The 102168-nt window shown below is 48.1% G+C and overlaps 2 protein-coding genes, 1 non-coding gene and 1 pseudogene across 3 annotated transcripts; 1 reads left to right on the top strand and 3 right to left on the bottom strand.

Moving 5' to 3' along the window:
* Positions 1-7802: 7802 nt before the first annotated feature.
* Positions 7803-47490, bottom strand: PSD4 (pleckstrin and Sec7 domain containing 4). Its single transcript, XM_056124259.1, has 16 exons — positions 47177-47490; positions 28851-29802; positions 27624-27705; positions 26576-26936; positions 16941-17117; positions 16489-16569; positions 16223-16335; positions 15063-15121; positions 14792-14881; positions 13655-13698; positions 13171-13331; positions 12331-12401; positions 12061-12224; positions 11506-11650; positions 11074-11217; positions 7803-8400 (listed from the first exon to the last, which is right to left on the bottom strand). Exons 2-16 carry the CDS (start codon positions 29679-29681, stop codon positions 8143-8145), a joined length of 2781 nt encoding a protein of 926 aa, XP_055980234.1. The 5' UTR covers positions 29682-29802; positions 47177-47490; the 3' UTR covers positions 7803-8142.
* Positions 47491-51241: 3751 nt separating this feature from the next.
* Positions 51242-51710, top strand: LOC130036793 (60S ribosomal protein L23a-like; annotated as a pseudogene).
* A 16065-nt stretch (positions 51711-67775) lies between these two features.
* Positions 67776-73856, bottom strand: IL1RN (interleukin 1 receptor antagonist). Its single transcript, XM_056127119.1, has 4 exons — positions 73712-73856; positions 71956-72044; positions 70550-70662; positions 67776-69393 (listed from the first exon to the last, which is right to left on the bottom strand). The coding sequence occupies exons 1-4, from the start codon at positions 73819-73821 to the stop codon at positions 69181-69183; spliced, it is 525 nt and encodes a 174-aa protein (XP_055983094.1). The 5' UTR covers positions 73822-73856; the 3' UTR covers positions 67776-69180.
* Positions 73857-94674: 20818 nt separating this feature from the next.
* On the bottom strand, positions 94675-94778 carry LOC130038150 (U6 spliceosomal RNA). The gene has a single exon (XR_008794604.1). It is a non-coding gene; the product is annotated as a U6 spliceosomal RNA (small nuclear RNA).
* Between the last annotated feature and the right edge of the window lie 7390 nt (positions 94779-102168).

The following is a 102168-nucleotide window of genomic DNA, read 5'->3' as shown; positions in this document are numbered from 1 at the left end:
AGTGACCTTAAAGATGCCCCCAGAGCTAAGAAATGAGATTGTTCTGGTATTCATTGTAAGGCAATGAGCAGGAGCAAAAGCTTGGCAGGGGTAAGAGGGTGGGTGTGGGTGCTCACACGCGCGCACACACACAACACACACACACAACACACACACACACACACACACACACACACAAAACACAGTCTAAAGTACTAGCAATCCCCAGCATCTTACCAAGCTCCTGTTGCTCCCCTCAGCCCTGCCTTGGGACCCACTGCCCTGCTCTCTTCCTGTGTCTCTCTGTTCTGGGGGGGAGGGTGATGAGGAGGCTAAATTGTCAGCACCCCTTTCCCGGGACCCCCACCCCCAAGGAGTATCACAGGGGAGAGGAAGGTGCTTGCCTTGTCTGCAACCCTTAGGGGTTGGATCCCCAGCACCACGTAGGATCTCTCGAGTCCCTGGCAGGAGTGATCCCTGTGAAATCAAAAGTAAGCCCTGAACACTGCTGGGTGTGACCCCCCCCAAAATGAAAACAAAAACAAAATCAGAAAAATAAACAAGAGAGAACCACCTCACCCCACCCCCTCCCACCCTCAGTGTCCACCTTCCAAACCAACCCACCGAAGCCCAACAGGGCCAGGGGGATGAGGGTCTCTCTGTAACCTGTTTCTTTGTTCCCACCAAGGGTGGGGGAGAGAAGGGGAGATTCGGTTCCTAGATAAAACCCACAGGCTTACCTCACCCCCTACTTCCTCCCTCCGCACCCCTCCTACGTCAGGCTAGGGGCCTGGTCCACCACTCCAAAGGCCTAGAGGGAGAACATGTCCAGAGCAGAAAGGAGGCTCGGGAAAGCAAGTGGAGGTGGAGGTGATGATGTTGGGGTTCTACTTCCCTGTCCGCTCTGGCTCAGAGCTCAGTGCGGGCCTTGGGAACAGGCACTGCGAGTCTCCAGTTCCCCATGGAGGGTGGGGGAGGGGTGGGGCTGCAACACAATGATGGGGAAAGGGAGGCAGTCAGCAGAGGGGGAGCAGGTGCTGGCTCCCACCGCCCCCCACCCCTCCCCAGCTCCAGTGGGGTGGGCCAGGCCCAGGCCAAGGCTTGGGGCCCATCGAGCATGTCGCCTGCTAAGGAGGAGCGGAGGCGGGGGAGGGGAGGGCGGGGAGGTGAATAAATAATAGGAAATAAAACTTCATGAAGCAGAAAATAAAAGGCAGATTATACAGATGTGGCAATTTGAAGGATCATTGCCTCTGTCCTCTTTTTAACTGCTGCATCTGGAGTTTGGAAGTGGCTTATCCTCTCCCTCCCCCTGCCACCAGGTCCCCGCCTGGCTGGAGGCCCCTGCTGGGCCAAGGCACACACAGGGCCACAGGCTGGCACCTCAGTGGCTTACCGTTGGCATTTCCAAGCACCAAGCGTGCAGCTGCCCTGCCTGGGAGGAACCCAAGGTTTGGCCGAGAAAAGGGGGCGAGAGGGTGGGCTGAGGACTTCGGGGTGTGGGGGGAGGCAGCCCCAAGTGAGAGGTGGGGAAGGCTCTTTGGGTGAAGAAGGAGAGTTCTGGCCAGTGAGAGAAGAGCTGGAGAGGCTGATGATGACTGGGAGGGTCCCCAAGAGTTGGGGAGGCAAGCCCTGTGGGGCAGGGGTGTCGTCTCGGGGCAGCTGGAAGACGGTGAGGGCTAAATCTCAGTATCTTCATGCAAGCAGCTTCCTTCTCCCTCTTCATCAAAATTCATTTGTTAAGCCTCAATTTGACACTGTGCCAGGTGCTATATAAACAGACATGGTCCTTTGCCCTTAAGGAATTTCCACCCTAAGACACACTCTGACATTTTTGTTTATCTTATTTTAAATATTAATGTATTCCCCACCTTATTCCAGAGAGGATTTGAGACAGCTCATAGGAAATGCATGCAATAAATTAGCAAAACACAAATAAGAAAGCAAGCATCGGGGCCATGGAAAACACCAGCTAGGAAGGTAGAGCAGCTCCTAAGCCAAAACTTGGCCTGGAGAATGCTGGTGGTGGCATGGAAGGGCCATGGCAGCCACTGACCAGGTCGCAGTTCCCAGGTGGCGATGCTCTGGGTCTCAGGAGCAGCAGGACCTCCCTCTCCCTGCTTCTCAGCTCGGAAGGACATCAGTCACCTGGACCCTGGGCCCTGAGTCCGGGATCAAGAGGCATTCAGTTCTGGGAGTGTTCAGTGCAGGAGCACAGCAGGAGAGCATCCTCATGGGGAATGTCTTGGGTGGGGATTGCTGAGCAGGTGGTTGGCATGCGGGGGGCCCAAGGTTGATCTCCAAGCACAGAGACAAGAGTAGCTCCTGTGCACTATCACCTGTGTAACGCCCCCACATGCAGAATACCTTGACCCAAGAAGGCCTCGGTCTCCCTCAGCCTCTCTTTTGTGCTAGGGCTGTCAGGACTGCCACGGAGGAGCACGTGACCTTGTCTGCAATGTCAGAGGCAACACCGGCAGCTAGAGTCAGGCTTCCTGAGCTCCAAGCCAGGGTTAGGACTCAGGAGACTCTGGAGTCCTAGGCAGGGACATAGGAGACAGGGTCATAAAGAAGGTGTTAATCACTTATGGAGAATCTAGTCCTATTGGTAGAACTCCATCTGGAATTCAGAGCTGAGATCTGGCAGAGATGGAGTTCAGCAAAGATTCCCAGGGGCCAGCCCCAAAGCTGAAGTCAGCTGGGCCACCTTGCCAGGCCTACACCTTTGTGGGAAGGCAGAGCTGAATGACAGGAAAGGCAGGCAGAGGAAAGACAGATGGATCATAGAGGAAGCTGAAGAGCTGGGAGAAGAGGACAAATGTCCAGGGAAGATAGTTTTTTTTTTTCTTTGCTTTTTGGGTCACACTTGACAATGCACAGGTGTTACTCCGGATTCTGCACTCAGGAATTTCTCCTGGCGGTGCTCGAGGGACCATATGGGATGCTGGGAATTGAACCTGGGTCAGCCTCATGCAAGGCAAATGCTGTGCTATCGCTCCAGCCCCAAGGGAAGATAGTTTTGAGATTTGAGGTTTTTGTATTTCATCCCTAGGTTTTGGGATTTTGACTAGGGCCTGCCATGAAATGGAAACTAACTGCCACTAGCATTTTCCCCACCTTTGAGAAACTTAAGGCCTAAGCTTTCCTCACTCACTGCCGTGTTTTGTCCCCAACCCTCCAGCTTCAGGACATCCCACTTGCTGTCTTCCCCAGACTCAGAGCCCACAAAGGACCCAGCCTCTGGGTCTTTTGTTTTTCCCTGGCATCAGGCCATAGAGGACAGTCACAGCAGATGAGATGCTGTGGAATCAGCAGAGACAGTAAAAAGAGAGAGAAAGAGAGAGGAGAAAGGAGAGAGAGAGGGGAAGAGGGAGAGGGAGAGATGGAGAGAGAAAGAGGAGAGAGGAGAGGGAGAGGAAGAGGGAGAGGGAGAGGGAGAAGGGAGGTAAGAGGAGAGGGGAGGGGAGGAGAGGAGAAGAAAGACTCCAACATCCCTACTCCTGACCTTGGTGACTGGCTCCGAGATGGGTTTCATGGACCAAGTTGAGTTGTTCAGAGATTATTTCCCTGGACTTAAACGTGACACTCTAAAGAAAGAGATCTGTTGGACACTAGATGTGTGTCTGGGAAACGGAGTGTTGGAAGGTTCTAGGGCCATCTAGGTGTCTAGCAGGAGCGGTAATCCTGCTCCTAGGCCCAAGAGATCAGGCCTGGAAGAGCAAGAGACACCTGGGGTGGCAGTGTGGCTCAGTGGTGGAGTCCTGGATTGAGTCAGTGGTATAAGTGGCTCAGTGTGGAATCTCACCTGATTGGGACAGATCATCCAGTTATTGGAGACAACCAGTGTCTTTTTCTGCTGAAGTCCTTTAGAGCTTAGTTACTGTAGTTCCCAATCGGCGTACACCCAAAAGGCAGAGGCCCAGTCTCAAAGTAGTACTTACACCTAGCCCAGCAGTGTGTGTGTGTGTGTGTGTGTGTGTGTGTGTGTGTGTGTGTTGGTAGTGGTGTTTGCATGAGGTAAGGCCAGAAGGGTCGGATCATAATAACTAACCTGCCAGGGTTTCCTCTGTGCCGAGCATTGTTCTGGGATATTTACTTGCATAATTTTTCTTAATCCTCACGAAACTCCTATGAGGTAAAATGCATTATTATCCCATTTATAGAGAAGGAACCAAGTAGACCGTGGCCAGGCAGCTGGGTGGGTACCATGGAGCTCAGGCCCTGAGTCTGGCTACTGGAGCTGATGGTTCTGAGCTGCTGCAGGTTTGGGGTCATGTGATCATTGAAGACTCCAGCATAAAGCCTGGGTTTAGCTCACCCTGAGGGGTGGAAGGTGTGGATAGGAACAGAGGGAAAAGTTAGACAGCTGCAAAAGTCCACCATGCCAGCACTCTTGGCTGGGGAAGTGGAGAAAAGGGAGGAAAGGCTGGATTTCCCCCTGGTTTTTGCTTCTGACACTGATGACTTGAAGTTGTTTGCAAGGTAAGATTATGAAGGGAGGAGAGGGGAGAAGGCTCAAAGATGGGGTTCCTGAGGGAGAGGAAAGGTCTCTGGGGGGGATAAAGGGGGTGTGCCAGCTGGGGGGGGGCAGCTCCAAAAGGAGCACAGGATGGGCCGGAGCAATAGTACAGTGGGGAGGGCGTTCACCTTGCACACAGCCGACCAGAGTTCAATTCCCCAACATCCCATATGGTCCCCAAGCACCGCCAGGAGTAATTCCTGAGTGCAGAGCCAGGAGTAACTCCTGTGCATCGCTGGGTGTGAGCCAAAAGGCAAAAAATGAATAAATAAATAAAAATAAAAATAAAAGCACAGGAGCCCCTTGGCCTGCTCTCCAGACAAGGGAAGAAGGTAGTTGGGTGGAAAGCATTTGGCTGGTGAGTGGGGACACCACCCAGCAAAGCAGGAGGCAAAGGTGTCGGCAGAGGCGTTCAGGAATGCAATCTTCAGTAAATCCCAAAGATGAGCATCCCGGAGGGTGGGGGGTAGCAGGAGGAAGGAGTAGGTAAGGAACCCCAGGACTATCTGAAGGTTCTGGAACAGTGTCTATTTGCTTACTGCTGGAGCCAGCAAAGGTGAAGCAACAGTTCAGAGTATCTCCATACTCGGATCCCAGCAGCGGGCCTTAAGTCATTCCACTTCCCTCTCTTGAGATTTCCAGGCAGTCTCCCAAGGGTGGGCTTGGAAACCACAATCCACACCACACGGGGTGCAGCCTTGGCCCTCCCTTCCTGCCGTGTCTTGCCCCCAACCCTCCAGTCCCCAGCGCATCCCACTTGCTGCCTCCCCCAGACTCAGAGCCCACAAAGGACCCAGCCTGTGTGATCTTTTGTGTTTCCTTGGCACCGGGCCATAGACAACAGTCACAGCAGAGGAGATGCTATGCAATCAGCCTGCTGTGCATGGAGGCCCGAAGGCCGACTCCCCTCCATGCCCTAGGAAGAAACTCCCTGGCTCTGACCCCACGCTGAGGAGGAGCTCAGGGTGGAGGCAAGGTCAGAAGCAGGCTCGTGGAGTTTCATCTAGCCCATCATCAGCTCTGGGCTTGGAGGGAGCGGGTCGTAGGGGTCAGTTTTCACTTCTCATTGAAGCTTTCTGTGTGCCGATATAATTCTGTACAAGCCCCACTGTAGGCTGACCCCACACTCCACCTGCAGGATGATGTCAAAGTCTTACCACTTGCCTGGTAGAAACGTTTCCAGCTAGCAGGAGGTCTGGTCTGGGCCACCGTGGGTTCAGGAGTGTGCAAGGCTCAGGTTCTGGCTGCCTGGCACCAATGCTAATAACCCTTACCAGGTTGGTGAAAGTCAGCAAGATGCAAGTCCGCCCCCTAGTGGCCATATGCCCCAGCGGCAGTTCCGCAACTGCAGATGCAAGCCCAAATCAGTCAGCCCTTAAGGTCTCAGGTGAGCCCTTATGGGGCAGCCATGCAGACACACCTCTACCTTAATTCTGGTTTCTGAAATAAGGAGCCAGGGTCGGTGATGTCAAAGGATGCACTCATGGGCCCTCCATGTAGACACCTCAGTTCCAGAGCGCCTGATACTAGAGACAGGTGGACGTTGCTATGGCCATGCACACTAGTAACGAAAGGAGCATCCTGCATCTGCTCCTGGTCTGGTGCGGCTGAGTCAGATCCTGGGCTCAAGGGGAGCTCAAGTCTTCTGCTGATTCTCCACAAGATGCAGCAGCCTCTGCACTCATGGCTGGGGAGCGCGGGGCCTGGCATCACCTCCTGATGCTCAAAGGGCTGTTTTTTTTTTTTCTTTTTGGGTTACTACTGGTTCTGCACTCAGGAATGACTCCTGGCGGTGCTCAGGGGACCTTGTGAGATGCTGGGAATTGGGGAACCTTATGAGATGTTGGGAATTGAACCCCGGTCAGCCGCATGCAAGGAAAATGTTCTACCCGCTGTGCTATCGCTCCAGCCCCAGGGGCTGGTTTCATTTATGACCGAGTTCCCAAACCCTGCCCCACGCAAAGTGGACCTCATCTGGGGCATGAACCAGTGGACATGAACCAGCAGGAGCCTAGCTTTCACAGATCTTGCACGTGGGGCAGTCGTGAAGAGTGTCCCACGATATGCAGACATGGACAGGCATATTCATCTGCACGCACAAACACCCGTGGACACCCATGATGCGTACAAAGGCTTGCACATGCATGCACACACTGACACGTGCACACATGCATACACATTCGCAGATGCATGCATGCAGATGCATGCACACACACACGCACCAGAGCGACTCAGGGGACAAGGGGACAGCCTGCAGTCACAAAAGGCCCCGCTCCTCAGGCCCACCTGCCACCCGCCCCACACACCTGAGCGGCCTCCTGGTTCTCAGCCCATCTTTATTGTGCATGGCCCAGCCCTGACCCTCCTCCGGGCTCCCTTCCAGAGCCAGCACCACCTGGTGGCGTGCCAGGCCCCGGGGCTGCTCATGGGCCCGGCAGGGAGGAGGCAGCCCAGCAGGAAGGCCACAGAGGCCATCCGTCAGCCAGCGGGTAGCAGGCAGCGGGCAGCGAGAGGCCCCTCTTGGCGGGCCGCCTGCTCGCACACTTGGCTGAACAGAGACAATGGTGGCTGCTTCTCCAGCCCAGCCTTTTTCCCACAGGGAGGGCTTTGGGTCCTGGAGGCTCCGGAACACCCCCGGCCCCACCACAGAGCAGGGCCAGCTGAGAGGCAGCCAAAGGGCAGCCCATAGGACTGGCCAGGGTCCCGTGAGCTGGCCGCTGGGGAGGAAGGAGAGGCTGGGTACTGGTGCTCCTCAGAACCGGGGCTCAGAGATGGGGCAGGCTGAGAGCCCGTGCGGACCCTCTGACACTCAACACCCAGGGCCTGAGCCAACCGCTCCCATCTTCAGACTGAACCTCATGCTCTGTGCCCTGCCAGGGGCCACAGAGGCCCTTGTTCTGTCCCTTCCAGCCTTCTCACCCATGCCTCACCCTGAGTGGGGGAGGCTGGAGCTATCTATCCCTCCCCGCCTGCCTCAGGGAAAGGCCCAGGAGGGCGAAAGGCTCAGTGAGGCCTGGGGGTGAGACAGGAATCCTGACTAGATGCAGGAGCAGAGACCTTTGTCCTATGTCCGTGCCAGAGGCCGATGGGGGGCTTTCTCAAAGTGTCTTGCAGGGGGTCTCCTGATTACAGAGCAAATGCCACCCTCCTGATTACAGAGCTGCAGCTCCACCTCCCCCATTCTCCAGCTCTCCCCTGTCTACTTCTGTCCCCCCAGTTGTTCCCCAGCTCCCCTGTCTCCCCTCTCCGGTCTCTGTCTTGCCCCATCTGTCTCCTCCTATTCCCTATCTCCCCAACTTCTCCCTCCCCACCCCCCACTGTCCCACACAGAGGCCTCCACTGCTGGGTGCTGGGTGTCCGAGGCCCGGCCCGGCCCACTGAACTGACTCACAGACCTGCACACAGCAGCTGGCACAGGCTCCGAGGCCCACCAGGCTCTGGAGAAGCTGACAGGCTACACGCAGTCTGGGAGAGAGTGTCCTCACGTCCCGTCTGGCTCACACAGGTCAGGGCCGGGTGGGCAGGGCAGCTGTGGGTGCACAGCAATGGAGACCCACCCAGCAGTGCGAAGTGTCCTATGGAGAAGGGCCCCTAGGGGACTCGGCCCTCGGGCCAGCCCGGCCAGACTGGGGCTCAGCCCCGCTTCACAGCTGGTTGCGGTTCCGCTTGGGGATGATCTTGCGGTAGGTCCTGCGCTCCGAAATGTTGCGCTTCACCTTGGCCGTGGTGGGGGCCTCGTCCTGGTGCAGGGATGGGCTGGAGTGAGACTTCTTCAGGCTGGACTTGGGCTCCCGGGGGCCGCAAGCTTCCTGGGCCAGCTGCTCCTCCCACAGGTCCAGGTCATCGTCTGGGCAGCGCAGACGGCTCAGCAGCACCTGCACGTAGGTCTCGTAGCGGCTTTTCTGCAACACACCCGCCCCCATCGCCTTAGCCATACACAGGGGCTTCCGGGCCCAGGTCCCCACAGGCGCCAGAGGCGGCGGCTTTGGTGGGCACTGTGGCACACGGAAGAAGCCAGATCTTGCAGAATGTATGGGGCCCCGTGAGGACCCACCACGGTGATGGACATGCTAAGGCCACATCCCGGGAAGCCCTCCCATCCGAGCCCTCCCCCTCTGCCTGAGATCCGGGCTGCCACCCCCTGCCCCCTTCCCCGATACATACACACACAGTGTGCACATCTGCACTCAGCCCTAATTGGCTCTGAATCGCATTTTAACAATTGACATCTGGAGAAGCTGCCGCCAACTAGCCTCATCTGTCTGCTCCCGAGGCTGATAACCACCTCGGAGTTTCCCCCACGCCTGTTCCCTCACTCCCACCTCCTGTGCCCTGGGTCCTGTCCCTGGGGGGCTGAGCAGCAACCGTTACCCCTGCTTTACAGAGAGGGGCATGAGGGCCTGGAGAGTCCAGGCTTTGGTTGTTGGCACCTACAGGTGCAGCCCTGGAGGCCCCCAACCACCTCAGGGAGGTCCCGAGGATGCTCAGAACTGTGGGACCCTAAGCAGCACCATCTCCTCCAGTCCTGGTGCTGAATCCATGGCCTGGTGGGTTCACCTGGAGCACCTCGGAGGCCCAAAACTGAAAGGAAAAAATTCAAAAGAAGGAAAACACAGGAGGGCCAGGCACTTGCTAAAGATTCTAGCTGGTCAGTGAGGAGAGGCTGGGTTTCTGCAGGCTGAGCTGAGGTCCTTGGCAGACCCCCATAGCTAGAAAGGGGTGAGCTCAGCCAGACAAGCCACCAACAGGCCAGATGGATGGGTGGGCGGGCAGGAGGGCACAGTAGGACGCACTGCTGACCCTGAGCTTCCTTCTCTGCTTGTTGCCTCTGAATGGCTGCTGATCTCACTCCTAAGACAACCTTCACAGGCCCCTCTTACTTAGGGCCCTAGAGTGTGAAGGGACATGAGATGGTAGGTGGCAGTGAAGCCTTTTGGACTTCGTCATTGAGCTAAGGAAGGTCATTCCAGAGTCACGACCCCCCAGGAGTCCTGTTCGGGATTGGAAGGGCACATGCTCTCATCTGCTATGGAATCTCTCCATCTTTCAGTCCCCAGCTTGGAGCTGGGAACAAGGATCCTGAAGGCAGAGTTATCAGCAAACTACATGAATAATCCACACAATCAATACCAGCTCCCCAAATATTACCTGTTGTTACTAGGGAGATATCAGGGGGACACTAACTCAGCTAAATATCTTTTTTTATTTATTTATTTTTTGCATTTTGGGTCACACTCGACGATGCACAGGGGTTACTGGCTCATGCACTCAGGGGTTACTCCTAGCTCATGCACTCAGGAATTACTCCTGGCGGTGCTGGGGAGAACCATATGGGATGCTGGGAATCGAACCTAGGTTGGCCGCGTGCCCTGTCGTCCTACCCGCTGTGCTATCGCCCCAGTCCCTCAGCTAAACTTCTAACTTAAGGAAAATTAAATTCAAGTTGCCTCCTAAATAAGGCAGAGGTGAGGTGTGCCAATTTCCTGTAACCTAAAACACATCAGGTGTCATCCCTCAAGCAGCTCCTGCATATACACAGATCCTGCATCTCTGGATTCCAGCTGGCTGAATCTGAAAATGAAGAACCCGCAGACGAAAAACTATCTGCTCATAAGTGGACCTGCCCAATCCATATCCTGGTTATTCAAGGGCTGTCCACTCTTAAAAGCATTTCATAAACACATGTATGAACTATGTACATATATATGTATGTGTGTGTGTGTGTGTGTGTGTGTGTGTGGCTGGAGCGAGAGCACAGCGGGTAGGGCATTTGCCTAGCAAGTGGCCAACATTGCCGATCCGGGTTCGATTCCTCTGCCCCTCTCCGAGAGCCTGGCAAGCTACCAAGAGTATCTCGCCCGCACGGCAAAGCCTGGCAAGCTACCCGTCATGTATTCGATATGTCAAACACAGTAACAATTGTCACAATGGAGACATTACTGGGCCCGCTCGAGCAAACTGATGAACAACGGGAGGACAGTGACAGTGATATATATGTATGTGTGTGTATATATATATATGTATGTATGTATGTATGTATGTAGTGAGTAGTTTGCCTTGCATGCGGCCGACTCAGGTCTGATTCCTCCGTTCCTCTCCGAGAGCTCGGCAAGCTACCGAGAGTATCCCGCCCATATGGCAGAGGTTGGTAAGCTCCCGGTGGCGTATTCAATATGCCAAAAACAGTAACAACAAGTCTCACAATGGAGACATTACTGGTGTCCACTCGAGCAAATGGATGAACAACGAGAGGACAGTGATTTTACACACACACACACACACACACACACACACACACACACATATCTATGTAGCCCCCCACTAAGAGTATCTCCAGACACGCCTGCTCTGCACTCCCAGGACAAGCACAAGACGTGAGGGTCTGTGGCACAGAAACACACACTCCCCCCAGCCTGGCCTGTGTGCCTCGCAAGTTCTGCTCGACTTCTCAGGGCCCTGGGGCCCGGTCAGCAGCCACACGATTCCCAGAGCTCCAAGGCAGGACACGGCCACACGGGGGCGGCAGAGGTGCAGCCGTGGAGCCCTTCGAGGCCAGCCATGGACTGGGGCATCACCTCATACTCCAGGTACTCCTTCCGCAAGCGGTACTCCTCCACATCGCGACTGCGGCCCCGGCGCTCTGGCAGCTTCCTCTGCAGGTCCAGCAGGTCGTCGGCGGCAGCATCTAGGCAGTTCTCATGGGCCCGATGCTGCTCCTCCTGGGGACAGAGTGACCTGGAAAAGCTGACCTGAGTGCCCCACCTGGGCAGCTGGGAAGCGCTTTGCACGTGGCCCACCTGAGTTGGACCCCCGGTACCCCATTATGGTCTCCCAAGAACCACAGGAGCGAGCCCGGAGCATGGCCAGGCATTCCCCAACCCCCACCATAAAACAACCCTCCTGCCTGTGGTGCAGGTGCAGAACCTGGGGTGCCAGGTCCCCACATCCCAGTGTGCACTCCCCCAACCCACTTTCCCAGACCCCTTAGTGGAAGGCGGGAGGAGTACCAGGGAGCTCTGGGCCGGCCCCATGGGCAGAATTGGCCGGACAAATCTCCGCTGGGAGCCCACTGCAGCCGGGAAGGGTGGTGCCGAGTGCGTGGCCGAGGCCAGGTTGATGCGGGCGATCCAGGAGCCCATCTCCTTGGCGGTGCTGTGGGCAGAACAGGCTGTGGGGCCCCAACTGTTCCCACTCCACCCTGAGAGCCCCCCACTTCCAGGCTTTGTAAGCAGGGAAGCTTGGAGCCAGCTCGCCTCAGCCATTTGTCTGTCGCTTGCGGGAGTTTTCTCTGGGAGGCCATTGATTTTTTTTTTTTATATCAAGTGCCAAGCCATGATCAATTGTTAGTGACTTCCTAGAATCCGCTGGGCAGCGGAGCCTGCTTGCAGAAGGAAGAGGCTGAGGAAGCACATGGCAGCAGGAAGCTCCCCATTGCCAGGTGCGGCTGAAGTCCCCAAGCAGTAGAGTGAGGTGCTCTGCATACCCCAGCCCAGCCGGCCAGCAGCAGAGGTCAGGGGAGCACAGCGGGGAGCTGGCAGCCACTGCTTGCCCACCCAACTCACGGTGCCTGGAAGAGGTAGAGGCGCCAGTCGGCCGTTCGCAGCTGGAAGACATGCGCCTTCTTGGTGTAATGGGTGGCCGGGGAGGCCAAGGAGTGGTGCACCCCCACGGGCTCATCCACCATCTGCCTGATCAAACTCTCCCCCTCAGGGTTGCAGTCCTCTCCCTGCCACACAGCACGAAAGGGCACTGTCACAGCTGCCCACCCTTCCCGGGCTGGCCCCCCACACTCCTCACAGCCCCGAAGAGACAAAGAAAGCTGCCTTCTGTACCTTCAGGAAGTAGAGGACCATCCCGCGGAGCAGAGTGTGGAACATCTTCCAGCCACGCTTGCCCCAAGGCGCTGCGGAGAACAAAGTGGGTGGTGAGAGCGGTCCGGGCATGGTCAGGGGCCCTCCTGGACACTCACAATCTCCCCTGGGAGCCCACAAAGACCCAGCAGCCAAGGGCAGGCAGGCATACACCTCCAGGCTGACATGCTTGCTAACTTCCACGGATGGGGACATTTTCATAGACACGCACATGTCCCCTTACACACACACACACACACACACACACAGCCCAGCCACAGCTGAACTCAGCTGCTCCCTGGGCCCTTCTAGGGATGCCCAGGGTCTGGGTACTCCTCGGGCAGGACAAGGCCAGCCTCCTTCTGGCATCTCTGGCTTTACCTGTGGCCAAACTCCAGTTCCCTGACTGGCTACCATGCTCCACGACCCACGGCTTCCCTTCTGCTCTGGCCTGGCTGCCGCCCACTCTGAAACTTCCTGCCATGGAGGAAGGAGGTCCCAGACACAGCAATCTGTGCTCAGAGCAGAGCACACCTGCTTTATCCTTCCTCAGAGGGGGGGATCCGTTTTCCCAACTCCAAATAACCATGATTTCTTGGGAGCCTTTACTTCACTGCTCTCTACCTCCCAAACCCCATTTGCAAAGTGGAGCTCAGCCTTTTTGCCTCCATGTGGCCCTGGGGTATGAACTACCTAGCCCAGTTTGGTCTGGCAGCCTGAGGAGCTTACACAGCAGCCCAGGCCGCAGGTGAGCCAGGAGGGTACTGCCCTGGACCCTGGCCACGGGACCTTGAGGCCCCAAGCAGAGCCGCAGATACTCACTCTTCTTGCCGTCAGCGTCATGGTGCATCTTGCGTGCCAGAATGCCCTTCTTGTAGGTGGGTGCCGTGGGTTCCTGTGCCAGCTGCAGGAGGGGACTGCACAGCTTGCCAGCCAGGGACGGTGTCTGGGCCTTCTCAGGTCTGGCTGCATCTTCCTCATCCCTGGACACCAAAGAATCCAGCTGAGACTGGCCATGACCTCCTGGGGTACAATCCCTGAGGCCTTCCCGATAAAGAATTCCTCTGAGGGACTCAACCAGTCTGCTAATTCATCAATGGCTACAATCACGGGAGCCTGCAGTTCTTCCACATTCTCCCTGGCTATCCACCCCTGCACATTCTGCACCCCAAAGCCATGCTTTGGGCTCCACCCTGGCAGAGGATGCCCCCTGTTCAGGATCCCAAGCTTCTCAAATGTTCCGGAGGACAAGTGCTTGGAGGAAAGGCCCTGAGGTGGAAGGGAGAGGGTAGGGGGTCACACTTACACGGCCCACTCGAGCTTCTCACTCCGGATAGACCAGTAGAGGGCCTGCAATAGGAGCACAGAAGTGGCAGGGCTGAGTGGGGAGGGGCATGCGGCCTGCTTCTCCCCCCTTCACTGTTGCCCTGCAGTGTCTGTGTCTGATCAAGGAGGGACTGAGGGTCAAATAGGTGGATGAACAAACAAGAGTCTCTGCCACATGCCGGGCCCAGACTGAGTGTTAGAGACAATGGCAGAACAAAAAGCAAGTCTCATTCTTCATTCTCTTCACCTGGAAATGACTCACCTCCAGGCCATCTCACCTGGAGGTCTCCCAGAGATAGAAGAGCCCATAGCAACCCCATGGGGGGTGGGCAATGAGGGAGTGAACAAATGAATGAATGAATGAATGAATGAACTAAGGAAGGAAGAGGACTTGTGAGACACATTGTGTTGGCCATGGCCCTGGCAGTGCCAGGTAGCATGCTTGGCACTTTCTAGCGTTGGAGGAAGGTTCTCCAATGAGACGCAAGCACAGGAGCTGTGACCGCTGAGAACAGGCAGGCTCTATGCTGGGCATCAGGTGAGAACAACGTGGCCAGATGGTGAACATCCCCAGGGAGGCTGCGGTCAGCGAGGGAGGGGTGGCCTGAGACTAGAAATCAAACCAGATACAAAACCCAAACCCTAGTCTGGTTTTCTGTTTTGTTTTGGAGCATCTCCAGCAGTGCTCAGGGCTTATTCCTGGCTCAGCACTCAGGGATCACTCCAGAGGGGTTAAGGAGACCATATGGGGTGCTGGAGATAGAACCCAAGTTGGTTGTGTGCAAGGTAAGCGCCCTACCCGTGGTACAATTGCTCCAGCCCCTGAAGCCTTTTCATGTGTCCACAAAGAGACCCGAAAGCGAATGCTTCTCAAACGCCACAGGTTTCCGTGTCATGTGGGGCCTAATTAAGCATTTAGGGGTCTCAGGTGCAGAGATTTGGACTCAGCCAGACTTACAAGTCTGCACTGGCTCAAGGAAGCACACTTGGAGAAGCCTTTCCACCAACAAGCTTGTTCCTGCTTCCAGGGGGTTTATGCAGAGCTAGTCCCAAGCTCGGCACTTCCCTTAGCATGCCAGGGGCATGGGTGGGCACTGAGCACCCCTGAGGAATGTACCTTCAGCAGCTCCTTGGGGAAGTTTCCGCCGTCTTGCAGGCCGTGCAGGTTGGTGATGAATTCCTGGCAGCTCATGCTCTTCCCAATGTTCTGTGGCCACGGGGCGGGGGGGTGGGGGGGAGCAGTTCTCACTCTAGTCCCAACAGAATAAACCCCAACTCCCTGCCCAAACCCACAGGCCAGAGCCCCCCAGCCTCTGGTCTCCACTGCCCTCTTTACAGCACCCACAGCCCTGCCTCGGAGCCCGGGGCTGAACCCACCACACCCTCACCTGTCCGTGCAGATCCGTATTAAGTAGCATGATGGCACAGGTCAAGGTGTGGACGCAATCTGGCCCGGAAAAAGCTTGTTGGAACAGGGATGCTGCCCACACAGATCCCAGATGCTCTGGTTCTCCTCAGTCCCACCTCCACGCCTGCTACACACACACCCACACCCACACACACACACACACACACACAAACCACTCATATATACACACATCCTCATACAATACACAAGATACAATATTGTATACAATACACGATATAGGGCTGGAGCCATAGCACAGAGGGTAGGGCATTTGCCTTGCACAAGGCCGACCCAGGTTCAATTCCTCCGTCCCTCTCGGAGAACGCGGCAAGCTACCAAGAGTATCCCACTTACATGGCAGAGCCTGGCAAGCTTCCTGTGGCATATTCGACATGCCCAAAACAGTAACAACAAATCTCACAATGGAGACGTTACTGGTGCCCACTTGAGCACCTCAATGAACAACGGGAGGACAGTGCTACAGTGCTACACAATAAACAATACACATATTTACACAACACTCACATACTCTTTTATATACACACATTCATACACTCATACACACATATACTCACACTCATATACAATACATATACTCACATATACTCATATACACATACACATACCGAACACTCACACCTCATATATACACACACTCATAAACACATACACTCACACTGATGTACTCACACTCATATATACATTATTCACAGACTCAAAGACACACACACTCACACAATCATGAACACACTCACAGGAACACACACACATTTTCTCTCTCTCACACACACAAAGGCACACACGCACGTATACACGCACACACATACATACACATATAAACATATTCACTCATATATACTCACCCTCATATAATAAACAATACACATACTTATACAAGACTCACATTTATATACACACACTCATACACATATTCACTCATACACACATACACTCACACTCATATACAATACATATACTCACACACTTGTATACACATACACTTTTTCATACACACACACACACACACACACACACACCAGACATTACCCCGTGAATCCCACAGACAGACGACACATCCCAGTCATCTTCCTAGAGGCTCCCTGCCTGTCCTGTGTCCCTTCCAGGCCAGCTGTTACCTACCCACAGAGGAGAAGAGCCCTGGGTTGCAGTAATGGAAGCGTCGGGAGAACTGGTAGAGGACTCGCTCCCGCTCCTGAGTCTCCCCACTGAGCACGAGGGCCTGCAGGAAGTCCCTGGACAGACAGAGTGTCAGCCAGCAGCAAGGCTGGAGCCGGGGCAGGCACAGTCAGCAGGCCCCAGGATATGGAGGATTCCAGCCCGGCCAAGACTCCCTGCTCCAGCCTTCCCTCCTCCCTGGCTGCCCCCCACAGGCCCTGGACGCCTACCGGAGGGCGCGGTCCAGGCTCTGGCCTCCAAACTGGAAGAAAGACAAGTACTCCTCGGCCACGGCCCGGCTGAAGTCATTGCTGCAGGGGAGATGGGATATGACGCCACCCACAGTCCCCACCCAGCTGACCAGTCCAGGCTGACAGGAAAGGCTCCTGCATCGGCCCTAGGCCTCAGCTGCCTGTGTGCGTGACTGTGTGTGTGTGTGTGTATGCTGACAGGGAAAGGCTCCTGCATCGGCCCTAGGCCTCAGCTGCCTATGTGAGTGACTGTGTATGTGTGTGTGTGTGTGTGTGTGTGTGTGTGTGTGTCCCGGGTGGAGTCAGGGTCGAAGGGAGTGGCTGGGTGGAGGGGCTGGGAGCTGCCCCGTAGGGACAGTAGGGATGTGGGCAGGAGAAATAGCCTGAGTGGGAAGGCCCCCACCCCACTCCTCTAGGTTCAAGCCCCTTACTTCTTGCGCAGGTAGGCGGCCACTTCTGACTTGCGGAAACCCTCCAGGTGGAAGAGGCGAGACGCCAGATTCCAGGCCCCCTTGTCAGGTCTCACCCCATTTGCCAGCTTCTCTCCCGTCGGTGGCTCCTGGCCATCTTCCGGGATGCAGACTGGGGGCACAGGGTCTTCAGCAAGCCTGGAAAAGGCCACCCACATCCTCAGACACTCCACATGGGTTGGGGAGGGTGGGGAGGGGACCCTTGAATCACAGCCAGGAATTCTGGGGAGCAGCTGGGGGTGGGAAGGGCAGCGGTCAGGGCCTGACTGGCAGGGAGGGGACTGAGGTGTAGCTTAGCTGCTGTGTGACAACCCAAGGGGGAAGTGGAAGTGTCGCTCATGGCTCAGGAATGAGTACTTCCTCGAGAGAACCCCAGAGAGGTTCAGAGCCTTGGTCACCTAAGGCGGCCCTTTGAAATACTGCTGGAGTCAACCCAAGCAGGGGCTGTCTCTCCACACTCCAGCAGGCCACTGTCCCCCACATTAGGCCTGCCTCCCCCAGGAGGTCTCCTGGCCACCCCCAACACAGGAAGGAAGAGCCCCAGAGGTACAGGGTGTGTCCTGGACACACTGACCAGAGCAAAGGGCATGCAAGGGACTCTCAGGGCCGTGCACAGGTCAGGCAATGGCCATCAGGGGCAGACATACCCCAAACCACAGAGGTGCCCCGAACGTAGCTCAACCTGCCCCCTTTGCTCTCTTGCTGCCACGAGGCACAGGGTATCCTTGTTACCTGCATTGTTGGGAGCCTGGGGAATACAATGAACACTGCAGGCCAGCAGAGCAATCGGGATAGACAATGATGACTGTGAAACTGACCACTTAGAAAACAAGGTCCCAGCAAACAGCCTGCCCCACTCTGCTTGGACACCCAGCTCTGTGCTATCCTGACCCTCCTGCACACCTCACGCAGGGCACCCACAGAGAAACCCACAGGGAGTGAGGTACAATGCAAACTGATGGAAAGCAAACCGAGGGTCTGGGGCACAGAGAGACAGTGAGCGGGAAACCTTGCACATGGCTGACTGGGTGCCATACGGTACCCCGAGCCTTGCCACAGGGGTGAGCACAGAGCCAGGATATGAGCATCACTGAGCATGGCTTAGTATGTATGTATGGCCCTCCCGTTGATCGTCGATTTGCTCGAGCGGGCCCAGTAACGTCTCCATTGGAGACTTTGTTGTTACTGTGTCTGGCATATCGAATACTCTCGGTAGCTTGCCGGGCTCTCCGAGAGGGGCGGAGGAATCGAACTCGGGTCGGCCATGTTGGCCGCTTGTAAGGCGAACGCCCTACCCGCTTTGCTATCGCTCCAGCCCTAGAAACCAAAAAAACAAACAAACAAACAAACAAAAAAACCCCATCAAGTCCAGGGTCCACAGGGGAAGTGTCTGACCAGTGACAAGGTACAGCCTGGTCCCAAGAGTAACACAAGAGGAGAAAACAAAAGTGAGGGTGGCTGTCAGAGAAGGAAGTGGAAGGGTTAGAGAGAAAACCACTCTCTCCACCACAGGTAGAGCACTTGCTCCACATCCCACTGACCCCTGTTTGATCCCCAGGGTCACTTCTGAGCTTGGAGCCAGGTATATTCCCCCAGCACTGCTGGGTATAGCCTGATTCCCCACCCTAGAGAGAAAGACAGACAGACAGACAGACAGACACACACACACACACACACACACACACACACACACAGAGGGAGAGAGAGACAGGGAGACAGAGTGAGAGACAGAGAGAGAGAGGAGAGAGAAAGAGAACGAGAGAGGAAGAGAGAGAGAGGTGGATAAGGCACCAAACACCTACTAAAAATGGCCCACTAGATTGACCTAACAACAACGTGTCTAGATACAAAAGATGCAGAAATGAAAACTAGACCTAAGGTCTATGTTTGACATGGGTATGTATGTAAACAATTATGGGAGGTGAGCTGTAAGGTGTGTGACCTGTTCTCGCAATCAAATAGTTTTAATAAATAGAATAACAACGTTAAATAACAAGTAACCATGGAATAATCAGGGAAATAAACTGCAAGGAAAAGGACCTGTATGATTTCACTGTGAAAATCAGGGCCCCTCCCAGATCCTCCCAGCTCCGCCCTCCCCCCCACGGCCGCCCTAGTGGACTGCACGCTGATCCCCAGCACCGCCACTGTTTTTTGTTCCCCGCCCAAGTTTGTGTGAGCCTTCGCCTTCCCGACCTGCCCTAGCACCCAGTTCCCCAGCTACAGTGCTGCCAGAGGGCGTGGCCTCTGCCACATAGGCGTGGCCTCTGCAGAAGTGGGCGTGGCCTATTTGGGGGCCAGTGCCCGCAGTTATTTTACCCATACCCAGAAATCTGGCGTCACAACTCAGCCTCCATACCACCACCACAACATGAAGAAACAGCGCAAATCCCCACCACCTCGTGAGGAGAGGACGATGTAAAGAATCCAGAAGCCTCAACAGGCATTACTCACAAATGTGAGCTCTCCGATAAAGAATTCAGAGATGAACTACTGAAGATGTTCAATGAACTCAAAGAAACGGTGGGACTATATCCAGTAAATTAAAGGAGGATATGAAAGAAACAATGGATCGGACAATCGAGAAATTACAGGAAGAAATGAGAGAAGAAACTGAAAAGCTACGCAGAGAAGTGTCAGGAATAAAGGATTTGGTAAATGAAATAAAAAAATTCAGTGTGTGCCCTCAATAGTAGAATGGCTACAGCAGATGACAGAATCAGTGAGTTTGAAAATGAGCTGCAGGAAGCCTACAGGTAACAACAAACAATGGGAAGAGACCTCAAAATAACTCTAGGGCAAATCAGAGTCCTAGGGGATGATTTTAAGAGGAACAACATTAGAATCATTGGAGTACCAGAGGTACAGGGAAGAAATCCCAATGAAAAAGCTGCAGTTAAAGAAATCACTGCTGAAAAGTTCCCAGAATTGGAGAATGCAGGCATCCAGATTCAAGGAGCCCGAAGGGTGCCAGCTAAAAGAGACCCTAACAAAAACACTCCAAGACATATCATAGAGTGATGGATGCCACAGATAGAGACACAGTACTGCAAGCAGCAAGGTCAAAAAAGGAAATCACATATAAAGGAGCACCACTTAGATTCACAGCAGACCCATCAGAGGAAATCCTCCAAGCTTGAAGGCAATGGTGGGATACTGTGAAAAAACTCACTGAAATGAACGCTTCATCTGGCTAAACTCTCACTCAAACTCAAAGGAACAGTACACTATTTTCTGGATAAACAGCAGCTCAGGAACTTCATAGACTCAAAACCAAACCTAAAATAAGGGCTAAAGGGGCTACTGTAAGACAAGACAAACGCCTACAAGCACAACAAACCCTTACAGAAAAGATGACACAAAACCCCATGACACTAATCTCTCTCAACGTCAATGGTTTAAATTCACCAATTAAGAGACACAGAGTGGCAAAATGGATTCAGAGACAGAACCCAACCTTCTGCTGTCTACAAAAAAACACACCTGAACAGTCAGAACAAATACAGACTCAAAGTCAAAGGATGGAAAACAATCCTGCAAGCAAACAACCCCCTCAAAAAACCTAGGGTGGCCTTACTAGTATTATACAACATAGATTTCAGGTTGAAAGAGATTAGAAGGGACAGTGAAGGCCATTTTTTATTAATTATGGGATATGTACAGCAGGAAGAAATCACACTCCTAAATGTATACTCGCCCACTGAGGGACCAGCCAAATGCCTACAACTGCTAACAGACCTTAAGAAGTACATTGCAAACAACACAACAGTAGTTGGAGACTTCAACACCACCATATCACCTCTGGATAGATCAAGAAGATTAAAACTCAGCAAGGAAATAATGTCTCTGAAGGAAGAAATAGAAGAGAGAGCGCTAATAGATCTATACAGAACTTTACACCCCCCCTCCCCCCAAAAAATAATACACATTCTTTTCCAGTGCACATGGAACATTTTCCAGAATAGACCATGTGCTGGGCCACAAAGCATACCTCAACAGAATCAGGAAGATAGACATTGTATCAACTATCTTTTAGACCACGATGCACTGAAGATAGAAGTTAATCATGTACAGACGCAGAAAACAAAATCAAACACCTGAAAATTAAACAACTCAATGCTGAACAACGAGTGGCTCAGTAAAGAATCATGGAAGAAACCAAAAGATATCTGGAAACAAATGAGAATGATGACACGAGCAGCCAGAACCTGTGGGACACAAGTAAAGCCGTATTAAGGGAAAATTTTATAGCTCTGCAAGCATTTCTAAGGAAGGAAGAAAGGGCCCACATAAACAACTTGACTTCACAGCTCAAGATCTTAGAAAAGGACCAACAAAAGGAGCTCAAACTAGGCAAAAGAAAAGAGATCATAAAACTTAGAGCAGAAATCAACGACATGGAAACCCAAAAAACAAAGATCAATGAAATGAAGAGTTGGTTCTTCGAGAAAATAAATAAGATTGACAAACCACTAGCAAGACTCACAAAGAAAGAGAACCCTAATCAGAAATGAAAAGGGAGATATCACAACAGAAACCAAAGAAATTCAAAAGAGCATAAGAGACTACTTTGAAAGTCTGTATGCCACGAAACAAGAGAAAGTTGAAGAAATGGATAAATTCCTGGATTCCTATAATCTCACAACTCTGAATCAAGAAGATCTAGAATACTTGAATAGTCCCAATAATATCAAGGAAAACTGAAGCTGTAATAAAAAGTTTTCCCAAAAACAAAAGCCCAGATCCAGGTGGATTCACTAGCAAATTTTTCCAAACATTTAAAGAGGACCTATCGCCAGTTCTTCTCAAGCTTTTCCAGGAAATTGAAGAAACAGAAACTCTCCCAAACAGTTTCTATGAGGCTCAAATCTCCCTAATACCAAAAAGAAACAAAAACACTACAAGAAAAAGAAAACTACAGTCCGATGTCCCTGATGAACATGGATGTGAAGATTCTCAACAAAATACTAGCAAATGAAATTCAACAACTCATCAAAAAGATCATACACCACAACCAAGTGGGATTCATCCCAGGGATGCAAGGATGGTTTAACATTTGGAAATCAATTTACTTAATCCATAATATCAACAAAAGAAAAGATAAAAAACATATGATCATATCAATAGATGCAGAGAAAGCATTTGACAAGATCCAGCACCTGTAAATGATGAAAACCCTCGCCAAAATGGGAATAAAAGGGACTTTCCTCAATATAGTCAAAGCCATCCACCACAAGCCTATGGCAAGTATCATCCTCAATGAGGAAAAATTAAGAGCCTTCCCTCTAAGATCAGGGATGAGACAAGAATGCCCACTCTCTCCACTTCTGTTCAACATAGTACTGGAAGGACTTGCAATAGTGATTAGGCAAGAAAAAGATATTAAGGGCATTCAGATAGGAAAAGAAGAAATCAAGCTCTCACTATTCGCAGATAATACGATACTAAGAGAACTCTACCAAGAAACTCTTAGAAACAGTAGAGTTGTAAAGTTGCAGGCTATAAAATCAATACCCAAAAGTCCATGGCTTTCCTATATGCAAATAATGAGAGAGAAGAAAGTAACATGAAAAAAGCAATCCCTTTCACAATTGTTCCTCAGAAAATCAAGTACCTAAGAATTAGCTCAACTAAGGACATAAAAGACCTGTACAAAGAAAACTACAAAACTCTTACTTCAGGAAATAAAAGAGGACAGGAGTAAATGGAAAGTTATCCCCTGCTCATGGATTGGGAGATTTAACATTGTCAAATTGGCAACACTCCCCAAAGCATTGTATAAACTCAACGCAATTCCTATAAGGACACCCATGACATTCTTCAAAGAAATGGAGCAAACACTCCTGAAATTCATAAGGAACAATAAGCCCCCACGAATAGCTAAAGTCATTCTTGGGAAAAAGAAAATGGGAGGAATCAACCTTCCCAACCTCAAACTCTACTACAAAGCAGTAATAATTAAAACAGCATGATACTGGAACAAAGGCAGAGCTGCAAACCAATGGAACAGGGATGAATATACTGACACTCTCCCACCCCCAAATATATGATCATCTAATCTTTGATAAGGGAGCAAGAAATGTGAAGTAGAGCAAGGAAAGACTCTTTAACAAACTGTGCTGGCAAAACTGGACAGCTACATGGAAAAAAAGGGGCTTAGATCTCTAAACTAACACCATGTACAAAAGTAAGATCAAAATGGATTAAAGACCTCAACATCAGACCAGAATCCATAAGGTACATTGAAGACAATGTTGGAAAAACGCTCCATGACATTGAAGCTAACGGTATCTTCAAAGATGATATGCCACTGGTCAAGCAAGTGAAAATAAAGATAAACAAATGGGAGGGACTATCTTAAACTAAAAAGCTTCTGCATCTCAAAAGAAACAGTGACTAAAATACAAAGACAGTCTACAGCATAAGAAAGGATATTCACCCAATACCCATCCAATAAGGGGTTGGTATCAAGTATATACAAAGCACTGGTTGAACTCCACAAGAAGAAAACAACCAACCCCATCAAAAAATGAGGCGACAAAATGAACAGAAACTTTGTCAAAGAAGAAATACGAATGGCTAAAAGGCACATGAGAAAATGCTCTACATCATTAATCAGGGAGAGGCAGATCAAAACAACAATGAGATATCATTTCACACCACAGAGACTGGCCCACATCCAAAAGAACAAAAGCAGACTGTGTTGGCGCTGGTATAGGGAGAAAGGGACCCTCCTTCACTGCTTGTGGGAATGCCGACTGGTTCAGCCCTTTTGGAAAACAGTATGGACGACTCTCAAAAAATTAGAAATTGGGGCTGGAGTGATTGCACAGCGGGTAGGGCTTTTGCCTTGCATGCAGCCAACCCGGGTTCGATTCCCAGCATCCCATATGGTCCCCTGAGCACCGCCAGGAATAATTCCTGAGTGCAGAGCCAGAAGTAACCCCTGTGCATTGCTGGGTGTGACCCAAAAAGAAAAAAAATAGAAATCGAGCTCCCATTTGACCCTGCAATACCACTCCTGGGAATATAACCTGGAGAGGCAAAAAAGTACAGTCGAAATGACATCTGCACTTGTATGTTCATTGCTGCACTGTTCTCAACAGCCAAAATCTGGAAAAAACCTGAGTGCCCAAGAACAGATGACTGGCTAAAGAAACTTTGGTACATCTACACAATGGAATATTATGCAGCTGTTAAAAAGATGAAGTCATGAAATTTGCATACAAGTGATTCTACATGGAAAGTATCATGCTAAATGAAATGAGTCAGAAAGAGGGACAGACATAGAAAGACTGCACTCATCTGGGGAATATAAAGTAACAGAATGGGAGACAACCAAGAATAGTTTAGATAAGTACCAGGAGGTCTGCTCCATGGCTTGGAAGCCGGCAGTACATGCTGGGGGATAAGACAGCTCAGATAGAAAAGGGAACACCAAGTAAAGGTCGTTTGGAGGATTCGCTCGGGATGCGAGATGTGTGCTGAAAGTAGACTATAGACCGAACATGATGGCCACTCAATACCTCTATTGCAAACCACAACACCCTAAAGGAAAGAGAGAGTAAAAGGGAATCCCTGCCACATAGGTGGGGCGGGATGTGGGGGAGGGGAGGTGGGAGGGCTACTGAGATCATTGGTCGTAGAGAATGGACAGTGGTGGAGGGATGGGTACTCGATCATTGTATAACTGAAACCCAAGCATGAAAGTTTGTAAGTCTACAACTGTACCTCATGTTGTTTCGCTAATTAAAAAAAAAGACAAAAAGAAAAGAAAAGAAAAGAAAATCAGGGCACCTTGCTGGGTCTGGAGCATGAAATTTGGTTCCCCAGTGTGAAAGTAAGACTGAATCAGCCAACTGGTGAAAGAGTGTTATCTACCTGTGGAGGAAAGCCTCCATGGAGGAACCTTTCATCAACGTGTGCCATGAGAGCCCTGCACTCACTCTAACCCAGCATGAACTGACTCTGTGTTCCAGGGGTGAACCCTCTTTCCAGACCCTGGAGATAAACATCTGATGCACAGCTCCTGTGCACGTTTTCCCAGATGCTTCTTTGAATTCTGGCACTGACAGGCTGTCTCCACACAAGATAGCAACAGAATTAACCCCCAGTCACTGAGCAGAAACCAGGGCAGCCATGGTTCTGTGCGAGTGTGCAGTGCATGTGTGTGTGTGTGTGTGTGTGTGTGTGTATGTGTGTGTGTGGGTGTGTGCAGTGACCCCATCCAGCTTCCCACAGAGGGTGGGCAGACATCCAGCTCTCCAGACTCCCTTCTTCATTCCTGGCTGTCATGGGTTGGGGGTAATACTTGTCCTGCAATAGGCCAAAGGATCACTAAAGCCCTGGCCCTCACCCAACTTCTGCTGTTGGTTTGCTACGGCCGTGAGGCAGGCACCAGGCCTGGGCTGCTTCTCCCATGCCAGACTTAGCAGCATGCAGTGCCCTGGTATTCTGGGGCTCACGGTCTGGGGAAGACGCCTTCCCCTCCTCTGCAGATGGCAAGCCTGGCACCCAGCTTGCAGGGTGCTGCTTCTGTACACCTAGAACCTCTCCTCTCGGAGCTCCAGGAGGGAAGCTCAGGCTTGCTAAGCCCGTGTGAGGCTCAGAGCTGGGTTTGTAGCACCGGGCCTACCCGTTGCAACTTCTGAACTGTCAGGTTACACAGACAATCGTGGGATGTGACCCTGGTCTCTGCTTTGCCCCATCGCCATAGCCGGTACATCAACATAAATCACAACCCCAACCCCTGCCCTGTCTGCTCTGTGCTGGGCCTCCTGTGCTTCTCACACTCCACCTGTAACTGGGGTCAGGGGCCTCACGCCGGGCTGACAGGAATCAGCACAGGAAACATTCAGAGGGACGCGAGACACAACCTCACCAGGGCTCCGTCATGAGGCCGAGCCCCTGGTGTCCACACACAGCGACAAGGCCCCATGCTGCTTCCGGCCACACACAGCCAGGTGTGTGTGTGTGTGTGTGTGTGTGTGTGTGTGTGTGTGTGCGTGTGTGTATGTGCGCAGCCCTTCCTGAGCAGAGTCCCTAAGGCCTGCATGGACCAGCACAGCCAGGAAGTGTGGCCAAGTGAGACGCCTAGATGAGCTTCACCATGACCCAAACACACCCCTGCCCTGAGCACACCCACTTGCACAGGTCCTGTGGAGCAGAGATTAGGGGAGGACTGCAGCTGATGGAGAGAGAGACCTGCTGCATGACCTCAGTGATAGCCAAGCTTAAAATTTGCACAGCCAGGGCATCCCCAACACAGGGAGTAAAAAATAATAATAGAATAAAACAAAAATAAAATGGAATCATTTCCCTGTTTTTTTGGGGGGGGCACACCTATCAGTGCTCAGGGATTAATCCTGCTCTGCCCTCAGGGATCACTCCTGCCAAGGCTCTGGAGACCCTCTGGGGTGCCAGGAACCTAACCTGAGTCAGTGGCATTAATGGCCAGTGCCCATCCTGCTGTACTACTGCTCTGGCCCTGAGAATTGTAAAAGAAATAAGCAAAACCCCAATATGCATTCATCAGGAGCTATAAAAGCAGGACAGCATATACATTCTCAGATGCCCACATCTGAGGTGGTACTTACCCCATGGCAGGTGCTGCTGTGCTGGCTGGGTCGGCACTGGTGACCTCGGTGGCTGGGTCTAGAGCCATCTCTGGCTTCTCTGTGTCTGGGGAACTCGGTTCCATCACATCGGTGGTCAAGAGTGCTGGGCATGAAGCATCTAGCATCCTTCTGGGAACATCATGATCCCAGGGCGGGCTCTGGGGCTGCAGGCTGTCTGGCTCGGAAGTCACCAGGCTGGTCCTGGAACCAGCATCTCTGCTCACGGATTCAGGGCTATTTGGCTCCGGCGAAGAAGCTGAGCTCTCCCAGGGGCCAGGGGACAAGGCACAGAAAGCAGACACTTGGGGACACTCGGCATCCTTGTCACCCGATGAAGAGCCTGGAGCGAAGTGGGTGAGGAGGAGAGATGGTGGAGGGCTGAAAGCTGGAGCCGAGCTGGGCAGCCAGCCTGTGCCACCCGCCCCTCCCCAGCGTTGGTAGCGTGTCCTGTCCCTCTGCAGACTGTGACCTCCCACACATGCAAGCCGTGGGCAGAGGCTTCCGTGAGGAGACAACCAGCGATTCAGGATGTGCTAAAACCACCCGTCACGGGAAATGCTGGATCACTGGCACAACTTTTGTTGTGTAGGGTTACACCTGGTGGTCCTCAGGACTTATTCATGGCAGGGAACCATAGGGGACGGTTAACTCCTCAAGGGAACCTTGTGTAGTGCTGGGGTTCAAACCAAGGTTAGCTGCACGCAAATCAAGAGTCCTCCTACCCACTGTACCATCTCTCCGGCCCCTGGCACATTTGTTTCTTTATGAATACTTCTGGGGTAAAGAGAGGTTCCCCAGAGGTCACTGCCCATGACACTTGACTAGCCAGGATGAAGGGTTCAACGCCAGGGCTTCTGGCTGCCACAGCAGGGAGGCCCACCAGGGCTACCCAGGCAGTGCCCAGCTGTACTCTGGGGTCTGTGAGACTCAGATCACAGAGGCATAAAGGATGCCTGACTCTGGAAAGTTCCAGAGCAATCTCTGTCCCTCCTGCCACCCCTTTCCATGGTTTCCTTGCTGGCCTCACCTCTGTCCTCAGAGAGAGGCCGCTCTGGGGGCGGCCAGGAAGGATCCTCTTCTCTCAGGGTGCCTGGGGAGCAGGGGAGGGCCTGAAGGGAGACGAGGAGAGGTGGCCGTGAGCCCAAGGGGTGCGGGTGAGGGAAAGGCGGGCAGGAATGTTCTTCCCTGGGGCCCTCTCCCCACCCACACCCCCAGGGGACTGCTCAGAAGAGGGATCCTGGCTAGGAGAACACCCACATTCTCTAGGTGCTGGTCCCTGGAGCTCATCAGGTTCCCCCTTACAGAGGTGAGGCCCAGAGAGGGCAAGGGACCAGCCCAAATCTGTACAACATGTGGGGCAGGTGGAGCTCAGACGTCCTGTACACCCCCAGCCAGTCTCTGTACGTCCCGGGAGGAAGCCCTGTGACCCGGGGAGGCTCCATAAGGAGAAGGGAGGTGGAGATGAGAAACCAGGGCCGCTGTGGGCCTCCTCCTCACACCCCCATGCCCCCACCCACTGTGTTCCCCTGCCTCCCTCCACAACCCGGAGGGGTTAAGTCCCAGAGAGGACAAGGGGGCATGAGCTAGGCAGGGCCCAAGAGCCGAGGGTCCCCAGGCTTCTCCTTTAGGCCACCCAGGACCCCTGAAGCAAGAAGGTCCAGGGACACTGAGTCCGCTGGTCTGCGGGAGTTGTGGGCCCTGTGGCAGGGCCAGTGTGATTAGAAAGTTACAGGCCGGGCCCTCCTGCTCCCGTTATCTGGGCAGACGCCTCCTGGAGTGGGGGCGGGGAGGAACTGTGTTCCCTACTTATCTCCTTCACATGCATTCCAGCTTCCCACTGACTCAAGGACTCCCTGAGATACAGGCCGGGGCGGGGGGGGGGGGGGGGGGGGGAGGGATGGGAGCCTGTGAACTCAAGAGTCCCAGATGAGAGAGCACTCCCCCTGACCAGCTGACTGAGTCCTGGCCTCTTGTGTAAGGCCCATCCTGCAGAAGGGGGCGTGGAGGGGGAGGTCTGCACAGCTCTCGGAGCTGGGGGCCGCAGGACTGGGGCCTTCACTGCTGCGGTGACATCTGGACTTGCTGCTCGCCTGCCACAGCCCTGCAGTGGCCACCCCCCACTCCCACCCCCGCTCTGTCCCTTCAGCACCTGCATGCAACAGTGCTCAGGCCCCTGGAGATTCTTCTGAGCCCCCCTGCTCAGCCCTGCAAGGGGAGGTGGCATTCCCCTCTCCCCCCACAGGACATAGCTTACCTCCCTCTCCTCCCAATTGGGAGGTGCTGTGGGAGCCCCCTCAGGGGTGTCCAGGGCAGCCCAGGAGGAGTGCAGCTTGTAGGTAGGCACTGGGAACGGTGGCGTGGCCGAGCCCCCAGAGTCAGTCGGGACATCCTCGCCCTCCAGCTCACTTCCAGGCACCCCTGGCTCCCCAGCTCTAGGGACTAGGGTCTCCGGCATCTGGGGGCTCTCCGGCTCTGGCCTTCCTGTCCCAAGGCAGTCCGGGAAGACCCAGGAAAAGCGCGTCCCGGAAGTACTGGCGTCGGAGCAAGGGCTGTCCAGAAAGAGGGGGTTGTCGAAGAACACGCTCTCCTCCTCGGCCCCCCAGGCTGGGGACAAGCCTGCCACATCCTCTTGCTGGCTGCACTCCTCGGGGCCAATGCTGCTTCTCTCTTCTGCACAGGCCTCCTCCCCAGGGAGGCTCAGGTCTGCGGGTGGGACGGGCACGCAGCGTCTCAGCTCGGCCCTGAGCCCGTCTGTCTTCTCCAGCTCCTCCTCCAGGTCCAGCACACACATCTGTGCCTGCAGGATCCCCGCCCAGAACACCACCTGTGTGGAACTGGTAGAGCCGGCTGTCGGGGAGTGAGTGGTCCCTGGGGCCTCGAAGCTGGAGTCCCAGGTTGAAGCATCAGGCCTGGCAGAATCGGGAGGGTCCAAGGCCCAGGTCTGCGCCCCACCAGGTTCAGCAGGGCCACAGGGTGCCCCGGCCAGTGATGCGGGGCATGGCGGCTGGCTGTCTCCCACATAAGCGCTGAGAAGTTCCGTGGGTTCCGTGGGTTCCGTGGTTTCGGGGAACCGGGGATCACCCATGGTCCAGCGTGCGGGGAAGCCTTCCAGCAGCACCTTCACAGTCCCATCGGGCCCATGATGACAAGGACAGCGGCGATGGAGGCAGCCAGGCCCGAAGGGCAGCGGGGCTTTGGCATCAACCCTACAAAAGGCCCCAAGCAGGAGCGTGTTAGCCACAACAAGCAGGAGGGTCTGCACAGGGGGCCCAGCCAAGGGAAGGTGACTCCAACCAAAGTGGCAGGAGGCAGATGGCCAGTGGGGGACCCCTCAGTCTCAAAGACCTGCACCCTTCTCAGAGACACCCAGTGCGGAGGGTCTGGGCTGTTAGCTGTGGCCACCAGCCTCAGGCAGAGACATACAGGAAGAGCAGTGAAGTGGCAGGAAGTCCAAGACCACATGGAAACAGGAGGCAGCTGAGCAGAGGCTCGAGGTGTGAAGAGGGTAGTCAAGTCATAGGGCCCCCCTGCCCCCAAGAGGAGCATGAGGGTACCTGCTGGCCAAAGCTGCCCAGAGGAGACCAGCTTCTTCAGGGAGGGTGGGGATGGGGGTCCAGGTTTGCTGCTGCCTGTACCCCACAGAGCCCTGAGGACTGAGCAGGAGAGAGGGACAGCAGGCCTCTGTGAAGGGGATTGTCCAGTAGCTTCTCTATTCCCTGTGTGTGCACATGGAGCCCATGACACTCAGTCTGGCTCTTCCTCCACAGAAATAACCCCATCATGAGCCCTGGACATGGGACACACAGAACAACATCCCCTGCAGCCCTGGTTCTCAGGCCATCAGGGCCAGCATCAGGCCCGGGGGCCACAGAGAGAGCACAATGGTTAGGGCACTAGCCTTGCGGGGCTCCCACCCCGCCAGAGTCCCTGCCGGAGTAAGTCCTGAGCACCCAGAATAAGCCCTGAGCACCTTGGGGTTCAAAACTCACAAAGACTTCAGCAGAGTCACGGGCTCTGAGGGCGCAGAGCTGCCCCTGTCGGCATCTTGCCTGCTTCCCCTTCTGCCTCCCTTTCTTCACTCAGATTCCCGCCTGAAAGATTGTATGTGTGCCTGTCACAAAGTGGACAAAGGCATACACACTTGCGCCACCTTTGTCTGAGTGTGGCTTTCCACTTCCCTGGGATGGAAGCGCTGTCCCCACCTCCTCCCCGCCACCGCCCAACACCCAGTCCCACCTCCCACACACAAACAATAGACCCTCACAGGGCTGGCTGGGCCCCTGCGGAGCAGACCTGGCAGTGAGGAGTCACGGTCACTCGGTCACTCGGTCACTCGGTCACTCGGTGGTGCCTGGCAGGGCCTGGTGGGGATTGTGAAAGAGCACATGGAGCACACTCTGACCCAGGCCTGCTCCGAAGGCCCCCAACACAGAGGTGAGCTGAGGCTCTCAGAGGGGGTCCCCCCCAGGGAGCCCCTCTCAACCACCCAAACACTCAGGCTGAGGCCGGGTAGGGCTGCAGTGCTGAAGGTCACCCAGAAATCAGGGCCAGTTTGGGGCCTTCCTTCGGCGGGAGGGAAAGGGGCCTCTGCTTCTCACCACTCTTGAAATATTTAACTCAAAGCCCCTCAAAACAGAATCCTTCGGGGTTTCCCTGGACCCCCCCCCCCCGCCCCCAGACTTCACCCTCCCCTCAAGAGTTCTCAGCAAAGCAAGACTCTCTGACTCCAGGTTCTACAGTTCTCCAGAAGGGCTCAGCCCTGAGGGACATCCATCCTTGAGTTCCAAGACAGTCCCCAAATTCTGCGGATTCCCATGCCAGGTCGTTTCTGATTTTTCAGCCTGTGTGCCATGGTCTGGTCCAAGGGACCAGAACGCACCCTGCTGATTCAGCGGGTGAAAGGGGGTAGGGGGGTTGTACCAGATAAACTGGTTCATCTAAGGTTAATCAGATCTGATCATTTTCTTTTGATTTATTTATTTTGACTTTGGAACCACGCCTGACTGTGCTCCAGGCTTACTCCCGACTCAGGGATGACTTCTGGTGGGTTTAAGAATGGAATGAGGGGGCTGGAGTGATAGTACAGTGAGCAGGGCGTTTGCCTTGCACGCGGCCGACCTGAGTTCAATTCCCCGCATCCCATATGCCCCCCCCCCCCCCCCGAGCACGGCCAGGAGTAATTCCTGAGTGCAGAGCCAGGAGTAACTCCTGTGCATCGCCAGATGTGACCCCCCCAAAAAAAAGAAGAAAAAGAAAAGAAAAGAAAAGAAAAGAAAAAGAAAAAAGAATGAAATGAGGTCAAAGGTAGGCAAGACAAGTACCCTGCCCACTACCAATCTATCTATCAATCCTAATCTGATCATTTGAATCTTCCTCACCATAAAAGGAACACAGACAAGAACAGAACACAGTCAAGATCAGCTGACTATAGTGGGAAATAGCAGCAGAATAAATGAAGCCCCAGATTAGGCGCCCAGGTTCTGTGCCCAGACAAAGTACTGAATCACAAAGGGCTCAAATGCCCAGACAATGACAAGGTACTGAGCATAGGCGTCCCACCCACACGAACGAACGAGATTAAGGATGACCAAGACAAGAGACAATCATGGGGGTAAACCCAGAGGCTCAAGATTTCAGATTAGAAAACACTGGAGAGAAAATGGCGGGGCACAGACAAGACCATCACAGGCTGGATGGAGGCGGCCAGAATTCAGGTCAGAAAGAGAGACAAGACTTACACGGGTAAATAGAGAGGTGTGGACTTTGGGGGTGGGGAAGGGGCTTGGTCCTATCTATTGGAACTGAATAAATGCTAACTTCTTAACCCCTGAATTTTGTATGCACCTTGCTCATACAATTCTCAAGAATCCACGAGTGCAGGAAAAATCCACTTTCGTGGGAACCATATCCCTCACTCCCTCCCAAGCCTCTGTCTTCACTCCAGGCTCTGCCCTGTGCTGGCTCAGCTTGCTTTCTTTCTCCCTCTCCCTCTCCCTTTTCCTCCCCACCCTCCCCTCTATCTCCCTCTCCCTCTCCTTCCTCTCTCCCTCTCTCTTCTCCCTCTGCCTCTCTCCCTCTCTCTCTCCTTCTCTCTCCCTCTCCTTCCTCTCTCCCTCCCTCTCTCACTCTCTTCTCTTTCTGTCTGCCTCTCTCTCTCTCCCTTTCTCCCCCTCTCTCCCTATTCTCTCCCTCTCCCTCCTCCCCCACCTCGGGTGAGAGTCTGAGGATTCTTACAGTTCTGCTCCCCAAGTTCTCTGCCATGTGCAAGGAGCAGCACCGGACACCTTCTCCTTTCAGACAGGCGACGCGCAGAGCCTCTGCCACTCTCAGCCTCTGCCACTCTCAGCCCTCTCACTCTGCCCGCATCCCAAAGGGAGGAATGAGGCACCTCAGACTCAAATATCAACTCTCAGGGTCAAGTCCGCCCGCAGTTCCACCAGGCCTGCTGTGCTAGCAGAGCTTGACCAAGAGTGAGCAAAGACATGAGGCAACCTAGGGCCTGCAGGGCATGCCCGCAGTGGCACCACAAGATAAGGAGAGAAGCTCAGGACCCCAGTCCAGACACCAAGGGTCCTTCCCCGCCTGGCCTGGACTACCTGTGCCAAGCACACTTCCCTCCCAGACCCCTACTTCAGTCTTCATTCATGCCTCCACCCCCACCATCGCATCTAAGTGTGTGCCAGCCTTTGGGCATGAGTATCTGCCCAGTGGTGCCAACTCACCTATACTTACAAGTAAACGAACAGAAAAAGGTCAGGTGCCAAGATTGGGAGTGGGGGCGAGAGGGTTCAGGGGAAGGGAACCTGCGACTTCTAACCCTGACTCTCCAGGGCCCAGAGATAGTACAGGGGGTAGGGAATTTGCCTTACTTGCAATCACCCCTGGTTCGATCCCTGGCACTGCAGATGATCTCCCCATACCAGGACTGATCCCTGAATGCAGTGTCAGGTACGCCCTGAGGGCCACCAGGTGTGTCCCTAATATCCAAAAAGCAAAATAAGACCCAAATCTCACTTGAGTCTGTGTCTGCAAGTCTGTGGACATACACACTTAGGCACGTGTGCCCAGGCAGCCACCCCGGCAAATGACAGCAGGGCCAGACTTAAAGCAGCTTAAAATGGGCTGTCACCAAAGGGAGCAGGTGGAGGGAAAGGGGCAAGAATCAGAGACTTGGGCTCTGATTCTGAGCGATAGCACAGCAGGTAGGGCGTGTGCCTTACATGTGGCCAACTCAGGTTTAATTCCTAGCATCCCATATGGTCCTCCCCCAAGCACCGCCAGATGTAATTCCTGAGTGCATGAGCCAGGTGTAACCCCTGTGCACCGTCGGGTGTAACACAAAAAGAAAAAAAAAAAATCAGAGACTCAAGAGGATAGAGCTGACATCAGGGCCCTGCAGGACAGTGACAGGCAGACCCACAGCACTTGGGGACACCAACCAATCCGCTGTCCCTTCACAGCTGTGTTGCTACTGCACAGCCCACCTCTCCTGCCAGAATGGAGCTGCCGCCCCGCACCCACTCCCCACTGTCTGCAGAAGAGACGCCAAATGCCCCGTGTGCCACAGACAGTGTGTTATGTACACTCTAGATAGTGGCGTTTGGACACCGGTGGGGTGGGGTGGGGTGAGGGTGGGGGTATAATCAGACAAGATGGGCTGGAAAGGTAACGGTTAGGGTTGACTGGAGAAGTCCAAGGCCACCATGAGTGGGGCTCCAGGGGCAGAGTGGCGGGGTGCCCTGCATCCAGGTTGGTAGTTTCATGGGGGTGGCACAGTAACTGCCTTTGGAGAGGCTCATCAGAGCATCACAGCACATCAACACAAATGTTCCCACATACTCACACTGCACATTCAGGAGTGTTCACAGGAAACTCACATTTCCCAGGATATTTGGTGGCTCATCTGCAGCCCAGCCTCTCCTCAGGGAAGGCAAGTGGGGAACACTGACCCCCTGCTAAGGAAACCACAGCCCAGTTCAGAGGGGGCCAGGAAACTGTCTGGTCAGCACAAGAGGAGTGGGCGAGCTGGGGCCTCCTTCCTGGACTGAGATGCTCTTTTTGTCTTTCTTAATGATTTCAGGGGAGGGGCGGTGCTCAGGGCTGACTCCTGGCTCTAGGCTCAGGGAGAACTCCTGGTGGGGTGTAAAAGATGTATATGGGGTAACAAGGGATGAAGCCCAGCTTGGCGGTGTGCAAGGCAGGTGCCCTACCCACTGTGCTATCTCTCTGGCCCTTGAGGACCTCTTAAATCTGTGTAGGTCCCAGAAATAAATCTCTGGGAATATCTGCAGATTCCCTTTTTTAGTGTTTCCAACCCAGGTCTCCTCAGGACCCACAGCCGAGCCAGCTGGGTTCTGGGTTTGACAGAGAAGTTGGTGAGCTTGAGGAAAGAGTGAGAGAAGAATGGTGGGTGCAGAGAATCCTCAGAAGTGGAGGACTGGGGAGCAGAGGTCCCCTGACTCCAGAGGCTCTCACTTTAGCAATAAGTGATTCAGCAACGCCCCCTTTTCAGGACAACATTCATTCAGTGCCCCGCTGGAAACCCTCCACCAGAAGGAGCCCCAACTGTCCCTGAGTTGACCACTGTCCCCAGGGCCCTTCCAGCACCCCTGAGGCAGCATCATCCACACTGGGCAAGACACAGATGTGGAATTTTCAGGGCCTTATTTGCTCCTCATTCTCAACTGTTTGGAATATCCTAAGAAGGGAGATGGTTTGCCACCTTCCGCTACAGGGGAGGGTCGTCCTGGCACCTCTGAAGCCATTTTGGCTCCCACCTTGATGGCCCAGGGGCGGTGCGGTCAGTTCCAGAGAAGCACCAAGTCTCTGCTGTCTCCCAGAGAAAGCTCTGAGTTCCCACAGACCTGCAGGTGCTGAGGGTGGGGAGGAGAGGCTGGGTTCCCCATGCCCCACCCCCACCCCCACTCCCAACCACCCCCAACCACAGAACCCCCTTGGGGCAGGCTGCCCACAAATAACACATTTCAGAAAATTGTCACCACCACCAAGGGGAACTTTTCGTGAAGGGGGAGGGGAGAGATTTTTATGATGAAACCTGCAGGGTTGTGCTTGGTAGGTGCCTGGAGGTGGAGGGACCCCGGAGTGTGGAGAGGTCTCTCTGGGGATGCGGAACTGAGGCGAGGCCTGAACCTGGGCCCAGGCACAAGGAGACAGGGGAGGGGAGGCCACATCCTGCCCACAGCGAAGGCACTTTCATGCAAATGTGAAGCAACCAGCAGTAGCAGCAGCAGCAGGGCAGGGCAGGGCAGAGGCCCAGGGAAACCTGCTGGCTTCCTATAGCTTCTCTGCTCTCTCTTGTCCGGAATGCAGGAGCTCGGCAGCCCAGGATCCATGCTGGGCAGGATAAGGGTGCTCCGGGGTACCCTACAGCTCTGCCAGGCAGCCTGCTGGGGCCTGGCTCAGGCTCTCCAGGCCTGTGGCGGGTATCAGCTGGTGACAGGCCCCTCTGTCAGACTCTCAGCAGAGGCAGGGGGGCCAGCCCAAGGGTGGGGGGCAGTGGCCAGGCCTTCCCACACGCAGTTCCTCCACCAGGACACAGCCGCCCTCCCAGGTCCCAAGCAGGCCGCTTCAGAGACAGAATCAGTTCCTGCTCCACAGATCAGCAGGACTGAAGCCAAGCAGGCTCCCTGGGGTGCTGAGATCACCCTTCCTGGCCAAGTCTGCCATCTGTGGCCACACACAGGCCTGTCTGTCCCCCACCGCAGAGGTCTAAATCTAGGTACTGGGGGTTGTTCGCTGGCTACCAAGCCCACGGGACTCTTAGCCATGGCCATCCCCCAGACCTGGAGAAGCCACAGGATCATCAAGGTTCAGCAAGGATTTCCCTGAGCTTTCCCCACTGCAGTTCGTCCTCCAGAGCTCTGGGAGGCTGAGGAAGGGAAGACCCTGGAGAGGAGTGTGTGGCCACTGAGAGCTGCCATCCCCAGGCACTGGGCCACATGGCCCTGGCTCCTCTGCCCTCTGCCCTTGCCTACTACTATCACCACTCACCTCCAGAAAGGGTGAAGGGCCGGGTCCCCAGGGCCACTCCTGTTGCAAGTGTGTCTGTCTGTCTGTCTGTCCACCCCTGAGAGGCAAGTGTGGCGGTGGCAGCTTCCGACTTCCGCTCTCCTCCCCAGCCCGCACTCAGAGCAGCCCTCCCCGCCTACTGGGGCTCCCTCGCGCTCTGTGCCTCACACTTCCTGTCCACAGGAGAACCACTCACCGCCAGGCCCTGGCCCGAGCCCCTGCCTCCAGGCACCCCACCCCAGGGGTCTGCCCAGGACCTCCTTCCTTGTCCCCATCCTGGAGTGGCTGGGCTGCCCACCTGCCCCCATGCTCCTCTGGGGCCCACCCCCACCTTCTCTCAGTTCCCTAGAGGGGTCCCAGGTCAGGCAACTTTCCCTTTCAGTTTTGAATGAGTGACATTTCCTTTTGGTTTGGGTGCCACACCCAGGTGCTCAGAGATTACTCCTGGCATGCTCAAGGAGTATCATAATGAAGTATTAGGGACTGAACTCAGATCGGCCACATACCTTATACACAGTACTCTGGCTATTCCTATTTTTTAATGTGGTCTGGTCTGGCAGGTAACAATGGCACCTGATACAACCATCCTGTTGTTATAAAGAGTGCCCCCCACCCCGCCCTCAGGAGACAACACCTGGTCACTTCTCTCTCCTGCTCCAGGACATCTTCCCAGGCCAAGGCCCAGAAGGAAAGGCAGGTAGTGAGGGAAGGGTAAGCACTGCCCAGCTACGTGGCTGGGATATGACCCATTTGGGACTAGAACTCAGCCTCTGAGCATAGGAAGTGCCCATCATCTGTCCCCTCTCCCCAACTCCCAATACCTGTCCCTAAAAGACACTGGCCATGGCACCAAGGGTCACAAACTCTCGTTCCACATCTCTCTTGACACCACGTGCTGCTCCAGTCTACACTGACATCTCTGCTGAAGGGTGGAAGTCTCCCACACCCTCACAGCCTGACTCCGAGAGACTCCTCTATGTCCACGTCTCTAATAGCAACACCCTCAGACCTGGCCACCTGCAGTGTAGATGCCTGTCCTGGTGCTCATCCCTGAAGCTGTGCCTCCCAGACAGGCCAAGAGGACACAGGGAAATGTCACCTTACTTCATCCTTTGCCTCCAGGGTACTTGGAGCCACTTTCCCAACTCTGTCCTCCTAGAGTGGCATTACCCTGGGGACAAGTGCTGGGCTGGGTTTAAGCCTGAGGGCCACATGGGCCCTGCCCTGGTGGGAGAAGAAAGGGAGAAAAGGATACTCAATTCATGTGCACTGAAAACCCACCCACATCAGTGGGCAGGGAGGCGGTACCAACCACGCTTCGGAATGATGGGTTGGTGGCTGCAGTGACAGCTTTGAAATGTTCAGGCATCACCAGAAGGGCCCCACTCTCTAAGGCTGCCACATGCGAGGGTCTGGCTAATCTCACCAGCACCCAAACACAATGCAGCTCCTATCTGTTGCATGAAGAACCACCCTAAGCCACTCTTCCTGGGCTCTTAACAGCATCTGCTTAACTGCACAAGCCAGACACGCAAAGTCAGGGAGGTCCAGCTGCAAACCCTGCCCTCAAGCCCCCAGCCTGTCAGAGTGGCTCAAGAATCTGGTCCTCCAGCACCTACTCCAGGTGCCCCGATGCAAGAAGCAGCTCACGGATCAGGAGGAACACATAAACCACTGCCCCTTCTTCAAGCTTTCCATGAGGTAGCAGGGACTGGAAATACATAAGCAGCTAAATCACCTACACCTTACCACAAAAGGGGACTCATGCAAGAGAACAGAGCAGGAAGAAAGGAGGACACTGTGTGTGTGTGTGTGTTTGTGTGTGTGTGTGCGCGCGCGCGCATGTGCATGCGCACGCAAGAGCAAAGAAAAAGGAGTGTGTATATATCACGATCATGATCACGATCATCCTGTTGTTCGTCGACTGCCTCGAGGAGGCCCCAATAACGTTTCCTTCGTCCTAGCCCTGAGATTTTAAAAAGTGCCATATTCAAGGCTCTTTCAGGGTTAGGACAATGAGACTCATCATTGTTACTGGTATTTGGCATATTGGGTACACCACGGGGAGTTTGCCAGACTTTGCCGTGTGGGCAAGGTTACATTCGGTAGCCTGCCAACTTGTCCAAAGTAAGAATGGGATAATAAGATGTCATGCAGCTGCAAATGCGGCCGCGCTTCTGGGAGCTGGGTTTTATAGTCTCTGGGTCTTAGCCGTTGATGGGATTACACGGCGCCAGGGGGCCAGTTGGTGGGTATGACTCCTGCCTACTGGAGGATGGAGGATCTGGGTGGAGGATGATCAGCCCCGATCCAAGCAGGCTTGGAGATCTCAGCCCTGGGACCCGCATGCCTTTGATCCTCTGCCGGTACCTTCATGTGTGTGAAGAGTGGTCTCAGCATGGTTGTGGCTGGTTCCAGAGGTCTTCGGCTGCTGGAGCTCTGCTCGGGGTGAGGAGGGAAACTCAACCCACCCCCCCTGCAAGGGGCCCTGGCGAGGACAGCCAGGCAATATATATATGAGCAGGAATACTATGCAGCTGTCAGAAAAGATGAAGCCATGAAATTTGCACATAAGTGGATCAACATGGAGAGTATCATGTTAAGTGAAATGAGTCACAAAGAGAGGGACAGAATGGGAGACTAACACCCAAGGATAGTAGAGATAAGGATCAGGAGGATTGCTCCATGGCTTGGAAGCCAGCTGGGGGAAAAGGCAGCTCAGATAGAGAAGGGAACACCAAGTAAAGGGTGCTTGGAGGGCCTGCTATGGATGGGAGAGGCGTGCTGAAAGTAGACTATAGACTGAGCATGATTATTAATTACTATTATTAATACATTAATACCTGTATTGCAAACCATAACACCCAAAAGGAGAGAGAGAGAGCAAAAGGGAATGTCCTGCCACAGGTGGAGGAGGGATACTGGGAACACTGGTGGTAGAGAATGGGTACTGGTAGAGGGATGGGTACTTGATCATTGTATGACTGAAACGCAATCATGAAAGTTTTTAAGTCTGTAACTGCATCTCACAGTGATTCATTAAAAAAAAATTTTTTTTTGAAAAAGAGCGTGCTTCCTTCGATAGCTCAGTTGGTAGAGTGGAGGACTGTAGTGGAATGCTCCCAGGCATCCTTAGTAATTTGGCTGGAGCGACAGCACAGCGGTAGGGCGTTTGCCTTGCACGTAGCCAACATGGCCGACCCGAGTTCGATTCCTCCGCCCCTCTCGGAGAGCCCGGCAAGCTACCGAGAGTATCTCGCCCGCACGGCAGAGCCTGGCAAGCTCCCCGTGACATATTCGATATGCCAAACACAGTAACAACAAAGTCTCCAATGGAGACGTTACTGGGCCCGCTCGAGCAAATCGATGAACAACGGGAGGGCCTTTACTTACTTTACTTACTTACTTGAAAAAGAGCAGGGGTAAAGGAGGGGTTTGTGCATGTGTGTATGGGCAGAGAGAAAGGAGGGATATGCATGCATATGAGTGTAGGACCAGGGTAAAAGGAGGTATGTGTGCATGTGTGCACATGTGTGTGTGCACGTGTGTGTGCATGTATGCATGTGTGCTTATATGTGTTGCATGTGTGCTTATACGTGTGTGTTTGTGCATGTGCTTATGCGTGTGCGTGCTTATGCGTGCTCAGGATTGAGCAGGGGATATCAGCCCTGTGGCAAGCCACCAGCATGAGTGTGGGCAGCACTCTCAGGAGGAAACTGTGTGTCTGCTTCCTTCCCCAAGGTCAGAAAGATCTGTGCAAGTTAGGAGGGCAGCTCTTGTGTGGGAGGATGGGCCAGATCCTACAAAACCCAGAGGAGAGGCAGAGTCTGTGCTCAGGGAAGGAAAGACAGGCCTGGGGCTGGGGAGAAGTATGCATATTTCTTTTCCTGATCATCTGCTGGGGGCTGGAGTACAAAAAGTCCATCACTAAGTGAGCTGGAGACCAGCGGTGGGAGAGGGGACAGTGGAGTCCTCAGCTTGGAGGCAGCGGAAGTGGAGAGACAGAGGACTTGGGGCACATGTATTGTGGGTCACTGATAAGACTAGCTGCTCTCGTGGGTGCTGAGGTGGCAGGAGACTTCAAGGGCAACTTCAAGATCTGGGGCTTGAACAACTGAACAAGGGGGTAATGGCACTTGCTGAAAGGGGAATGCACTGAGGGGAGGAGAGAGACTCAGGGAGAAAAATCATGAGACACTGTAGCTGATCCCAGTGCGTGGGTCTGATGTGAGGTACTAGGTTCGTGTGTGTGTGTGTGTGTGTGTGTGTGTGTGTGTGTGTGTAAGAGACGAGAGCAAGCAGGGGAGAGTGTGGAGGGAGAACAAGAAGAGCGGTGGGGGGCTCTGTCAGGGGCTGCTGGCGCCACAAAGGTCTGCAGAGGCAGGGATGGAAGTGTCGAGAAGGGGAGAGAAGCAAGTGGTGTGTGGTCACCAGCCATGAGAGAGGAGGTAAGTTTAGAAGAAGGAAGTGGTCAGCTGTGGTGAATGCTACCGGGAAGTCTAGGGGGGTGCAAAGATGCCCCTCAAGAGTGGCACCTGGTGGCCACAAGATGAGGGAACCAGGGCCAGAACAATCACAGGCTCATGCAGGCAATAAACGGCCAAGCTGGATTCCAAGGCAGGACTGGGGGGAATGTGCAAAAGACCATCTGAGAGCTGTGCACTGAAGCTACACAGGGAAGGAGTCCCAGTGGGTCTGCAGGGACAGCAGGTGACCTGAGATAACCCACCCCGCCACTAAGAGCCTCTGAAACTCACCCCAGTTATCTCAGGACAGATGTTCAAGGGCACCAGCCACTGACAGGGCTTGAGCAGGGCCCAGAGGCTGGCTGCTAGGCTGCTTCACCTGTCTCTGGGAAAACTGGCCTTTGAGGAGACCTGAAACTAAGGAAGACACATGTCCCTTCTTCCAGCAAACACCACTCTCCCCGACCCCCGCCCAGGTTCTCAGACCTCCACAGTCTGGGCCCCGGGGGAACAGAGTGGGGGGACCCCACCCCCCCTACATTCCTCAGTCACATTAGATATCTGCAGTGTTACTGGCCATGCTGGCTCCTAGGACAAGGAAGGAGAGAGTGGGGGTTCCAGGGACAGAGGCTGAGGAGGGACCAAGGGTAGGAAGGGGTCTTGGGAGGTGAGGTCACCAGCTACAGAGCCTTGGGAGCCCCTCCACAGTCTCCCACACATCCTGTGAAATGGACACAATGGGTCCCCAAAGTGAATGCTATCTCCTGCATTCGGTCACAGGGCTCAAGGTGTCACAGTCACTTCCCTGCCTGTGAAAGGACAGAGCCCAGGGTCTTGGTAGCTCTGCACTGCGCATGATCCAGCCCTTCTTTTCAAGGCTCTCTTCCCAGCTCCCTCCCTGGGCATGAAACAAGTTCCTTCCCTGCAGCACCTGCTCAATTACAGGCATTACATGCGATGCCATTGTTGATAAGACAAAGAAATCGCAAGTCCACATCACATCCAGGAGAGCCATATATATATATATGGTGGTGCATTTTGTTTCCCAAGAATAATAAAGTGGAAAAGACACTCACTGGGTATTATAAAGAAAACTAGTAACAGATTCTATATGGTCTCGAATTTGTTTGGTTTGGGGGTCATACCTGGTGATGCTCAGAGATCACTCATGGCAGGTTTTGAGGGACCGTATGTAGTTCCCGAGATGGAATGTGGATTGACTTCATATAAGGGAGAGCCCTACTCACTATGCTATCTCTCTGGCCCTGCTCTCAAATATTTAAAAGTCTGTGTACTCAAGCAAAATAACAATTAAAAAATCCCCAAGTATCACGTTGACAGTGGTAATTGGTAAATGACAATGTCACATAAGATTTTAATCTCTTTATGCTTTTGCTGCAAAGAACTCACTTTTAGGAACCTGGGGACACTGGTGGAGGGATGGGTGCTGGGAATACTGTATAACTGAAATCTAATCATGAACAACTTTGTAAGGGTCTGTCTCACAGTGATCTGATTAAAAAACAAAAAGAGGGGCCGGAGTGATAGCACAGCGGGTAGGGCGTTTGCCTTGCACACAGCCGACCTGGGTTAAATCCCTGGCATCCCATATGGTCACCCAAGCACTGCCAGGAGCAATTCCTGAGTGCAAAGCCAGGAGTAACCCCTGAGAAATGCTGGGTGTGACCCAAAAAGCAAAAAAAAAAAAAGGGAATTACTTTGTATGTTGTTTATCAGCAGCTAAAAGTCATATCAAAAATTAAATTGTCAAATAATGACCAGCTGTCTCTTCTCACCCAAAAGACCAGGTCATTTTTACAATGTCCCATAACCCTTGTTGGGATGGGCTGAGAAGCAGGCTGAATGGACCTTTGAGGGTCCACTTGCGGCGGTTGCTCACTAGTCTAGCCCTAAGTGTCTCCACCAACTGCCGGTGACCTCTCTGATGTAGCTGTGGGGACCCACTAGATCCCAGAGTTGACCTGAGTTTATTTTAAAGTGAAGGTGCAAAAAGGAAACAAAATTCAGAGTCTCTGCAAGACATGCTCTATCTCTTTATCTGCCTAAGAGCTGCAATTTGCGGACCTAAGTCAGCACGAAGCCTTTCCAGGGCAGATCTACTCTCAGTGGAATAGGTCCTGACAAAACCCACTCAAACCCCTTCTCCAGGAGAGAGATGGCCCTGAAAGAGACTGGAAGAGCATCAGACCTGTAGCTAGGCCTTGCCATGCAGGTCTCTGAAACATGACGTGTCATTCTGAAAGAAACTCATTCACTCGTCCCACGAAGCCCTATTTTCTCCTGTTCCCTGTCCTCCTCACCCAGATGCACAACCAGCCTTTTCCTTAAACCACCTGAGGCCATGCCCAGAACCTTCTTCTACCTTGAGCCTGCCTTACCTCCTGTTAATCTGCAGATCCCAGCTAGGGAATCTATGAGGGTGGAGGTCACATGTTTCTTCCCTTTCCTGCCTGGCAAAGAAGACCTCCTCCAAGAATCTGCCACCCAAGGCTGTTTTGCCTCTGGCATGTGACGCACACAATGAATATTTGCAAGAGTTAAGCATTTATGTGAATGTGGTTAAGGAAGATCTGATAAAGATGAGCCAGAGATTGTAGGGATGTCTTTCTGCAATGATCCAGCTCAGGACCAGGCAAAAGTTGATCCCACCGTGATCACAATGTGATCACATTCCTTGTGATCACATTCCCCATGTGTACCTATTCCAAAATAATATTCAAGGAAATCATCTTGGTGGAAAAGTCTTAAGTGAAAAGGTACTACGAGGAAATATAAAGGAGGAGATGGCTTTGTATAGCTGAATCTGACCTCTCGAGAGTTTATCCCTGGAGAAAAAGAACCCAACCTCTTCCTTATCGCCTTCTTCGCTTTGGTCAGCTATTAACTTGAGCAATTCACTGGCTTGAAATGAGCAGGATAGCAAAACTCTGGGGTCACAGAACAGGCGTACTTGGACAGTGTAGAGGAAGAAGGAAAACTCTGAAAGGGGCACTTCCTGCAGCACCTGGCCACAGATGGGTCAGTAGTCCTCTGGGCTTCCGGGGACCTCTCTGTGCCAGCAGGAGTCACTCCTGGCTTTATCGACAATCACCCACAGAGACAGAGGGGCAGCCTGGCTTGGCAGCTCCTCCCAGCAATAGTATTCAAGCTCATCTCCCCAGGACCACCTGGAGGAAAGCCCAGGCCTGATGCTTCTGGAGGCCGCTACCTTTCTCTCAGCCTCAGCACTTACACTTCCTTGCCATGTGGCACTATGCACTACCCAAAAGGCAAGGAGCCTGTGTGAACATCTAGGTTGCCATGGAGAGGATGCTTCCCCAAGACCATACAGCCAACAAAGGGCAGAGTTCACAAGTGCACCAGTGCACCGTGTTCCCTGAGCAGCCGGCGTGGCCTGTCTATCCACTTCATCCTACATATCTGCCCAGGGCTGTGTGCCAGTCCAGCTTCTCTTCCGTTTTCTCTCTCTCTCCTAGAGTCACCTTGCCTCTACGGGTCATGCCTTCATCTTCTCATTCCTGTCAGGAGATTCACTAGCCTCTCAAGAGCCCTTACAGCCTCAGGACTCTGAGCAGATGTCAGCAGGGCCAGGAGTGTGCCCCAGATTCTGTGACACGCTAGCCCCCTACCCAGGGTCCTGTTTGTGGGTCACATCTGCTCAGCATTCCCAGATGGCAGACTCAACCCTCAGGTACCAAGAGAGGTCAGTTCTCCTTCACTAAGAACCCATGTATGGCTCCACCCACATCTGGGGAAACATGGGGGACTTCTGTGTCTCAGGTTCCTTCTAGTCGCCCCCCTTGCCCCCCAACCCACAATATCTCCCTCCCAGAGCCCTACTTCTGCTCTTAAGAATATTTACTGGCAGATCAGTCACACCTGGGGCTTCACTCTTGAATGCGCCTGGTAGCCTTGCACAGGGACATGTCTGGGGACGTGTTCTTGAGCTGTGCTTCTGGAACATCTACCCCATTCTCCTTTCCACTGAGCAAATAAATCCTCTTCATCCTCTCAGGCTTACCCTGTAAGCCTGCTTCTCTTATCCACCTTTCTGGAACAATTCAGCAAGAAACAAGTGTGAGGACCAGTTCCCAGTTCCTAGGCTGAAACACAGCTCAGCAACCAAGAGCAACGGACTAAGCGTTCACATAGCTGTTGAACCTATCACCAGAGAGCGTCAGGTTTGAAAAGCGAGACTACAATTTGCAGCGCACTATGATTAGGGAGAGAAGAAAGGCTTGGATATATAAATCAATGCCATCCATTCTTCTTCTTGTATTAGGGGAGAGCACAGCTGGCCATCTTCAGGGGTCACTTTGGGCTCTGTGCTCAGGGATTACTCTTAGCAGGACTCAGGAGACTACAAAGGACTGAACCCGAGTTGATTGCATGCAAGGCAAGACCCTACCCACTGTACTAGTGCTCCAGTCAGAGATCATCTATTTTTCTAAAATAGGTAGAACTCATGAGATAAACATGAGTACAGCAATGTGATTACTGCTCACAAGGGCAGAGGCGGTAACAGGTCTCAGTGGGAACGAGAGATGAAAGAAATAGTAAACATGGGAGACAGAGAGGAAGTAAAAAAATCTCCCCATAACTGGCCGGGAAACCAAGTGTCCACAGAAAGAAAACAAGCAACAGCTTGAAACATAAAACTTGTGAGACTCATGGCAACCCCACTCGTGACACAGAGGAGTGGGAAGTCAGCATAAAGTACCCAAGCCTATGCCTCACCCTTCTATATGACCCGACCAGAACTGTTGACTGTCTCTTTCTCACCACCAGGAAAGATGCTCCGAGGGGAATGCCTGTCTTGTTTATCCTGAGCACTACGGGTGGAACATACAAGGGCTTTCAGTAAGTGTTTGTCAAATGAATAAACAAGTGTATGGGTTTTCTTGGGATGCTTAAATCTCTGCTTTAGATGTAAACCTCTCAACAAGAAATAGTCTTAGGAAAGGGGTTTGTCCTCTCTTTCCCCTCACTAAGTCCCCTCCTGGCTGTTCAAACGCCTTCCTCATGGAAACAGAGCTTTTTCCTTGAGCTAAGGGTCAATGGCTCTATTTGTTTCACTGTCACGCCCAACATCACCTTGTTGGGTTTGTTTTAGAGCAGTTATCACTCTGAAGTGCTGTGATTCATCTGAGTATTGGCTAAGGCTCTCTCTCCAATAAGTCAGATATAAAAGAGCAGTATTATTCCCAGAGCCTATGTCCCTGGTTGGTAGCTGGCAGGAACTCAGTAAAGTACCTGCTGAGTGAAGACCGGATGAACGGATGGACAGATGGATGGATGGGCAGATGAATGACTGTTCTTCATCCCTTCACATAGAGGAAATGCCTGGTCTGGAAGCAAAGATAAATCACTCTGCTCTATCTGCTGTCTAAACTTGACCTTGGCGTGTTACTTATGCAGAGGGGCTCACAGACATCCAATTAGTTGTTAATTATATTCAATCAGCTCTGGGTCTGAGCAGACTTGGCTTAATGAGGTTCAAGGGCAGGTGGCTTCGAGCTGTTCTGACCTGCACATAGAGGCTGGACTTCTGACCTGGACATGCATGCTCTGGACATGGGCGTCTCCCTGCACACCCACGGAGGGATCTGGAAGCCAGGCGGTTAAAAGGAAGGGCTGGCAAAAAGTGCCGTTTTCCTACTGAAAGGCCAAACCTCAGAGGGAATGGGTGCAGATCAGCTGAGCAGACACTATTTACCTTCCCAGGAATTTCTGGGCAGCCACAGTGTCAAGGAGAGCACGCAAGAGCAAAGCGAAGACCTGGGGTTTCTCTGCACGAGGGCACTCCTGGGGGGCACTGTGCCCGGTCCGCCAGGGCCCACCAAGCAAGGCTCGCAAGAAACAACGAAGGGGCCCCGGCCTGAACACCCCTCGGGGACTGGCCAAGCATCCGTCTGCCCCCCACACAGCCAGGATTCTGGGCTCCCCCCCCTCCACCCCGCCACCCCTCGAGTCGTCCCTCCTCCTCCGGCTCTGCCCTCGGCACGCAGGTCCCCGCGCCCTCCGCGAACCTTGCCCAGCCCAAAGCCACTGCGCAGGTGCTTACCGGCTCGCGTCACTGTCGGGGGCGGCGGCGGGGGCGCCCCCAGCCCGGCCCTTCCCTTGTGCCCGAGCCCATTTCCCGCAGACTCTCGCCGACCCGGGCGCCCCAGGGCGCAGTGCCCGGAGCGGGCCGGGGGCGGCGAGCGCGGCGGGGCGGCGACCGGGCGGGTTGGGCCGCCGGCTCGGGTGCTCGCGGCCCGGGCGCTGGGTTTCCGGGAGGGCGGCGGGGCGGGGCGGGCCGGGCCGAAGCCGTCCGACTGGTCCGACGGCGGCGGCGAGGGGCCGGGCCGGCACCTCCTGCACGCCCCGCGCCTCCTTCACTCCGGGAGCCTCCTGCGGGGTCCGAGGCTCCCGCACATCCCGCGCCGCGCTCCTGCGCTCCTCCAGGGGACCGGCGCTGCCTGCCTGTCCCGCGCCTCCTGCACCCCGCGCACCCCGCGCCGCCCGGTGCCGCCTCTGGGCGCCCTGACTGCTCGCTTCAGCGCTGGATCCGGAAACCGAGGACAGACCCAGGCGGGTGCAGCCTGCAGCGGGCCCCTCTAACATAAACTTGTGTATTTCGTGGGTACAACTTGTGTATTTCCTGGTAGAAAAGGAAGCCGCAGTGTTTCTGAGCTCAGCAGAACTTGGACCGTTCTGTCATGGTTTGATTCTGAAGGACCTCTCTTTAGCGGGTTTTGTAAACTGGAGACAAGGATGCACGTGGTTGCATCTTAAAACTTGAGCTGAAAGTAGACTATATACCAAACGTGATGGCAATTTAATACCTCTATTGCAAACCACAACACCCAAAAAGAGAAAGAGAGAGAGAACAAAAGGGAATGCCCTGCCACAGAGGCGGGGTAGGGTGGAGGGACCAGGTGGGGGTGGTGGGAGAGATGCTGGGACCATTGGTAGTGGGAAATGGGCACTGGTGGAGGGATGGGTACTGGATCATTGTATGACTGAACCGAAAGCACGAAAATTTGTAAGTCTGTAACTGTACCTCACGGTGATTCACTAATAAAACATTAAAAAAAAAAACTTGAGGATTAGTTTAGCAAGCATGTCCTCAGCCCATCTTGTATTGGCAAGAAACTTCTGTTTCCCAGTGTCACACCGGTTGGCACTATCGGATTGCTATTTCTGCAGCTCTGTAAAGCAACATATGTGAAAATCCGACTGAAGTGAGTCCATGTTTCCAAAATAGCTAGTGGTATTTTAGCTTCCCCAGAGATTGCCAGCCTGGAAAAGTCCAGCGCTCTCTCTTTGAAGGTCCCTAAAATGGAGCCGGCCAGGCTCTGAACAAGCAAGAACAACGGTAATATATATGTTGAGTCTTAAGTTTGCGCCAGGCAGTGAGGTGGAACCTGTCTCAACACATTTAATCCTTTGGAGAGCCCCATGAGGTAGGAACTTTTCCACTTCATGAGGAGACTTAGGCGCAGACAGATTAAGTAACCTGATCCAGGTCCTAACAGCAAGTCCCAAACCCAGAGGTCTGCAGCACCACCCAGTGCTGTTCCTTTGGCTTGGAGCCTAGGTCATCAATCTTAGAGCTATCTAATTTTTTGTCCACTCTTTGAAGATTTGTTGTGGACTCACTGTGCATATGCCAAGCACTCATTAGACAGTATGAGACACAGGAATGAATCAAATATACCAAGTTTGCAGTGCAGCAGGGAGAGAAACATCAGCATGTGATTGAGGAAGCTCCTGAGTGGAGAATTCCTGGAGAGGAGGGCTCTTCAAAGGGGGGACCCCCATGGCATATCCTTTGCAGACTCCTGAGTGTATATGGCAAGAATTCAAATAGTCCGAAGCAATGTAGTAGAGTTGCTGAAAAGAGGTTTGTTGTATTATGAAATGCTGGGGAACCTGGAGTAGAAATCCTTTAATACTGGTCTAGCTAGAGGTAAACTTTAGACCTTTCATTGAAACCCCAGAAGGCCACACATCCCAGGATTAAGGAAGACCAAAAAAAAAAAAAAATCCATGCAAAATCTAAAATAGAGGTGAAGTTCCGTGCCATCACTCCTGTTAGAACCAAACCTAGCTCTGTTGGAGAAAATTATAGAATCCAGAGCACTGACCATACCTACCTTACAAAAAATTATTTGACATTCAAAGAAATAGAAAACGCAAACCATAGTCGAGATTTATAAATACAGTCAATTAAAATAGACCCTCTAATGCTGGGGCCAGGAAGAAATTACTAAATAGAGGGAAACTGTTTATATCTATAAGTTTAATACTTCTGATACCCCCTTAAGCAATTCTCCAACCCTCTGAATACCAACTGGGTAGCCCCAGATTAAACACTCAGTCTCATAAACAGTTTCCCACTTCAGATGCTAACATCTAACTCACACCATTGACCCACCTAATTCTATAAATCTAGGTCACTCAGACCTCCATACCTAAGTTGGGTAATATTTTAGAATGGTTCACAGAATTCAGGAATGCACTTTCCATCCATTACAGTATCCTGTCATGGATATAGCCTAGGTGCAAGTAGATGGAAGTGATTCAGAGGGAAAGGTGTGAGGTAGCTGGCGCAGCTGCCCTGACTTTTCCAGATGCCCACACCCCCCCCCCCCCCGCTATGTGGGTGAGCATCCCTGCCCAGAATTTCTCCAAATACTGTTGTTGAGAAGTTTTCATGGCAGTTCCATTACTGAGGCCCCCTTTGTTAATCATGTTCGCTGGGGACTGAACTCAGTCTGAGATCAGGGATGAGATGGAAACTCCCCTCAGACCCCCCAACCCCCACCCCCATAGAGTCGTTTCCTCTGGCCAACAATCCTCAGAAAGGGCTTTCCTTAAACACTAGTGTTGCCTAACAAGACTTGTGAATAATAAAAGTTCTTCCTTCACATTTACCACCGCAAAACTATGTTCAGGAACTGTGACCCAAATATTAGAGCAAAAGTCACTACTAGCACACAAGAGATGGAAATTTTTGTAGAAGCTCTGCTGTAAACTAAGAGCAAAAACCAAAGATATAGTTTATTTAATATGAATCCATATGTGTAGCACAGTGGGTGGAGCATTCACCTTGTATGCGGCCAACCCAGGTTCAATTCCGCGGTCCGTCTCGGAGAGCCTCGAAAGCTACTGAGAGTATCCTGTTCTCACGGCAGAGCCTGGCAAGTTACCAGTGGCATATTCGATATGCCAAAAACAATAACAAGTTACTGGTGCCCACTCGAGCAAAAGGATGAACAATGGGAGCACAGTGCTACAGTGCTACATATGTGCTCTATCATAATATTTGTGTACACTATCATAATAACATAGAGATAAACAAAACATCCAAATCAGAGTATAAAGAAGTAGCTATAAAGCAAGAGAATAGATAGCAAAAGATACATGAAAGGAGGCAGAGAATTTTATAAGAAATACCAGTCAAGGTTAAAGAAACTTTGGTACACAATGGAATACTACACAGCTGTTAGAAAAGATGAGGTCATGAAATTTGCATGCACACAAGTGGACCAAGATGGAAAGTATCATGTTAAGTGAAATGAGTCAGAAAGAGAGGAACAAACATAGAAAGATTGCACTCATCTGTGGAATATAAAGTAACAGAATGGGAGACTAAAACCAAGAATAGTAGAGATAAGTACCAGGAGATTTGCTCCACAGCTTGGAAGCCAGCCTCACATGCTGGGGAAAAAGGTAGCTCACACACAAGAAGGGATAGAGATAGAAATAGAGATAGAGAAGGGAACACCAAGTAAAGGGAGTTTGGAGGGCCCACTCGGGTTGGGAAATGAGTGCTGAAAGTAGACTATAGACGGAACATGATGGCCATTCAATACTTTCATTGCAGACCACAGCACCCTAAAGGAGAGACAGAGTAAAATGGAATATGCCTGCCACAGAGGCAGGGAAGGGGAGAGGGTATGGGAGAAATAAATAAAACATTGGTGGTGGAAAACGGGCACTGGTTGACGGATGGGTACTCGATCATTGTATGACTAAAACATAAGCATGAAAATTTGTAAGTCTGTAACTGTACCTCATGGTGATTCATTAAAAAATAATTTTTTAAAAAGGAAATACCAGTCAGACCATTTTTACAAAGATGGCACCAAAAGCCAAGAAGAAAACCCCTGCCCCTCCCAAAGCTGAAGCCAAAGCCAAAGCTTTGAAGGCCAAGAAGGCAGTGCTGAAAGGCATCCACAGCCACAAAAAGAAAAAGATCTGCAAATCACCCATCTTCCGAAGACCCAAAATGCTGTGGCTAAGACGGCAGACCAAATACCTCCAGAAGAGTGCCCCTAGGAGAAAGAATCTTAACCATTATGCCACCGAGTTCCTCTGACCACTGAATCAGCCATTAAGAAGATAGAATATGACAACATTCATTGCTGGTGTTCGTTGTAGATGTCAAGGCCAATAAGCACCATATTAAACAGGCTGTGAAGAAGCTCTATGACATTGACATGGCCAAGGTCAGCAGCCTTATTAGGCCTGATGAGGAGAAAATAGGCATATGTTCGGCATATGACTATGATGCCTTGGATGTTGCCAACAAAATCAGGATCATCTAAACAGTCCAGTTGCCTAATCCTAAATACAGTTGGTTTTTTTTTTACCATAAAGAAGAAAGAAATACTAGTCACCATTTAAAAATATAACCAAGTATTTTAGATCTGCATCAGGGAGAAGAAACATTTATTTTTATTGCTCTGTTATGATAGCACAGTGGGTAGGACATTTGCCTTGCACATGGCAGACCCAGGTTCGATTCCTCCATCCCTCTCAGAGAGCCCAGAAAGCTACCGAGAGTATCCCGCCCACACGGCAGAGCCTGGCAAGTTCCCCGTGGTGTATTAGATATGCCAAAAACAGTAACAAGTCTCACAATGGAGATGTTACTGGTGCCCACTCGAGCAAATTGATGAACAAGGGGAAAACAGTGCTACAGTGCTACCGTTATGATGCAATGCCTCACTTAGTCTCGTCTCTCCAGAGAGGAGATAGGCAAATTTGCCAGGTGTTCCTATACCAGATTAGGACAAGCCAGTGCTGAGGTCCTCAGCTCTTACCTGCTCTGTGGAGGTATCATCAATTTCTCATCATGCAATCTGCGAGATTTGGGGGTGGATGAGGTTGTGCTGTAACACTTCTGTCTGACTGCAACTATCTCTGGGTGTCTGCTGGTGTCAAGAAAATTTAAGACAAAAACCTAAGACTCTTTACAGTTACTGATTTAACAGAGGTAAAGAGGAAAATGTGATCAGGATTCAGGGGCACACATAGACCTTGCTACTAGGACTCAACAATTGGAGTGATGGATGGATGACTTCTCATCACTAACTATGTTGGTGAGAAGAAAATGGAGCCTGTTTGCAACATAATAAAAGAAAATAAACGTAATTCAGGTTCCAGAATCCAGTTAAAAATATTTTAAAAAATAGAATGACAAAGACATTTCCGTTTGTTATTTGGGTGGCCTTCCCAACAACGTGGGGACCTAAAGTTCATTCCCAGATAAGAGGTCCTAGCTGTGTGATTTGACTCCCCATTCCCATGGAAAGAAGTGGAAAATGTTTATTAGAAGAGACATGTGTAAGATAAACACAAGGATAAAAAAAAGTCAATAATTACACTAAACAATTCAAACAGGAGGCAGAACTTGTCAGATGGTTAAGAACGTAAGACTCCCAATGTATCATTAGCAGGGACATACTTTAAATACCAAAGCACTGATAGGATGAAAGTTTAAGGATGGGGGGGGGGGGGAGACTATGTTACATAAACACTAAACTAAATACATGAAAAAGGTGGTGGGATTATATTTATTTTGGACAATGTTGACTTAATAAAATAAAATTATATATCAACAGCAGTTTGTTTTCCAGATAATATTCACATATTTGGAAATTAAATGACAACTAAATAACTCATAGTTCAAAGAATAAACCACAAGGATGATCAAGAAATCGTTCCCAACAGTAACTGGGTAAAGATAAGACAGGTTGATAAGAGCTACAAAATTAGAGTTAGAATATCCAAATAGAGATCCACATAAGGACCAGGAACATGGCTCCAGTAGCAAGTCCCATGAGTTCGACATGTTCCTCTGGTGGCACCCAAGCACCACTAGATCTGGGTCCGATTAACAATTTTTTTTTAAAGTGAAACAAGATTTTTTTAAAATAAAAATTACTTAGACACAAGGGGAGAAAAAGAGGAAGTGTATGTTCAAAAGAGAAGAGGGACCTCTTCAGGGTAGAAAAGCTGGGAAAGAAACAAGCAGAGAAAGTCCCAGAAACACTTGAAAAATAGCATGAAGCACTTAGTACAATAGCTAAGCTACAGAGCCATTTAAATTTCCAAGAATAGACAATTGGATCACGAAGATGTGGTATAAATACACAATGGTATAATGCACAGCTATAAGGAATGATGAAATCATTAATTTTTTTTGCAACATGAATGGAATTGGAATATACCATGTTAAATGAAGTAAGCCAAAAGAAGGACAAACACAGGGTGATCTTACTTATATGTGGTAAATAGAATACCTGGTCAAGGAAATGCAATGTTTGAAAAGGGGAATGTGTAGATCACCTTTGGCCCTAGAGCATAGGGATAAAAAAGGCAGAGAAGAAAATAAATTGAGTGAGGAAGAAGAGACAGACAGGAAGGAATGGGGAGCAGGGGTCAAGGGGATCCGAGTGCATTTGCAGTATAAAGGAGTGATATAGTTAAATATCCAAACCACAGAGTCAACAACACTAAAAACAAGAGGTCCAAACTGCAACAATCAAAATAAATAATATGTCTGTCAAAGTGTCAGGCTGAGGATCGAGGGACTTTGGGAACTCTGGTGGGGGAAGAAAACGCTGGTTATGGGATTGGGGCTAGAGCATAGAACGTCTAAAATCCAACAATGAGTAGCATTGTAAATCATGATCCTTTAATAAATTTTAAAATAGATAGCAGAGATAGATCTACATATATGTGATCAATCTTGACAAAAACGTCAAGGTAGTGCAATGAGGAAAGGAAAACCTTTTCATCAATGGTACTGAAACACGTGGGATTCTGTATTTTAAGAAAAATGAACCTTAGAACTTGTATCTAGAACATGTAGAGGAATCACTCAACAAAGAAACTATCCTAGGGGCCAGAGCGATAGTACAGTGGGGAGAGCATTTGCCTTGCATGAGGCCAACCCAAGTTTGATTCCCAGCATCCTATATGGTGTCCAAGCACCACCAGGATTAATTCCTGAGTACAAAGTCAGGAGTAGCCCCTGAGCATTGCCGGATGTAACCCCAAAAAGCAAAAAAAGAAAAAATAATAAAAAGAAACTCTCCTAAAAAGGGGGTAGATTATCTAGCAGATATTTCTTTAAATCAGATATACAAATTCGTTTTGTATTGTGGCAAATAAACACATTTTAAAAGGTACTCAGCATCTTTAGCTATTAGGAAATGAAAATAAAAAAGTTGAGGTATCACTTTATACCATTAGGGTAACTATAATAGTAATAACAAAGGAAAAATAGTATAGCATATATTGATACATTTATGAAGGAAAATAGTTCTGGAGCCACAAACATCAATGATCAGGGCTTACTCCTGGCATTGTGCTCAGAGGTCACTCCTGGCAGTACTCAGGGACTACATGCAATGCTGAGAATTGAACCAACCAAGGTGACCCATGTACAAGACCAATGCCTTAACCCCTGTACTATATATCTGGCCCCAGAAATTTGAATCCCTTCATATTGCTGATGGAATTATAAAATGATCAGCATCTTTGGAAAACTTTTCTCAAAGTTTAAACATAGAAGTACCATATGATGTACACACTGGTTATGTATCTAAGAGAAGTAAAAATATATTTTCCACACAAAAGTATGTACGTGGATGCTCATAAGAACATTAGTCATAATATCCAAAAACAGAGCATCCAAAAATGGATGAATACATTAAAAAATGTGACATATTCATATAATGGAATACTATTCAAGTTTACTGATAGGCATTACTAGCATATGGATGAACTTTGAAAACACTATGCTAAGTGAAAGAACTCAATCATTCCATGACTCCTTTTATATAAGACTCCAGAGTAGGCAAATCTATAGAGGAAGAAAGTAAAATAGTAATTGCTGAGGGCTGGGAGAAAGAGGAAATGAAAATGGTGGAAAGAACAAAACTGGTGTGGTGATTGTTCATTGCACAATGGTATGAATATTCTTTTCTTTGTCAGAGTCATCCAGAAAAACAAAAGCAAGAAGATATAAACAGATATATAAAAGATAGGCTTAAGAGATTTATTATAGGAATTGACTCATGATCTGTCATCTGCAAGCTGGACAACCAGGAGAGCCTGTGGTGAGAGTTCCAGTCCAAAGGCCTGAGAACCAAAGTTGCTCATGTCCAAAGGCACGGAAGACAGATATCCCAGGTGAAGGAAAAGAGCCGCTCAGCCCTTCCTCTGAACTTTTGTTCTGTTCGGGACTTCTCAACAGCTCCATTTTCTAAACTGGCATTGGGAATGGGCATCCTCTCTACTTATTTTTTCCAAAACAATGTTTTACCATCAGTTGATATAGTCCATTCAGAGGGCACAAAAAATAAATGTAGAGCATAACAGTACTCAGTTCTACAGATGAGACACTTGAAATGAATTGATTGTAGGACATGTGAATGATGGTATCTCAATGAAGATTTTATACAAGAAAAAAATTATGCTTCACCTCACTGTGCACATAAAAACACACCAAAAATAGATCATAGAGCTAAATATTAAAACTACAAAATATCTAGGAGAAAACAGAAGGAAAATTTGCAGCTGTGGAAAACAAAGACTTCTTATTATTTGGTTAGAAGTGAATAAATTGCATTTTATTCAAATATTTTAATTGTTTACTAAAATAATTCATTTAGAAAAATGAGTATGTAAGCTTCAGACTGGGAGAAATAGTCACAAAACATATATCTGACAAAAGACTCACATCCAGATTATATTCAACTCTTAAACACCAATAATGAAAAAGAATGACTTAATTAAAATAATAGCCCAACATTAGAACAGATACTTACAATTGAATCTAAATGGCGAATAAGCATGTGAAAAGATGCTCAATATCATTAATGCAAATAACTCGAATGATAGTTCAGGGGTTAAGGAGCTTTTCTTGCATGTGGCTGACTCTGGCTTGATCCCACGCACTATATGTAATAAATAAGGGGTGCCAGGGATTTGACCTGAGTATACCACATGTGAGGCATACTATCATCTCATACTAACAAATATACTCACCCCTGTAATATCTCTCTGGCCCTATAACAAAATTTGAAATAACAATAATACAAGTTATAATAAGGATCCAGGTATATGGTTCAGTGGTAAAACATTTTGCACATGTGGATTTTTGAGATGAGAGGAGTGGTTCGGCCACTTCCAGCAGTGCTCAGGGCATACTCCTGACAATGCTTGGGAGGCTATAGATGACACATGTATAAAACTGGGGTTGGCTGCATGCCAGGAAAATGCCTAAACCCCTGTACTATCTCTAGATACACACACACACACACTCATGGGAAACCAAATCCCTTTACCTTTTATTACTTTAACTTTAAATATTAAATAGCATGTGAAACGTGATACTTAATGTCTCAGTCTCACCTCACTCCCACTCCTCGGGAGGCCATGAGTGTTCAGCACTGTCTATGAACCTGATGGTGATAATCGTGTAGATCTACACTTAAGAAAAAAGTCGCCTTCCATATGAAACTTTGTAGTGGGAACGTCAAGAGTCTGATTTCATTGGTCCTGGAAAAAGTGGTTGAGAGGGTGAGTGTGATTTTGATATTGGATAATAACTCGCCCAGACTTTCTAGGATCCCATGGATGCTTGCAAGAGGAGGCAGCCTGGGTAGCAAGTACTCTAATGTACTCAGAGTCTGAACTAAACCCTGGTGCTAACCTTGACAGCTCAGTGAGGACTATTGAACACAACACTGTTCTTTCAGAGCAATTAACAGATGGACCTGAAGAAAGGTGGTCATTTGGAAACACATTGAGAGCAGGTCCCCATGCCCAAGAATGGGAACATTTGACTGCACTTGCGAAGCAAATATTTTCCTGCTAGGCTGAAAGAGGGGTAACCAGGTGGGCAGCATCTCTGCAGGCCACTTCCTTATTTTTTTTTTTTTAATGTCAGGATCAGACTTCACTATACTTGCAAACTGTTCTTGGCTGTGTGCAAGGTTGAAACAAATAATCATTCTTTTGTTGTTAAGGCATTTTTCATACAGGAGCCTTTTTTTAAAATTGAATTACCTTGAGATATAGTTACAAAACTTTCATGTTTGAGTTTTAATCATACAATGATCAAACAGCCATCCCTCCACTAGTGCACATTCTCCACCACCAATATCCCCAGTATCCCCCACTGTACCCTCCTCCGCCTTTATGGTAGACAATTTCCCCTACACTCTTTCTCTTCTTTTGGGCATTGAGGTTTGCAATACAGATACTGAGAGGCTATCATGTTTGGTCCTTTATCTACTTTCAGCACACATGTCCCATCCCTAACGATTGTCGTAGAGAGTATCATGCTAAGTGAAATGAGTCAGAAAGAGAGGAACAGACAAAGAATAACTGCATTCATTTGTGGAATACAGAAGTGCTTCTTTTTAAAGAAAATTTGAGGCTCTGATTTACAACACCTTTAATGACTGGGTTTTAGTAAAACAGCATTCCAACACTGCTACACCCTCTACTGGTGTCTACTCACCCTCCCCAGTATTGAAGGTCTTGCTCCCCACTTCTCCCAAGCTCAGTTCCATGGGCCAGTCCTCAGGGTGAGAAATGCTCTGCTTGTGGTTTTTCAGATGAATGAAGTCAGCTTCAGGGAGCTTCACTGCACTTTCAACATCATCATTCTATTAATGGTGGAACTGGCCCTTCCCCCTCCCCTGAATCCCCAACCATTTGAACTTCTGATGTCAGATCATGAATTCCTACCTTATTACCCTTTCCCACCTTAGAAGGCACCCCTATAGCCCATCTTTTTCTGGGACGCTGGCTCCCTGCACACTGCTTGATTGTCTCTGAGATAATTAAGACAACAGACACTTTGACAAGGGGTTTTGCTTTGGTCTTAAAAAGTGGAAGTCCCAAGAGTTTATATTGAATTACCTAAAGGTTTAAAACATTGGCCTGCTGGGAGTCCACAGACCCAGAGCTGCTTTTTGCTCTGTGCTTGGCCTTGCAAAGGTGAGCTTTGATCTACCTGGGAGGTGGTGAGCCTGGGAGCCCCTTCCCAGAGACAGCAGCAGACACATGGCACAAGAAACTGAGAGCTGTAGCGAGTGAGGAATAGTCCTGGGAAGGACAGAGAATGGGAGCTAAGCATGAAACCAGGCCTTGGGATCTTGCCCTAAGTGAGGTGAGGTCTGCAAAGCATGGTGATACCTGTTCTTTATTTATAATTGTGCTGCAAACTGTCTTCTGTGATCCTTTCATTTCTGGTCCAAACCTTGCTTTCAGTTTACTCTGCCACACTGTCCTCCATTGACACGGTTTTGCTGGAGTGATAGCACAGCGGGTAGGACATTTGCCTTGCACGCGGCCAACCTGGGTTCGATTCCTCCATCCCCCTTGGAGAACCCAGTAAGCTACTAAGAGTATTCCACCCGCATGACAGGGCCTGACAAGCTACCGTGACGTATTCGATATGCCAAAGACAGTAACAACAAGTCTCACAATGAAGATGTTACTGGTGCCCGCTTGAGCAAATTGATGGACAATGGGAAGACAGTGCAACAGAGCTACAAGAAGATGTGGAGATACCCAATTTGTTCTCTAGGATGCCCTAAGAAAGAGTCCCTATTTCCCCAATTCCTCCAATGAGACATAGGAAAGAAGACCTTGACTACAGAACAAGTCAGAAGGGAAATATGGTCCCCCGGGCACTGCCAGGAGTAATTCCTGAGTGCATGAGCCAGGAATAACCCCTGTACAATGCTGGGTGTGAGAAATAAAGGAAGAAAGGCGAAGAAAGAAAGAAAGAAAGAAAGAAAGAAAGAAAGAAAGAAAGAAAGAAAGAAAGAAAGAAAGAAAGAAAGAGAAACTGATGCAGCTGGCGCTCTGGGGAGGCCAGGAAAGATCTCTCCTGCCAGTTGTTCAGCTGTGTCAGTGAAGAGATTAGAGCCAGGTGGATCTCTAGGATCAAGCAGTCTAGGAAATGATAGTGTACATGGGAAACATGTATGAAATGGACATAGGGAGTGATAGCACAGTGGTAGGGCGTTTGCCTTGCACGCAGCCAGCCCGGCTGAGCCGGGTTCGTTTCCTCTGCCCCTCTCGGGGAGCCCGGCAAGCTACTGAGAGTATCTCCCCCGCAAGGCTAAGCCTGGCAAGCTCCCCGTGACATATTCAATATGCCAAACACAGTAACAACAAGTCTCACAATGGAGACGTTACTGTGCCCGCTTGAGCAAATCGATGAACAACTGGAGGACAGTGCTACAGAATTTTAATCAACTTCAGGTAAGCAGATTTAACTATCAGGTGCTCAGATAGTTTCAATTATAGCTCACCTTTAGTCTTTTTTTAAAACTATTTTTTAATGTATAGGAGCCTCACCTAGAGATGTGGAGCATGGGGACCCTTCAGAGTTGGGGACCAAAGTCAGAGTCTCACACACACCAGGCATGTGCTCTGTCACTTGAGAATATTCTCAGCAGAAGCATTATTGCATATTTCAAAAGCAGATCAGGCAAATAGTAGGAAAGCTTGTGGGGAGCATGGTCAAAAGGCAAAAATTAAAGGAGAAATCAGTACAGTACCATCTACATGATGACTATAGTAGACATTGCCATCTGACAAATAGAAAAAGTATCTAAGAGTTTTTATCACAAAGAGAAATACTTTTCTCTTTTCATACTTTCTCTTTACTGTAGATGTTTGAGATCATGGATGTTGTCTAAACCAACTGTGATAATCATTTCATAACACATGGAAGTTGCACCATCATCCCGTATTCCTTAATCACATGAATTGCTGCATATCAATTATTTCTCAATAAGACTAGAGATAGAAAGTCAAATATAGCTCTCTATTAGGCATTCAGGGAGTAGTTCAAACCCCCCAACTGGAGAGTTCTGAGACACATGTCCAGGAGGAAGTTTCAAGAGAGTAGTCCATGAAGGATATTGGATGGGTCTTATGATCTCTTGAGGAAAGTGGTACAGAAGTCTTGATTTGAGGTGAACCATGAGCTAGGGGTGCAGAGTAGAGTGGCACAGAGTGGTGAGAAGGTAGGCATTGCCATTTCCAAGACTGAATTCTGACCTTTCCCACTCACCCCTCCAATCACTGGCCAGGATCATTTGCATGACTCCTAGGCATGGGCCAAGGGGAGGCGTGCCAGGAGACCCCATTGTGGCCCTAGGGAGAGCAAACCTTTTCTTTCTAGGATCTGCACAGCCATGTCTCTTGTCAGGGATCCTCTGTGTGAAAGAAGAGTAGAAATTAGAGGCCACAGGCCACTAAGTTATTTCCTCCACTGAACTTCAGCTCACATCTCCTTGTCAGTGATGCCATATACTTGGGGCAGGAGGATAAAGGAATGAGCTATCTCCAGGGTATTCACTCCTTCTGATGAGTGTTTTGCCCTTTGAATTCATTTAATCTGTACATCTGTCATTGGGAGCTCCTGGTCATCATCTGCCAACACAGAAAAAGTGCAGGTAGACTTGTGGCTAGAAATGTGATGGGGTTCTAGCGAGGAGAGCGTGATTTTTCTCAGGATGGAAGGGGTTGGTTTCACCTGTCTATATATCATGGATTAGACTCCACTTGCATTTTGTTTTCTTATTTATTTTATTGAATCACCTTGAGATATGCAGTTACAAGGCTGTTCATGACAGGGTTGTAGTCAGTGTTCCAATAGCCATCCCTCTACCAGTGCATATTTCCCATCACCAATGTCTCCAATTTTCCTCCCGCAACCATCTCTCTCTCTCTCTCTCTCTCTCTCTCTCTCTCTCTCTCTCTCTCTCTCTCTCTCTCTCTCCCCCCCCCCTCCCCCCACTTTGGGCATTATGGTTTGCAATACAGATACCGAGAGTTTATCATGTTTATTTCTTTATATACTTTCAGCATGCAGTTCTTATCCAGAGTGGTCATTTTCAACTCTCTTTGTTATATAGTTGGAAATTATCTCTTCTTCCCCAGCACTTGAAGCAGATTTCCAACTGTTGACCAATCTTCTTGGCCCTTGTTTCTACTGTCCTTGGGTATTAGTCTCACATTGTTTTTTTCACATGCCACAAATGAGTGCAATCATTCTATATCTGCCCTATTCCTTCTGACTTATTTCATTCAGCTCCACGTGCATTTTACAAGGACGTCCTAACCCCAGTTAGGACTAAATAATACCTTGATTTAAATAAAGTGAAAATAAAGTTTCTTGCAGTAGAAAAAAAGGGGGAAAAAAGGATGGAGAGGGAAAAAAGCTCAACCTTATCCAAGGGTGTCTTTATATAACTGGATCTTTAGCAATCTGAAAACTTGAATTGGATTAGTTCTTTGTATTAATGTTTTCCCCAGAGCTGTTGAATGGCCAGCAGAAATCTTTGGGGAAATGCTGGCCTCTGGTGGACCTTCTCTGAACTGCATTTGCACTCCCGAATAGCCATCAGGGGATCCAGAGTTGAAATTCCCTTTTTGACAGTTCTCTGTTTTGAGACCAAGAACCCCAACAGAAATATTTCACTATCCTTAGAGACTTTTCTGATATCTGGGATTCATTATCAGCATATCAATGTTTACTAGCTTGATTTAGGTGTTTCATAGCTGTATGAAAAGTGAACCCAGCATGTTTTCCCCAAGACTCATAAGAACTCACACCAAGCCAACTCATTAGCATCACACATTTTAGGACAAAGGTGACTCTAGGAAAGTGTATGAATAAACTTGTGCCTGAGAAAGTAGACTACCTTCTACCTTCAGACCAAAGTAAAATAGTCAAAACACAAGACTGACTTGGTGAGAACCTTTTACCAAGAAGTTAAGGACAAGCTCCTCCTTTATGTTTACAGAAAGCACTGGAAGATTTCACCCTGCAGGGTAGCTAGAAGAACATGACTTCAGGCTCCCCAATTCAGGAGCCGTCTGGTCCCAGGGTCTCAGCTCTGGGTATTCTGATTTTTCCTTGTCTCAAATCCAGATTGTCCCCAAACCAGTGTGTGAGGGTGATGGAGTTAGGCATTGGCATCATTATTATTTTTTCAAGCACTACAGGTAGGCTGAATTACAACTACAAATCTAGTCTAATCTCCATTTTCTCCTTTCTTGTACATACATATTTCAATCAATGCATAATTGATATAGTCTATTACTTTCCGGTATATAACACAATGCTTAGATGTTTGTGTGTTGTTTTGTGAAATAATTACCAAATATGTCTCAATAACATCCATTACTACCTTCTCCCTTTAAGATCTATTATTCTCTTAGCATCTTTAATATGCAATACTCTATACTCACCGTTTCTTATTAAGTCACTATACAGTACATCTGCATGTTGCGTTATATGGTTTAATTACTTTTAACTGGAAATATGTATGTCTTTTTACTGTTACTGTTATGGTCCTCCCATTGTTCATCGATTTTGCTCGAGTGGGTCCAGGAACGTCTCCATTGGAGACTTTGTTGTTACTGTGTTTGGCATATCGAATACGTCACGGGTAGCTTGCCAGGCTCTGCCCTGCGGGCGAGATACTTTTGGCAGCTTGCTGGGCTCTCCAAGAAGGGCGGAGGAATTGAACTCGGGTTGGCCATATTGACTGCGTGCAAGGCGAACACCCTACCGCTGTGCTATCGCTCCAGCCTATATGTCTTTTTATTTTTTCATATTTGAAGACACTCAACAGTGACTTGGTGCTCGGAGATCATTCCTGATGGTGCTCAGGGAACTATAGGTGGTTCCAGGGAGTGAATCAGGATCAGGCACATGCAAAGCAAGTGTCTTACCCTCTCTACTATCTTGCTGGTCCTAAAAATTTCTTTCTTTTTGAGTGTTTTCTCTATTTTTAAAAAATAATATTTATTTAAAATTTTCCTTTCACCAATTTTTCCCACTCCAACTTCTGTCCCATTTCTGGCAACCTCCAATCTGTTCTCTCTGAGTTATTCAATGGGCTGGAGCGATAGCACAGCGGGTAGGGCATTTGCTTTGCACCCCACCAACCAGGCCGACCCAAGTTCAATTCCTCCGCCCTTCTCGGAGAGCCCAGCAAGCTACCTAGAGTATCTTACCCACAAGGCAAAGCCTGGCAAGCTACCTGTGATGTATTCGATATGACAAACACAGTAACAAGTGTGACAATGGAGACGTTACTGGGCCCGCTTGAGCAAATCAATGAACAACAGGAGTGACAGTGACAGTGATACACCTCTTAGAAGTGACTTTGTATAAAATGTGTTTCTCTCTGTCTGACTCACAACATTCAGATTAATATCCTCAGGTCCATCCATGTTACCACAAATGGCAGCATTTACTTCTCATGGCTAAATAATACTGCAGAGTATATATGTGTGAGAAACACTGAATTAGCTGTAGTCCCACCTATCAGATTTTTGCTCTTGATGCCTTTTGAAGTGAGACAGGAAGGCCCAGGGAAAGAAGGTTGCTTGAGCATGAGGCAGCTGTGACAGGCTGAGCATGTGTGAATGTCCAGCTTCACCTTCTCATTCAGCTGTTCTGTGACTCTGTGGTCCTATAGTGTACTCAGGCTTATCAGCAAAAACAAGACCTCTTGATATCTTTTTTTTCTGGGCTTTCTCTCTCACCTGAGCTTCCTGCTTACTTTCTGGGGCTCTTGTGCCTCATTGCAAGAAACCCTCCCTTGAATGCTCCAGAGCCACTTTGAGGCCCTGAGCTTTATAAAAGAACTCACGCTGGTCTGTCTGCACTGTCCCTAACTCTTTGGTTTTCCTTTTAGCAGGCTCAGAACTGTTAGTTCAATGGTCCAGTGGACATCCGACTCTGTTTTCACAGCTAGCTGTTTTAAACATCACCTAAGGCTTAGCCATGCAGGGGCCTACCTTGAAATTGTACTGAGGTTTTTAGCCATGGAGAAGCCCCAGACTATGAAGACCCCCACATGGTCCCGTGTTTGGAGCATCTGAACTGCTGCAGGACTAAGTGAGAGTTTTGACCAGTGTTTCCCAAAATGAGAAATACCGAAAAGGCGAGGAGCACTGAGATGATCCAGGGGGGCAGTAGGAGTCTCAGGTGCCATTGGGAACGATGTGTTCTTTATTCATTCACTTGAAGAATGTAGAAATTTAGGGCTGCACTAAGTAATTTTTATTTTATTTTATTTTTATTATAACGAATCACCATGAGATATAGTTACAGACTAGTAGAGATAAGGGCCAGTAATTTTCTTTTGAAAGGCGACGATAAGCCAATACATTCGGGAATTTCTGACCTGAAGCTTGAGGGTCTATTCCGATTCTCCTCTCTGCCAGAGTCCCTGCGTTCTCCTTTTGTAAGTGGTACTGCCCAGTGGCCACTGGATGGATCCCTGCTGAGATGCAGGACTGCGAGAAAGATGGCCTGTACCTCTGTCCCACGGTGAAGCTTGTGTGTGAAGCCGCTGACTGTTTCACCCTTTCCCTTGATCAACTTTGAGCCTCAGGAAATTCTTACAGTCCTGAGCCCTGCCCTTTCTCCAGATCCCTTGAAAAACCCTGACACTCAAGTTCCCTGTCTTCTTAAAGTGTCTGACCTATGAAATACATTCACCATGATGAATAAATGTTAGGGCCAGTTCATTCATTCATTCTTTCATTCCGCAGTTGAGGATTACTCCTATGACCCTAGGGGATTACTTCTGTGTCTATGCTCACTCCTGGCAGTTCTCTGGGGACTGTATGCAGTGCTGGGAACTTAACTGGGATCAGACGCATGAAAGACAAGCACTTTAACCCCAGTACTATCTTCTGCTTCCCAGTGTATGTATTTACCAACTGTTTCATGGGACACACAAATAATGCCAAGCACTAATTTGGATGTTCAAGATACATCATAGAAGAACAATAAGGATCCACATGTATGGAATAATATGACAGTGGGGTGACCCTGAGAGGCTCACAATTCCTCAGCCCTTGAAAAACACTTGAAGCCAAAGAGTTCTTCAAGGGGAAATTTTGGTAGTATCAGAGAACTAGTGGGAGGGACAGTTAGAACAGGGATTGGGATCACAATTGTGAAAGTCAGTATAGAAAATATGTCCATTCTTGTAGACTGCATGAAGGCTGGGCTTTAAATTAGGGCTTCTCCAGGGGGTCAGCTTCAGTTCTGGTTAAGAGGAACCATCCAGAACTGGTCCATGGTTGGAAGCTTGCCACCAATTTCCCTCCAACCAACCTCCAACCAAGTGGTGGTTTGTTGGAGGGAAATTGGAATAGATAAGGAACCATTATGACAATGATAATTGGAAATGATCACTTTGGACATGAACTGAGTGCTGAAAGTAAGTAAAGGGGTATACATGATAACCTTTCAGTACCTGTGTTGCAAACCACAATGCCCAGAAGGAAAGAGATAGAGTATAAGAGTGAGTGAAAGAGAGAGAGAGAGAGAGAGAGAGAGACAGACAGACAGACAGACAGACTGACTGACAGACATAGGGGAGAAAAGTGCCTGCTATAGAGACAGGCTGTGGGGAGGCAGTGGAAGGGAAACTGGGGTTACTGGTGGTGGGAAATGTATGTCCAACGGTGAAGGGACAGGTGTTGGAACATTGCATGACTGAAATCATGAACAACTTAGTAACTGTATATCTCCTGGTGATTCAAATAAAATTTCAACAAAAAATTCAAATTCAATAAAAGAAAATAAAAATCAAAATAAAACCCAGTGGGGGGAAAAGGAATCCTCAAAGTCAGTAATTCAACAAGGAGGCCTGGCTCTACCTGTGAGCCACAAGCCTGCCATGCTCTCTGGAGAACAAACTCTTCCAGGACTGAGCCAGGTAGTGAGAATATGCCCACTTAATGCAAAGATGAAACGACATAACTTAGCTGTTTGGACTGTTAGGTGCACTATAAATGAGGAGATGGAGTCTCAGGATTGGGCTGTTCCTCAGCACATATTGCAAGCAGGAAGGCCAGAAAGTGTCTCTAGAGTTCTAGAGCTGAATACGCAGGACTGTTTACGTGCCACGTCTCTGACTAACCCAGAAGTGGTTATTATGGGTTATTATTGTGAAAGTCAGTCTAGCAAATAGGTCTGTGGCTGCTTCATCTAATTATGTGAAGAGTCTGTCACCTGAAACCTGATGGGAGCCAATTCTAGGGCTACACAGGACTTAGCTGCCCTTTCTGCCATTCAGACTTGACAGAATTGCTTCCCTCGGTGTTCTCCTTTAGCTGGGATTGGAAACACACCAACCATATACAGCCTTCGGTCACACACAGCATCTGGCTGGTGTCATCTTGTCCCAAGTTGCGTCTTCTCTGGAAAGCAGGAGTGGCTACTTCCGGTTAGCAGGCAAGAAAGCAGAAGTGGTTATACTACGACTCATTGATGTCAATCTAGGCACAACACAAGCTCCAGTGTTCTCCAGTTCATTGTATTTTTACCTGCTTTCTCTGGTTTGTTTGTTAGCAGTGGGAGCGCCTCTTCACAAAAGCCGTGCAGAAAGGCAGACAGAAGCTGGAACCTCTGCTTGGGCTTGGATTCCAGTCTTCTCAGTCCTCTCGATGGGATTATTTCCAAGGACCTTGGAAAGTACTCCAGTTGCCTGGAAAAAATTCCAATCTATGCCAATAGTCTGCAAACAAGTGAGGAACAGGCCCCAGGAGGGAGCTAACAGTCCAAAGAACAGGTTCACAGCCCATCCCAAGACATTTCCCAAAGACAGGGAAAGTGGGGTCAGAGGAAGGACCATCCTCTCTCATGTGATGCCGGCAGTCAAGCCAGGTTTTTGGGTTCTCACCATCTTGCTCTCTCTTTCCTTAGGGACCACATCCAAAGCCTTTTCTCATAGTTTCCTCTTCCCACAGTTTCAATCACTCAAAGTGCCAGAAATCTAATGCATTTTTTTCCAAAGGTAATTTCATTTTATTTCCCCCCTTCCCTTTATTGCAATATTTGGTGATTGCAGCCTTGTTGCAGTGCAGTGCTACCCCACTCACCCCTCCCACCCCCACAGGATTGTAGTATTTACCTGGGGTAGGGGGCTCACTTTTGACTGAGGACCACACATGCATGATTTCTGAGTCCACCATTGCACGTGTGGGATCTGGGATCATAACAGGCAGTGCCGCCTCTAGTGTTGCACGGCGGGAGGTGCAGCCTCATGCATGTAAGGCAGGTACTGTCCCACTGAGCAACATTCCTGGGCCCCCAAGGCCTTTTATCCTTAAGACACTTCAGAGTGATGATGTATGATGGCCTATGTCAAGGCATAGAACATTCCCTGAGCACGCATGGTTCCTGAATATACCAGCCACTGGCTGTCAGAGAAAGCATCTCTTTAGTTCTCTCTTGGTTTGTTCTCCCTGTCTAGGGACCCTTCCACACAAACTTCTCAATCTGATGTGTTTGGAGCCTCATGTAAATGGCATCACACTTGGAGTGCTGTGCATCATGAATGTAAGATTCATCCATCTCGTTGAGCTCAGTCGGCTGTGGTTCATCCATTTTATTTGCTGTTTTTGCTCTGAGATCAAAAATGATTTATGTATTCATTCCCATGATGGGCATTTGGGTTGTTTCTGGTTGGGTGCTATCGTGGATGATGGAGCATGGTGTGGATAAGGCCATGTACCTTCCCAGCAGGGGAAGAGTGAGACAGGGAGCGTGAAGCCTGAGGAAGAGAGGGACTTGTCCAGAGGCAATGGGCCTGGGCCTAGGCTGAAAAAGTTCTGTCCATTTCCTCGTACTCTAAGACCCCAGCCCCCAGGCTATGGGCACAACCAGAAAAGCGGACAAATGTTCAAGGTTTTATTGTAAAACAGAGTTGAAATCCTGTGGATTTCACTTACATAGACAATGGACATTCACTGAGCGCCTGCCAGGCACCAGGCCTCGTGGGGGCTCTCAGCCTCCTGCTCTCAGGATCTTGCCATCTTGTGCAGAGAAGACAGAGGCATTGCCATCATCCATGCAACTTATAAAGTGTCACCAGCGCCAACAAGTTCAAGGAGCAGAGCATCTCTCCTGGGCCATGAGGGAACAAAGGGCCCAGAGCTACACTGTGCTCTGGGTGGGAGCTGGAGCAGCCTTGAAGGGATGGGGGGTGACTGTAGAGGGTCAGTACAGGAAGCTGACCAGCTGAGTGGACATGGTGAACTAGATCAGGGCAGTGGGATCAGGTGTGCAGAAAACAGAACATACAGGCACCAACAGAGGACACCTTTTTCATTTTCACAAGCATGACAAAAGTAAGACAGAAAAATGAAAAGGGAGACTTGTTTTCAAAAGTAAGACAAGAAAGTTTTCTTATCCAATCTCCCTTCAGAGAGAACATACTTTCCGAACGAAGGCCTCACTTTTGCATGGACTGAAGTTGGCTTAACTTCAAAAATTTCCATGAAACTCTCATTTCCCATTTTTCTAAAGACCCTAAAAATCTTTCCTCATGGAGCAGCATCAATTTGCAAAACTAGGTAAAGTAGGTAAACAAGATACAGTGGTAGAGTGATGAGTGACGTTGAGGTCTGGGGTGTGGACACTAGAGCAAGGTGCAGGAGAACCTAGGCAACCGAATTGGCCTGTGGCCTGGGTTTCACCCTGAAGGCACAGGCCTTCAAGGTTTTGAGCTGCCACCAGATTGAGTCTATGCTTGGGAGGCAGTCTATGGTTAGCTGAGGATGCGGGAGAAAGAGACATGTTTCCAGGGTTCTTGTCCCTCCTTTGGTAGCTCCACCTCACCAAGGCTGTTCCTCAGAGCTTGTGAGAGAGAAGAAGACCCCGAACAGGAGTCATGAGTGGGCTGGAGTGGGAGAGGGGAGCAGGTAGTACTGTTAGTCCTGCTGGAAGTAGAACTTGGTGACTTTGATGGCCTCATCAGGTGTGTTGGTGAGGCTGACGGGTCGGTCGGCCTCCAGCGCAGTGCAGAGATACCAGCCCGGACAGGCCGCTGACTCAAAGCTGATGGTGGGGCCATTGTCTGAGCGGATGAAGGAGAAGCGCTTGTCCTGCTCCTTGTTCTTGCTCAGGTCAGTGATGTCAACAGGCTAGAAGTTGAGAGATGAGAGAATAAGAGCTGAGGAGCTGAGCAGACATCTCTTCACGTCACCTGACATGGACTTTCAGCTGGCCTCAAGTGAGTGTTAGAGAAAGGGTAACCCGGAGATCCCAGTGGGAGCCATGTTGGCTGACCCCCATCCCTAAGGCAGTAACAACACAAGGCAACTGTCTCATTGTCACTCTTTGGATTTGGGAAATCTAGACATTCTAGCCATGGGCAAATAGGTTGAGTATATGACACTATGAACAGAGGCCCAGGCATGTGGAGGCTCCCCTTTGTCAGGTTCTGCGCCTTGGAGGCGAGGGATAGAAGAGGACATTGGCAGGACATTGTGATCATTCAATGTATAACATACAATGCTCTCACCAGGCCATCTCGTCATATGTGGGCACCCTCCAAACAAGTGTTCTGTCTGTGGATGAAGGCTCATGTTGTGGTCATTCATATTGGAATCAAAATCTTATCCAATAAGGCCCTGAGACAAAGTTCATCCTCTCTTAGGACTGGTAGCCCATTAGAGAGTAGAGGACCCAGGAATATCCAGATCCAAGAGGATCCAGAGGTCCAGGGTGGATCCCCAACTTGGAGTTTGAAAAGATGAGGATTGGCAGGGAAACGCTAGCTATGCTGGTATTACTATGTTATTGCTGGATCATAGGGGCAAATCTAAGGAGATTTGAAGTCCTTGGGAGAGCGGGTCACAGGGAGACTGAGGTCCCAGATTCTTAAGTGAAGTCAGCCTTCTGAAGTCACACTCCTATGGTCCCCTTCTTCATTGATTGAGCTATATGAGTGGTTTTTGCCAATAGAGTATTAATGCTAGCAAAGGCTTAATGAGTGTTTGCACACTTAGGCTGGGTTTTTGGGGGAAAGATCTTCCTGGAGCCAGTAGCCTGGTTGAAAGGAAGCTCAAGGTAATTAGGGGTCTCCATGAGTCTGGAGGATGAGAAACCACCTTGGAGACTCCAGCACCCTCTCCAGCACCTTCTGAGTCCAGACTGCAGGAGTGATCCCAGCAAGGCCAAGTGGAACAGAATTGCCCAGCAAATCCATGTCTGCTCACAGAAGGCTGGGAAAGAATATGCTGTGGTTGCCTTAAGCTACTGGGGCTTGGGCAGTTATCTTCTGGGCGAGGTTCTTACCTCCAACTGGAGCCTGATCTCATCACCAGACTTGACACAAGACAGGCACAGCTTCCCCTCGTGGATCCCCAGGAACACAATATGAGGCTCAATAGGTACCACATCTATCTTCTCTGGGGAAGAACAAAGGAGTAGGTGAGGTGCAAAGAAGGGGAGACAACATGAATTTTTTCCTGGGGAACTTCTGCCTTCCTAACCTAAAGCCAGTTCAGCAGGATAATGCAGCACCTTCTTGCCTATATCCAAATAGCAGATAAATGCACATGCACCATCCAGCTGCTCCTTGAGGACCAAACTGCCTAGATTCTGCCCTATGTGATTTTAATCCTTTCCTCACTCCCATAAGATACCTGTGCTCCAGGCCAGTAGGCAAGTGGCCCATGGAGGAAAGACTAATACCCCAGGTTATGAGTGGAGTCCCAGGACTTGGTCCACATAATCTGGCTGTCTTTGAGCCCGCCGTTCACTTGGGGAATCTCATCTCACTTGTATCTGTGAAAGAGCTCAGCCTCTCTCTCTCTCCTCCTGAGTTTTATTAGAGTTGCCAGAACAGAAAACACAGATTTCACTCTCTTTCAGAGAGAGGCCATGGTGGAGTTGGGGAAGAAAAAAGAGGGTGGGGAAGGATGAGGAGATAGGGAGTTGGAGACAATGCCCAGTCTGCCAGAAAGAACATAGAAACATCCTAGAAGGCAAGGGCAAAAAAGAATCTCACACCACTCATCCAAATGCCCTCCTTTTACTAATGGAGAGAGCAGATAAAGCATTCCAAGTTCATTCAGCCCATTTCAAACACCAACCAATATTTCAATATGGCAGATACATAGTGGGTTTGAACAACAGATACATACATGGGTATAAGTCAAGATTTGAGCAATAGGAACAGGTACAGGGAGCAGAAGGGTCTGTCTCTGGACCCCATAAAAAATATCCTAACTGTTTACCTGAGATCACCGTGCTCTCTCTATGTAGTTTCTCTCATCCTGGCCTCTGCCTCTCAATGCCTTGTTTTTTTTGTTTTTTTTTTTTTGCTTTTTGGGTCACACCCGGTGATGCACAGGAGTTGTTCCTGGTACTCCTGGTTCATGCACTCAGGAAATACTCCTGGTGGTGCTTGGGGAATCATATGAAATGCTGGGAATCGAACCTAGGTCGGCTGCGTGCAAGGCAAATGCCCTACCCGCTGTGATATTACTCCAGCCCCTCTCCCTGCCTTCTTGAGCTTTACCTCACATGTGCCCTCTAGTGGTCAGGCTTCCACGGCTTCAAATTTGTCCTCATAATTAAAAGGATGTGAAAACATTGCATCTAAGGTTTCAAGAGGCAGGTCATAAGGCCGTAGGCCCTGGAGAAAAGCAGCAAAGAGATCCTGTGCCTGCACATCATCATTCCCAGAAACTACTCACCTTCCAATTCAGTATTGGAACCTTGTAAGTATCCAGCGACTAGTTGGTTATTCCTCAGGTAGAATGTCTTCTGGTTGATATCCCAGATTCTGAAACACAAAAGGACTCTGCTGTAATAGGCCCTGCTGTGGGTCTGGCCCTGTGCTCAGCCCCTCCCCAGTGCTTGTTGAATGTGCCTCCCCCTTTCTGCAAAGGTGTGGTCTCCTGGTTTACCAATGGCATGGAGGAGGAGGAGGAGGAGGATGACACTGGTTAAGAGACAGCCTCAATCCCACAGCTAATGGGTGGTATACCCACAATACACTCCTGTTTTTACCTCCCCCTGTCATCCTCAGAACAAGGCCACATAAGTGGAACACCCTCCAGTAGGTTTCTTGGAGTGCATTAATATTCTCTCTCTCCACTGTCCAATATGGTAGCTCCCACCACTTGTGGTTGTCCCCTTCTCGCCATATGGCACAACCTAGCCTCTTTCATTTCACTCTATTTCTTAAAACTTAAAATGTAAATTCAGAACCACAGGAGATCAGTGGCCAACACAGCAGAGCGTTAGATGTATCCAGGGACAGATCCCCTTCAGTTAACTCACTCCAAGCTGTAGATTCTTGTCCCCAGAGTCTCCCCTCCATCATCCAGTGAGCTGTTTCTGGCACCCTGTCTTTTCTCTTTTTATTTTTTTTGTGGAAGGGCTCTGAGATCATGGCTTGCAGCTATGAGAGAAGGTGAGCAGAGAGTCCAGGACGTGGCCCGTCCACCCCTGATGCCTACTAGAGCAGGCTTGGACTTGGGCCCTTATCCTCCCCTGTGAAGTGTGGCCAAGGGCACTGGCCATGCCAAGAGGCTGGAAAGTGAACACAAGGTAGACAAGGGGTGATCAGGTGAACTCTTCACTTCTCCCTGACCTCCTTCTGTGATTACTTTTTGTTCCTGGATCAGTTTCAGGCTAAATATTCCTTACTAGGACCCTCTAGTGGCAGCTGCTGGGGCTTTCTATGATGAACTGCAGTTCACATCTTTGCACAGGGGAAGGACTTGCTTGGATGCACATACAAGCACAAGTACGTGCTCACACAAGGACGCACACATGCACTTATAAGCACTTATGCAGGTACATATGCAAGCACAGGGCCCTGATCAAGTGTCTCAAGCCAGCAAAATTCTGAGAAGCCAAATGAAAGGACCCAGACATGACTTTAGCTCTGGAGCACCCATGACAGAGGGAATATAGAGAGGGTTCCCTAATCAACTCCACAATTTATCATTTTCACTACATCAGCAGAGGTTAAATCATTCTTCCAATGATCCTTGCCCTGTTTTCAATAATCATGATAGTTTCCTGTACCTTACTGTTCACAGAACTCTCTGGTTATCTGTGCATTAGCCCCTTTTGGTAGGCAGAGAGCCAGGCTGTGCTTTCTCAGCCAGATAGAAAACCAGGTGTACCTACACCAAAGGCATTGTCCAACACCAGCAGTGGGCTTTGGCAACTGGTTCTGTGTCCCTGTCTCCTCCTGGCTAGACCCATATCCCAGAAAGTGTCCGTGATCAGTTAGTCACTGAGTTGTCTGCATCCCTGGCAAGTAAGGTGGTACTCCAGCCAAGCTTGGAATGTCTAGAATGATTCAAAATGAAGACCTGAAGACCATGATGGGAAATGGCAGTCTTTTCCTTCAACAGACCCAAAGCTACTGTAGCCCCAGAGAGCTGTGCTGGAGTCTTCCTCACTGCTTTCTCCCCTACCTTCTCACCACCTTACCTGAAGGCCTGCATCATGTAGAGTCTCTTTCCTGTGGGGTGGCAGGCTGCCTCTGAATGAAACAGGAAAAGGAAGAGAGCAATTAGGTAACTCTTCTTGCAGATGTCCATCCTGTGACCCTCAACAAGGCAAGTGACACTGCCATGGCAAGTCCAGAAGAGCAGCTTTTAAAGAAAAGACCTACTTTATCCATCGTTTGAGCGGAAATGCCCAAAACCAGAAATATTTCCAAAGCAAAATGCTGCTGTCACTTTCAAACCTTTAGAGTGTTGCAATGGGATGTTGCAACTGATTTCCCTCCCCTCTTTCACTGTAATTTCCCCAAAGTTGATTTTTCCATTTCCCCTTGACTGAGTTCCTGGGAAAAAGAGCAGGGTGAAAAGCCAACCTTCTCTTCTGCCTGCAGGGACCCTGAGACTGTGAACTTACCTCTACTGAGTCAGGTTTGAGCAGAAATGTCAATGTGTACCCACACCACGTGGTTAAAGCCAAGGGTAAGGCTTCCAACACAGGGAACAGTCAGCTGTCACGTTGTGTTCCTGGAAAGAGGAACAAACTTGCAGGACTCCTGGGCTGGGACTGACCAACACTCTGTGAAGGACCAGTCAATAAACATTCTAGCACCATGATTACTTGAGTCTCCTGTCACCACATTGATGTACTGGCAGACAATCCACAATAAAATGTGCAACATTTTTGTTCCAATATAACCTCTATTTACAAAACCAGTAGGTGGGAAAGTGCCTGAACCTTTTCTACTTCTGTTTTGGAACGTTGAAGCCACTGCCTGTATTCCTGCAGTTCACCCTGGAAAGTGGCTGAAGGCAGCACAGGGCCAGACTGGAGTTCTCATCCCTTCCCAGTCTCTTGTCACTTCATTCATTCAAGTCTCTGCCTCTGCCTCCTCGTGCTAATCTCATGTGGTGAGGTGGAATTTCTTCCTCACATGTAAAAGGAGGGAAGCAAGGAGAGAAAAGAGTAAGGGAAGGGAAAAGGAAACCAGACAAGCAGAAGGGAGAGAGGCAAGGAGAAACTGTCCCATAGTGAGCACTAATTAACCTTAGCTTCCTTCCTTACTGCATCCTAGACAATTATACAGAGTAAGCACACTCCCTTTTCTGGATAGAAAAATGTTGGAGAGTGTCTACTAGATTTGTAGTACTGTGGGAATATCGAACACTAGTGCAGAAGCATTCATTATGGCATACATTGTGGCAACTTGTCATAGTCATTCACTTGCACCCTAATACTGTCTTGGAAAAGACCTAAGAAAGATCCAGAAGTGGAACGGCCTGGCCCACAGTCACCCAACTTGTCAATACTAAAGGTGTTTCCAGGAATCCAGACTGACTCCCAAGAATCAACTTGATGCTGTCGTTGGTCTTGATCAGACTGACTTTATTGTCAATTAACCAAAATGGGTTTGGGTTTGAAGGAGGGTAAAATCTTCCAAGTAGGAAGACTACATGAATCTCCCAATCCCTGAAAAGTTTCTTTTTCAGAGCAAATGAAATATTCTGCAAAAAGGAATGTATCATGACCCTGGGTGTTTTCTTTGCACCCATCACACAAAATGGCACAAAGATATATACATGATAGGTTTTTACAAGCTGTGTGATTTTGAAGTAGCCATTGATCCTATCTGGAACACACCGAAGAGAACATACAGTCCTCCTCTGAATGTCAGTGAAGCATTTTATTTTACGTTGTTTTTATTGAAAGCTGGCCAAAGAAGGTGATGCATACTAGCCTGTTTGTTACCTGTCAACTAAGCAGAATTTGCTGAGTTGGGGGTTGTATTTCCTGAAACATTTATGAATCATCAGGTATAATTTGCTCATCAGACCTGTTAAAAGGGAAGGCAATTTCCACTCCATGGTGATAAGCTTACTCCTACAGTCTCTATAATGCTACTTCTAGAAAATGTCCTCAAAGGTTAAAGCATCATCCCTCAAAAATAAATCGTCAAAGACCAAAAAGAGAAGAAACTTTCCATGACAAGACAGAGGAACTCCTAACAGCCTCCCAGTCAAGGCACCACCTAGCTTGTTATCCTGGGTGAATGTCCTTCTGACCCCAACCCAAAATCAGAATAGCAGAGACTCCAGTTATTTCCCCAACCCACCCACCGAAAGAAAGAAAGAAAAGAAAGAAAGAAAGAAAGAAAGAAAGAAAGAAAGAAAGAAAGAAAGAAAGAAGGAAAGAAGGAAAGAAGGAAAGAAGGAAAGAAGGAAGGAAGTTCTCAAGAGTATCATCGAGTATCATGCTGCTTAGAGTCAGTCAGAGGGATAGATACAGGATGATCTTTCTCATTTATCTTTCTTTAGTCTTCTCCCTGTTAGGCACAGGTTTGTACTCTTTCCACACAGAGCGCAGAGAATTTCCCCTTTGGCTCTTGTGGGGAGGGAGACCTTGGAGTCTGGCCATGAAGTTGGACCCACCTGGGATGTAATGTTATTAACTAGCTGGAATCCTTGTTCAAGGTGCCAGAGCGCTCCTGATCTCAGTCATTATCTGCTACACAAGCTAATAATAGAAGTTTTGTACTAGGTTGCTATGAGAATTAAGGTACTGCACATTGTGTAAACTCAAAAGGGGCAGCGGTGTTCTATCTCTCCTACTGCCCATGTTTGGTGGTCTCACGCCGCTTCACCAACCCTTGGGGAGGTTGATGGCGATGGGCAGGCAAAGGAAGGAAATGAGGGCCAGGCTAATTGGTGTCAGTTGCAGTTTATTCCAATCTCCTCTGATTCTCTCTCTCTGCTTCTCTCCCCCAGCCATGCTACTTCATTCTCCTTCTTGATCCCCCTTTCATTCTCCTTCTGCCTCCATCATTATCCTTCTCTTCCTGGCTCTGGATCTGGATCCCCCAGGCCCCTCTTACCGCTTCATTAAATCCCAAAACTTGAGGGGTTGGTGCTAACACACAGGTGTGGTCACAATCAATAGGGGTAGATCTAGGACAGATTCTCATTTAGCAAGTCGACCCACCCTAGAACGGAATCCCATGGGTGTGTTTCTCCTCCCCTTGTCCAACAAACATATAAGCATTCATAATATTAATCATTTTGTATGGACACAGTAAGAGGTACATTAAGCTAATAGAATTGCTCTCCTGGGCTCATCTTGATCTCATCTATAGTGCTCAGGCGAGATTAGTCTTTCCTATCCCTAGCAGAGTCCTAATCTTGTCATTACTTTTGGATCATGACAGCATTTGTCCATGATCAAGCTCTTAACTTATAATAAAGAATTGTGGAGCTTTGGCCTGGCCTATTTCCATACCAGGGTAGCTCACAGCTTGCCCTGGGTCCATTCAGTCCCTCATCAGGACCCTGCTTTTGGGGTGCTAGGAACTAAGGGCAACTGAGGCTTAATTCAAGAAAGCAGATGCCCGGGAGTGACTAATATTCAAAGCCAATTAAATCCTACATTACAAAAACATAATATTAACGATCTTCCTGTGTCCATACAAAAGAACATTGTTTTAAAGTAAACTATTCAAAAGATATAAGGTGAGGAGAAAGGCAATATTAACTTACAATACAAATTCAGTGTCCTAGAAGGATCTGCCCTTAAAAATTAACAGAGTCTGATTAGGGGGAAAAGCTGATTAACTGGTTGGGGAAGAGAACATAGAGAAGTGATTACAGATAAACAAAAAAATGGGAGTGACTCTGGAGCACTGTGATGGGTGTAACCTGATAAACCTAAGCTCCTTGTAGCAAGGGAGAAAGGACAAATCAATGTTATACTACAGTACATGATGATGTCCTTAGCCTGAAAAATAGCAGTTGCATCAATTCTCCACACTAGGTGGGAATCACACTGTGGCTGGAACCCAGTCAGCCAAGCCCTGCACTCTGAACACTCTTTTCCACTCCATATTCAAGAAAGACCCTCATCCCCTCTTCACAGGGGAAGAAAGAAAAGGAAGAGGACTATCTCCATCCCTTTCCTTACGCTTGTGGCTACAATAAAACTTTTGGTTCTATCTTATCAAAAACCAATTTGTGTTCCTGTGAGTTCTGCCCAGAGGAAATCTCTGTATTCTGTTTTTGGTGCTCAGTCCCTAGTCCCCTTTCTCAATTAATAAAAGACCAAGATGCCCTTAAAGGGAAACATGACAAACTGGTTAAGTCCGCACGCTAGGAGCAACACAGAACAAGCTGTATGGAGACAGTATGGGGACTGTCTGGAAAAACATTGCACCTGCTACCCAGGAATTTTCCACTTTCACTTATTATTATTATATAGTAATATATTATTATAGCAATAATATTATCACTTATTATATCGGTGTCTTTCCATTTCAGGAGCTCCATTTTACTTCTTGTTGGTATAAGTTCTAGTTTTCTGCCAAAATCATCACTCTTGTCTTTTAAATCCTCAAATACGTAATTCATGGTTCTTGTGACGGCTTCCCCAGATAACACCATAACTGAAATCCTGCTGTTGTTTGTTTTTCTCTGGCACACAGGTTATCTTACAAACAGCATAAATATTATTGCTTACTGAATACTGCAGAACAAGAACTGTAAAGAACATTTGAGGCTCTGAGGGATGTTCTCTTTACCTAGAGCCACTTGTACCTCTCTGCTAGACAGAGAGGCCAAGGGCACTTCCTCCCAAAAAGCCTTACGATAAGATTCAGAACTAGGTTTATCACTTGTTGACTCCTCCACTTCAGGTTTCCTCCTAACATGTGAGACACACCCTGGGATGCTTTACTGTAACTTCCTTCTCCTCAGTGGGAGCAAAAGTACAAATTTGTTTACCCTGCTAACCCAAGCCTCGTAAGTCTGCCTCAAGCTCAACTGCAGCCTTCGAAACCAGCAAATGCTCCAGTGAAAAGGACCCCAGTGCTCAGCTTTGCTTCTCTGGTGCCCTGAGGATCTTCCAAGCCTTGGTTCTTCTTGGAGTTGGGGTAGGAGAAGTGACTGGAAATTGGGGCAAGAAGCAGAAAAGGAAGAGCCTTTAATGTCACTTTAAGGCACAAAAGGGGGGTTGTTGTTTTAGAGAAGAATTAGTTACAGAGGGAACTGGTCAAATTTGCTAACTTAAATTTCTTTGATCATCCTGGGTCAGTAGACAGGTGGATCATGGTTTGGGTTGACTGGGTCGCCAGGGCAGTGCTGTGCTGATGAGTGACAGCCAAATTTCCAGAACACTTTCCTGACTTGAGACATCTGCCTTCTCTGAGGTAAACAGTTACTCTCACTGCTAATGATTCCAAGCCACTAGCATGCCGTCACTTGTATGCAGAGCTGGAAAGAGATGTGTACCATGCTTCTCATATATATAATTCCAATATCCCCCCCAAAAGACAAGGAGGTTTGACTACTTTTCATCCTTTCCAAAGAAAAATCATCCCATTTTCCAGTTCCCTTCTCCTTCTTCCTCCATCTGAATATTTCTCCTCATAGGTTCTATCCTCTGAATGCTTCTCCTCACAGGATCTATTCTTGCCAGTCAATCCGGTTTGTCAGAAAACCTTAATGGACCTTAGTATTAACATATTAGCTATGCCTCACAGAGCTGTTTGGGATCATCTGACAGCATTGCTACTAAAAGTTTGAGCAGCTGGCACTGGCTGTGCTTTACAAATAATGGTGATTTTAATGTGACTTTTATATACTCCAGGCAGCTCTTAATGTTGCCTAAATGTTGTACTGCCCAGTGCATGATGTGGGTGGTCTCATTGTCTAAAATTGGTAAATGTGGGGATGGAGCTATAGCATAGTGGGTAGGGCGTTTGCCTTGCATGTGGCTGACCCGGGTTCGATTCTCAGCATCCCATATTGTTCCCCAAGCACTGCCAGAAGTAATTTCTGAGTAGATGAGCCAGGACTAACCACTGTGTAGTGCCAGGTGTGACCTAAAAAAGCAGTAAAACAAAATAAAATTGATAAATGTTTACTGAGATGATGGTGCAAAGACCCTAAGATGGGTAAATACATTTGTACAAAGAGAAAGATGGACAAGTTCCATTAGATGGCTTCTCTTTGTGCATTTCTACCAGCCCAATCACACTAGGTAGCAAGTCGAATTTAACCAATTCTAGCAGCTCATGGAAAGATTCCTATAGCAGCAGTAGTTCACATTTGGAGACAGGAGTTTATCCAAACATCTCTGCTCACCAACCAGCAGTCAACAAAATGACCATGTCTTCTCTCCTGGCTGGTGGAAAACAATCAAGTGATTGTGGATGAAGTAACAAATTGCAGATGGTTACTTTACAGGGACCCTGCTCTCTTGCTAAATGACAAACTTCCCCTGAATCCTTTCTGAGCCTCAGCATTATCTAAGATGGGTTTTTTGCTCCAGCACTTTCTAGGTTTGGTAGAGATTTGCATCAAAAGCCACTGTTTATCAAGTTAGTATGTGTTTGCAAAGGTACATGTTTCCTCCTGTGTTTCTGCCTTGGATTACTTACTTTAAAAGGCCGCTTCTCCACAGTAGAAATAACATCTATACCTATGTGTTCATTGCAGCACTGTTCACAATACCCAAAATCTGGAAACAACCCAAGTGCCCTAAACAGATGACTGGTTAAAGAAACTTTGCTACATCTACACAATGGAATACTATGCAGATGGCAAGAGAGATGAAGTCATGAACTTTGCTTATAAATGGATAGACATGGAGAATATCATGCTAAGTGAAATGAGTCAGAAAGAGAGGGACAGATATAGAAGGACTGCACTCATTTGTGGAGTATAAAATAACATAACATGAGGCTGACACCTAAGGATAGTAGATACATCAGACAGGTAGATTTCTCCATAGCTGGAAGCCTGCCTCATGAGCAAAGGGGAGAAGGTAGCTGGAATAGAGAAGGGATCCCTAAGAAAATGATGACTTGAGGAACCGGTCGGCATAGGAGATGTGTGCAGAAGGTAGATAAGGGACCAAACATGATAACCTCTCAGGGTCTGTATTGCAAACCATAATGCCCCAAAGTAGAGAGAGAGTATGGGGAATATTGTCTGCCATTGAGGTAGGGGGAGGGTGGGAAAGGGGGGGAATTACCAGGGATAATGGTGGTGGGGAATGTGCACTGGTGGAGGGGTGGGTGTCTGATAATTGTGTGATTGTAACCCAAACATGAAAGCTTGTAACTATCTCATGATGATTCAATAAAATTAAAAAAAGAAAAAGGCCACTTTTCCATAGGCAGAAGGTGAAGGAAATGGTCAGAGACTCAGGAGAGGGGGCAAATGTGTTTCCTGCCCACTGTGCTTCAGACTCTTGAGTTTATACTCCTAGAGATATTCTCTGCTCCTCACAAAAGCTATGCGCAGTGGTTTTATTCATTTCACTTTCATGATGATGATTTTCATACACTGACTCTGTATGCTAGGCATACTAAATACACTAAGTAAAATCATACACTGACTTTGTATGCTAAGCCACCAAGGCTAAGAAAGATTCCATCATTCATTCCAGATCCTGGCTGAGGTAGGACTCAAAACTGACCTCCTCCTTCTCTGCTTCATCACACAGTTAAATGAAATGAGAACAATGTTTATTTTTATGTTGTTTCTTTTGGTTTTAATTCACATGTCATATAGTAATAAATTACTACAGACTTTCTTGAACATTTAAATATTTCTGTAATAAGAGTAAAATGACTCTAATGCCTTACTTAGTTTAGAGAGAAAATACTTTGACTGATTATGAACGACAGTGGACAATTGTCTGGGCTTTTCTAGGAGTTTCCAAGTTTCAGTCTTGAAAGTTCTACATTCTGGGAAACCTCTCAGCTACTAGAACATGGAGATAAATGTACATTTTACATTATGAATCCTTAAAATGAGAATGCAACATCAGATGGTAAATGCTGACACAGATATTAGGCATAGTCATTTACCAGTCACTGAATCTTACTATTTAACCTGCTTGCAATAATAGAGGCATGATTGACTTTATTAAACAAATAAATAGATTAAAGCACACAATAATACCCCAAAACATTAGTTAGTCTTCCTCTCAATTAAACAGGCCACAACAGATAAAGTGTTTCCCAATCAGGCTCCTTCTAATTAAGTTAATTTTTAATCAAGACTTTTATATTTTATTTCTTCCAATGATACAATCAAGATCTGGTCAACATCTACTATGTTGGTATTTTAAGAAACAAGAATTGTTTGCTAATTCTTTTCAAGAATATTTTCAAGGGACCAGAGAGACGGTAAAGGAGTTAAGGTGCTTGCCTTAAGCAGTTGCCCTCAGATTAAATCCTGACTCCACATATAGGTCCCCTGGACATGAAGCCAGTAATAAATCCTGAGCACTTCCAGAAGCAAGCAAGCAAGAAAAAGAATGAAAGATGGAAAGAAAGAAAGAAAGAAAGAAAGAAAGAATAGAAAAAAGAAAGAAAGGAAAGAGGAAGGAAGGAAGGAAGGAAGGAAGGAAGGAAGGAAGAGAAGTAAAGAAGGAAAGAGAAGGAAAGAAGGAAAGATAAAAGGAAGGACTCCTCCCCACCCAAAGGGACTCAGCCCGGGCAGCCAAAAATCTCTAGAACTCAACCACTGCCATGCTCATGACCACTCTCCACGTGCTTGGGCCACGCTTCATCCACAACCCACAAGTGAACCTATTCCTGAACCATGCGGCCACATTTGCTTCATACCACACACCCTACCAATATTCCAAGAGTATCACAGCACATTTGATGGGGGTTCAAAGTAGGAGGAAACCAATCTTAGAAGGACATTTCTTTTCTGTCTATCTATCTACCTATCTATCTATCTATCTATCTATCTCTATAAGTACACAAGGCTCAACCTTTAACAACATGTTAGTGATCTCTAATAGAAGGGCTTAATGGCCCCTGGCTGAAATACAACAATCTTCACACTCTTTCCCCTAAGGAAACTTTTTTTTTTTTTGCTTTATCGGTCACACCTGGTGATGCACAGGGGTTACTCTTGGCTCTGCACTCAGGAGTTACTCCTGGCGGTGCTCAGGGGACCATATGGGATGCTGGGAATTGACCCTGGGTCGGCTGCATGCAAGGCAAACGCCCTACCTGCTGTGCTATCTCTTCAGCCCCAAGGAAACTTTTTTGTAGCATTTTCCGTAGTTTTCCATTACAAACAATACAAAATAAATTATTTCAGTTCTGCTTTGGGACAGACCTCAGGATGAAAACATCCAAAATGTGGTGGTGGGAAGGTGCAATGGTGATGATACTGGTGTTTGAATATTAAATATAATCAAATATTGTGAACTACTTTATAAAATAAAAACATTTTAAAGAAAGAAAAAAAGGAAAAAGGGAAGGAGAGAGAAGGAAGGAAGGAAATAAAAAAGGAAGAAAGGAAGGGAGAAGAAAGGAAGAAAGGAAGGGAGAAGAAAGGAGAGAGAAGGAAGGAAAGAAAAAAGGAAGAAAAGAAGGGAGAGAAAAAAGGAAGAAAGAAAAAGGAAGAAAGGGAGAAGAAAGAAAAGAAAAAAGAGAAAGAAAGAAAGGAAGGAAGGAAGAAGAAAGAAAAGGAAAAAGAGAAAGAAAGAAAGGAAGGAAGGAAGAAGAAAGAAAGAAAGAAAGAAAGAAAGAAAGAAAGAAGTTCTCAAAAGTATCATCGAGTATCATGCTGCTTAGATCAGTCAGAGGGATAGATACAGAAAGGTCTTTCTCATATGTGGAATGAAAAGAAACATAGTAAAGGCAAAAAATAGTTAAAGGCAACAGAATATGAGGACTGGCCTATAGAAATGATTTGACCATGGCAGATGAGTAGGGATTAAGGGGAAAGGGTATGTGGTAGAGGGAAGCAGATACACTGGTGGAGGGTATGGTATTGGGACATTTTATGCATGAAACACCATCATTGATGGCATTATTAATATTGCAGTATCAAATAAAATTTTTTAAAAAAGATTTTCTTGGGTCGCAAAAAATAGTTTGTTTTTTTCCTAACATTTTTCTTCTGCTTTTCCCTCTCCTTTATCTGTATACACATTAGTCATAAGGTTTGTGTTGTAGAGACAAGTGGAGATTATGCAAGCCAATTGACTCATTCAAGGTACATACATGACAATCCCACCTTCATCCTTGATAGTCTGTTGTCACTCTTTCAGTTCTTGATTTCTTCGTGGAATTTTCCCTATTCTTTCTTCTAGAATCCATGGGCTAGTATAATGGGTAAAGTGTTTGCCTTGCAGATGGCCGAATGGGTTTGATCTCTAGCATCCCATACGATTCCCAAAGACCACTAGGAGTGATTCCTGTGTACAGGGATTCTCTAAGCCCTGAGAACTGCCAAGTGTGGCCCCAAAACAAAATAGAAAAGAATAGAACCCTAACTTTCTAATGGTACCTCCTGACAAGCTCTTGATCTTGGGTATGTGGTTTCTTCTCCCAGGAAACATGGTGTCTTCAGTAGGCTTACATGCACTTGTCTCCCAAATTCAATCCAAATTCACACACATTTATTTAGCAGCTGCTATATTGCATCTACTATATGTCAGCTTTAAATCAATCATTTTCTGGTAGAAAGATTGCTTCACTTTATGTCACAGACTAGTTCCAATGATCGTCTTTACACGTTTTTTTAAACATCCATAGATTTTAGAAATGGGCTAACATTTTATCCTCCTTCCAATAAATGTACCAAATCTCAATGGAGAAGGCTAAGGATTTGCTGCCCATGTTTGTGATTTACAAAAACTTCTCCCTTCATGATTTCATTCAGTGTCTATGCCATGATAAGTGGTTTTAGACTCTAGCTCCTCCCCTTTACCAACTGTCTGGCCTTGGTTGAATTACCTAAACTGTTTCTACTTCAGTTTCCTCTTCTGAAAATGTGAACAGTACTTGTACTTCCTCACATTTTATTTTGAAGGTTTAATGAGGTAAACCATGTAGACAACTCAGTGGAACATTAATAGTCTGCTCTATGGAAGACTTACGCATCATTGTGTGTCTGAAATCCTGAGCGCTACAGGCTTCTCTTGCCATTGTGAAATGTGGGGCCCAGAAAGGAGACATATTTTACGTCAAAGAGGTCAACTCCAAATTTAAAGTAAGATCTTTAGACCATTGATCTTAAGCTCTTTCCTCTACCCCGCTTGAATCAGAGGTTGCAAACTGGTAGGTTAAAAAAACCTCATTGGTTAAATTTTTATTTGTCCACTTTATTATTTGATTGAAAATAAATAATACACATTAAAATCAGAAAATCTGATTCTTATTGAGAAAGGAAAAGGTCTGGACACCTGGGTCTGCATTCTATTATGACAATCATCTGATAGAACTAAGTACTGATAGTTGGGTCTCATTGCTAATTTTCCACAGTCCCCCCTCTTCCCTATTATCCCTAAGATCTTATGGCTGAATAGGATTCTATTCATATTTCTCACTGAGCATATATTGTTATTTCTCTCATTTGACAGAAATGTCCCTAATTTCCATTTTCTATCAACAGTAGAGAAGACCAGTAGAGTCTATGAGAGCTTAGGTTTCTCTCACAGTCAACATGCTTCCTATGCTGGCCCATGTTCAACGGCTGAGCACAGAAAGCATCGAGTTTTCTGTCATTACCTCAGAATGTCTTCATGGTCTACCTATGCAGCAGTCAGAACTCCCAGACAGGCCCAGGCATAAGGATACCAACATTCTTGAAGTCTGTTCTTCAGAGTGTGACACATTTGGTAAACACTAGACATTTACCTCCTAGTTTTTCAGATGGAAAACAGGAGTGAACTAGCTTACCTAAAGCCATGGAGAGGGTCTGACAGGATGCGTGGCCTTCTGATGTCTCCCAGACTCTGACTCCTGTTGAGCAGCTTACACAGTACAGTCTCTGCACCACCAGTGCCTTCCAGGGCAGAGCTGCTCCTGCTTTCCTGATTACCTGAGGAGAGAAAGAGGAGGAGCTGAGGCTGCCTTTCCCACACACCCGTCCAGGGCTTGCCATTTTAAAGAGGTGGGCAGGCCCAGCTTCCAGAAAGGTGACTCATGCTAACAGGAGCTCAACTTGTTCTTATCTTCATAGCAGCGGAGATCACGTGAAAGGAACTGAGCTGGTTTAGTGAGCTGGCCTCTCTAGGCCCCCAAACACAAGGCGCACACACAAATGTTCAGGCATCTGTCTATTCCATCAATATGAATTGATAGGGGCTGGAGTGATAACACAGCGGGTAAGGCGTTCGCCTTGCACGTGGTCGACCCGGGTTCAATTCCCAGCATCCCATATGGTGCCTTGAGAGCTGCCAGGAGTAATTCCTGAGTGCATGAACCAGGAGTAACCCCTGTGCATTGCTGGGTGTGACCCAAAAAGCAAAAAAAAAAAAAAAAAAAAACCAAAAAAACACCATATGAATTGATATATACACAGGTATTCTTCTAACCACTGAGGACCAATCAGATAGGGTTCCAGAATCTCTAAATGAGAAAAACATACAAGGAATGATGCCACAAAAACGTGCTCTTCTTATCGTGATAAGGGCTGTAGGGGAAATCAAATGCCTAATGCTTTTCAAGGGGCTAAGGGGTATGTATAATCTCCAGTGGTGGCCAGGGAAGGCCCTGGCTGCTCTTCCCCTCACTGCCCACCTTGGGGGGGCCTCGGGCCGCTCCCCCAGCCAAGGCGGCCCGTGCCATGGGGCAGACAGAGAAGGAAACGAGGGCCAAGCCAGTTGATTGATCAGTTGCTGTTTATTCCATTCTCCCCATGTGCCTATTCCTGTGTTTCTGAGCCCCCCCAATTCTAGTCTTACACTGTCCCTCATTCCCGTCTCCTGTCTGTCCCGCTCATCTCTCCGTGTTCCATCTTGCTGTCCTGCTCTCTTCTCTCTCCCCAACTCTCTCCTTTCTCTTCAACTCCCTTGCACTGGGAGCAGACACTACACCCAGTCAGGTAGCAAAGTTAACATAAGAAAGCCCTCCCTGTTGGCCCATCAGGCTCAAGGGTGGAAACACCACCTAGGAGTGTTTCTCTTCTCCTTAGTCTAATAACTTAATTAACATCTTGATTACATCTTAACTCTAAAAGGTAAAAGGTAAAGGCCCTCCCGTTGATCGTCATTTGCTCGAGCAGGCCCAGTAACGTCTCCACTGGAGACTTTGTTGTTACTGTGTCTGGCATATCCAATACTCTTGGTAGCTTGCCGGGCTCTCCTAGAGGGGCGGAGGAATCGAACTCGGGTCGGCCATATTGGCCGCTTGTAAGGCGAATGCCCTACCGCTGTGCTATCGCTCCAGACAGTAACAACATCTTAACTCTACTTCTTAATATTATTTTTGTATGGACACAGTAAGAGATACATTGAGGCTTGTAGGGCAGCTCTCCTGGAAACATCTTGCCACAGACTCAGACTACAGTGCTCAGGCCAGATTGCACCACCACTGTCCTCCCGTTGTTCATTGATTTGCTCGAGCGGGCCCAGTAACGTCTCCATTGGAGACTTTGTTGTCACTGTGTTTGGCATATCGAATACACCATGGGTAGCTTGCCAGGCTCTGCTGTGTGGGCGAGATACTCTCGGTAGCTTGCCGGGCTCTCCGAGAGGGGCGGAGGAATCAAATTCGGGTCGACCATATTGGCTGCGTGCAAGGCAAACGCCCTACCACTGTGCTATCGCTCCAGCCCCCAGATTAATCTTTTCAAATCCGAGCAGGGTCCGAATCTAGTTACTACTTTTTGGATTATGACAAAATTTGTTCCATGACCATGCTCTTAACTTATAGTTAAGCATTATGACACTTTGGCCAGGCCCATTTCGATGCCAAGGTAGCACATAGCTCACCGCTTGCCCTGGGTCAAACCAGTTCCTCTTCGGGACCCTGCTTTTGGGGTGCTAGGAAGTAAGGGCAACTGACGCTTAGGTCGAGAGAACAGATAAATATCACTTGATCACTTGACTTCCCATTAATCATCGATTTGCTTGAGTGGGCACCAGTAACGTCTCCATTCATCCCTGTCACGTGCTAGTGTAGCCCAATGGTATCTGTTTGTTCTAGAAACATGAAGAGCCTCAACCCAATAGTTCAGGGTCTTGACGAAGAAGTATGACCATCTTGTAGGTGGGCGGCCATGCAGTCTTTTGATGTCTTGTGGAATCCAGTTGGTAACGGCTCTAGTCCAGCAGTCTTCTCCAAATCTCATTATGTGTCCAGCCCATGTGATTTTTGATGCCTTGGCAAATGAGACAGTGTCCCTGATTCTTGATGGTCGACAGAGGTCGGAATTCTGGATTCTTTCTCTCATTTGAATGAAGCATGAAACTCCAAGCATAGCTCTTTCAATTCCTCTTTGGGAGACCTGAATAGTGTTTTCATCCTGTTCTCGTAGGGCCCAGGTCTCTAAGGCGTATGTTAATGCAGGAAGAACAGTGGAATTGAAGAGATGTGCCCAGAGTTGGAGGTTCTTCGTCCTCTTAGCTATTTCTTTGACACTCTTGAAGGTGTTCCAAGCCACTCTCTTCCTCCTGAGCAACTCAGGTGCCAGGTCATTCAACATGTTGACTTCTCCACCTAGGTACACATAACTGTTGCATTTGGAGATGATTGTTCCATTGAGAGCAAATGGAACGTCAGGAACGAGACTGTTTCTCATAAACATTGTCTTCGTGAGATTCAGCTGTAGTCCGACCTTTCCACACTCACAGTGGAAGTCGGCCAGCTTTTGTGCTGCTTGACTAAGGTTTGGTGTTATTAGAACGATGTCATCAGCAAAGCGGAGGTGGTGTAGTTGCCGACCGTCTATCTTCACTTCCATTCCTTCCCGTTCCAGTCATAGCATGATGTTCTCGAGGGTGGCACTGAAGAGTTTTGGTGAAATGGTATCACCCTGTCGAATCCCTCTCTTGACATGGATGATCACTTCCTTGTAGAATGGTGAGATCCTGGGAGTGAATCCATAATATCACAGAGGATCCTGATGTATTGAGTATGAATGCCCTAATTGGCTAGGGCTTCAATGACCGCTTCTATCTCAACAGAAGGATGTAGAAGGACGAGGAAAATATCATTTGGAATCAATTAACTCCCATGCTACAAAAGCGTAGCATTAACTGTCTTCTTGTGTCCATACAAAAAGGTCCTTGCTCTGAAATAACTATGCAAAGGACTTAAGGAGAAGAGAAAAACATATTTACAAGTCAACAGAGTACAAAGAAAGAACTTAAAAATAAGCACAGAGGAATGGGAGCACTGTGATAGTAGTAACTCAATAAACCCAAGCTCCCTGTGCAAGGCAGAAAGGACAAACCAATGTTATCCTACAGGGAGAGAAGCATGTTTGGGGGCATGTGATTGGGAAGGTTTCTCTGAGAACGTGTTGGCTGAGCAGTGACCTGTGTCATGTCTGGAGGGGGATGAATGATCCAGGTGGAGAAAGCCTCTTAGGTGGCAATATTTGTAGCCCATCTGAGAATCATGAGAAGGCCAAGAATAACAGGATTTCCATCTTCTCTTCCATTACCTTCAGGGCTCACTCCCTGGCTCTGGGTGAAGCTGCCCACAAGACGAAACACTCTCTCCCCACCTGTTTTGCAAATCCCTATGTTCTAAATTTTCTCCTCTTTAACACTCAGAACCAACCTGCCCTCTGGCTTAAAGCTTCTGAATCCTGACAAAAAGGATCAGGCAACTTGGGAGTCCTTGAAACCATCTGGCTAATGCCAAGGCAACAGGAAGTTATGACAGAGGCAGGTGTCAGGTAACCTGAAAGCACTGGGTCTGCCTAGTTCCAGAGCTAGTCATTTGTGCTTTACCTCAAGTCTGTTCTCCAGGATCCACCCTGATAGCTCCTTGGAGGACCAACAGGATCTATACTCCATGCAGTACCTCTGGCTAGGGTGGGTGACTCATGCAGGCACTCAGGGAAATGTTTTACCAGTTAAGTGCATTGAAACAGATAATGCACTGAGGGTACAGGGAGGGGAGGGTGCAGAATAGGCCTGTCCATAGCTGCCTCCCCTCTCTGCCCTCTTCAAACCCAGGCCCTCTTTTAGGACAGGGCAGGCTACCCTTGCCCACAGGAAGGCTCCTTCCTCAAAGGTCTGGGAGTACCTTTAATTTTCTTCTGCCCTGTCTTTGGGACCTGAACTTGCTCCCGGGGTCCCTTTGCTGAACCTTAGGGCCTAAACTAGATTGGGAGGTACGCAGGGTGCAGGGGAGGGGAGGGTGACCTTTCCTGGGTCTAGTGGCCACAGGGACTTCCCATGAACCTTCACTTCCTCATACCTTCAGCCTCAACACGTCGGCTCAAATGCCAGGGCCGCGAAGCCTGAGTGGGAATTTCTGAAGTACCTTCTCTAGAGAAACGCCTATTTAGTAAAGAATCAGGAACTTGATGTTGTAAACCTGCAAAGTTGGCAGGAGGAAACTGTGCATTGTGCCCACCTCACCACCCTGGGGTGCCTCTTTGTTGGGGCAGGTGGACCTCTCTGAGGGGCAGCTTTCCATGCCTAGAGGTTCTGATCCTGGTCTCAGAGATCACAACCATGTGACCAAGGAAAACCTGCAAAGTGAGAGGCAGACTGTTGTTCACCTCGTGAGGACTGAGCTAAGAAACCTCAGGTGTTTACAACAGAGGAAGCATTGCTCAAGGATTAGCAATTATTCTCACTGTGTGTGAGTGAGACTGTTTTCCCAGAAGCTAGAGGCCCAATCTAGTCAGGGGTGAGAGAAGAGATGATTAGCGGGTTACCAGTCAGAGTCAGGGGATGGATTTGAGCACAGGCAGGTGTGAGTAATGGATGAGCAGCAGATGGGGTGATAAATTTTTGAGCCCAGATCCCCTGACAAAGACCTCAGTCCCCTGACAGAAGTTCTGCTTTGGGAGCAGAAGTCTGGTCCCATGACTAGACTCAGTACCGGAACCCCAGTAGACCCTTTCTCTGAAGCCAGGTAGAGGCACCCAGAGAACCCTTGAAGTCAGAGCAATGGTCTAAGTTTTGAAAACAGATGGTATCTATTTGCATAAAGCTCACCATTCTGAAACCTGGCACAGCTGCCATAGTCTTAAATGAAGTTTCACAGGGCATGTGAGCATCTTCCTGACTTGACTTTAGGCTCAGTTTATAAAGCAATGACCCTGATTCCCTGATTCTAATCTCATAGATCTGTCTTCTTTGGAGTCCTCAAATTCAAATTCAATTTCCTTCTGCCACACGACCCTGACATAAGCTTTTTCCTGAACTGGTACACTCCCACCCTTTGTTCTATAACATTGAACAGTCACTCTCCCTTCTGGTCTGTGTCCTCCTGGGGACAGTGCTGAAGGTCTATTGGCATCATGGTTGTGGATGAAATGCCATAACATTGTCCCCCTAAAGCGATTCTAAACTATGTTACCTCAAAAATTACACAGATACACTTAAAGAATGAATTCTCACCACATTCTACTACTGAAATCAATCAACCTACCAAACATACATTTACAATCCTCCCCTGGATATTTTAACTTGGGCACTGTTCTTCTGTGATGCTCTGTGCAAAATCTGCCCCCCAAGGCTGGTGACTGTGGGTACCATATCTGTTTACTCTACTGTATCCCTGACTCAATACACAATCTGCCTCAGAGAGACTGGTAAGTTCCTCAACCCCATCCTCATTTCTGTAGATTCATGAGACTTTCAAGAGTAATTTTCATAAATGCTCTACATGGAAATATACATACAAGCTCATGTTAATGAAGGTGAAAATATGTAGATGTTCAACTCATGTTCTGGGAACAAACCCCATTACCACCATTCCAACTCCAGAGGCTAGTCATTTGAAGTGTTTCAGACCATACCACTGCCTGGAATAAAGAACTAGAGCCAAACATCCAGGCTGCATTCCATTGTTCTCCAATCAAGACTTCAGAATTCATAAGCTTACCAGTGGCCCTTTTCCATGGGTGCATGGAGAAACAGAGAAAGCAGGTCTGGGGGAATGCAGATTGAAACACGCAGAAATGACATCCTTTGACTGCCTTCATTTCTTGCCACCTTCCTGTTCCCAACTAGAGTGTCTCAGAAGTTTGGCTACATTTCCTGTCACAGTCTCACAAACTCTTTCTTTGTAGCTAAATCTACCTCAGTCCTTAATGTCTCTTGCCATCAAACTTGATTATTTCTCAAATAGTCAGATATTCAATGACAGGAATCCAAGGGACTGATGAAATGTCAGTCACCTGGGATTGCTTCCTTTTCTGAAGCTTCTCTCTGGGAAAATAGTGAAAATATGAAAATACCAAGGGAATGACTCCATCTAGATAGTGGTTGGCATATGGGAGGAATAACTTCCTATATTCATATAGTACGTTCCAGATCACTAAGCTCCCGGATGTGAGTCCATGGTTTCAGTTATGCTCATCAGTTTTTGTCTCCCTTTCATTGTCCAACCATCTTCCTTTATTTTGGGTCATAGAGTATGAGGCACAGGGTCTGAGTCAGAAGAGCCCAAATCCTCTAGTATGGTTCCAACTGAATCTGAAGGAATAGGGGCACTTCCTTTTGCTGTCACAGCAACCAAATTGTAGAGGAGTTGTTCAGTCAAAGACAGAGAAAAAGACAGTTTCAACCATATCAACTACCACACAAACATGAAATAACCAAATGCACATTTGCTCCAGAAAGCTTTACTCCCACAGTTGCTGTGAAGTGTTAGACCCTGAAGTACAAAGGAATGTTGAGTGGGTTTGTGGGCCTTGGTTCTCAGGTCCTTGTTTGCCATTCTGCACAACTCCAGCAAAGTGTCTCAAAGTGCTACAAGCATAGATAAAAGAAGCACAGGTTCTGTGGGAGTTAAAAGCAAGGACATCCCACCTAGATTTGGGGGTAGGGTCAGGGGAGAAAAAGGACAGATAGGAAAGAAAGAAGGAAGGCAAGCCCAGAGAAGGGGAGAGAGAGAGAGAGAGAGAGAGAGAGAGAGAGAGAGAGAGAGAGAGAGAGAGAAAAATAAAGGGAACTTGGGAAATTATAAACCAGTTATCAGAGTCCAAGAACAGCATTCAAAGGAAAAGAAACGGGAGAAACCTACAGGTATCAAGAACTGTGACTTCTAAATCTTGGACTGCCTGGGATTGAGCTTGAGTTGGGGGCTCCAGAATTTCAACAAGGAAGAATCAGGATAGCAATCTATTTGGCGTAGTGGGCAGGCTAGCAACACTTCAATTTGTGTTTTCCCTCTTCTGTTGTATGCTTATCTAGGGAAGGAGAATCAGGGTTTTGATGATAACTGTGGTGTCTCAGCCATTTCCAAAAAAACCTGCTTGATCTGAAGGATGTATCTATTCTCAGATTTATATCACAGGGTAAAAAGCCCTAGAAAGGCCTACCTCAAATGTCAGTCACCTGGGATTGCTTCCTTTTCTGAAGCAATCCTTTTCTGAAGCTTCTCTCTGGGAAAATAAACACATGCAAACCAGGGAGGTCTCAGTGTGGGTTGGAATTCCTGGACAGACTGAGCTATAAACCACAGAGTATATGGTAACAGAAATGTATAATAACAGATCTGTGTCCCATTTTAGAAGTTTGCAACATAGTGGACCTTGTCCAGGAACAGAACAGCCCAGAGTCTAGGGTTGTTCCAGACCTAAATATTGCCCCGCTGGCAGGTTCCAGGGATAGGGTCAAGGCTATGGACTCAGACCTCAGAAGGTCCTGATTGGTTTGTGGCAAAAACAAGGGCTGTATGCCTAAGTAGATCTGTCCCTTCTCTCCCTGGCCTCTGTGGAGATAGTTTTCTGTGAATTTGTTTACTCTGGGGCTTTCTGCCTACCTGACAAAGGAGTTCTGGCACAGAACTTGGCAAGATTAATGGGGCATTTGTTGGGGATCCAAACTTGTGTATTGTGAAGGAAGAAGACTGAGCAGAAAGAGACGGGGAGCAGTCGCTCAGTTCCCACAGCTCAGCCCACTCCCTAGGCGAACTGGAGTTCATGTGGCCTGCCTCGTCCCCGCGTGTGGGATGCTCACTGCTGCAGGATTCCTCCTGGAGAGAGTGCGTGGCTCTTTCACAGGCAGTTCTTGTGGGGCAATGCAGGGGATGTAGGCAGAACCCGCAGCAGCTGTAGGAACAGTGGCCACCGGCAGCTCTCATGCAACATACAAACCACCCACTAATGATATGTCTTTAGAGTGTGTTGCTATCATCTCAGTTAAAGAGGAGGAAACTGTTTGTCTTGCTCATCCACCATAATGTCCCTTTACATAAATAAAGTTCTAGAGGTGTAGTCACAAAACCTAAGTTCTAAAAACCTTAAGTTCTCATTGACCCCAAGCCACCCCCCTAGATGAGCATACGCACATCACTGAGGTTCAATTTGCACAACTCTAAAATGGAGACTGTTACACTTGCCCCACTTCTTACTTCCCTTACCAAGACCAAACACAAGACCAAGCGTGTGGTTTTGTGAGATGCTAAGGCAATGTATAAATATTAGATTACGAAGGTTTCTTATTATATATACACTCAGGACAGGTCTGAGAGAGGGCAGCATAAAACCACCCACCCACTCTTTAAGAATGCCAGGAACCAAACCCCTTGGGGCATCCCCTTTGGATAAATCAAATGCAAACACTACCATTTTGCAAGTTGGGGAAGTCTTTTGGCAGAACTTAGGCCAAATATCAGTTCTTAGAATTGATGGCCAACAGTGTCAAAGTTTGACTCTGAAGCCACAGAAACAGGAGTCAGAAACTTCAAAGGTCAGTGAACTCCCTATGGTGGGCAAGAAGGAATCAGCATTTGTTAAATACCTACCAAAGTCAGGCACTCTGCCCAGAGCATTCCATTTGTTTTTATTTCTTCAGTAACCATAGGTGTTTGGCAAAGACTATCAGAGGATGGGATCAAGAGAAAAAGGGTACCTTTTTTCTCCAGCACCCCTGAAAACTTCCTGCAAGGCAAGTTCCATGCCACAGGAATTATAATGAAGGCCACTTTAGATGTTGGTCAGCATTGAAACTCTCTTTTTAGGGATCTCAATATTTTTTTAAAGATAAAAGTCCAATTCATAGATCTCACATTGCATTTTAATCATATATTGATTTATGTCATCCTTGCACAGGGCCTATGCTAATCTCCTCTGTATCATTCCAATTTTGTATATGTGTTGCCAAAGCAAGCTTGTTGATTTGAAGAAGGTCTTTGATTCTGTTGAGACTGAAGTGGTCATTGAAGCCCTAGCCAAACAGGGCGTTCAAACTCAATACATCAGGATCTTCCGTGAGCTGTATTATGGATTCACTACCAGGATCTCACCATTCTACAAGGAAGTGATCATCCATGTCAAGAAAGGGGTTTGGCAGGGTGATATCATTTCACCGAAACTCTTCAGTGCCACCTTCGAGAACATCATGCGATGGCTAGAATGGGAAGGAATGGGAGTGAAGATAGACCATCAGCAACTACACCACCACTGCTTTGCTGATGACATCGTTCTAATAACACCAAACATTAGTTAAGTGGCACAAATGCTGGCAGACTTCGGCCATGAGTGTGGAAAGGTCAGACTACAGATGAATCTCATGAAGACAACGTTTATGAGAAACAGTCTTGTTCCTGATGTTCCATTCTCTCTCAATAGAATGAACATCTCTGAATGCAGCAGTTATGTGTACCTAGGTCAATAAGACAACATGATGAATGACCTGGCACCTGAGTTGCGCAGGAGGAAGAGAGCAGCTTGGAACGCCTTCAAGAGCATCGAAAAAATAGCTAAGAGGGTGAAGAATCTCCAGCTCTGGGCACATCTCTTTGATTCCACTGTTCTTCCTGTATTAACATAAGCCTCAGAGACCTGGGCCCTACAAAAACAGGATGAGAACGCTATTCGGGTCTCCTATAGAGGAATCGAAATAGTCATACTTGGAGTATCATGGTTCACTCAAATGAGAGAAAGAATCCGGAGTTCTGACCTCCATCGGCGATCAAGAATCAGGGACACTGTCTCATTTCCCAAAGCATCGAAAGTCAGATGGGCTGGACACGTAATGAGATTTTGAGACAACTGCTGGACTAGAGCCATTACCGACTGGATTCCATGGGACATCAAAAGATCATGTGGCCGCCCACCTACAAGATGGTCAGACTTCTTCGTCAAGACCCTGAACTATCGTTTTGAGGCTAGTGTAGCCATTGGGCTACACTAGCATGCAACAGGGACGAATGGAGACGTTACTGGTGCCCGCTAGAGCAAATCGATGAGTAACGGGATGTCAAGTGATCAACTTCAAACTCTACTACAAAGCAGTAATAATTAAAACAGCATGGTACTGGAACAAAGGCAGAGCTTCAGACCAATGGAACAGGGTTGAATATACTGACATCTCCCCTCAAACATATGATCATCTAATCTTTGATAAAGGAGAAAGAAATGTGAAGTGGAGTAAGGAAAGCCTCTTTAACAAATTGTGCTGGCAAGACTGGATGGCTACATGCAAAAACTGGGCTCAGATCTCTGTCTAACACCATGTACAAAAATAAGATCAAAATGGATTAAAGACCTCAACATCAGACCGGAATCCATAAGGTACATTGAAGACAAAGTTGGCAGAACCCTCCATGACATTGAAGCTAATGGTATCTTCAAAGATGTCACGCCACTGTCCAAGCAAGCGAAAACAGAGATAGACAAATGGGACTATCATAAACTAAGACGCTTCTGCACCTCAAAAGAAACAGTGACGAAAATACAAAGACAGTTCTACAGAATGGGAAAGGATATTCGCCAAATACACATGCGACAAGGGGTTGATATCAAGGATATATAAAGTACTGGTTGAACTTCACAAGAAGAAAACATTCAACCCCATAAAAAATGGGGCAAGAAAATTAACAGAAACTTTCTCAAAGAAGAAATCCAAATGGCAAAAAGGCACATGAGAAAATGCTCTACATCATTAATCATCAGGGAGATGCAGATCAAAACCACAATGACATATCATCTCATACCACAAAGACTGGCCCACATGCAAAAGAACAAAAGCAACCGGTGCTGGCGTGGATGTGGTGAGAAAGGGACCCTCCTTCACTGCTGGTGGGAATGCTGACTAGTTCAACCCTTTTGGAAAACAGCATGGACGATTCTCCCAAAATTAGAAATTGAGCTCCCATTTGACCCAGCAATATCACTCCTGGGAATATATCCCAGAGAGGCAAAAAAGTATAGTTGAAATGACATCTGCACCTGTTTGTTCATTGGAGCACTCTTTACAATAGCCATAATCTGGAAAAAACCGGAGTGCCCTAGAACAGATGACTGGTAAAAGAAACTTTGGTACATGTACACAATGGAGTACTATGTAGCTGTTAGAAAAGATGAAGTCATGAAATTTACATACAAGTGGTACTACATGGAAAGTATCATGCTAAGCAAAATGAGTCAGAAAGAGAGGGATAGACATAGAAAGATTGTATTCATCTGGGGAACATAAAGTAACAAAATAGGAGACTAATACCCAAGAATAGCAGAGATTAGTACCAGGAGGTTTACTCCATGGCTTGGAGGCCAGCCACATATGCTAGGGGAAAAGGCAGCTCAGATAGAGAAGGGAGCACCAAATAAGGGGTGTTGGGAGGATCCTCCCAGGATGGGAGAAGCATGCTGAAAGTAGACTATAAACCAAACATGATTGCCACTCAATGCCTCTTTTGCAAACCACAACACCCAAAAGGAGAGAGAACAAAAGGGAATGCCCTGCCACAGAGGCAGGGTGGGATGGGGGGATGGGCAGTGGGAGGGATACTGGGACCTGTGGTGGTGGGAAATGGGCACTGGTGGAGGGATGGGTATTTTGATCATTGTATAATTGAAACCCAAGCACAAAAATTTGTAAGTCTACAACTGTACCTCATGGTGTTTCACTAATAAAAATTTTTAAAAAAGTAAAAAAATAAAAACATGAATAAGATAATCATTAATAAAAATCCATATTATTCCATAAAAAAAAGAATCAGGGATGCTGTCTCGTTTGCCAAGATGTCGAAAATCAGATGGGTTGGACACGTAATGAGATTTGGAGACAACCGCTGGACTAGAGCCGTTACTGGCTGGATTCCATAGGACATCAAAAGATCGAGTGGCCGCCCTCCTACAAGATGGTCAGACTTCTTCATCAAGACCCTGAACGATCAGTTCGAGGCACTTCGTGTTCCTAGAATGAGCGGATGCCACTGGGCTACACTAGCACATGACAGGGACAAATGGAGACGCTACTGGCGTCCGCTCGAGCAAATAGATGAGTAACGGATGTCAGCAAGTCAAGTGATCAAGTGATTGATTTATGACTGGTTTACAATAGTGTAGAATTTTCAGGGAGTTAGCTTCATGCCCCTGTCTGTTAATCGTATTTGCTACACCCATCACCAAAGTTTCAGTGCCCTTCTGTGACCAAAAGTTTTCTGGGTGACATCTGGCAGCGCTCAGGGGCTATTCCTAGCTCTGTGCTAATCAAGTTACCCCTGGTTGTTCTCAGGGTGCCATATGTGCCTGGGATTTGAACCAGGTCACTATTTCAGTCATATGCAAGGCTAGTATCTTACCTCCAGTACTATACAACAGAATTGCTTTCATCCAATAACTCTAGGAGTTTTGTTGCTTTGTTTCACTTTTTTTTTTTGGGGGGGGGCAATGTGTTTTACAAACTATTAGTAAGGTTTCATACATGAGTTATTCCAGCACACACCTTCCACCCAGATGTCCACTATTGCCCCAGCATTCATTATTCCCTCCACTATTGCCCCAGGGTCCCTCACTTTTCTCCAGTCTTCATGGCAAGCTTTTTACTGAAGACAACTCAGTTTCTATGGTCTGTGGGTTTTCATTATTCCCCTACAATTATTCTTCATATTCACAGGTGTGAGAGATCATTCTGTCTCTATCCTTCTCCTTTGAACTCTATTCATCATAGTATTCTCCAAATCTATCCACATGACAGCAAATTTCATGATTTAATTTTTTTCTTATAGCTTAGTAGTATTCTATTGTGTATCACTTGTATCATTTGTCATCCTGTTGCACATTGATTTGCTGGAGCAGGTGCCAGTAACGTCTTCATTCGTCCCTGTCATGGGCTAGTGTAGCCCAGTGGCATCTGCCTGCTCCAGAAACACAAAGAGCATGAAACAGTTCATTCAGGGTCTTGGTGAAGAAGTCCGAACATCTTATAGGTGGGCGGCCAGGTGTTCTTTTTTGTTCTTAAATTTTTATTAGTGAAACACCATGAGGTACAGTTGTAGACTTACAACTTTTTGTGCTTGGGTTTCAGTTATACAATGATCAAATACCCATCCCTCCACCAGTGCCCATTCTCCATCACCACCAGTCCCAGTATCCCTCCCACCCCCCTACCCCCATCCCACCCTACCGCTGTGGCAAGGCATTCCCTTTTGTCATCCCTCTCCTTTTGAGTGCTGTGGTTTGCAAAAGAGACATTGAGTGGAAATCTTGTTCGATCTATAGTCTACACTCATCATGCATTTCCCATCCTGAGAGGAACCTTCCAACACCCTTTATTTGGTGCTCCCTTCTCTTTTGATGTTCCATGGAATCCAGTTGGTAACGGTACTAGTCCAATGGTCATCCCCAAATCGCATTATGTGTCCACCCCATATGATTTTCAACGACTTGGCAAAAGAGGCAGCAACCCTGATCTTCGATCGTTGACAGAGGTGGGAACTCCGGATTCCTTCTCTCAGTTGAGTGAAGCATGATACTCTAAGCACAGCTCTTTTGATTCCTCTTTGGGAGACTCAAAGAGGAAGTTGCACTAACATAGGTCTCAGAGACTTGAGCCCTATGAAAAGAGGATGAGAATGCTATTCTATTGTGTATGTACACCAAAATTCCATTTTTTTAGTTTTATAAAACATCTAACCTTTAATATGTAGGCCTTATGAGGTAAAATTACATTTACTGATGTAATTTAAAATTTTTATTATAAATATATCAATAAAAACAAGTAGTTTCTTTAAAATTTCAACTATTCTAAGATCAAATGATTACAAAATCTCTCTTATAACGGGTTAGTTTTTTCATGTATTTTTTAAAATTGCCAGCACATGTAAAGGAAAGGAAAAGTTCAACTAATAAGACTCACAAATGAATCTTGGAAAACAGCAGCTCACCATAGAAATGACTCTAGACCCTCTGCTGAGCTTATTTCACCAGGTGCCTCAGATGTAGTAGGCTTTCTCTCTCCTCCTACTCCAAATGAACCCCAGTGGTCACACCCTCCAGGAGAAAAACCCAGGTACATGGGACCAGTGACCAAAAACTCCGGGCCATAGTGGCGGGGGTGGACCATCCATCCCCCAGCCCATCTGGTGTGCTGGCTGCTATGGATATTTAGGAGCACGCAGTCACAATAGCAGCCATGCAACATCCTATGCTATTCATAATAAGCAACACAAAGTAAATTATTTAGCATCTGCTTGTGGGGCAGGCTTTAGTGGTGGTGAGAAAATTTGAAATAATGGTGGAGGAAAGGTGCAAAGATGATGGGATTGGTGTTAAAATATTGAATGTAATCAATTACTGTGAACAACCTTATGAAAATAAAATTGAAAGAGGAGAAAAGAAGTTCAACCAATAGCACATAATACCGTTCATATTATTTGGCAAAAGTTCAATCATTGCTTATGCAAAAATACTAAAAAATCATAAAGCCGAATATTACATTAATAATATGGTATGATGTTGGCCTTGTTTGAACTTACAGATGATATTAATTCAATTTTTAAAAATTTGTAAATATTCCATTTGGTGTTTTCATGTTGTATACCACAGTTTCTTTATCCAGTTATCTGATTCTTGACAATTGGGCTGCTTCCAGATTTTGGCTATTATAAGTAGTGCCACAGTGAATGCAGTATGTCTTTTCTAAATTGAGGTTTTGGATCCTTGGGGTAGATACCCAGAAGCAGAATTGCTGGGTCACATGTTAGGTCAATTCTTGGTATTTTGAGAAGTGTCCAAAGCATCACTGGGTGTGACTACAAAACCAAACCAAACCAAAAGGACAGTGGCTTTCTCAAAGAGCTGTATAGTGGGATGTGAATTCAATGAATTCAGAAATATTATGAAAACCCATATATCAACACTTGTGAGATACAGTTGAAATTTGATGTCAGTGATAGACTATCACACCAACTTTTTTAGAAGGTGATTGCATTGAGAAGTCACAACAGTGTTATAAATCTTAGATCCACTACTCTCATTTTAGGGAATCTTTTACTAGAAATTACTCCAAAGGATAAATGATACATCACTACTAGAACACAGAAGAAAATGTCAAACTACAGATGGACAAAAGAGAAAATTATTGAATACATAGAAGGACTGTACTCATTTGTGGAGTATAAAACAACATAACATTAGGCTGACACCTAAGGATAGTAGATACACGGGACAGGTAGATTTTTCCATAGCTGGAAGCCTGCCCCATGAACAAAGGGGATAAGACAGCTGGAATAAAGAGGGGATCACTAAGAAAAAGATGGCTGGAGGAATTGGTCGGGATGGGAGATGTGTGCAGAAAGTAGATAAAGGACCAAACATGACAACCTCTCAGGGTCTGTATTGCAAACCATAATGCCCAAAAGTAGAGAGAGATTATGGGGAATCATGTCTGTGATTGAGGCAGTGGGAGGGTGGGGTAAAAGGGGGTATACCAGGGATATTGGTGGTAGGGAATGTGCACTGGTGGAGAGGTGGGTGTTTGATCATTGTGTGATTGTAACCCAAACATGAAAGCTTGTAACTATCTCACGGTGATTCAATAAAATTTTTAAAATAAGAAAATTATTGAATAACTATTTGTTTATTAAAAATCATGCAGCCATAGTATGAGATTAATACCCAAGAATAGCTGAGATCAGCACCAGGAGGATTACTCCATAACTTAGAGGCCAGCCGGGTATCCTAGAGGAAAGGGCAGTTCAGATAGAGAAGGGAGCACCAAATAAAGGATGTTTGGAGGATCCTCCCAGGAGGGGAGATGCATGTCGAAAGTAGACTATGGACTGAATATGTTTGCCACTCAATGCCTCTTTTGCAGACCACAACACCCAAAAGGAGAGAGAGAACACAGGGGATTGCCCTGCCACAGAGACAGGGGGGATGGGGGGATGGGGGTGGGAGGGATATTATCCATGGTGGTGGAAAATGGGCACTGGTGGAGGGATGGGTATCTGATCATTGTATAATTGAAACCAAAGCACAAAAAATTGTAAATCTACAACTTTAAAAAATAAAATAAAATAAAGGGAAAAAAATTAAAAAAAAATCATGCAGCCATTTGAAATATTACATTCTAAAGAATGGATAATAAACATGACAATATGGTCACTGTAAGTGTCATTTCTCCCACCAGAGGCCCAGAAGTTTTCTGAGGTGCATAGTACTTAGGGGCAAATTTCCCTCTATTTAAAAAAAGTTGTTGATAGAATGTCATGCCTCATGATCTGGTGACCATATTGTATGAGTAACAAATGGAGAAGTCTGTGACTACCTGTG

Source organism: Sorex fumeus, unplaced genomic scaffold (genome assembly GCF_029834395.1).
Source record: "Sorex fumeus unplaced genomic scaffold, SorFum_2.1 ptg000006l, whole genome shotgun sequence".
Taxonomy (NCBI): domain Eukaryota; kingdom Metazoa; phylum Chordata; class Mammalia; order Eulipotyphla; family Soricidae; genus Sorex; species Sorex fumeus.
The sequence above is the reverse complement of the archived record's forward strand: the minus strand, read 5'-3'. Positions and strand labels throughout refer to the sequence as shown.

Bases quoted from the DNA above. Each gene is read 5' to 3' on its own strand.
- IL1RN (XM_056127119.1), bottom strand. From the start codon at position 73,821: ATGGACATCTGCAAGAAGAGTTACCTAATTGCTCTCTTCCTTTTCCTG. The intron at 72,045-73,711 runs GTAAGGTGGTGA...TTTGTGTTTCAG, and splicing joins TACATGATGCAGGCCTTCAG to AATCTGGGATATCAACCAGA. The intron at 69,394-70,549 runs GTAAGAACCTCG...CTCAACTTCTAG, and splicing joins AGATCAGGCTCCAGTTGGAG to CCTGTTGACATCACTGACCT.
- PSD4 (XM_056124259.1), bottom strand. From the start codon at position 29,681: ATGGGTGATCCCCGGTTCCCCGAAACCACGGAACCCACGGAACCCACG. The intron at 13,699-14,791 runs GTACATTCCTCA...CTCCTATTGCAG, and splicing joins TCCCCAAGGAGCTGCTGAAG to GCCCTCTACTGGTCTATCCG. The intron at 13,332-13,654 runs GTAAGTGTGACC...TTTGGTGTCCAG, and splicing joins GAGAAGCTCGAGTGGGCCGT to GGATGAGGAAGATGCAGCCA.